We start from the raw sequence: 123,559 nt of genomic DNA, 5'->3' as shown, positions 1-123,559 counted from the left end.
ATCGATTGTTATTATTGTTTAAGACTTAAATTCTGGCATAAATTATTAATAAATGTATTTTAACTTTTGTAATCTTTTAATTAAGTTTTAAGTCTCTGTATATGTTAAATTTCATCCTTTATAAAAATTTTGTTGTGTATTGTGTGTTTATAATTTTATACTTTTTTTTTAATTAAGTTCTTGATATTTAATTATTTTTCTATTAATTAAGTAGTGTGCTTGTTATCTTACACTCCTGCCATGTTTACTCGTCATGTCTTATTTTGTAATTTTATAATTTATATATTCTTATTCTATAATCTTTTATTTTACTTTTTATAATTTTACAATTATTACTTTTATTATATTTTTTCATCGTCAAATTTCACCCATTTTTTCAATTCATCATCACTAAATATTTAACTTAGTTCATAATATATTTATCATAAAAATCTTTGCCCAACATCATATCTTCTTATTTTTTCTAAATTTCTTTGACAACACCATCTTTAACGACATTTCTAAGAATTTCTCGCTTAAATCTTAACTCCAACTCATCAACCTCACCTACAATAGGTTCAAGAATGTTTAACTATGTGGAAATGCTACAAAATCTATTATGTCACTTATTGAACCATACATTTGACTATTGTGAATTGTTTCTCTCTGGTGCATTTTAATGCATAGGATAATATTTTCATCAGACATCGTCTTCCCACCTTGGAAACCATGTCGAAACTTCATGTGCTTTTGTTTGGGGAACCAACTTTTCGGTCTAGCCACCACCTTTTTGTTTTCTAACATGCATATGTGAAGCGTGATGCGTAAAATGTGAAGCGTGAAGCGTGTGGGTGAAGCTTCCACCCACACGCTTCACGTTTCACGCTTAACGCGTAAAGCGTGTGAGTGAAGCGTGAAGTGTGAAACGTAAAGCGTGAAGCGTGAAGCGTGAAACGTGAAACATATGGGTGAAACATGAGACGTAAAGCGTGAAGCGTGAAGCTTGAAACGTGACGCGTGAACTGTGAAGAGTGTGGGTGTAGGTGTAGCGTGTGGCATGAAGTGTGAAGCGTGAAACGTGAAGCGTGTGGTTGAAGCGTGAAACGTGTGGGTGAAACGTGAAGCGTGAAGCATGTGGGTGAAGCGTGAAATGTGAATCGTGAAGCATGAAGCGTGTGGGTGAAGCATGAGGCGTGAAGCCTGAGGGGTGAAGCGTGAAGCGTGAAGCATGTGGGTGAAGCGTGAAGCGTGTGAGTGAAGCGTGAAACGTAAAGCGTGAAGCGTGAAACATGAAGCGTGTGGGTGAAGCATGAAGCGTGAAGCGTGAAACATGACGCGTGAAGTGTGAAACGTGAAAGCGTGAAGCGTGAAACGTGAATTGTGAAGCGTGAAACGTGAAGCGTGTGGCGTGAAACATGAAACGTGAAGCGTGTGCGTGAAGTGTGAAGCATGTGGGTGAAACGTGTGGGTGAAGCGTGTGGGCGAAGCGTGAAAGGTGAATCGTAAAGCGTGAAACGTGAAGTATAAAGCGTGTGAGAGAAGAGTGAAGCGTGTGGGTGAAGCGTGAAGCGTGATGCGTGAGGCGTGAAGGATGAAACGTGTTGGTGAAGTGTGAAGGATGAAGTGTGTAACGTATAGCGTGTAGCGTGAAGCGTGTAGCGTGAAGCGTGTATCGTTAAGCGTGAAGTGTGTGGGTGAAGCGTGAAACATGTAGTGTTAAGCGTGAAGCGTGTGTCGTTAAGCGTGAAGCGTGAAACGTAGCGTTAAGCGTGAAACATGTGAGTGAAGTGTGTAGGTGAAACATTTGGATGAAGCGTGAAGCGTGTGGGTGTGGGTGAAGCGTAAAGCATGACGCGTGAAACGTGTAGCATAAAACGTGAAACGTGACGCGTGAAACGTGAAGTGATGTGCGTGAAGCGTGTGTGTGAAGCGTATGTGTGTGTGTGTGTGTGTTTGAAGCGTGTGTGTGTATGTGTGATGTTTTTAAAACTTCTATTTGACCTGAATTAAAATTCATTTCTATTTGAAACTTTAATATATTTATGTCCCTAAACGTTGTAAATGAATGGATATAGTCTTTCTAACTCAATTACGTAAAATTTATCTTAAAGTATAAATGCGTTTCATGCTAGTAATTGAGTTGATTTTATTATCTGACACGTTCTCGTCTCAATATCCATTGAAAATCGCGTTTGACACATAAAAAAATAATGTAATTGGGTTAAAAAACTATATTCATTCATTTTTTAAGTTTGAGAATTAAAATGTATCAAAGTTGCAGACAGTAATAAGTTTCAATTTCGTATGAGGAGTATAACTTCAAAATGAAGAAGTTGTTATACGTAATATGACTTTCACTTGAAATAAATTTATTAATTTTGTCCTATTTAAAATATTGCTAGCACATAAAACTTCGGTTCAAGCTCAATATCAATGTCTAAATTGTCAATTTACACACTAATTTATTTAGTAACTTCAACATTAGTAATTAATAATAATAATGTTAAAATCAATAGTTTTTAGTTTATAAATTAGTGACTACTGTGATAATTATTTTATGTCTCTAAAATTGATCGTATTTAAAGAATTTTTTGTGATGAAGTGAATTGAAAAGTTTACATTTTTTAGTACTTAAAAGCCACACAAATTTATTAAGATCTCTAACTAATTAAACATGCTCAAATTTATTTGAAATTTAATTATTTTTTATTTAAGATTTTTCTTTCTTTTAATTGTATGTAATTTTATACGAAATACCGTAAGCACTTAAAAGTAAGTTCCAAAAACGTTATAATAAGTAAATAGTATTATTTAAATGGAATATGTTGTTTGAAATTTTATAGAATTTTATGAGTGATATCTTTAAAATAGTAATGATTGATAATTTAGTTGAACAAATATGATTGAATTCATATAATGTAAAAGTTTAGTTACAAACAACTTTGAGATATTTACAATATTTTTTATATTAAATTTTACTTGAACTTAAATAGTTATTTTATTCATTCTCGTATGTTATTTAGTTAAAGGAGTCTGAAATAAGAATAGTTTAAAAAGTAATTCCCATTGAATTATGATACTAAGTCTTAACCTTAATACCAAATTGTTGAGAAATCATAGTGTAAATTTAAGTCTCGGTAAAAATGCGAAAATTAATATAAGAAATAATTCCAACTTTCTTTTTGAATGGTCAAATATACAATTTCAGTTATCACATACCATTATAGGCATAAATTTTAACCTTAAACAAAACCTTGAATAACGGAAGTGAATCAACTATGCTTAATTTATGATAAAGATACAGATATATTGAATATTTACTTTTATCATTTAAGATTTCATTTATTTAGGAAAATGCTTAAATATCCTTTTGGTCCTCATTTTCGTAGTGTTTGTTGTGGATGATCCTCATTTTGACAGAATGTTTAAAATGGTCCTCATCTTTGCAATTCGTGTTTTATTTGGTCATTTTCTGTAACGCCGTTTAAATCATTAACGGAACATTGTACAGGTGGCATGACTTGTATTAGGATGTGTTACGTGTGTTGTACGTATGACTAATTAGATATTTGGGGATAAATAAGTGAGCTAGGGTTTTGGTAAGGAATGTTTGGACAGTTGGTGAGTTTTGACAATCTTGTTCATCCATTCCCAATTGGTGTTGTTGCAATCTTCTTCTTCCTGCAATCCCATTATATAGGTATGTTACGGTCCCAATCTTCTTACTTCACCTTTGGTTGTAATCGTTGGAGACAACCGTGTTGTATCACTTCGTGCACTGTTGGTGGTTCAACGAGAAATGGATTAACCCCGATTTGTAGCTACGGAAAGATGACAATTTTGAGGATGGCAAGAACTCCAAAGAATATTGGTAGAAAATTTTGGGTACAATCTGTTTTTATTGTTGTGTTAATAATAAATTAGTTTTAATTTTTGGTTTATTGATTTACAGAGTGGTAGTTCCAATAATGTGGGCTGCAACTTTTTCAAATGGTGGTGTTGATGAAAATGATGCCATCATCATGACACAAATGAGGATTAATGAGTTGGAGAAGTCATTGAAGGTTGTTGAAAAGATGCTGCAAGTAGTAATAGGGTTTACTTGTGTTGTTATTGTATTATTCGTACTATTATTGTGTGTAATCTTTTAAAGTCCAATCTATTTTGTACTATTGTTGAATGAAGAAATGAATTAGTTTGATTATGTTGATATTAGTCCCAACATGTTTAAAATGACATCTTAATCTGAGCATTGAAGTAAGTGATATTGATCTAAGCTTGGGAAAAATTAAATTGATCTAAGTCTGGAAGAAGTTAAATTCATAACATTAATTCATCCTCATCAAAATGCACTACATCAATGTTTGACAAAAGTGAAATTGAATGAAGTTTAAGGAAAGTCAAAATGCACTACATCAATAATGAATTCTACATCAGAAATTCCAAAAAACAATTAAGACGTTTGTAACTGCTATCATGGTCTCCTCCTAATCTGTAATTTCATCCTAAACTGCTGAGATAGTTCTTCTGGTGTTGGTAGTGGTGCTGCCTGACTCTCCACTTCATCCATTGGTGGTTGAGTTGTTTGAGTTTCAGCAGTTGGTGCATTCTCAGCAGTTTGGGCATTTGGTGCAGAGTCAACAGGTGTTGCAGTCTGCTCATCCACAAGCTTATCTGGACAATTGTTCCTGTTATGTCCAATCTGACGGCATATGCTATATTTTTTTTCTATGACCTCCTTTGCTGATTTGTGTGTGTTATCCTTTCTCAACTCCCACCCTTCCAACCTTTTTTTTTCTTGGGTCTTCCTTGTAAGATCCTCTTATGTGGTGGATGGACGTCAGGGTAGGGAGTTCTTTCCCATAAGACTTCACCATTGACTGGAAAGATGATGGATTGATATATTTCTTCGTAGATGGATCTCCTAAAGCATATTGGTATGAAGTCCTCAGCATTGACATAGATGAAATTCATTGCTGCAATAGCATGACAACAAGGGATAACAGTCAGAAGCCAGAAGCCATTTCCTACAGCTGTAATGTTGAGCATCCACATTCACTGTGTACTTATCTCCAACCATATGTACAGTACACGTAACACACCCTAATACAAATCGTGCAACCTGTACAATGCTGCGTTAATGATTTAAACGACGTTACAGAAAAGGACCAAATAAAACACAAATTGCGAAAATGAGAACCATTTTAAACATTCTGTCAAGATGAGGACCATCTGCAACAAACACTACGAAAATGAAGACAAAAAAGGTATTTAAGCCTTAGGAAAAATATTTATTATTTATTGAATATTATTCAACATTTCATTTATTGTAAGGAAAAAAATTTAATAGCTTATTATTTAATATCTCATTTAATATTTTTTTGACAGCAATGTTGCATTGATATTAGAAACATTAATTAATTTTTTTAATTAATACTTTTAAATATAAAAGTCAATGGAAAAACTTAATCATTAATTATTTTTTTTTAAGAGAATGCTAACCTATATCCTTATAACATTATTTAAAGAATAATTAATAGGCATTGCTACTATATTTTTACATTATTGAAAGTTAAAATAATTAACTTCATTAATTAAAATAACATAAATACATATAAATTTTTTTATAAAAACAAATATACCCTTCCAAATTTCTATGCAATAATATAATATAAGTATTTTTGAAAATTCTAAGGTCTCTACTAGGAAGTAAGAAAAATCTTTGACACTTTAAAAGTCTCAGTGAAAGCTTGAAACATGAAGAAGATTTATAATACTTGACTTTATGTATTTATTATTAATAGTTTCTGAAATATTATTTTTTTTTAATACATGAGATTTTGTGAAGCTAAGAAGAATGTCGTAAATAATTATCATAAAAGTCAGAGAAAGGAAACTCTTTGAAATATGAAGTTTATACTTCAATTGTTTTTTTTTTTTATAAAATTTTTAGATGTTTAACACTATTTTTTGTTGATTGTTTTGTTAATTTAAACTTTTTAATATTTAATATCTATAACTATATATAAAGGGGATTCCCTCTTTTATGTCCACATTTCATAATTCTAACTTTACAATTTAATTATTTATTAAATTTTTTAAAATTAATGGTTACTTTTACAAGTTTTTATAAAACTATTTACTTATCTTTTTTTTTCTTTTTTCTCATACTATTCATCAACAATTATTTTTTCATATTTTCTCCATACATTTCACTTTATACTTTTATTTTGTTTATTAACTTAATAACATTACAATATCATCAATTATTAATATAATTCAAAAAATGCGTACACAAAGACGTTGTTGCGTCTGTGTTTACGCTGGTATAAATAATGCACAAAGTTAAAAAGAAAAAAAATTACATGGGTTGAGACTCTCATAGGTAGATGTATTCTTTAGTTCACGAGCTATCCAAAAGACACCTTTAGAGGCGGGTAAGTTTAAATTTGATATTTTAATCGGTGGTCGATAAATGTTGCTTTAAGAGTGTGAGTATCTTGAAAAACATGAGAGGATACAAATTTTTATATAATATTATTCTTGGACAGTGGTTATAATTTTTTTTTCGATTTTGAAATTTCCATATCTTTGTTTTTATTTTTTTCATTGTTAATAAAATAATTTTTAAAAATAAATAAAATAATATTCTTAATTGATAATATACTTTTCCCATCCATACAATACAATAATCAAATAATCCACTTTGGTTTAAACAAATAGAGTAGTTGAAAGTTGGAAAATGTCATTCACCCAAAAATCTAACATAAAAATATCTTAGAAGAAAATTAGTCAAGAGTTAATAGAATCAACAAAAAGTAACCTTCAAATAAAGTTAAACTATAAAACATACAAAAATTATAGAATTGAAACAAATTACGCTATATCAAAATTGGATTAGATAAAAGCAATTTTGTATTTTGTTATTATTTAGATGATATTTTGTATTTTGCTATTATGTAGACGGCATGATCCGTCTGTGAAATAGATGAAAATTAAAGGCAAAATTAGAGGGATAAGTTTTTGAAAATAATATGGAAGAGGAAAATACACTAAAGTCTAATGAAAAAATGGCAAGAGGAAAAAAAAGAACAACAACTGCGTCTAATTTCTCACGTCTATTTTTAAACCGATATATATTATTTTATTTTGAAAAGTAAAAAATGGTGTGGTTAAACTTTAAATACTTATTTTTTCATCTCTAATAATAAATCACTCAATTATTTTAAAAATAAATATATTCATTTTTTAATTAAGATAACACGTTAGGAAAATAATACATAAAATATATCTGTTATTTATTACTTGAATAAGTAAAAACTAATCATTTAAAAGCGCTTATTTTAAACTTAACATGTCAACTATAATATGGAAGAAAAAAAAAAAAATGAGGAGAAAACAGATGAGGAGAAAAGAGAGGAAGAAACCGTGGAAGCAGAACAACCGCAGAGCTTGTGACTAAGGCTTGCCTCACTTCTTCTACTCTCTCTTCTGTTTGTTTCCAACATTTCTTTCTGTGGCGATGAAACCAAACCCAAGTCAATTTTAGTTACTCAATTGAATTTCGTTCCGTACGCTTCTCGCTTCGCAGATTAGAATGTCGCTCATTGCGTTAGCTGCACCTGTCTCTCCCACTGTCGTCGCTTTTCGCCGTATATTATCTTTTTTCTCTATCCAGTATCGTTTCGCGCGCATTACTTATTGTTTGGAATCGGAGAGAACTGACGGAAAATTATCGGAGTTCTGCTTTGTACTTTTAAGTTCAAATTAAGTGTTAATTACTATTAATTTCATACTATTGATGCATCGGTATTCTCTTTTGCGGTTTCAGGCGGAGCGAAGCAATGGAGCGCGCTATTTCCGAAAACCAGGGGAACTGGTTCGTCCTTGTTCGCAAACTCTCTCAGGAAACGGTTGCGATTGCGGTTTTTCGCTTCGGGAAATAGTGGTGGCATTGCGGAGGAGATATCTGAAGCCGAGAAAGAGCCTAAGAATTTTGCGTGGCCTGATAACAAGGTTTCGAAGTGTTACTTTTTCTCTTTTGGAAATTCTATCTATTTGCATGTTTGATTGGCCGGGGGAACCTGCGGTGTTGGTTTATGTTTGAAACTTCGAGGTTAAATTGACAAGAAAAGAAATATTGTCTGATTGCAGAAACCTAGAGTGTGCATATTAGGCGGTGGATTTGGTGGCTTATATACTGCTTTGAGGTTGGAATCGTTGGAGTGGCCTGATGATAACAAGCCACAGGTAAGTTGTCTTCAAATAACTCTCTCGTTGAATTTCATTTCGTTTCACATAGAAGTTTGGTTTGATAGGCTTTAAAACTCTATGATTGCATGTTCTAGTGTAGTCAGTATATGTGTTTAATTTTTAATCCAACGGTTTTTTTTATTCTTTTTTATTCAACATTTTGCATATTTGTTTCCTACTCATGTCCTTTGTTGAAGACATTGCTTGATCCTTCAAAGTACAAGTATCATACTCCATGTGCCAATGTATTTCCCACATTTGAAGGATTGAACCCTTGTGTCGCAACGTTTAGCCAAAATGCAGTTTGGGTTGACATGCTTACATGTCAAGGAATACGCCACAATAAAATTAAGCTACAGTGATGAGTTTTAATCCAATACTTTACTCATAGGTCTATGCTTGAAGGTATATTGTTACATTCTTGTCAATAGTGTAATTTCTAGCTATATTCAAAAAACATTCTCGGTTAGAATAATTTTTAAAGATTCAAATGATAAGAGAAAAAAAAAAATGGAAATAGACATGGAAGTTAAGAAATGTGAATATGCCTTCCAATCTCCTTTCATGGAAACATCAAACACATTATTGAAGAAACATAAGCCTTACATTGACTAGTGGAAAGGCTAAAAGTAGGAGGTAACAACCATTTCTTAAGCCGATTTTTTGGGGTTGAACTATTCTTAATAAGACTTAAGATGATACCAATGTATTCTAGATCCTTTAATGGGTCACTTATCATATAATTCAGGCACCAAGCCTATTGATAGTATCAGAAAAAACCTAAGTTTCACATCAACTAGTGATAAAACAAAAAAATAGTACTATAAGTGGGTGAGGACAAGACTCAAGAGAACCCTAATGCAAATAAATTCTTAAAGTAAGACTTTTATCTTTGTGGGTGCCGGAACCTCAAATGTGCCACATTCTTATTTGCTTTTTGAGTTTTTCGAGATTAATATGTCCAATTTCCTTGACCATAGCTAAACTTGTGATGGGTCCCCAATGCACCATAGTATGGATACATCACACAAAATTCATTGACTCTTTTCTCACACCATAGTTTGAAACAAAGGTTGTTTGGATTGGAGAGCATTGTGCCAAAGACTATTCTTTCAGTTATTAATGTGCCATACTACTATAGGCTAAAGAAGATTTTGTTGGTCCCTAATAGAAGTATCACTTATTCCTAAGAGCGTATGAATTTCATGTGATGTATCCAAACTATGATTGTATTAGGGAGTTATCACAAGTTTAGATGGTAAAGGAAATTGGAATGCGTGACCTTTGAACAACTCAAAATACAAATAAGATTTTGGTTTGGGTCAAGGAGGATTTGCCTCTAGTGTTGTGGAGGGTTGGCCAATTTAGCTTCTAGCAGTCTTGTTCACTAATAATGGAACTAGAGCAGAAAGTATTCAAGGGAATCCACTACTGCCTCAGTAACTCCGTGACAATGCTTCAGAGAAAATGAAGGTGCTACTTCAAATGAATTCTTAAATTTTCAAGTTTGACTATGGTCAAGGAAATTGAAACATGGGATCTTTGAAGAAGCCAAAACGCAAATAAGAATGTGGCCTTCTTGGGGTAAGGGAATTTTGGTTTTCGAAGGTTTGCTTGTAGCTTCTGCTTCTAGTGCTGGGGAGGGCTGGTCAAGCGACCATTCTATATAACCTTGATCACTAACAATGGAACTAGCAGAAAATATTCAAGGGAGCCCAAGTTATCTCATAAACTACCCGACAATGTTTCAGAAAATGATAATGTTGATTCTATTAGTGAGGGTAATGCACATGATTGTTAAAGTCAAACTTCTCAAGCTGATTTTGTGGAACTAAGTTAAATCCAAACACAAATTATAAATTTCATTCTTCATGAAAATGAAAAATATGCAAAACATGATAATTTCATATTGTCATGTTCACTTTTCAAAAATTAACTCTTTACAAACTTTAAAATGAAAACAACAAAAAAATTTCATATCTCAATATGTGAGGGCAGTTACGTTGATCATACATTACCAATCAAATTCATTAGGATATTTTTTATATCCTAACAAGTTAGTACAGTTCAATAAACAACAGAAGGGGGATGATTTATTCATTTATCTTTCAATAACTGAAATACCATGAACAAAACGGGATATAGTAATCCGTAACTTTTCTCTGTTCAGAACCGTAACCATACTAAACTAAAAACATGTTTTGAAATTTCACGAACCAATGATCACACAAGAAGATATAGCTCACTGTTATTTTGACTTAATAAGTAACATCTTATTCTACTATACGCAGCTGAAACTACCTCCCTTATCTTTAACCTAAACCTGCTAGTTCTTGCTTTTACATTCCTTAGCCAGGATCCAATTCAATTCATTCTGTTGAATGGCTGTTGATACAAAAGCCATGACCCAAGGAACTTCGGAGCCTGTCTCAACAAGAGGGAAAAAGAGGCTTAGCAGTATCTTTATCATTTTGCAATGATTGTTTGATTAGAAGTTCTCCTTCTCATAGAACTTTGATTATGACGTCTTATATGCATGCCTGGTGACTTGATTGTTAGGGCTTTATGAACACTTTTTGTTTACTTGTGACTTTTTATAAGATAAATTCTTTATCAAATGTGGAGCAGATTATACTTGTCGACCAATCTGAACGTTTTGTTTTCAAGCCAATGTTGTATGAGCTTCTATCTGGAGGTATGCATTATTAAACCTGATCAACTGTTGCAGTTTTCTTCTGTATTAAAAAATAATTCAATAGAATTGCATTGCATTGTGATATGTAGAAGTGGATGAATGGGAAATAGCTCCTCGTTTCTTAGATTTGCTGGCAAACACTAGTGTGCAGTTTTTCAAAGACAGAGTAAAAGTTTTGCATCCCTCTGATCATTGGGGAATGAATGTATCCAAAGCATCTAGATGTGGAGGAACTGTTCATCTTGAAAGCGGCCTTCAGATTGAATATGACTGGTACAATCTGCACTTTTGAAGTGCCTATGTTTTTTTTTGGGTTATTTTCTTGTGACATACTTAGGTTTATGCCTTTTGATACTGATTAGGATGTTTGGGTTGGATCCCCTTTAATGTAGTTAGCTGAAGTGTTCTTTTTGTTTACCTAAAGCATCTGTAAAAGAAATGAATTTGCTTATTGTTAAATGAAATGGAAATACCTTTATATTGTCCTGGCAAATAGAATTGCATCATTTCTGTGATTTGAGCCTCTTCATTTCTTCACCCTGGACAGCCAGGCTGGTTCTTGCATTAGGCGCTGAAGCCAAACTGGATGTTGTACCAGGGGCAGAGGAATTTGCAATTCCTTTCTCAACACTAGAAGATGCACGTGTGAGTGCTTGATAGGGTGGTCTATCATTTAATATCGTACGAATAGATTCGGCCTTTTTCTTGCCATCTTAGCATTTCGTTGATTCCATTTGCTGGTCTCTTGTTATCGCAGAAAGTCAATGATAAATTAACTACATTAGAGAGAAAGACATTTGGAAAGGACGTTCAAATTAGTGTGGCTGTTGTTGGTTGTGGTTACTCGGGAGTTGAATTGGCTGCAACACTAGCAGAGCGATTACGGAACAGAGGGATTGTGAAAGCAATTAATGTTGAAACTGTGATTTGCCCAAATGCCCCACCAGCAAACAGGGAAGCTGCTCTAAAAGTAAGTTGTTTAGATTTTATATTCTATGCTTTTTGGAACTTGGATATCTGCTTTGTACATGCCAGAGAACCATGTGCAATTTGGTGATGGTCCAGTAAGACGTTGACTTTGTATTTCCTTCTAGGGAAGTCAGCTAGATACACTTCTCTGTTCAATTTTTTCTTTCCCTATTTCATGTTTATATTTAGAGCTTTAAGCTTAATTTTTAAATGTTAAATAAAATATAAATTGTTTGGGTTGAGGAAATGCAAACAATTAATTTTCTCTTAATTTCTCTTGACGCTATAAATGCTCTTACAAATTTCAGGCCAAACTTTTCTCAGAACATGGAGTGCTGCATTGTAATATAACTTAATTGTTTGCCTAAAATATTCCGAAGAAGAAATTATGGGCAGTTTGAACTTATAAAATTTCCTTCCTCGTAACTTCACTATTTAGCACCCATTCTACAGAGACTTTCTTAAAGCCATCAAAGCAACAGCCATAATTGAATGCTACATGGGTGCCACACGATGAGATTGGACAACCAAATGTATTTCAAACCTTCAATGTTCTCAACTACCACTGCTTTAGTTTCGTATTGCATTCAATTTTATTCCCCTAGCCTTGGTTCATTACCTATGTTATGCAAGTATAGTTTATGGTTTCTGAAGAAACATTGTCCTTTTGGATGTTAGGTTCTTTCATCAAGGAAAGTTGAACTTTTATTGGGTTACTTTGTCCGCTGTATTCGGAAGCTCAGTGGATTGGAATCTTCAGATACCTTGACAGGGGTGGATGAAAATAGTACTGAAGTAGCATCTGCTACTGAGAAGTATATATTGGAGCTACAGCCTGCTGAAAGGGGAATGCAGAGTCAAATCATCGAAGCAGACCTGGTATTATGGACTGTTGGAACCAAACCTCCTCTTCCTAAGCTAGAACCTTCAGATGCACCATTTATAATTCCACTAAATGCTAGAGGGCAAGCTGAAACAGATGAAACACTACGTGTTAAGGGTCATCCCCGGATATTTGCCCTCGGCGACTCTTCTGCATTGAGGGATTCAAGCGGAAGGATCCTTCCAGCCACTGCACAGGTGGTAACTGCCGCTTGAAATCCTATGTGATGATGCTATGACATTTAATAACATTGAGTATATTATCATCTTTGTTTTCTTATTATTTCCCTTTACATTACAGGTTGCATTTCAGCAAGCAGACTTCACTGGTTGGAATCTGTGGGCTGCAATCAATGGGCGTCCGCTTTTGCCATTTAGGTACTTAACTTTTGCCATTTAAGTACTTAACTACACACTCTTAATCCTAACACTGTACTTGTTCCTATGTGGGTGCCAGGTTTCAGAATCTGGGTGAGATGATGACCCTGGGAAGAAATGATGCTGTCATTTCTCCGAGTTTTATTGATGGATTGACATTAGAAGGACCTGTTGGTCATACTGGTAAGTCAGGCCCCGTGAACATTTCTTCGTTATGTTAGTTACTTAGTAAAGTAATAAAGAAGTTTGGTGTTTTTCTGTTTTTGCAGCGAGGAAGATAGCTTATTTGATCCGGTTACCAACAGATGAACATAGGCTTAAAGTGGGGATTAGCTGGCTTACAAAATCTGCCATTGATTCGGTGTCATCGCTGCAAAGTACCTTGTACAAGGTCCTTTCGGGCTCTTAGCTTCAGAAAGAATGACATAGGTTGGCCGAATTGTATATTCAACAACTCTAATACATGATCAAGTACAGCTATTTTTATTCACAATCTGTTTCCTGACAACATTGGGCATGCAAACGTCGATAGCACTAATATTTCCGCTAGTTAGGGATAATAAAAGAAATGGAATTCCTATGATTTTGTTTTCGGGGGTTCTATAATCGGAAGGATCATCATTCAATTTTATATACGGATACACGGATTTTGGTAACATTGTGATTTTGGGTACTCTGAATCAAATATCTGGACAATATTTTGATTTATCTAAGCGGATTTTGACAGCATAATTATTCAATATAATAAACATCTTTCATTAATGATTGCAACAGACATTTTATTAACGAGTGTACCAACAAATACTGGGTAGTTAGGTTAGGTCTGGTTAGTTAATCGAGAGGAATCGAGACGATGGGGAATGTTTGGTTGGAAGAGCAAGAGAAAAGAAATTTAAAATAGTAGGATTATAGTATTATTCTTAATTAGGTCTCATTTTTATATCTTTCAACCAAATATTTTTAATTTTTATTTGTCTTCAATTTATCAACGTATTTTTGTCCAGCATATTTTTTCATCTCTATTAAAGAAAGCAGGTTTATTTTACTTCGTCTAGAATATAAGAAGGAAAAAAAAGTTAAGCATGGTTATCTAAAATATTAATATAACCTAATTCATTTTTACGAATGTAGTCTAATTAAATTGAATGAAATTAAATAAATAATCTTTCATTCAATTACAAATACTTTTTAAGTTTTATTTTTTTTTTCTATCGGCCTTCCATGTAGATAATTTATAACTTTTTTTAATTAAATTCGTAAAAATCAGAACAAAATAAAAAGATGAAGGGAACGTTGCCGCGACATCTATAAGGAAAAAAGATATTTTGATGTATCATATCCCATATATTGAGTAAATATATGGTATATATACATATGTTGAGTTATGCAAATATAAATTATAAAAAATGAAGTAAAAATAGAAATTAGCCAAAGAATAGTATCAGTTGTTATTCAAAATAAAACATTGATGATAAAGGTTAAATAATATGCAATCAATTATTTCGTGATTCTTTATTTATCTAAAAAAATTGAATGAGTTTTTGAAGTATATTTTTGATTAGTAGTTTAAGAATTTTATCATTCGTTTAACTGGTTGTTAATTAATATTTTACTCCACCCCTGTTAGTAATTAGTTGTCCAATTAAACCAACCGATTCACTCTCTCTTTCTTTTTTTTCTTTTTTTATCACACGAATCATTGAATTGATATGTTGGATTCAAATTAAAGGGCTAAATTATGTTGACTTGACTTAATAATAAAGATAAAAAGGTGAAAACATTTTATAATGTTATGTTTTCTTTATTTGTTTATTATCTTTAAATTGATTACAATTTGGTTTATAAAATACTACAGATTGAAATTTAGTCATTGAAAACATAAAAATGTAACAATTGTACATTGTTGTAAAATTTCATATATAACCATTTTTTAATCAAGCAATCTAATACTACATTACATTATTCAACATTAAATTATATATGAAAAATTATTATTATTATTATTATAATATCTTTTTATCCATTTAAATTCTAAACCAAATTTATTTAAATTAAATTATCATCCGTTCACTTCTTAACATTAAAATGATCATCTACGCTCTTTATTTTTTCCCCTCTCTTCAATTATAATTACTCCGAAGAAAATATAAGATTTTTATTTTTTTTACACAATACTCTCTTAGCTAATAGTTTTCCCATATCAACTACTAGTTTCCCCCTATTTGAAAATTAAGAATAATTGAACCGAGAACCTCCTCGAGAAATCGAAACCATTCATTACTCACCGTTCGGACATGAATTAGCTTTATCTTGTTATTAAGAGTCCCCATGGCAGTTGAAACAAATCACATGCTTACAATTCCAGAAAGATCTAAATTAATGAAATTCATTTCCCATTCACAATTTTTAATCAACAACGACATTATTAAATCACACCAAACAACACACAATTTAGAACAAAAAAGAAAGTGAAAATAAGCTGCTTCTGAACAAAGACAAAAACTTTCTACACTTATCTTCTAGCTTTCTAAATTCTAATTGGTAAAATGCTCCAATGACCAAGTTTCGTGTCTTGCATCAGTGACAAAAATATTGAGTGTGATGTTTTCTTTGTTCAATTCCAATTTCCAAATTGAAAAAAAGTTGTCACCTTCTCAGAGTTGTTATGCGTCATATCAAGAAATGAAATGATGTATCCCTAACGTGTGCATAAGGAAACTCACACTTCTTCCATGCCCAACCAACTACATAAGTAAATACAAATAAATTATTCTTTCTCATGTTAAATTTATACATTTAAGCTTTTGGAAAAGCTAAATGAAAAAGCTTTACAAAATATTCTTGGAGTATATATATATGTATGGAAAATATGAACTTTAATAATTAGGAAGCATAAATTTTATCTCATACAATCTTTCTTCTGTGAAGCTTTTATGAGATGTGAACCATAGAAAAATGTTTCTTTTTTATTTGGATTTCAGATTTAAGAACATTTAATTTCAACTTTATCGTTTTATGCCCCACATCAAATGATTTTTAAGAGCTGCATGGAGTATATGGCAAGTGTTTAAATCACCGAAATTGTTGGACCATACATTAATTCGCTATACTAATTAGTGATGGTTAAATTACCCTTCCACCGTCTTTTTATGTTTTAAACGTGTTTATTTAAATTTATAAATGAGATTTATTAATATTCTTCCACCTAATGCTAATATCTTAATTATTATATTTTTTACACTTATTTTAATAATAATAATTTAAATTAAAATATAAAAGACTTTCTTTCATGCTATCATGACAATAAAAAAGAAAACTATTACATTAAACAATATGATAAAAGATAATTAGACTTTAACTACACACATTTATTCACAATATATTAATTTTATGCTTTTTATTATGGAGCCTGCAAACTAGTAAACTAGTCCGTGGATTAACGTAACGTAAGTTGATTAAATTCATAAAAAGAAAACATAAAAGTTTAGTCTGTTTTTTTTAAGGTAATTTGTTTCTGAAATTACAAATGGTATATTTCAGTTTTTTTTTAAATTATACTATTTTTGTAATTTCAATCCAAATTAGTAAAAATTCAATGGTCCCGCCTATTTAAATACTCGTTTTTAGATACCAAACCAAAAGTGAATAATATTTCCTAAAAGTGAGTTTTTAATCTAAAATAAGTTATATATAAATTAATTTATAGAAATTCTTGTACATGGATTTTCTTAAAAAATGTATATAAATTAACTTTAATACTCGAAAAAGGATTATTTATTCTTTACCTATCTTCTATAATCAATCACTTGCGAAAAAAAGAAGTGTATTGAAAGCGACCCTGACAGTGCAAACGAAAATTAAGAGATAAAATAAAAGTTACAAACAAAACAAAGTCAGTCTATAGAGAGAAAAGAGGCATAAATTGGAAGCTGGTGAATTGTTTGACATTTTCAGCATTGTGACAGAAACTACTAAGAAACTTTTTGGAATCTGAAAGCATAAGGTGGAAGAGGAATACAATGTTGAGGTCTTAGTTTTTTTCATAAAATCTTCATTCAATTCATTGGTGAATGAAAGTGACTTGTTTGTGGGAGTTGTCATAGTATACCCTATCCATCACCATGCCAATTAAGATATGTGATCAAAACAAGTTTGAATTAATGTGTCGTACTTCTTGCTATCTCCGCCATGCAACCAACTACTATAACATGTAATCATTTTTTGCCCATCTTCCACAGAAAACAGTTTTAATGGGTCTGTTCAAAAGTAGGGGCGTGGTTTATAAGCCTGTTAAAGATGTCAACTTGGGTTCTGATAGCACTGAAATCTATCTCCAAGCCAATGTCAAAGGTTCATAATTCACTGACTTTGCTGTTTTTTTCTGTTTATGTTCATTTTTCTGTCACAGGAACCGTTTCTTTTTCTGTCATGCAAAGTTTATTGTGGCTCGCTTTCTTTAGTTGTACTGTTTACAATCTCTGGCATGGCATCAGAGAAGGACATGAATATGTGTGCTAGTTCACAGTGAAAATATGTTGAAGCTTCAAAACGGTTTATCTGGTTTAGAATTAAATGTTTATATCAGAATCCATGATTGCCAAAAGTTATGGTAGTTGGTACTCATCATTACTTCAATTTATAGCAGCTCCTCGTATGACTGGGATCTTGGTCAAGGTTTTCACTTGGTTCTTGGAGTCTCGAATATTTGGAACCTTGTTGCTATATATATTGAAGGGTAACAATCTTATTCACACGGTAAGTTCTTGGTCCATGGTCTTTTTATTCCATTTTCATGAAATCTTCTCCCGAATGAATCAGAATTCCATGCTCTTCTTTGTGTACTATAGTATCACTTCATACTGCTGTGGATTTCACTTAAATAGAAAATTTTCATTTTTAAATTCATACCTTTTTTTTTTTGCAGCTTATTACAAATGCAGAGTTAGAAGAGTCGCCCCTCTATGTTCCCTCACACCATTTTGAAGGTTTGTGATTTTCCACTCGGTTCTTTTCTTTTCTTTTCTTTTTCTATCAGGTGTATAAGGGATAGGTTACCTGCATGATGGTGTGATCATAGATATTGCTTGATTGCAGTTAGCACAAACAAAATTGGCATGTTGGTCTTTTTGTCTTAGATGTTTGTTTATCTCAAATCACAAATTTTTCTTGAATGAAAGGTGCCTGATATGAGTTTAATTCTTGCAGACCACAAAGAACAAGAAGTCAAAAGCTTGGATTCTGGTTTGACGCCACAAGAGCAGGTTCAACTTGCGATAGAGTGCTTACCAACGTCTTCAGAAAAAGCACAAAATGAAACAGACATTTCTTTCTCTCGTTGGACCATAATGGACTATTACAAAGCCTACAGTTCGGAAGCTATAACGCCACGAGTGGTATTTCATCACTTACATATTCATATTCTTTTTACGTGTTCTCATGTTATCATTGTTCTGTTAACTCATCAGCACCATCTTGCATAAAGTTCTGTCATTCAAAATTTCACTTTGGATTAAAATTTATGCAAGTTCGTTTCGTTTCATAACATGCCCTTCATTTGCAAAGGTTGCAGAACGATTTATAGCTGCTGTTGATGAATCTTCAAAGCCTCCACTCTCGATGGGATTCTTCATTAACTACAATCCGGAGGATATTCTAAGACAAGCAGATGAATCAACTCTCAGGTATCAGAAAGGTACTACATAACAATTTCAAGTGTCAATCCCCAAGGGTAACAGTTCTCTTTCGATTGATCTTTAGATGATTTAATCTGATGACCATGTTATTATAAGTTGATTGAAACTCATAAAGCTAAATGCTTTTCATGTGCTATTGAAATCCAGAAGTAAAGTGTATATAATTTACCTTTGTTCCCCTAAAAAGTTATGGTGCATGTTGTTTTTCCAGGGGAACCTATCTCTGTCCTAGACGGAATTCCTGTTGCAGTCAAGGATGAAATAGATTGTTTGCCATATCCAACTACAGGTAGAGCAAATTACTTTTTTTTCACTATACAAAGCTTCAGTTGTTTTCACTGTTAATCTCATTTTCACTTGGGTATCTAAAAATGCATCTTCTGTAGGAGGTACAAAGTGGTTGCACAAAGAAAGGCCTTGTACAGATGATGCTTGCTGTGTTAAGCGTCTGAGATTATGTGGTGCCATACTTGTTGGGAAGACTAATATGCATGAACTTGGGGTTGGAACAAGTGGTATCAATCCACATTATGGGTAAGAAAGTGACCATGAGAAATACACACCCAGAATTTTATTCACATTATGATATATCTTTTGTGACTTCTGAGCTATACATTAATGAATTTGCACAAAACTCGTTTCTGACAAGAGCATGTGGTTCTATTACTTCCATAGGGCAACTAGAAACCCATATGATGCCAACAAGATTGCAGGAGGTTCTTCTAGTGGATCTGCTGCTGTGGTATCTGCAGGGTTGTGCCCTGTTGCTCTTGGTGTTGATGGGGGAGGTATTTAACTTAAATTATGAAAGATAAACGAAATCATCATTCATCATTATTGCTCATATGCATTTCACATATTTATGTTATAGCCAAAGCTATCTGAATATACTAGACAGATCCATATCAGTAGGTATATGAGATTTCAATAGACAACATGAGTGGTGAAATAATGTTCTATTAGCATACTTGTTCAGGTTCTGTGAGGATGCCTGCAGCACTTTGTGGTGTTGTTGGTCTAAAACCAACTTTTGATCGCGTCCCTCATTCCGGGTGGGTTTGCAAATTTGTTGTCATGTTTGAATAAATTGAGGATTGTGATGATTTAAGAGATTTATTTGCACTACATTCAGAGTTCTTCCACTAAACTGGACAGTTGGGATGGTTGGAATACTAGCAGGCACTGTTGAGGATGCATTGATCACGTCAGTGGCACTTTCTATGAGTTTCTTTCTTCAAGAAGTTCTAATATTGGTTTCACAGTTTCTGATATTTCAATACTTCAATATTTACAGTTATGCAGCTATTAGTGGAGAAATTCCATCAGAACAGTCCTCTAGTACACTTGTAAGGACTTTTTCTTGTTCTCAAAATCCAAATGGTTAACTTTTCAAATGACTCCTTTCTATGTCTCAGTTTTCACACTGCTAATGAAGTTCAAAGAACTGGTAATGTTCACCTGCTACTAATCTTCTTAAACTTCTGATAATATTTTGTGCAATGCCCTAGACCAAGATAAATCTACCACTACTGTCATTCTCAAAGTCCATACGTGACATCAAATTGGCAAAGTATGATAAGGTCTGAAGCATGTTTCCTTAACTTGAATATTTAGACTATTCATTCCCATATGAGTAGGTTGCCATAACATAATTTACTATATCTAACCACTAATTCTATCAATTAGTGGTTTGACGATTGCAGTGACGAAGTAAGATTATGCTGCACCCAGGCATTGAGCGAACTTCAGGATTACTATGGTTGGAAGGTATTGCAGAATGTAACACAAAAAAAGTGTTTTAAATGTTAACTTTGTTGATTTTTTTCAACCAAATAACATAGTGGTCAACTATTTACCCAGATAAAACATACTATCTGTGTAAATATTGGAGACAGTATGCTATCTGAGTAAATTTTAAATTCAAGTGTATTATTTGGGTGAAAAACAAAAATCAATATTTTTAACTCTTGTTAAAAGTTGGAAGAAACGAACTGCTTTGAGCAGAAAATCCCCACAGTTATTGAACATTTCATTAAGAAATAGAAAAGTGATCACTGACTAACTAACCTTCCAATCTTATTTTAAACCTACAAGACAATAGATGTGACTTTACCAGACATAGAAGCAATGCGACTGGCACATTACTTAACCATTGGATCAGAGTGTTCCACTTGGTTTGATTCTTTTAGAGAGAAGTATGTCATACAAAAAAACCCTTGATTTTATTTTTTCTTCATTTCTGTCCTCTAGATTTAGAGGGGTTGATTGCTGACATTACTAAATTATTACCAAAGACATGTTGCAGAATTAGGATGGGACGCAAGGGTAGCACTTTCTATCTATGGTGCTTTCAGTAGCAAGGAGTACATTAAAGCTCAAAAATTGAGGTTTGTTATGACTCACATTATCTGGCTTAGTCTCAATATTTGATATTCTATCCAGCAACATCAACCCATTATCGAGTTTTGACTAGTAAAAAATCCTATTTTTTCTTCTGTGCTCTATTTTCCAAAATCTATATACGTATATTCATTAAGCAGCATTTAAAAGTGTTACATGGTTTTGTTAAATTATGATCAGGAATCGCCAGGCAAAGTTTCACAAGAGAATATTTGCTGAGGCAGATGTCATTGTGTCACCAACAACAGGGTTTGTTTGTGTTGTTTTCTCACAGTGCCTTTATTTGATAGCAATTTTGTCTTAAGTAACTAACACACTGCCTAATAATATTTATTACAGTGTGACTGCATACTCGATTCAAGATGATGCACTGAAGACTGGTGAACTTGACTACGTAAATGGAGGTATAAATGAAATTCATATTTGTGGTGGTGACACTCAGAAGTTGTCGGTAGCATAACTACCCATATGCTTACAATATTATGTAACATTCGGCACAATTTCAGCTGCACTTGTTAGGTATTCTATATCAGGAAACTTCCTTGGAGTTCCTGCTGTGACAGTTGCGGTATGATCACATTCTCTATCTACCTAATGCCACTTATGAAATATTCTGAAACTAAAAAAACTTAACTAAATCAATATCTTTTGATTCTTTAAGAGCTTAGGTTGAATGATAACTCTATGAAGCTTTCATCACAGGTTGGGTACGACAAGCTAGGCTTGCCTATTGGCCTTCAGTTTATAGGACGGCCTTGGACAGAAGCAACACTGATCCACTTGGCATTTGCAATGCAGGTAATGAAATTCCTTTGGGTGTAGTCACTGCTACATAACAAGGCATGTGACAACACATAATGTTTTTTCATCCTAGTGGTCCAAAGTCGAGTACTAACATGATGGTGCTGTTATATTCTCAGACCATTTGCCTGTCAAAATACAGAAAGCCGAAGATTTTTTATGATCAGCTGAGAAAATATTAAATGGGGTCAGGCAAGTAAGAAGGAAGCATGCCCTAGCAGTAGCAGAGTCGTGTTGTGTTTTCTCCATTTATCTATTAGGAGTCTCTTTCTTGCTTTATCTTTTTGCAGTTAACACAGTTCATTCATGCACGTGATGGCAAGGTTCTGTCATATCATTCAAAAGCATACTTCAATGTCTGCTATTTATTAGTCCTCGTTAGTTGACCTATTTGTGTAATCATGAAGAATGAGAATGAACACAATTATTTCTGATATTTTACATGGGACATGACATGTTTTTATTATTTGATGAGTTATGTTATTTTGTAAAAAGTTTTGGAATTTCATGGTGCTGATTAATGAATCATAGAAAATTTGAACCGAGTTGAAAAAAAAACAAGAAGGTCCTACCGGGAGTCGAACCCAGGTCGCTGGATTCAAAGTCCAGAGTGCTAACCACTACACCATAGAACCCTTGTTGTGATCTTTAACTGATTTATTTTGATTTTAAATATATAACCTTGCCTTCAGCTTAAAAATATTTTCTTTACCTCTGTACGTGTAAAACTAAAATGAATCAAATTCAGTTAGTGACTATATTAAAGTAATGTTAAATTCGCTCTAACATTTATATTAAATTAAATATAGTTCATGTATTTACTAATATAGCGTGACTTGTAGAAACTTCGTCAAAACATATCTGTGAAGAGAAAGTCCTTTTTGCTTTATTTTCAAAATTTGTGAATTGAGATCTTGAGTTTTCTGAATGAATTTTTAGTTTAATCAGATGAAAGTAGTTAAAATTGAGATTATGCTTAGAATCGTAAACATTTCAAATCTTTGAAAAGGAAGAAGAATTAAATATGTTTTTGGTCCTTTAATTTTTGGTGAATTTTGAAATTAGTCCGTATTGAAACTTTCAACCAATCTAGTCTTTCACCTTTCTAAATATGTGTATTTAGTCCTTTTAATCAAATTGTTAAGTTTATTTAACATATCAAGCGCGTTTCATAATAATATTTGACTTAGCATTGAAATAAACATGTATCAAATAATGTAAACAACTCAAATACAATCCTGAAATGTATACGAAACATTAAATAAACTTAACAAATTTGATTAAAAAGACTAAATCCACGTATTTCAAAAGATGAATAACTAAATTGGTCTAAAATTTCTAAATTCACTAATTTTAAAATTAATTAAAAATTAAGTGACAAAAAACATATTTAACCCAAAAAAAAAGAAGATCTTTAGTTGTGGATTTCACACCACCATAGTTTAACCCACAATTTTAATACATTACTATATTTATAAATCTTTTAAGTTTAGGTTATCATTATTGTAGTAGCAGTTTAGGTTTAAACACGTACTTTAAATATCGAAAAGAGAGTCGGAAGAAGTTAGTTTGCAAACAATGGCCCCTCTGAGGGGGGGAGTGTGAAGAGCATGATCTGATTGATGAGTGCAATGCAACAATAACTTGTGATCACTCACGTGTGTGGGGTATGAGTAGTGTAGGAGCCTCATTGCTCTTTATTTCTCTTTCGTTCCTCTTCTTTTCATCTTACACCATCTGAACTCTCTTTTTCTCTTCATCATTCAATGCAAATAATTAGGATCCATACCCAATTTAATTCTCCATCCCATCAATTCTTATCAACAATGCCACTTTCACACTGAATTTAAAACAGACTCAATGTCACCAACTAAATACAAACACACTCTTAATTAAAACTTTCTTTTGCTTAAGTTTCCAATGAGTCGATATATTAACAGATGAAATCATTTAGGATCAACAAAGGGGTGGTGGCGCAGTTGGCTAGCGCGTAGGTCTCATAGCTTAAGAGTAATCCTGAGGTCGAGAGTTCGAGCCTCTCTCACCCCAAAAATTACTTTTTTCTTTTATGTTTGGTTTCAACATTAAGTTATTTGAAAGATTTCAACACGGGGTACCAAGTTGTCATTCTAGTCTAAATATAAAGAGGCATGGGTCAACCATAACTACAAAAGAAAACGTTTTAAAATTTGGACTTTATGTATTGCTATTTTTGCTATGGATTCATAGTTGAATCCATGAGACAAAATGAATAACCCAAATTTACAATTCAACCTTATCCTTATCATGTATACTTTCTCTCCATTTTTTTTTTCTCAGTGACTTCCTCTTTTGCTTACACTCTTGCTTTTAGGGATGAACTTACTAAATCCATTTCGGATTTTCTCATTGGTAACTGATGAGTTTAATGAAATGGGTGACTCAGAATCTCTTTTGGGTATGCTCAAATCATTACGAGGTAGTTTCAACTGATCACCATTTTGGGGACTTTTTGTGACTTCAAAGGTTGACTCCACAGGGTTGTCAGAATCAAGTAGAAAGTCTTCCAAAGTTGCAAGGCTTTTCAACTGCTGTCCAAGTGATGCAATGGTCTTCTGACACTCAGCAAATCTACCAGCAGCCAAAGCAAGTTCCTTTTCCTGCACACACCATGCCAAGTTCTTCAAATCAAAACACATGATGCAAGATTTTCTTAATCATGTTTAGGGATATTTCACTTTGATGAATTCCATCATCAAAAAATTAACGCCAGAATATTAGCTTGCAAGTTTCAACAAACACATTAAAGAAGGCTTAAAAAATCAAGTTCCCTGATAAGTTTTAGCATACTGACCTGTTTTAACTTCAAATTGTGATTAACGACTTCCCTCTGCTTTATCTCGGTGTCTTGCTGAACGTGAGCTTCTTGTTTCATTTTCAAAAGCTCCTCCTCCAATTTTCCACGTTTGATTGAATTCTCAGCAGACAAAGCTCGTTCCTTCTGAATCTCTGCCTCCAAAGAACAGATTTTTGAAATCAGTTTTTCGACTTCAGTTTGAGTAAGTTTGAGGGTAGACTCCACTATCTCCTTCTTTGCTTTTGTTTCTTTCAGTTCTTCGCATGCTTCTTGGTTTGATCTTTTTGCAAGAGCTAACTGAGTTTGAAACTCTGCTACCTTCAACTCTGCTTCCCTAATCTGACTCTCTGATGTCTCAAGCTGCGTATGGTACTTGGTCAAAACCATCTCTACCTCAACTTTCCCTGCTTCCATTTTCTCCAGCTTCTTCTCCAATTCAGAATTCTTCTGAATCATAGCTTCCATTTCACATTCCATTTTCACCAGCTTCTTCTCCAATTCAACATTCTTTTGAATCAAAGCTTCCACTTCAGCTTCCATAGTAGCCTGATCAACATTAGATTGATCTGATGCAACTCCTTCCCTAACATTCTCTGGAAATGCAGCAAGCCTTTCCATCTCAAGGAAATCATCCATGAGATTGATCTCAGTTGAAGGGACCATGTGATTTTTTCCATTAGTCTTTTCCTTCTTAAGTTGATCAATTTCCATAACTAAAGAAGACGAGCACGAATCAAAACGACTTGGCTCATATTCATTCATCTCCCATCCACCTAACTTTCGCAAATCAGTTTGAACTGCTAGTAACCTCTCTCCACTATCCGACATGCTATCTGTGAAAGACTCAACACAAACTGAAGATGCAGTCACGGACCTGTGATCATTGACAGAAAATGTTTTACGAGTCATTGCTTTCAGTCTACGGCACTCAGTCTCAAGCTTCGCAACCTTCTTCACACTCTCCAAATGTTGCTTGCTAGCCGTCTCAGCTGCTTGAGAACTCAAATTCCTCTCAACTATCCTCAGTTCTAGTTCCTCCAGTCGAGATTGCAGCTCATGTTTAAGACTTGAATTCTCTTTCTGCACAGCCTCTAGCCTCTGCTGAAGATCAAAACGAATTGATGCAGCAGAATCTGCTTTAGCTGATTGAAGTTGAGCTTCAAGATCAGCAACTTTTCCCTCAAGTTCAGATTTCTTGAATTCCCACTCACGACAACTATTCACGACAGCTTCAACAATCTTTTGCTCTTGCACTTCTCTAGCTTGTCGAAGCTGCCTCAGACACTCTTTGAGTGCACCATCAAGATGACCAACTCTGTCTTCCAGAATTGAGTTCTTCTGCCTCGTAGCATCAAGCTGTTGTTTTAAAGATGACACTTCATTTTCAGCCTTCTCCCAGCCTTAAAAGATGAGAAGCCAATCAAAACCTTTTATTCAATAAACATAGATTTTCTGGCCGGTAAAAAACAAACTTTTCAAATAATTTGGATTCCCATTAAGGTTGTGTTAGTCATAACGACCACCAGACTGTTCTAATTTATTGGTGCACAAGAACGACATTGATGAATAAAATCTTTCAGAGAGAAAACTTCATCAAGAATTTTTCTTTTTAATCACCTTAAAGTATCTTTGTGGTCGAACGCCCAACCCATTTCTTTGTGATAATAAATATCTGAGGTAGCACTATTTCCATTGAACATGCATGGTAAGGGCCAAACAATAAATACCTGATACAGCTTCTTCTGCAACTTTGGCATGCTGTTTTACCAAGTCTTCTTTGGCACTAATATTCAGCAGAGCAGCAGCTAATTTGTCTGTAAGAATCTTTACATCCGTAACCTCTTCTTTACTCATTTTTGGGGTACTAATGTCGTCATTTGATGCAGACTTAGACGTGACTTCAGGTGATAAAGCAGCTTGTGTTGTATATACCTATTCAACATAGGAAGAAGAATCAGATTCCTCATACCAATTTTCCAACTTCACAATAATCCGAAGAAGCAGAGTTCTCACACTTGAAAAGGGAATAATTAAACACAAAGTCCATCATGATTATAAAAGGAATGAGTCCATTTAAAACCTGAGATCAAACAAGCAATAACCATTCTTTTCATCTTGACTACACATTACAAGCTATCTCACAGTATGAACAGCTGGTGTTATCAGTTCAGATTCTTGCATAATTGACTCCACCAAACCTTTGCAATAAATCATGATTTCTTTTCGAAATGGTACGCTGTTTTTTATTAATCAAGCCTTGATCTCCTTTAACAAGGAGTATGATTTTAACTTAAGAAATGGTCACAACCCAGATAATTTGTTTCACCGCCAAACAACAATCAAAGCTGGTCAAGATTGAAGTGTCAAAGATATAAAGAAATAGGAGGTTTTAAAAAATGATCCGTGACTGCAATTGCAGCCATATCAGTCACATTTCTCTGATATTTCAAGGATCATGACGAAATTAGAATATGAAGCATCTTGAATAGGATGAAACCGTGTGAGAAAAAGTTACCCGAAAAAGCACATAACCAATCATCTCAGAAATCAAAAGTTTAAACACACGAATACCAGTTCCGTTCCAATGCCCACCTGATCATCAGAGAACCTTTCTGAAAGAGATGAGATTGAACCAGAACTCTCCGTTTCACCGGGACTTTTCTCCGATGACTTCCTGCGCCAAAGCCAACTCCTCCGGTCCATCTACGATTGTATAAGCAGAAAGCAGCAACTAGCACCGCCTCCGTTATTCTCTCAAAAACAATGACCCACCTACAACACCATTACACAACACAACGCAAAAAAACTCAAAACTTGATCAGGGAAACAAGACTCAATTGGTATATGACAATGACACCAATGAGGAAGCTATCAAAATCTGCATTCTGCAAGCGAAATCCCCAGCACAAGGGAAACAAAAATAGGAGAGTGAAACCAGAATCGAGTATGAAACAGAACAGAAGAGAAGTGGTTAGTTATGAGCTTTGCTTAGAATTCACTTCCCACCCAAACCCATCTACCTCCATTCCCAACTTTTATTGAAAAACTTTCCATAAAAGCTTAGCGCTTTGAATGGAGGCTTGAAAGGGATCACTCCGAAACGTCAAAAGTAAAATAAACAAAAAAAAAAAAAAACGATTTTTGTTTTTCTTTTCGTTTAATTTCATCTCGTTTTCATGGATATTGCTCTCAACTGGAAATAGTAACAACTCCTCTGACAGTCACCTACCAAGGACTACTCAAATTGACGCCATTGAATCCAACATTGAGAATAAAAAAATCTGCAAAATAAGAAGCGGTGATTGACCCACTTGAATTATCTCTCACGATATTGCTCCACAAGAAGTACGATAAGCACCCAATTGACAGGGACATGAATGGGATATAGTACCTTCCACTACTTCCAGTGTGTGGAAAGACAGGCTATGGAGATCGGAGAGGAATGTCAGAGGAATTTTTCATGGCTCAAGGAACATCATGCGAAGATTCAGATATATTATCCAACACGTTTCTTTGTCACACATAAAAACCAAAACTTTAAAAAAAAAAAAGAAATAATGAAAGAGAGAGAGAGAGAGAGAGGGGTGGGGAAGACCATGTGAAGAGAGAGAGAGAGAGTAGAAGAAAAATGAAGAAAATTGTTATGCAATGCAATCCTAGTTTTTTTAATTTTAATCTTTTTTGTTGTGTTGTGTTGTTTACTTTGTCCAAGATTTGGTGGTAATTATTAGATGTGATGAAGTTGTGCGTGTTTTATGTGTTTTTCAAACGAGGGGCGCGTTATTCCCGCTCATTGGTCCTTCATTCTCTCTACAAAATCTGATTCGATTTTTGTTACTGTTTATGTTTTTGTCCTCTGTTTCATCCATACTATGTTACTCACTGTACTTTCCACGCAAACATCACTGTGTTTCCTTCTTCTTCTTCTTGACAGCTACATTTTTTAACTTCTTTTATTTCACGATTAAAATAGATTTTATTACGTTTTTCAAAAAAATCATTTTGATTGTTATGTCATGTGTGTGTTTTTTTTTTTTAAATATAGTATATTGTAAATTTCTGTATATTAAAAAAAGTCAAATTACGAATGACTCCACAGGCCTAACTTGTTTGACTTTGGGGATGTATTGTCCAATCATGTGTTGGAATTTGACGAATATTGTTATTTAAATGTATTGTTCGTATTTCTTCCAATGCTTCTGCTACGTTAATACGATATTCCACCGTCCAATTTATTAAACAATAAATGGACATATTATTGAAAATAACTGCATTGTTTTTATATCAATGATGCATTAAATTAAAATGATTATTATGTTGTTGATATGTTACTAGACACGTAGTTCTCGATAATACTTCTTAATCGTCAACATATTTGTATCAAATTTGGTAAAACTCTCCAAGATTGTTCTCCTTAATTTAAGCTAATAGTTGAATTAAATTTTCTCACTTTTCACAACCAGAGTTGTTATTTATAGTATACATACGCTTTACCATGTTTCGCATTAAACAGTGCAAATTGCTATTTTTGTAGTTATTTAATTTACCCAAACATATTTAATTCAAGATTAAATATGTTTTTCTCTTTCGGTGAAATTTGAAATTAATCATTTTTAAAAAAAATTATCAATTTAGTCATTCATCTTTAAAAATATGTGAATTTAGTCTTTTTAACCAAATTGTGTTAAGTTTATCTGACATTTTAAGCATATTTCATGATAGTATTTGAATTATTAACATTATTTAAGACATTTTCACTTCAATGTTAATTCAAAATCCATCATAAAACACGTTTAAAATGTCAAATAAACTTAACAAAATTTTGTAAGGTTTAAATTCACGCATTTATAAAGATAAATGACTAAATTAGTATAAAGTTTTGAAAAGAAACTAATTCCAAAATTCATTGAAACTTGAAGGACAAAAACATACATGACCCTTTAATTTATTTGAGCCAATTATATTAACTTTTTTCAACCGCGTTTAACTTGTGTACTGTTTATTTACGATAAGAACTTTTACAATTATGTTTTTCACTTAATCAAGGCAAAAGTTTCCTCAATAAAGAATGCATTAGCAACAGTTTTAGCTGTCTGTAATTGACAACAACACTTGTCAATGACAAATTTGTTAGCATCATTATACTAACAAAGTAATTTGGTTATAAATTTTTGAAGTTTTTTTAGAAAAGGAACAATTGTAATGTTCAAAATCATTTAAAAGTTTTTTTTATGATATACAATAGTAAATTTTATACATAAGAGATCACTGACGCATAAAAAAAATCGTGAATCACAAAAATTGAGTATAAATTATAGAATATAAAATCGTAAAATTTATTTAGACTTTTTTTTCTTGCGAGATTTCAAGAAAAAAAAGGTAATTAATTATCATGAGAAATTGAAAAAAACAAACAAACAGCCACATGAGATTTAGATTTGTTTAATCGTTAAGCTGTCTAGCTAATCATATTCTCGTTTTTTTATACAATTGTTGATAAAGTTCCAAAAGGAAAACAGTAGCAATACCAACAAGATGGTCTAAGGGGTTATGAATGAGCTTACACTTGATGAGTTTCCAAGTAGCAAATTGGGTAGTAATGAAAGGTATGTATAAACTTAATTGTATTTTAGGTTATGCGTCAAATGATCACATTTTTACTTCTAGTTTCTTTAAGTTATTTTATAAATGCTATTAAAAAGGGTTTCAACTATCTTACAAATTCTTTATTTAGGTCTTTATCTTTTAGTAAACCTAATTGTGGCTCAATCATCCAATAACCTTCATTATAGGTGTAAACTGAGATTACAACCTTAACCAAGATATTTAGTTGACTTGTCAATATTAATTTTTGATTATTGATAATGTACTTGATTAAGTGAATGTGTTTAAACGTAACTATGTTAACATGTTTAGAACTGATAACTCATTATTCTCGATCTATCAGTATTTGGTCTTGACATATCACATATGAAGCTTGCAATGTATTAGAATATAATAAGAATGTGAAAATGATCAACTTTTTGCTTTTCAATCAAAACTAAGAAAGTTCACACACATTACAAAAATGCTAAACTTTAAGTGTTATTTCAATTTTTTTTCTCACCAAATTGGTTTATTTACAAATACCCTGATTATTTGTCTTTCTAAGAATAGTTGTGAGATAATTATAGAGAATTTGAAGTCAATTGCATGAAAGCAATGATTTTTTTGGAAAAGTTCAAAATGTCACATTCAACACATTGAAGGTTTATGTTTGGTTTCAATGTGAAAAATGAAAATGATTTAAAGTAGTTTTAATTTGAACACAAATCATGTTTCATGTTTTAATTATTTTGAGTGAAACCCAATGTGAACGTAACATTCTTTTATAAACCTCAAAAGGAAATATTTGCTTTCATTAGGCACTTTAAATTTGCATAACAAGTACTTAGGAGAAACTCATTATGAAGTGAAATATCTTCTCATACATGCCTTTTGTTATTTTTTGGAATAAAATATAATTTCTCCTCAAAAAATCTCATTTCAAAATGAACCTAAATTTAACAAATGCACCTATTTAAAATAATTGTTTCATCAGTGATGATGGAGAAAATATGTATTGCAAATCTTCTTTTTAATATTACGATCCACATGATCAATATGACATATTGAGACATCATTTTATTCTCTATAACAAATACAAGATCATTACTTTTAGTTAAAAATTATGCATTAATTTCATCAAAATTTTCAACCCTTTATCTTAAATTCACCTTCTAAATATTTTATTCATGTATTGATGAATTTTTTGAAAGAGGATCAAAAGAAAAAAAATATATCAATGATATATGAGTCTAATCTATTAACACAGTTTTTAATTAAAATCCTCTTAGACTCACATTTAAATTTTCAAAAATATCCTTCGAGTTAACACGAGTACTTCATACTTGTATTATCGTTCACATAAGATGACACATTTGTCGAAACCATTAATCAACAAGTCTTTTGATATAAAAATCATATTATACTCATCTAAATCAGTTACCAAAATGAATTAAATTTATAATTCTGATGGATCTCAAAGAAAGATCATCGAAGAGAAAATACAACAATGATAAAATATGATATATAAGAAATCGACACCATATTCAACCAAAAATATTAAAACGATAGATATTTATACTCAAATTTTTTATTTTAATCCTAAACTTACCCTTACCCTTGAATTCTCACTATTTATTATGTATATTGAAAGTTTGTGAATCAATGAAAACACATGGTTTTGAATTATTTTATTGAACACTAAGAAAATTGTGACGGTGTGATCCAGTGAATCTCGATTTCTAAAAGCCAACACCAATTTACAGTGTTAGTGTATGCCAAAACATGATCTCAATGTCAGCATATGGAGGTTTGCAGATGCATGCATGGGTTGTTGCCGTTTGTCCGACTCTAATTTCTTTATCCTTTTCCTCGTTTTCTACCTTAAATTTGACCAAAACTTTTATTCTGTGTCGTGTCTATGCATAAGCTGAATCTCCATTATTCGCATAATGCATAACCATGTTCAAAGCATTCATAAAAAATCAACTATCAAAGGATACAAGTTAATTTATAGGCACTGTTATCGAAAAAGGTTGAAGTGATAGAAATTCTTGTTTCGAGTTCATGCTTTGTCCCAAAATTGATCTCAAATGTATTTTTAAACTTTTTTTATTGTTTAAGTGATTGAATGGTGCACCTGTTTCAGTGTTTTATAAAAAGGAATTTGGTACCAACTTTTTATTGTTTAAATATAGAGAGGAATAGTAAAACAAAAGGAAAGAAACAAAATTATATATGACAAGAAAAAAGGTAGAAATAAAAAAAAGGTTTTAAGGAGAATTTTACATGAGAGAAATTACTAGAAGTTAGAGAATAAATAAAAGAAAGGCTTAAATACCTTTTTGGTCTTCATTTTCGTAGTGTTTGTTGCGGATGGTTCTCATTTTCACACAATGTTTAAAATGGTCCTCATTTTTACCGAATGTTTAGAATGGTCCTCATTTTCGCAATTCGTGTTTTATTTGGTCGTTTTCTGTAACGCCGTTTAAATCATTAACGGAACATTGTACAGGCAGCATGATTTGTAATAGGGTGTGTTACGTGTACTGTATAGGTGACTAATTTATGTTAATCTTTCAATTTAGGGGAAATTTTGCAATTAGGGAAATTTCTTTATCTTCGTCTTTCTTGAGTTCAAATTTACAGAGAAAGCAGTTAATTGTTAGGAATCCAATTATGAGTCTAAGTCCCACATTGACCAGAAATGAGAAAGTAGAGCACTATATAAGAATCAAGACCCATAAACCCATTACCTTAAGATTTTGGGTTGAGAGTGATGTCAGTGTCTTATGTGGTTAGAAAATATGTTGTGATATTTTAAAATTACAAGGGTGGAGATTTTAAATATTAGAAAATATTATAATTATATAAAAATTATATCAAACACTCTACGACAATTCATTGTGTGAATCCGCTTATCGCGTAAAAGGGAATATTGTTTTTTTTTTCTTTTGTGATCTTAATGTGTTTTTTTGTCGATATAATTATAACTATTTATTAATTTATTTATATGGATATAAATGGGTTTTGTCGTGTTGTATTGAGAATCAAATTTAAAATTTATATTTTCTTAAGAGTTTTTAGTGCTATCTATTTAATATGTTTTCAAAATATATTAATTTTAATACTTCAAAATACATTATTTTTTATTATATTAACATTAGTATATTTTAAAAATTATAGTAACTAAAAAATAATTAAAAATATTCTAAACAAAGAACCACCTAGAACTTTTGCATCATTTAACATTTTACCACCATTTCTGAATTCACATCAGAATTCATTGAATGTCTCAAATAATATAAATATCACGTTGAAATAAAAAAAATCATATTTAGAAAATTATTAAAAAAAAACCTCAATCCTACACCAAAGTCAAACAAAAACTAAAATATTGTGCTTACTTTACACACAAGACACATTTATTTATACTCTGAAAAGAAAGAGCTTTCATCTAAATAGCATAATCATCACTTGAGAAAGGAAATGAGACACAATTATTAAAAACACATACTTAATGATACATTCAAGAACACAATTATTCTCCGTAAATTCACACTGTCAAGTAAAAACAATGTTAGGTACTTTTTAACGTTCTATCTATGAAAACTTAACGAGAAAGAAGTTATGGTAGAAAAGTAAATGCACCTACTCAAGGACATAAACATGGAAGGTAGTTAGTTACACAAATAAAAATCTCACCAGACTTTCCAACAAATCAATATTTTATTTTTAAATTCATCATGGTTAAGTTTTTTTTTTTTTTGTTAGTTTCTGATGAATTTAACTTTGGATATACCTAATACATTTCAATATTTTTCTTGAAATATAGCCTTGAATTTGAGTTTTTAATGTCTTTTAAATTAATAACTAACTTAATCCACTTACTTCAAATTTTATATAATTTAATTCAAATTAAATGTGATAAAGGTGATTAAAAGTTATAATCTTGTAAAATATTATCGTGTAGAATGCTAAGATCTTGATTAGGGTTAATAGTTAATACATGAAGAAAAAAAAAGTGCTTTCCAAGAAAAGACCTTCTTTTCCTTAAAAAATAAAACTAGAGACAAGTGGACACATACAAACCACAACTCCCGATCAAAATTTGTTCTATTTTTACAGTAAAAACAAAATCCAAATCATGTCCTTTTATTCACTTCTTGGTTCTTTTTTTTTTAAAAAAAAAGCATTTTTGAGCGAAGGAAGAGGAGAAGAAAGGTTGCAGAAACAGAGACGGAAACAGGGGCGGTGGTGACAGAGGGAGAAGGAGAAGAAGAAGAACCCAAACGTCACCTCTGTCTCCGAAAATGAGTGGCCACATAACGAGAAGAAACGGTGGCCCTCATAAACGCGCTCCCTCATTGTCCAAGAAGATCGAAAACGGAAACCTTAGCGAACCTCCCAGCAAACCTTCTTCTCCGCCACCACAAGAGTAACTTGTTCTTCTTCTTCTTATTCTCTTCTTTATTCTTTGATTTAATCTTTTCATCCTCTGCTATTCGAATTGGTTTATGATTTTCTCTTTTCAACGATGAACCGATCCGTATCAATCCAGCTAAGCCGTTTTATTTATTTTAGAGTTAATAGATTTAGGTTTTGGTCCTACGATTGTTTGTTTGTTTAAAGTATGATTTCCCCTGACAAGATGCGGTTACTTGAAAAGAAACGAAAGCTTTTTAAGGGGTGTGTAGGTGGGTTGTCGTTGAATTGAATGAGTGTTTTGGTTTAAATGTGGTTTTTGATTGAATTGAATTGTGTAGGTTTGATGGGGGAGAAAGGACAGTTAGAAAGCTCCGGCTATCGAAAGCCCTCACTATATCTGAAGGAACCACGGTTTTTGAAGCGTGCCGGAGAATGGCGGCTCGGCGTGTGGATGCTGTTTTGCTGACTGATTCTAATGCTTTGCTATCTGGAATCATGACTGACAAGGTTTCTGTTTCTGCTTTTTGTTGTTTTTTTGTTGGAGTGTGTGCGTGTGTGTGATTGTGAAGTCTCACAAGTTTGTGTCTTGTGCAGGACATTGCTACGAGAGTTATAGCTGAGGGTTTACGGCCTGAGCAGACTATGGTTTCAAAAGTAATGACTAGGAGTCCGATTTTTGTGACATCTGATTCACTAGCCTTGGAAGCTCTTCAGAAGATGGTCCAAGGTTTGTGTCATCTACTGTTAATGTCAGTGTTACTATTGAATTTTTGGTATTCCTGAACTTGGTTGTTTGGGCTCATTCCTCAAGAAAATGGATGATACAATGACAATTGTTCTTCTGCTGATCCCGGTTACTTTAAATACATTTTGTGGAACACTTTTTCTGCGGCGGTTTGGTATGTCTGAAGAAGTCTGGTTACGTTGGAGCTAGGATGCATTGCTTTATTCAACCAGGATACGAGCTAATCAACTTGCAATAATAGATCAGTTGTTTTGAATTTATATTGCAATTGCTATGCAATTGAACAAGAATGGTACGTGATAAAAGGATTTGTGACTTGTGACAATGTTCGCAGAAAATTATAAGTAGATATAGTGATTTCATTCCTGCAATTGGGAGAAGTTGTCTTTTAATTTATATCAGGGATATAGGATATTCTCTTGGTATTATTAGTTAGCCAGCTGAGCTGTCATGAAGTTGGTTGGTAAGTTTGTTACATGATCGGTTGCACCAGAATCCAGATACCACTGGTACCTAGTAGCCACTATGAAGATGACTGTCCGTAACAGATGCATAATTGGCAGTGTAGGCTGAGTTTACTGCCTGTAAAAGTTTCCTATTGACTTGAGAAGAATCTGGAGACAGGCAGAGAAATGACCTGGGCCACTGTAAGGAGTATGAACCAGACCAGTTCCCAGTCAACAACTACGAAAGTCCCAACTCCTGACCATGTCAGTGGTGTATTCCTACCACCATTTCCCGAGGGTGCTGGCAATTGGTTAGGCCATGTCCAGGTAGGTGGATGAAGATTTGCATTCCTGTGACAACAGATATTGGTGTCAGAACCGATCTTACATTGAACTGAGGAATGGTCCCAGGAGTGACCTTTGTGGCTGTGTGAGCAACCATTACAGCCATTGTGGCTTCTGCATGAAGCACAAGAGAATTGTGGATGATTGACTGGTTTTCTTATGCTTGATCTTGTGTGTACTTACTGATCTTAATTGGGGCTTGGAAGTGACTTGTGCAAGATTAGATGAGAGAGGCTCAACAAGAGGGTCTTTCTTGAGTTTCTCTAGAATATCACATGGTTCTGCATGATATTGAATGATTGCAGCAAGAGCACTATACTCTTCTTGTAGACCCTGAAAAACGGCTTCAAGAGGTCACAGCCTGGCACTGTCATCAATAAAAAGAAGCACTGAAGCACATCAAGCTTGGATGTGAGCTAAATACTTATACATACTCCACCATTGTACAAGATCTCCCTTGGTGATAGATTTCAGTGCAGAATGAAGTTTGCTGGATCTAGCATTCATTTGTGAGTTGAAGAATTTATGAATTTTATTTGTACCTGTCATGAATGAACACAGTGAACTACTCCTGAAATCAGATAGAGTCGATAGTAGCCAGGTGAAGAGCAATGAATCTTGCAGTTCCCACCATGAATACACTAGGTTGACAACAGCAATATCCCTCTTTTTGTTTGGTAAGATAGTATGGAGGAATTGTAGGATTTACAAGGAATCGATGAAGCTTGTAACCTTGTATAATTCCCTTAATTCGTTGATCCTAGGAACATTTTTGTGTATATTAAGCTTGAGGCTGATCTGGTGTGTGAAAGTAGTAGAAGAACATGTTTCAGGATTACAAATTGTTCCATGTGGGGAACCATGGCTGGATTAAGAGTTAGAAGCATGTGATTCCATGTTAGAAAGTGAGCAGAAAGAGAAAACACGAGAAGAGAAGGATTGAGGCACATGCTGAAAATGATTAACTTATTCATTGCTAACTGAATAGTGGAGAGTATACATTTATAGGCTACTGACTGCTAATTCAGTGGTGATTTACAGCCAGTCACAATGGACAGATCAGTTACAATGTAACTGACAGACTTACTAATAATTTCAAGAAAATACACATACATCTCTAATGATTTAGATGGTCAAGAAGGGATGCACTTCTTTAGTGCGTTTATCTCCATACCGGACATATCCTGGAAAAGATACTCTTTTCTGTGGGTTCATGTCTGCTGTTCTGTGTACCCTGTATCACTTCATTAGTCCTTACAAAGTTCGGTCACCAAATTAGTCCCCCAAAGATTCTTTTCATCACTACTTTAGTCCATTATAAGGACAAATATAGTGACATGTTAGATTTTGTAGGGACTAATAAATATATTGAAAAATTAAATATGAAGGACTAATTTGGTGACAAAATATTTGGAGGACTAATATGGGCATTTTAAATCGCTGAGGGACTAATTTGGGGACTGGTTTAATTTTGGAGGATCACGTGGAGGGTTTTATCATGTTTTTTGTCACTTGTTGTAGGAACCACGTCTTCTCTTTCCTATAAACATGTCTAGTTCATTTCAAGTTTCTTTTCCTGGGAGAATAGCTTTATATAGTGAAATAAAAATATTGTAATAATTTGACATCCTATCACTTGGACCTTTGTTTTTAGAGACATATTTGAGAGATAGATCTTCTATTATTATTGTTGTTGAACCATTGATGACTTGAGCTCAATCCTATGATCTTAGGAATGTTCCTTTCTTCTTTTACCTTACATAAGACTGAAAATATGAGAAAAAGAGCTTAAGAAATTGATCATCTCTTAGCTGATCTTTGTTATTTATAAAAGAAAATTACATCAAGAATAAGTAGATAACTAACGCTAATAAGTAAACAACTCATAGGTACAACGTATAGCAGTTTTTCAATACAATTGCCAACTACCTATATTAAGTACCTATTCTAACAACTTTTCTCAAATAAAATGATAGTCAAATTCTATGTGTTTAATTTTCTCATGAAACATTGGATTGGGAGCAATGTGGAGAGCAACTTGGTTATACAATACATCTTCGTTTGTTGGATCTCATAATTTTAATTCTTGAAGAAATTGTTTTAGCCATTCAAGTTCGCGAGCAAGAGACGCTATTGTCCCATTTTCAGCTTCAACACTATATTAGGTAATCACATTTTGTTTCTTGCTTTTCCAAGAAATAATGTTTCCTTCGATGAGAACATTATACCCTGTAGTGGAGTGTCTATCCATAGGAGATCTTGCCTAATTAACATCACGATATGCAATCCCTTTATCTTAATACAACATACCTTGCCCTAGAGCCTTTTTGAAGCATCTTAAGATGTGAAAGATAGCATTCCAATGATCAATACAAGGATTTTTCATAAGTTGATTAAAACACCCTTTTTGAAGCATCTTAAGATGTGAAAGATAGCATTCCAATGATCAATACAAGGATTTTTCATAAGTTGATTAAAACACCCGTAAAAGACAGTCCAAGTCTAGTAATAGTGAGATAAAGAAGTTTCCAAACAAGTCTTCTATATTTATTTGGATTAGAGAGATGTTCACCTTGGTCTGTCATTAATTTTTTTTTTTGGATCCATAAAGCTCTCTATTGGTCTATAGTCAATCATGGTCATGCATGTTTTTTCAATGATATCTAAAGCTTATTTCCTTTGAGAAACTTCAATGCCTCCCTTTGGTTGAGCCACTTCAATGCCAAGATAGTATTTGAGACTTCCAAGATCTTTGGTCTAGGAGTGATTACATAAGTGTTCCTTTAGTTGCGAGATTCTAGTGTCATCATTTTCTATGATAACCATGTCATCAACATACACAATTACGTAAACACATTTTTCAGACGATGTATGACAATAAAAAACTGATTGATATATGAGTTTCATTCCAAAAGTTTGAACAATATGACTGAATTTTCCAAATCAAGCACGAGGAGATTGTTTGAGACCATAGAAAAATCGATGTAACTTACAAACTTAGGCAAACTCCTCTTGAGAAACGAAAGAGGTTGCTCCATGTAAATCTCCTCTTCTAGATCATGATGAAAGAAAGCATTTTTTTATATCTAATTGATGGAGAGACAAATGATGTATAGCTGCCATGCCAAAGAAGAGACACACAATGGTCATTTTGGCTATGGGAGAAAACATATCACCGTAATCAAGGCCATTGTTCGAGTATGTCCTTTGGTCATCAATCTAGCTTTGAGGTGACCAACTTCACCATTTGGCCCAACTTTAATGCCATAAACCCAACAACAACCAACAACCTTTTGTCCAACGGAAGAGGAACTTAGTCCCATATACCATTATGTCACCATCCAAGATGATCAATTGCCTCTTTAACATTTTTAGGAATGGAAATGGAAGATACAAAGGAGACAAAAGAATACTAGGAAGTGGACATATGATGATAGCTTAGAAAATAGTGAATAGGATGAGGATTGTCTATGGAGCGATTAACTTTTCAAATGACAATAGGCCAACTGGAATCTTCATTATCAGGAGACTTAGTCTGGGATGACGATAGTGAAGGACTTGATGAAGAGGATTGCGTTTCTCTTCTTATGTTGAATTGCGTGGTCTTCCTCCAAACCCAACAAATGTGTCTGATTTGCAACAAAACTTGTACATTTTTTTTTTCCTTTTTGCAATCAAGGCCCTATTAGTTTCTTCTTTGTTATGGAGCTCTTTTTTCCCATTGCTATTTATCTTTATCTGGTTGATACCTGATGATGACTTGGCCATATCTTTCTATCATCTGACTGTTTAAATTTTGTACTAATTGGTCAGTCTTTAAAATAATCCATTGAGATATGATTTATTCATTTTAACTGATAGGTAAATTCAGGCACCTCCCTGTTGTGGAAAATGGTGAGGTCATTGCCATACTGGATATCACCAGATGTCTTTATGATGCAATAGTCAGGATGGAGAAGGCTGCTGAGCAGAGCAGTGTCATTGCTGCCGCAGTTGAAGGGGTGGAGCGCCACCGGGGTAGCATTGCATATGGTGGGTTAACAATTCTTTACATCCACTTCCGTGCATATGTTTATACTGCATCTGCCATCCTTGAGTTTAGAAGTTTTATGTTCTTTTAATATGAAATCTATTATTTGGCATATTAGCTGAAATGGCTGTTTGTGCGAACAAATATTGTAGACTTTTATCTTTGTGGCTAAAATTAGAGACACAGGGTTAGATAGTTTGTAGAACAAGATATGAAGGGAATTACCACATGAGTGAAATAAGTGCTCTATGGTTGCTGCTATCTGTTCATTTTTTTTTTTCTTCTCTTGGATGATATTTTTTATTTTAACTCCTTGTATATATTAATTTTTATTGATCAAACCATTAAATATTTTGATATTAACTCAGGCAGATCAAACTTTAGATCAATCAGATATTTGTAGTTATGTAATCTTGTAGTCAGCATTTGCTTATATTTCTCAAAAGTATATCATAATTCAAAGGGAATTTATTTAATTAATTGTAAAATAGTTGTACAATTTTATTAGAATCTACAGATTTGATCTACTCGATGAGAGCTTTATTTTTAATGATTGGGTCTATAAAATGTAATATGTACTAAGAGTTGTTGAGGATAGTGGCTTTACAAAGATTTACTTTTCGAGGAACTCAATCTATCCTTATATTTATAAAGAAGTATGACATTTTAAGAAACTCACATAACTTGTATGTTTTAATCTTGACCTTTCATTATAATATTTAATGGTCAATAGTTATTCATTTCTCACTCTCACAAAAAGGGTTCTTCTGATATATCATATTGTAAATGTTATATATTTTACCTACTCTTTAACTGGATATTTTGTTTTTATTATATATGCCATTAGCAATTTTAGTTTCTATTCATAATTATGAGTACTATAGTTTGTCTTATCCTCTTGCTCTCTTATTCTTCTGTTTATTTATTCATCCTCCTTTATTTCTCAATTTCTTTCACGTCATAATCAAATAGTCATATTAAGAATAAAAGTGTTAATTTAGAAGGAGTTCGAAAAATGTGGTGTCTATCTCTGAGAAGACTTCTCTTTTATTTGTTCTGATCTGTGCAATGTGTTCTTAGTAATATTTGGATGTGATACTTTAGTGGCTGGCTTTTAAGGGTTTCATTGTTGGTATTAAGCTAAGTTGTAGATGTTTGGGAACCAAACTGATGAGTGATTACCATGTGTTTTTGAGTTATCTGTTGTTAGCTTCTCATAGTCCTAGCTTTATCCACATGTAAGTGTTTGAATTGGCCATATTGAATATTTCTGCTTCATTTTGTAATGATGCTAATTTTCTGCTTTAATTGCTACCATATTTATCAGCTAGTGCTTTGGTAGAGACATTGAGGGAGCGCATGTTCAAACCGTCCCTGTCAACTCTAATGAATGAAAATACAAAGTAATTTTCACATTATATTTTCTTGTTTTTGTATATATTGCTGCTAGATGATAGTGTAAATGGATAAAATTGTTTTACAAAGTTCTGTAGCTTTATGTTTCTAGGGTTGCTATAGTATCACCTGCTGATCCCGTCTATGTAGCTGCAAAGAAGATGCAGGAATTGCGCGTTAATTCAGCCGTTATTGTGTCTCTGTCAGGAACCAAGATTCAGGGGATACTCACGTAAGATCTTTTACGAACACTTTTTTCATAGAGAAGAACTCTAAATTGTAAAATATATTGTTATCTGGTAGGATCCTTGCATTTTATTACAGAAAATAGGAATAACGGATGATAAAAACACCTCATCCCTCTCCTCTTGCTGAGGCCTCAAAACGTAGTCAATTCTTGCTCATCTCACTATATACCTCCTTTATTCTTTTTCACTTTCGGGCATAACCTTCTAACAAGTAGCAATCCCCTTGCTTGATTTCTCTCTCGATCTTGCCACATGGACAGGAGGTAGCGTGGTTGCCCCATGCTGATTTTCCAACACCTCCTACTTCCCACCTTATCTGCCTCATTCCTCTGATACTAATAGGATCCTTCCTAATTTGCACCTTAATCATTGTAAGATGCTAAACGTTCTCTGTGTATCTCATGCAGTTCAAAGGACATACTAATGCGTGTTGTGGCTCAAAATATTTCTCCTCAGTTGACTCTAGTGGAAAAGGTTGCTATTTCATTTCATTATTTATTCACTTAAGTGGAAAAAGATGGTTATTTCGAAAGGAATATTCTTTTGTTTAGTTCCGACTTTTGCTAGATATTCAGAACTGAGTAGATTTTCTTCTTTCCCTTTCTCACTTAGGTAATGACTCCAAATCCAGATTGTGCATCGGTAGATACAACAATATTGGATGCACTGCATATGATGCATGATGGGAAATTCTTACATCTTCCTGTGATAGACAAAGGTGATCTTTACTTCTCTAATTTTTTAGGCAGGCAGTTCATTAATTCTTACCTTCTGCTGACTATTTATTCTTGTTTCTGCAGATGGACATGTTGTTGCTTGCATGGATGTTTTGCAGATAACACATGCTGCAATTTCCATGGTAAAATTCATGTTTCTGTTTGATTATTCTTCTGTGAGATGTTCATTCATATGCATTGGTGTGTGTATGCGTGTAGGTTATGTATTTATATTTTCCATCTGTTTGGGAGAATCCCATGTATCATATTTGATTATTATCTCCCTAACTAATCATAATGTTGTACCTAGGTAATCTTGTTTAGATTTAGTTCTGTTGTTCTGGTTAGACTTCCTAATCATAATACTTTTATATCTGGTGGCGTGTGCTCCTTTAGTAACGTTGAAAGTCTATCATATTCTGTAGTAAAATTCATGTATGTCTTTGCATTAACAGTTGATACTGTTATACAGATACCAATTTCTGATTACTAAAATGTACTTTGTTTGTAGGTTGAGAGTAGCTCTGGAGCTGTTAATGATATGGCAAATACAATTATGCAAAAGTTTTGGGACTCAGCTCTTAATCTAGAGCCACCAGAAGATTCCGATACTCATAGGTAGTCTGGTTTTGTAGATGTTTAAACAAAAGGTTTGTTTTTGTTCTGATCCATGAATTGACGACCTATTTCATGTTCTATTCCAGTGACATTTCTGGGGTTGATACAGCAAAATCTGGAACTCAATCTGTAGGCTATGTAAATTCATTTACCTTCAAATTAGAGGATCTCAGAGGACGCGTGCATCGGTTCAACTGTGGTGAGTTGACTGATTTGGTAAAATATTGAGCTTTTAATAGTCCCTTTTTTCCGTCTTTGATGTTAGACGCAAACATAGTGCACACTTTTATCTGAACCCGGGCCATGTAATCTTTATCATCTTGCCTACCTCTCTGATTCTTATGAGAATTTACAATGAATGTGTTGTTTTTTTCTTTAGGTACTGAACGTCTAGATGAGCTAGTTTCTACAGTCATGCAGAGAGTTGATGTTAATGATGGAGAACGCCCTACAATTTTGGTGTGTTTCATGCTCCTAAGTTTCCTCTGCCTTTTGTGAGAGTATGATATGTGTTCATTATCACGCTGACTTTTTCCTCCATTTTATAGTATGAGGACGATGAAGGCGATAAGATTGTTCTTGCAACTGATACTGATCTTGGTACGGCTGTCAGCTGTGCTAGGTCTGCAGGAGCGAAGGTGAAGATATCTGCTTCTTCTAGCTTTTTCATTGACATTTGAATTTGCTTCTAATACAAAGCCTCTTTGTATTTCAGGCTTTGAAGTTGCATTTGGATTTTGGCAGTTTAACCAAAGCAAGAAGTCCAAATCCTTGTACAGCTACTATACAGAAAAACAGTGTTATTTCTGTAAGCTCTGTTACTTTTGCAAGTGCACTTGCTATAGCAAGCGTTGGCATGTTAGTGTACTTAAAGCACTCCAAACATTGATGTATTGCCTGTTTGGGGGGACAAAAAAAGCAATAATCGCTCTGTATGAGTTGAAGAGCACTTATTGCCTTTTAAAGGCTCATTACAATTAAGGGAAATCTAAATCTTGGATACTGAAATAGGCCAATGACGTGAGTCTTTTTGTTTTCGGGATAGTCCCCCATGGTGAAACCAAGGTGATTAGTTAACATAGCCACTTGTATTTTTTGTCTCTGATGTAATCGCAATCATCAACTCCTCGTCCTTCGTGGTGGGAATATATACGTACGTATAGGTAATGTCTTGGCATAATTAATGTCAAAGACGTTTTCTTTTTTGCACCAATATAAAGAGCAGTTACAAATGAGTTATTTATCTTAATTTTATAGAATTATTATAGAACATATTTAAATCTTTGCATAAATTTATTTTAATGCTAAAGTTGATAAAATGAATGATTAATTTAATTTTACGACCTTAATAATTGACCCCATATTAATATTTAAAACATTTTTAATTCAAAGTATAATATTTGTGTAATGATTTCATGCGAATTCAGATAATACTTGGAACGAACTTCCGGTTTCATCATCATGAAATCTCTGCTAACACCTTCCCTGGTTCTACCATCAAGCTTCTGACATTTTGTTGCTAAGTTCTTGTTACTGCTTGTTATGCTCAACAGGGAATTTCGTTAATGCTACAATTAAAGGTTTTTTTATTTAGTTCACGAATAGTTTCTCAAAAATATGTATCGCATCATACTATTTTTTAAATATAATTAGTATAATTATGTACGCTCTTAGGGAAGGCAAAGCCAGCGTTTAACACAGTTTTACAATTATGTCATATAAACGTTTTAGACAGCACAGTAAATCGATCAAGAGCAGATTTAACCATTTTGTGATTCAAACCTTTCTGCCAGACGATAATTACAGACTTCATGCGTTATTTATTCCACCAGCTCAAAATGTATTATTTTGAAAGTAAATAGGAATTACTATTTTCCTTCTGTAAATAATAATAATAATAATAATAATAATAATAAAAAAGTGTAATCTTATCAGTACAGATGAGAGTGTCACAAGATACAGAACTATATATTGAAATGATTATATTTTGTTGCCATCTCTTGTGACCGTTACAATGTAAAGGGACCATGTCGTGCCATCTGTATCTGAAACTCTTCCTTGTCCATTGCTATAAACTCAATATCTCTCTCTCTTCTCTCTGTCTCTCTTTCTCTCTCTCACACACACAACTAGATCACACAAACAATGATTCCTTACGGCGACATGCACAAGGGATCATTTGAATGTCAACAACTTCAAGTATCCTCCATTATCAGAGATGTGAACTACAGGTGATTCAGCGTGTCCTCTAATCCAACACTCTATTTTATCATTCCTAGGTTTAATGTTGTTCAGTGTAAATTTTGAGCTTTCAAATGCAACCATGTGTGATGTGTTTCCTTTGCATGTCTTGTATGTAGCTGTGGTTCGTGTGGTTATGAGCTGAATTTGAACTCCAGCAACCGCAACACTGGTCTCATAGATTCAAAGTCCATAAAGAGAGGCATCATTTCCTTCTTCTCTGTGGATGAGAGCAGGTTCACTCAGATCCACCAACTTCCCTGGTCATTTTGGATACCCTTTTTCAACTCCAAGCGCCAACAAAGAACCAAGCTCCTTTGCCGCAACTGTGCCAGCCACCTTGGCTTTGCCTACACTTTGCCCTCGCAATCCCAATCCTGGGATGGCATCTCTGATGACTCCAGAATCTATGATATAAAACTCACCGCTTTGTTACCTTCCTTCTCCGAGGAACCGACTCAAAGGTTAGAGGACATGACCAAGTACGAGAGTGCATGTTCTACTGTGGTGTTCTAATTCTGTATGGAACAGGGACATATACAGTTTCTTGTTTACTTTTGAAGCATAGGGTTGGTCGGTGGTGTTTTGTTGTGAGGTGAATCAATGTACTCTACTTTTTTATTAACGTTAGTGTCATGTTATTTTGTCAATATTCTTTATTTTCTAGAATGTGCCTGGTTGATCATATAAATCTTGTGGACTCTGCCTAGCTTTTTGTATATTGTATAATCTCCTTGTTATTTTACAATTTTGAATTTGGAACAATCTAAAGGGAAACACACCTCAAAGTGGAACAACGGCAATGGATTTTTACCTTCACCTTTTTTGTTAATGCATGCAGTAGTAATCTTCATTTTTAATTGAGGAATAGAATACTGTAAGATAAAAGAACTGCAGAAAACATACACTTCCAAAATTTCCCTTGCGAGATGACTTAGTCTGTAAAAACTTCAATGAAGGAACAAAATAAGAAAGATTTCATTCTATGCCAATAAAAATCGAAGTCCCCTACCAGTGTGGAGTTTTTCCTTTGATAAGTACCTTCCCTCAAGCCAATTTGGACAGAAGGCCAAGAAAGACGAAATCAAGAATGTTGTGTAAATGTAAGCACAAAATTCTATTTGAACCAATATATATGTATATACTGCTTTTAGTCAACCCAATTTATGTCCAGCTGTGTTAATTCTGTAAGCCATTTTTGTGGATCTTGAGAAACAGTGGGTCTAGATGGTGTCTTGATCTCAATATATACATCAGGTGATGATGCTACATCATCCTCAACTTTCTTGTCCTTGTCAAGGTTGCCCTGTTTGCTTCTCTGTCTCCTCACCTTGAGGGACAGAAGGCGAGAAACCTGATTAAGTCCACCCCACTTTTCCAATGCACGTGCAATATCAAAGCGTCCTGTGGAAAATTGCATTATATACTATAATTTTATTAGACTTCAAAGTGACTGAAACTATGGTTTGTTGTTGGAAGCAATAAAATCAAAGGTTTGGAGAGTATCTCTCAACTTACCTGCACGTTCAAATGACTTTCTGCTGGGCATAAATGAAGGGTCCATTCCCCAGCTCCTTTGAAATCTACTTATCTGCATTAACAAATGAGTTATATTCTGATTGAAGATGTAAACAATGTTATACTTATGCATGCTCTTTACATGAAATAATATTTACTATAGGTACATAACCTTTATCCTTCTCCATGTCCTTGATTTTATGAATCGCAACTTATGAATGAATTTAAGTAAAGAGAGCTTCTATAAAAGCTAAGTGCATCTATTAATGTTAAATAGAACAAACTCATTTCATTTTGCCTGATTATTTTCTTTTCTTAAAAGTGTTTGTGCAGAAATTTATGAAATAAGGTTCTGAGTGGTAACTAGAAAGGAACTTTTGCAGTTCACCTCATCATGCAAATTTTCAAGATTGTCCCAGTAACCCTTTGGTTTGCGGTGTTTGTAAGCCAGAGCTAGGTTCATCATAATTGCAATCTTTCTGAACCCCCCCATGCGATTTATAGCCTTCTCAATATCAACTCTTCCATGCAAACGAAGTTGCTTCCTCATTGGCATGAATCCTTCTTGTCCATGTTCTGCAATGAATTTCAGGATTTCAGATTTTAAGACTTCAATGTCCCTTTGTAATCCTGGAACTCTTCGTCTTTGTTGAGATAAACTTTGAGCATTGCAATCAGACAACTCTTCAGCTGAACAATAGCTGTCGTCATCTGCAAAGCCAGATGAAGCAGTTTGCTGCCTAGAATTTGTATTTTGCTTACTTTCCAAAGTATTTGATGCTGTCTGGTTCTCAATGTAGTCTCTTATTGCACACAAGTTTGATGGGAGATCTTCATAAATGACCTGAAATAATATTGTTAAAATAAATAACACTCATCTATTCAGATACAGGACATGTGTTTGAATACAAATGATTGTATCTAATACAAATGTCTCTCTAAGGAAAACAGAACATGGATAAATGAATGTATCTTGCTTCCACTTATATTGGTTAAACATACTGAGTAACTGTCTATTTTAGATGACAGAGCTTTCATTTTCTATAAAAGGTTATCTTAGGTGAAACACAATGAACTGTAAGCTTTAGCACATTGATATAGATCAACCAAATCGAATCAAATAATTCACAAACACCTCTTCCATGATAGCTTCAGAAAGGAAAGTGTCTTTGCGCATTTTTGACTCCACAGAGTACTTTAGCAGTGTATGATGATTTCCGAGTTGCTCAAAAGTCCACTTTCCCTGGAATGAGTCAAAGTCCCCTTCAACCTGTTCAAAACTGATCTCTTGTTCTAAATATTCACACAAGTCCAGCACAACACGAGCATGAAGTACCATATAAAGCAGGCCCTTACACCCTTCCTGAGTATTGATTAAATTAGGAGTTACAAAATCACACAATTTATGGATAAAGTATATGACAAGTTCATAATTTTATTAGTTACTGATAAGGTGATACTTGGGCATTTTGTTGAAGGTAGAATAATAGTTGGTACTAACAAGCAATCAAACTAGGATATAAACTGTTATTCAAATTGCACCATACCTGGAGAATGCGGACTTTATTGTTATCTCGTGATAAAATCTTACTGATAGCTAAATTTGGAACTATTCTGCAATGAATGGTTTTATTTCAAGTCAGGAAAATTAGACATGGCATCTGGCAGAATCTTCTGCAGTACACACTACTTACTCAGGAAGAGTCTCATAGGAAGACATGGCATTCCATACATCACTAACAGGAGCTTTAACTGTTATGCTTGCAAAAACACAGCGATGAACACCTCCATTTTCCTTAACATGAACACATGGAAAAACATTCATCACAAATTTAGCTCGTTCTCAGAACTAAAGCCAACACAGAAATTTTAGTTCAGGTGAGTTACCAAAAGTCCATCAAATCTACGGAGATGAATTTCATCCACCACACAAGGCCTGTCAAGACTGCAAGTTTTTCCAAATGCACCCCAATTATTGACATTCACCTCACTGGAAGACAAGGGCATAGTACCAGAAATTGAGCGAACTAAATCTTCTTTGTTTTCTCCAGGAGACAACTTATTATTTTCACTGGAAGAACTATTTGTCTTTTGGGTACATGAACCATAAATATCACTAGAAGTTTTGTCCAAGTCATTTTCTGGCAGGGAAAGTTTCTGATTTCCTGAAATAATCCTTTCAACTCTAAATGCCAAGGCTCGGAGGTTCACGGGAAGATCAGATCTGATAATCCTTTCCAAGAATATGGCTGGGAAATTGAATCTTGGTATAACATTAACTTCATAAGATACATTAGTTGATGAAGATCTGCAGGAAAACACAGTTGAAGAATAATAAACTATGTTCCAAGCCAATAGCAAATGAATACAACTTCTTAAACAGCCTTAAGGTGTTCAATGAGTTCAGCAGTAAAATAAAAATATAGTCTCTACATCATACAAGGCTGCTCAGAAATCAATGGTAAAGATTCTACCTTGTTCCAGATTTTACAGACCATTTGCCCTCAAACTTCTTAAAGTCTCCATCAACCATGGAAAAGTGAAGTTCTCGGTCCCATGCCTGGAGGAGCATTAAAAAAAAATGTATCAAATATGCAGTGAGTGCCTTCTTTGTATGAGAACAGTTCTTGAGAAAGTTTTCCATCAATCAAGTAATGGCTGTATGGCAATTTCGCTTTGGGTGCCTGGCAAGGATGCACAGTTACTTGGACTATAAAATGAACACTTCAAATACTTCTAGCTGTCTTATACAAGTTATTTATTTATTGAATTCATATACTGATACAAAAGAATAAACATTAAAAAAGTTATTGTCTTTTTTCTATTCTTATTAAGGTTTGAATTAACCATGGATTGAGTCTTATAAACTTGAAAATTTCGTGTATCCTTGCATATTATGTGTTTAACAGTGTCCAGTCCTGGGCACTCGTTACTCAGATACAAATAAGTATAATATATAATTTATAATATAGAAAGTCTGACACACAAACACAAGTTGTGGAAATTATCAGTGAGATCCGTTATTATTATTGTTCCCTTTTATTTGATGGCCCTGAACCTTTGCTGTACATAATGCATTGTTCCTGCGTACTACTTTGATGTGAGATTTTGACACCCCATAATACCCAAGTCTCTATCATATTACTGCTCCTTTGTGGAATTGCTTATTCTTTGTCTCAATTTATTGAGTGTAAGTTTAGCTATTTGTTGGAAAAGTTCAATTTAGGATAATTGGTGTTGAGATGAAATCTAACGTAGATGTTGATGCAGATGGCACCGGTTGTATGTGACAGATAAACACTCAGTCCAATAATTGGTATGAAAACATTGTTCAACATTTTGAATCCTAACAATCAAACTTCTCATGTTAAGAATTTAGTGGGTTTGTATGTATCCACTTCAATACTGAATGAAGTAACTGAATCACAGAAGAACAAAAAGTTCTTTTGAAGTGTTTACAGATGAGATGCTCACAGAATTGATGAATTCTTGAAGATCCAACACAACTCGAGCTTCTATGTGCCAATACATTGACCTTTGAAATCCTCTTTGCTCTAACCATATCCGTCCAGGATATGGGCAAGGTATTTTTCCACTGTCAAGCAAACAAACAATGCTAACAGTCATAATAATCTCATACAAAACTTTCATGAGAAAAACACTACCAATATTAGTACTGTTATCCAACCAAAATATACATTTCATTTCGCTAATCACTTCCAATTATAGTTTTCAAGAAAAAAAAAGCATCAATTATACTGTGATGAAATGGCAACATTGATTAGAGGAAAAACATCTAACTACTTACATTACTTTGGTTGGTTAAGTCTCTCATTGTCATTTTTCTCTTATAGTATCAATCATGTTTTATAAATTAATTACCTCCACACAAGGTTTGGAATGAAATCAGCGAGATGCTCATAATCAGTGAGAGCGTTCCAAGTGGATTCAATGTCAGCATTGACAGAAATTTCAGCCTTAACTCTCCTTTCCCTCCAAGAAACCACTTGAACCTCACACTGCACTTCACGTTCAACCTCTTCATTTTCTTCCTCTACCCCATTATGGTTACCATTCCCTGCTTCTTTCTCACACCGCACTCTGGGTTTGCACTGAGTTGAGGAAACCGCAATGCCCTTGTAAGCAGAGTGGGAGGGGAAGAAGAGGGTGAGAGATAGAAGCGGTGGTTTGCTTAGGAAGCGCAGCGAAAGAGGTTGTGCTCCTCCAAGGTTGGTGGTTGAGGAAGAAGTTGGGGAAGTGGTGATCATGTCAGTGGTGGAGAAGCTGAGATGGAGTGGTTGTTGATGTTGTCGTTCATGTCAGGCCATTGCTGAGTGGAGTGCATGCATGGATAAGAGCCACTACTCTTTGCTTTTGTCGTTTTCTGCTACACTTCGCACTTTTCCTACGAATTGGTGGTTCTCATGCACACACGTTGGTGTCTTTTCTTTGTATCCACAGTCTCAAGTTTTTTTTTTCTTCTATTTTTTAATAATATTTTGTTACCTCAATTTAGATAATACATGAGTATTAAATTAAATTAAGCATTTTAATTGATATGAAAAAACTGTTAATATTGAAAGTTGATTAGGTTATTATTGTGGTGATTATGGTTTGGTTATAATTAATAACCAGATAGTTAACTTTTATAATAATTCATAGTTATATTAGATAATAGCTAGTTGATCATATTCACTTGTGTGGAAAAGTTTGAACAAGGGTGCCTTTGATGGGTGTTTTGGCAACGAAGACAACAACAAAGGATAATCTGTCGCCATCAATGTTTTAAAATTTACCACCTTTTATTCACAAAACTGGAATTTCAATTTCAATTTGAATTTAATTTCATTTAGATATTGATGTTGGGACTTGTATTTTGAGCAATTTGGTCTCATTCAAGTGGACTAGGGTAAAAAAAAAAAATCTATAAAGACAAAAAGTTCCCGTTAAAAAAACCCATAAAAAATCTATGAGCTAGAGTTGATATATGATTTTCGTTTTTAAACATGAAAAAAATATTGTTTTTTTCTTAAATTGGATATATAAAAACAATTCATCTCAGTATTTTAATTATGTCAATCCAATGCAAGAAAATTTGGTAGCTACAAAACAAAGAAAATGTGATGTTTTAGCTTAGTACATGGATGAAAACATAGGAAACTTTTTCTCATTACTGTCAATCACCAATATAAAATTACTGTCAATCATAGAAATTTTTTTTTCATTAGTCTTTGGATGTTTGAATATATCAAAGTCTTCACTTTTTTTCATCATCTATTGTTGGTTCATTCAAGTAAACATCTACCTTGTTATTGTCAATCATAGATTTTGATTCATTTTGATATATTTTAAAATCCTACAATATATTACATATTAATTATCAAAACAAAACAAGAAAAAATGAGAACAATGAACACTAGGTATAAAATACTTATCGAAATAATTCTTGATCTTTTGGCCTTACTTTCTTCGATATTGGATTCAGACATGAAGATGGATTGCTTAGGAGATTGGGAAAGAGAACTACAAGAGACAGACAAGTTCTTTGCATATTCTCCAAACAACATTTTTAAATTTTCTAACGCTTTCTTAGATTTCTCTTCATAAGTTAGAAGATCGAATCTTTTATTAACAATACATTATAGGCTTCATTAGTCGGATGCTACCCACTTCCGTTGGAACATGTCAATTGGGTTCGCGTTTTTAAAAACATATCAATTATGTCCTAACTTTTGAAAAATGTTTCAATGATATACTTTTCAAAAAAAAATTATTAACGGCGTGTCACAAGTCTATTTGTGTTTTTTTTTTCATTTTTTTAAAAGATTGTTACGTTTTAGGTCCCTAGTGTGACACATGGCACTGTTAGTGCCACGTGGCAAGGTACTATCATGTGTCAGTGTCAGTATCAAATGTCATTGTCTTGATTTCAATTTAGTCCCCACATATGTTTCTTTGTTTTAATTTAGTCACCACTTGTGTCTTTTTGATTCAATTTAGTCTCAATTATTTTTTTCAAAATAAAGCAATATTGTTTCTTTCTTAAATTTGAGACCAAATTTATTATTTATATACTTGTTATACTCATATTGTCTCTCATATTTTTTTTTTTCAAAATAAAGCAATATTGTCTCTCTTAAATATGTTATAAGTAGGGGTTATGCTAATGTGTTTACTTAAAATTTGGAACACCTTCAAGAAAGCCCAATTCTCCGGATAGAACGTGCTTAACGCTATTCACATTTTGATTAGCAGTGACATTCAAAGTTGGACAATAAAAATGTAATGTCTAATTCTTTGAACATATATTCATATACAAAGGTGAAATCAACATAATTCGACAAAGGTTTCATATATACCCTATCGCCAGAGGACCAAGGCTCTACCTATATATGCTTTGCAAATTCCTCGTCACAGATATCAAAATAAGACACAAAATCTTCTATAGACACGGTAGAAAGGAAGTTAGAAGCGTAACTAGCAACTTCCCCAAGAACCTAGTAGTACATTGATAGGAGGAAAGTTAGATTTGCACCCCTTCCAAAAAGATTCCTCAAAAGTGGAGGCCTCACCCACCTTTTGTTTCCTTTCCCAGGGGGGAGGATGGGGAGAGGGAGGTCCATCAGAAGAGCCACCCAGAATAGAATCAGTACGACTTGAGGAGTTATCTTCCACAACGACAACCTCTTGTCGCTCAAAAGAAGAATAAAAAAGAGAAGAAAAAGAGATTAGAGCTTTCCTAGAGGTGAAAAACAAATGATAGAACAAATAACGATGGTTGCCAGAGTAGGGAAACCAAAGTAGAGACGCAAAATGCAAGCACGCAAGCAGAGACACAAACTCAATATGCAATAAAGGGCAAAATGAAAAGTGTGAAAGGAAGTTTATAAAGAAAGACGATGAAACGCTTGGGAAGAAGAAATGACGGTTCACAAAAAGGTGCCACAAAAACCCCTCCAAATGTTTTGTCTATTTTTCATAATTTAAAACCCTCCAATAAGAATTATCCATGTGTTAATAACAGTAGCTGAAAAAGGCACAAGGGGAGTATAAGCCCAGGAGATCATCACGAGCGCAAAACCCTTCATTAATTGGGAGAGATTAACTGTTTACCAATGTATGAGTTATAAATATAGGCTAACTAAAACACAACATCAACTACCTAGAGTCGATCTTGAGCTCATGAAATTTGCTAAAAGCATTGAGCCGATCTTGAGCTCAAAAAGATTGTTATAAGTATTGAGTTGATCTTGTGCCAAACATAATGAAAAGCGCTAAATACATCTTGGCCTACCAAAGTTATGTACTTACTCGCCCCAAATTTACATTACTATTGACAGACCTCAAATTGCCCAATATGTGTGAGATCCAAATAAGAGATTTGTATGAAAAATTAATGTCCCTAAAATTAGGAAAAAAATGATATTTATGATAATATAAACATAATCTAGGTTATGGTAAACTGAATCCAGTTATTATATACACAAAATACTTTTTTTACTGACGTAACTATCAGAATCTTTGCACGTGGACTTTCCCTTATAATATATTAATGCTCACACATATTCTGAATATTAGACAAGTTCACCTCATATTAACCTCATTTTCGGTAAGAAAAAAAAACTTTTTTTTTTATATTTATCAAACTAGTTATACCTATCTAATAAAATTATCTATTTTATTGTAACATGTAATATATTATATTTGAAGTCGGATAGTAATTATATATATATATATATATATATATATATATATTAGATTATTAGTAAATTAAAAATTAACCGAAAAGTTATACGCATACTAAAACTTTTTTTTTACTTTAAATTAAAAATATTTTGATCTAAGTGTCCACACACTAACATATTATATCAATAATTGAGTTGACAAATTTACATTAGAATGAATTTGTGAAGACTTACAAAATTTTGATATTATATCAATAATATAGAGGTAATAAATCAATAAATAAATAAACTTACAAAATTATCAGGTTGACAAATATTTTATATGATATATATATATATATATATATATATATATATATATATATATATATATAATTGAAACAAGTTTCATAAAATTGTTTTATTTTGCTCAATTTATGAAAAGAGTTATTTTTGTAATATTTTTAATAGATTGTATATATTTTATCTAAATATGAGTTGATTTATACATATTGAGTTTTTGTAATTGATAAAACTTCTATGTAAATAAGGATAATAGTAATTTTAAATAATGATAATAACTTTTAATTTTATAATGCAACTAGTCCGAAATTAATTAATCATGATTTGTAGAAGTGATGATGAGAAATTGGTTTTTGAGTATGAATAATAAAAGGTGCATGAAACGAAGGGATATAATGGTAAATAAACGTGAAACGCGTCTGGCACTCGTGTGTTCCGGTGAATAGAACAGGGGAAGCGTGTTCCTTGTGCGATGGAAATCCCGCCCCTTTTTCCGTTTCTCTCTCAAAAACTGTTCTTTTCCCATTTCCTTATTAATTAAAATATTAAATAATATATTCTATTACTTTTGCCTCCAGTAAGGTGAAAAGGAAGGAAGGGGCACAAAATCAAAATGAAACATTGAATTTCAAAATCTGATAATGGTAACAATACTATATAGGATTTGCATTAACGTGTTCTTCTTCGAAGGGGAAGAAGAAGACGAAGAAGAGAAGGGTTGCGATTGCAACTGCATTTTGTTACGCTCCAAAATTCAATTTCGTCATTAACCTAGCTTCCGCCCAGGTTTCACGCCAATTCCTTTCTCTCTTTCGTTTTCATCCCATTCATCGTCTTGCATAGATCTATTCTCTCTTATTTCTCTATTCAATTTCATTTCTTCGTTCATCGTATCCTCCATCCTAAACTGCATTTTCGATCACCGAGATAAACGTTTTTTTTTAATTTATCTCAATTTTCAATATTAGGCTGCCGCAATAAGCAATTCGGTTTAGAATATTAAGGCAGCACCGTGCGTACCTGTCTGCCCTAGAATTTCGTTTCGTTTTCGTTCTTGATTGCACAATTAGATTGTGAGTTATTTCAAAATTTAATATTGCTTCCAGTTTTTACTTTTTATGTCATATGATTTAGGAATAATTGGAAATGGTATAAGTAAATGTATCTGATTTTTCATTTTTCATTTAGTTAGCAAGTTAAAGGTTGATATTTAACTCAAGTTACTCAATCTTAATTCGTATATTATCTGTGGAAATTTGATTAGCGCTCAATTCCGTGTTTCTGAAAACGGCATCAAGTTAGTGATCCCCACTCTGGATTATATATTTTGTATTTTTCTGCACTGCCACTAGTCAATCACGCTTTGCTGCCCATATTTACTGTATTTTTTTATGTTCTGTCTATAACTATTGTTGTCAGTCATAACTTTTTTTTTTAAATGTATTTATGACAATGTGTGACAGTGTGTGTTGAATGATCAGGTTTTATGTTTGACGGAAGAGTTCAATCAAATGAGTTTAACCATGATAGATTTAGGAATTTCATTTCTGAGGTTGATCACCAGCCCTGATGCTTCCGGTGCATCTATTATTGGATGGCTCATCACTGGATCATTTGGACTGATGGCAGTCGTATACGCTGTTCTCAAGTGGCAGCGTAGGTCCTCGTTGAATTGGATTAAAGCTGCAGCAAGAGAGAAGAAGAAAGTTTGGAAAAAGTTTAAAGTACCACTGTCTGGTCATTCTTGGGTTGAAGATTTCACTTACAGGGAACAACCCTCCACTTGTTGTTTCTGCTTGACTTCTCTTTGGCCTTCCCAAAATCTAGGTACAACAGCCTCACCACATACCCCTCTCCATCGTTGCTCTGTTTGTGGTGTCGCTGCTCATTTCCTTTGTTCACAGTTTGCAGCAAAGGATTGCAAATGTGTTGCTCAGGCTGGTTTTGGCCATATTCGACACCACTGGTCAGAAAGATGGGTTAATGTGTATGAAAATCACGAGATGTCTGCATTCTGTTTTTACTGTGATGAACCATGCGGTGTTCCCTTTGTTAAAGCTTCTCCAACATGGCATTGCCAGTGGTGTCAGCGCCTCATTCATGTGAAATGTCATAACAAATTGACTAAAGATTCTGGTGACTTTTGTGATTTGGGTCCCTTGAGGCGAATTATTCTTTCCCCTCTTTGTGTCAAAGAAGTTGATGAGGATCTAAAAGGAGGAGGACGGCTAAGTTCTATTATAAGCTCTTCTGTTAATGGCCAGATTAGAAAGCGGCGTAACCGCAATAGACATGGAGGTGGTTACAATGCTAATGGTAAATCACGTGGTTCCTCAGGTACTGATGCAACGCTTTTTGACTATGTGTTGAATGGTTTCGGCTGGAATAAGTCCAGTAATGAAAAGTTTTCTGATCAATTGAATAATGGTAGAGTATTAGGAAACAGTTCAATTTCTACCCATAGCCACTTCAAGAAATACACACTAGTTGATTTGCCACAAGATGCAAGCCCACTTTTGATCTTCATAAATGCCAGGAGTGGTGGTCAGCTTGGGCATTCTCTTCATAGGAGATTGAATATGCTATTAAATCCTGTTCAGGTGATTACACTGTCTTTGATAAACAATTTATTTTCGTGCTTGTTATTTAAGTAATGACATCTGTTATTAAGCATATTGCAGATATATCTTTTAGATATTTTTCAGAGTCAAGTTGCATCATATGACTTATGAGTTTGTTTGATTAGTAGGTATATTTAGTGATGATTCTATCTCATTTGGAAAAAGGAATATTTTTTCATTTACTTTCTTAAAATATAGAAGATTATAACTATATCATAATGTGTGAAATCTAGGACCTGCTAGTTTAACCTTGTATGATTTGGATTCATCATCCTGATTCCTGAAAATATAAAGTATTCCTCGACATTTAACTCAATAATGTGAAAAATTCCTTTTTTTTTTCCTTGAAGAAAGGGGAACATTTTTTTGAAAGTGTTGGAAAGCCACCTTAATTATGGTCACTCTTAGAGCACCTTAATTACGACCTCTTTGGAGGCTTCCTTAATTGTAGCCCTAAGAGTGGTGGTTTAATTCTACATTGACTAGAGATATTGATGAAATAAAAATTATAAAGCTTGCACATTCCCTCATCTTAAGCTGGTTTGTGAATTGGGTTACGCCTTAAGTCCAAATTCTAAAATTTGATCAGAGTATGATTTAAATCCATTGTTAGGCTACCTGCATTTGCTAAATTCAAGGTCAGTTACCCTGGGTCTGATGGGAAGTGTCAGACAACCTTTTAATTGTGGTCTCTTTGGATGTCTTGATTGCAGCCTTAAGGGTAGTGGATTAGTCCTATACTAACTGGAGGTATGACTTAATAGAACTTATAAAGCTAGGGCAATCCCCACCTTACAAATAGGTTTTATAGGTTCATTATTAACCATTGATACCAATTGCAAATTGCCTAATCTTGACTATTTACCTTGTGCCTTGTTGAATCCATATAATTACTAATTATGAAGATTTGCTAAGTAGGTTATTTAATCTTTCTTAAAACTGATGACAAGTTAATAAAACAAAATGAAACTAGATTCTTATGTAGTTAAAAGAAAAAGTCAACATATTATGTTTATTTTATTGTTATCTTTCAATTTTTGGACCAAAAGGAACTTTTTTTTTATTTCTCGTTTGGAAATTCTTATGATTTTATTGTGGAATTTTGTATGCAAATACAGATTTATATTTAATTGAATCCTCCTAAAAACGTTTTAGAGCAAGTTATCTATGAAAATTGATATGGATAATGTTTTTAAATTGATATCACTCTCACTGGACATGTGGTTTGGGGATTTTACTGTAGATCTTTGAATTGACTGCTTCTCAGGGCCCTGAAGTGGGCCTGGAATTCTTCAAAAGTGTACGATATTTTAGAGTACTGGTATGTGGTGGGGATGGCACAGTTGCATGGGTCCTTGATGCTATAGAAAGACGCAGTTATGAGTCACCTCCACCAGTGGCAATTCTTCCCCTTGGCACTGGAAATGATTTGTCCAGGGTACTGAATTGGGGAAAAGGCTTCTCTACCCTTGATGGAGAAGGCGGATTGCCCATGCTTTTGCATGATGACATTAGCAATGCAGCAGTCACTATGCTAGATCGATGGAAAGTTAAAATCTCAGAAGAAAGCTCTGAAGGAAAATCACATAAAGTGAAAACTAAATCCATGATGAACTATCTAGGTAATTCACTGAACAACCACCACCTAAGATTGTGTCTTAAGAGTTGCTGACATCTACAAACTGCGTTTGTAGGCATTGGATGTGATGCAAAGGTTGCATATAAATTTCATGTTACTCGACAAATAAGTCCTGAAAAGTTTTGTAGTCAGGTGGAATTCTCTCTTCCTCTATGTATATCATTGTAAAGTATTCATTTATGTTGGTCCATGTCAATTGTCTAGTTTTCTTAAATTTTTTTCAATGTATGTACATTCTTTAAACTACTATTGTAAGACTTAGCGATATTAATTAATATCTATACAGCTGGTACGTGCTTATAGGCCTTATTCTAAATCACCTTTGTTAGTATTAGGACTATAAATCTAGTTGAACGAAATAGAAACCATTATTGATTAATTTAATGTTTATTTACTATACCTTATATATGTTTACTTGCTAGTTTTGGCTCTTATCTATGGTATTTAACTTGTTTACAATTCATATAATGCTTCCTTACCTAATACTTCTGCGTTTTTTAATCTTCAACCATTATTCTATTACCAGTTTTTGAATAAACTGCGATATGCAAAAGAGGGAGCGAGAGATATTATGGACAGAACTTGTGCTGACTTGCCATGGCAAGTATGGCTTGAAGTTGACGGGAGAGACATTGAGATTCCCAAGGTTAAATACTGATTCTGATTATTATTTTCACATAAGAAATTTATTTTATGAATATCCTCTCTAAATTTAAGTGTAAAACAATTAGTTATTATTTCTTCGTACAACAGGATTCGGAGGGCTTAATTGTGCTCAATATCGGGAGCTATATGGGTGGAGTAGATCTTTGGCAAAATGGTTATGAGCATGATGATGATTTTAGTCTGCAATCCATGCATGATAAAATGCTGGAGGTGGTATGTGTTTGTGGAGCATGGCACCTGGGAAAACTTCAGGTACGTGAATTTATAATAATACTGATTTTTATACTTTAAATTTTTTTAAGTAAACTACTGGTTAAAAACAAAGTCAACAAAATATTTACCTTGCGTTTGATAGAAGAACTTAAAAATTTGTGGAAATTTGATATGCTTGCAATATGAATTACTTTGATTTAAATTCCCTACATTTTCAAAATATTTTATTCGGATAAATCAATTCAAAATTTTAAATATCAAATTATCAGTTTGGGTATAAGGTGTCTTAAATTTTACTATACCCATTAAAAAGTAATTACTGAAAATGCCAAACTGATCTAGATTTTAACATTCTAAAAAGTGAAAGGTGTACACGGGTTTGATCATTCCCATCACCTAATTATTGGTTAGGTCTAAAATCTACAATGGATACTTTCTATCACGATTTCATTTCATTTGGTATGCTTACTCTTTGTTGGACTCCCTGGAAACAAAATAAGCCTAAGCTCCCGTACAGTAGAGGTAGCCCTCGGCTAAGATTAAAATCATAGAGAATGCAAGAAAGAATTTAAGTAATTATAAAAATTCGTCAGCCATTGAATATTCCACTCTCCTATAACTTCTCTACATTATTCGGTGCCTAAACCTTTCACTTTCCTCTCCCTATATTGAGCACAATATTTCTCCATGCATATCGAGAGAGATATGCATGGATATCGACAGAGACATGCATGGAGAAATGTATAGGAGGTAGGAATGCGTGGTAGTTAATATTCATATGTCTTCACGCATTCACGCATTCCTACTCCATGTATATTTCAGTACTCCCTATATATTTCACTAGCTGTCTAAGTTATTAAAACCCTCTTCCTTTTTATGCTGCTCCCGCCCCGTCTCTTCACACACACACCGCCCACTTTTATGGGGCCCATTTTTTTCAATTCTTGATTAAACACTCGCTAAGGCTCAGTAAACCGGTAAAGTAATAGAAGTTTTGTATTCGTGTTATGTCTAGCATCTCATCTTACTTATGAGATTTAAGTATGATCCAATGTCAAATAATAGGACAAAACTTACATATAGTAACTATGGTACTGTGTTGATACTATTTTCCCAAGATATGTAGAGTTTCACTTTAGTGATGTGTACAATAGATTTAATAAGATGCAAATTGTCAAAGTAAAACTCTAAATCTGATTAGAGAACAACAGTAGTAGTATCTACGGTATTGTATGTAAGTTTTGTCCTAGATAATATGCCATCATGAATGCACACGACTCAACTGCATGAAATTGATCGTGCTTATGCTGTTATCTTGAGTTTGAGCTTCAAGTATACACTTGCGTTAAATATTTAATTAAGCTTTTTATCACTTACGTAGTACTATTCGGCAGAAGCAGGATTGTACCTTATAGAAGATACCTGTAGTCCAAAAAAACTGTTTTTACTGTTAGTATCTTATAATAAGGACTTTTCGTACTATTATGGCTAAACTTTTTTTCAAAAGAAAAAAATTATTATATATTTAAAACTTTGTGTTGTTGAAATGATTACTCTAGATATTGTAGAAAACCTATTACAAAACAGACTATTGGATTTATACATATATTTCACTTGTATATTTTATTGAAATGCATATGAAACAGATAAAAGAAAAAAATTCCAGCTAAATTGCAATTTTAGTCCAGCTTTAATTCCTACTCTACGATATTAGTCTCTCTATTTCTTCCCTGCAATCTTAGTTTCCTGATTTTAGAAAATCGTCAATTTGGATAAAAAATTTAATTATGTATACCTTTTATTTATTTTTAACATTTTAATTAACTAAATCATTCCATGATGATATCTTAAATAAACATATTAGATCTAGGGTTCAATTAGATTAAAATAAAAGAAATAAAACGTATGTAAAATTATGGAAGACCAAAATGTATGATTTGGGAATTAAAGGGAGATAATACTGTATCTAAGTTTTATGGAATTGCGATTTAGCCTAAACTTTTAAGTTAATGGTAAGTTAGTAACAAGAATATCTGGTTTACTGTATAGGTTGGACTTTCACAAGCAAGAAGGCTTGCTCAAGGTAAAGTCATCACGATACACTGTTCCAGTCCTTTCCCGGTTCAAATCGACGGGGAGCCATTTATCCTACAACCAGGATTCTTGGAAATTACTCATCGCGGACAGGTAATGGCATACTTTCATATTTTTGTAGTAAATAAGTCTCGTTTTCTACTCAGTGATACATTGTAGTATGCGGTTTTAGCAAAATACGTTCTTATCCATATAGGTCTAAAATGTATTTTCCATCTAATTCAGTTACAATTGCTCTCAGAAGCTGTGTACATTCATCTTCTGGGTTTAAAACAGAGATTTCTTATCCAACCTTCCATAAAATAAATAGATCGATTGAATTATGGTTTGTGTTATATTCACATGACGGGTTTTAATGTCTGAAAAGCCGAACAGATTTCTATTATCCGATACCTTTACCCCTCCAACTAGATTTTTCCTGGTCTCAATTTTCCCTTGTTGATTAGAAAGAATAATTATCGCTGACCTTAACATGTGGAAGGCTGGATTGGGTATTGACATTGAGCTGACTTTAGGGATAGACAGAAAACAAAACCTTTTGTTCACGTTTTTGGGTAAACATATTTTAAAGAAATGATTTGTTATTTTTACTGATGTCTTCAAATTTGAGCATTAGAAAATGTGAACAGTTGAGTTCACTAGAATTCTGAATGCATGAGGGTTTTATGTTGTATATTCAGGCATTCACGATGAGGAAGACTTCAGAAAATGAACCTAAAGGAAGAGCAGCTGCAATTATGACAGAGGTATTACTAGATGCCGAGTGCAAGGGAATTATTAATGCATCTCAGAAGAAAGTTCTTCTCCAGGATATGGCCATCAATCTTTCATAAAGATCCATCTCAGGCTCAGCACGCATTATACATAGTTGCACATACACCCTATACGTGGGTTTTTGGCTGTTTTGTCTTCTAATTCTTTTCATAGCACCATTTTTGGTAATATATTGGAAATAGAGACAGAAAGATTAGCTCTACCAAGTGATAAATTTAGTAAGAGTGAAAAATGTGCGGCGGCATCATTTAGGTTTCCGTTTATTGTTTGCGTTGCGTCTAACCCCACGCTCTGTATATTGTAACCCGGCAAAATATCATTTTATCAAATCCTTGTTGTTACCATTGTGTTATAACATTTTTTTTATCAACATTTTTGTTAGTGTTCATAGTGGATTATAAAAGCAGAAGACATTGATATTCAAACTTCATCCTAGTAATTAAAAGTAATATTTAGTTAAATATATTTTAAATGTAGCCTAACAGATATTGGAATGTTTTGACATGGAGATTCCGCTTACCTTTATATTGGTAGAAGTGTCTTATTCTTGGACCTGGTTGTTGGTGTTTAGCGAATCGCTCCACGAATATCGGAATTACTCGGATGAATAGTAATGGTAGCAATTGAGTTCAAACGAATGTAAAAAATTTGTATGTCAAATTACCATTATTCTAAAATAAATGGCCATGCATGATGGTGGTAAATCAGCGTAAGCAATTTAAATTTGAATGACGTGCTTGATTTTGAGGAGAAATAAGTCAAAAAATTTGAAATAGAATTTGAATTGATTGGTAGAAAATAACAATTTGAATTTGAATTTTTTTTATTCTATTTATTTTTTCACATTTTTTTTCTTCTCTCTTCCTACTATCAAACAAAAGTGAGAAAACAAATTTGTTGATAACTAAATAAATGACTTGTCTTAGTTTTTATTGCATATATTGTCAGCAGCGTGGCACTATGCAAGTAGCAGCAATCACGTATAGTTGTCCATCACAATTAATTTGGCAAGCTGGTGAGGGGACAGACGCATGTACAAATGGGAGGTTTTTTTAATTTATTATTTCCATTTATTTGTTTGTTGGATGCTTCTCACCATTCTCATCATGTGATAATTCATTAATTAAGCATCAATTTCTCCATCTTTTAGGCAAACAGATGAGTATGTCTGTGCCATCTGTCTCATGCTACTCTTCACACCACCCAACACCTTTATTATTCTTTGAATTATTCATATCTAAGTAATCACATTCTTATACACATTTCTCTATTTTCAAAAGCTTTATTACACTGAATTAGACGTCTCAACAGAATACATTATTATGATGACTCAAAATAAATTTGTATGCCGACAATGTAAACTCGTTTTGTATCATAATTTAATTTCAAGCATGTATGATAGATTTGTCAATTTTTACAGTAACAATTTTGAAAGTCAGTCTAATAATTATATCTGATAATGAATGACAGCATAATATTTTACTCTTTCAACTATTAAACTCCAAAAATCTATAGCCTTTTATATAATGTTTTTTAAAAATGTTCTTTAATGCAACATTTGAACTTTTAAATTTTGACTTTTTTTTTCATCTCACTATTTTTATCATAGTTTCCTTTATTCACAAACTAATTTAACCTTTTGATCCACTCTGCACTTTAATTAAATAAATTCATTTGGGTCTATATATTTAATTCGTGTTAAATAAACAAGTTTCTATTTGATCTTTATAGCATCCTTAATATAATATATGATGATTGATAATTCTACTTTTTGAGTCAGTTTTACCAAGTTCCCCATGAGTTATGATACAAAATAAAAGATAATAACCTTTTAATTACGATAGAATTAATAACCAGTTATGTTTTTATTTAGAAGAATAAAAAGAGAAAAATAAATACTGGAACTTCTAAAAAATAAGCTGGTAAACTCAGCATATCATTCTAAGCGCACTTGTTCTAAGAACATTTGGTTATGCAGCTTGTTAAGGACTTAGGGAGGATTTGAGATGTGACTGATATAGTTTGAGAATGAAAAGATTACACACACACACACGTGTGTGTATGTATATATATATTTATATATATGTATATCATGTATGATGTTTGATCACTGGGTAAGGTTTGGATGAGTGAAGAAGGAAGTTGCAGAAGTACTGTTAAGTTTATGTGAAGCTGTATTGGATTAAGACACATGCAATAGGTTAAAAACAAAACGAATATGAAGACATATATGGACACTCTTTAGTACTATATTTCCTTTTCCAATCCTCCCTGAGAGATTGTATTATCTCCTTGTCCCTTTCCTTTCACTGCTTTTTCCTTACCAAATCATTTTGTCCCTCTCTTTTCCCCTTCTATCTATGCTCCCAAATACAACAAACCAAACTATCCACTGCAAAAATCACTCGTTTAAATGGAGATATGGCTAAAAAACAATGCTATGTAATCATATTTCAGGGTTTAAACTTTGAAAAAACCAAATCTGTACATTTCAAATGAAATGATTCAGCAGCCAAATACTTTAACTTATACCAACACTGTATTTCGTTATTTTAACCTTTTTTTTTTATGCTGTGGCATCGAGCTGACTGAATAGTAAACAGTAGTATATAGATATAGTTTCATGCGTCATATATATGCTTACACATGAAAACAAAGCTATGATCTTGTTGTTGCAGGAGCTTAAATAATTGTACGGATGGTATTTTGAATAAAAAAAGAAATGGTAGGTGCGAGATTACACAAGTTTAATTATTATCACTGTACTATTGTTGAGTGAACAAACGTAAGAGGGATTATTTTGAATCTGTTTATTGATATATAACTGGTTTTGAAGATTTTGTTGCTGGGTGCGTGACAGAAGAAAAAGTAGGAGCTAGTTAAAATGATAATAAATTAACAATGAAGCTGTGTGAACAATAAAGAAGTGCAATTGTTTCACTTCTTTAAAGAGACCAAGTTTGTCATGAAACGGTCCCCGAGTTGCTGTGTCTTTCTCTTAGTTTCATTTCCCAAGAAACATATCAGATACTCTACATTTACTTTCTCTCTCTCTTTATCTCTCTCCAAATGCTTTTCAATTTGAAATGCTAAAAGATCTCATCTCACTATTACTACAGTGACTCCACGAAAAGGCTCATGAACCTGATATTGCTGATCCAACCTTTTCCGGAGATGGTTTCTGAATTTTCAACAGCTTTAGAAGCTCCATAAATACATTACACTAAAACACACATATCAGACTCCTAATAGAAAAGAAGTTGCATTTTCTCTTTCTCTTTTTTCCAGGTTTAGTTTGCATCAGCTTAGTTATGCATGCAGCTAGATACACACATCTGGGTCGTCATGATAATGGAAGCTTGCGTGGTGTGGTCATAGATAGATCATAATCATAGACACATAGCTTCTCCTGATTCTCACTTTCTTCTCGTTAACTGTTCCAGCACATATTTTCTCTTCTCTTCTCTTCTCTTCTCTTCTATCTTCTTTCATTCATTACTCTTTCTCCTTTTGCATATGCTTCTCAGCAGCTACTGAGTGCATGCCTTCAACACTCGTCACTGTCATTTCACTACACAACAAAACCATAATAAATTCAACACTGCATCATGTTTCAAAACCTTACATCACCCACATTAATATGTATTTAGAGTTGTGGGAGTATTCATTTGGAGGAGTTGTTGTACATGCATGTCATAAGTGTTATAATTAAATTTAATAGCTTATTAAATATCTATTTATTACTTGCTTTACTGGGTAACTGTTAATTTACCTGAAGTACATTCATTCAGATGTTGATGAAAATGATGGCAAAGCCTTTTTCCCAAGTAAATTATGGAGTTGCCTTCCCTATATTTTTCACCGGCCTGAAAACAGGTTAATTGACAAAAAGCTGAAACATTATTCAAAGCTGAAAGGACTTCAGAAGAGGGATGTTATGTTTTGAAACGCTAGAAAGACCTAAGAGGGTATAGCAGCTAGTTGCAGATAAAGAAAGAATTTCACATCTGATAGGTTTTCACTGTTGATGCTTTCATTCACCTTTCTTGTCCACGTGAAATAAACATTCCCGCAGGTGTGAGGGCCTTCGATAATTACCCAACTTTTTTCTTAATATATTCTTACTCTCAAATCTTAATATACAATTAGTATCCACAAAACTAGACAGATTTCATTTGCTTTGCGCTCTCTCCATGAGTGAACGTGAGAGAGAGAGAGAGAAAATAATACCCAAAAACATTTGAAACATGGATTGATTCTTCACTGATACGAAATGCCTTCAAATTAAATGCGAAACTCGAGCATGGTTACACAACAATATTCTGTACAGAAGCAAACTCAAAGTTGTTTCTTAAGCCATACATACATGTGAACAAATTGATTAACCCATCATCACAGAAGCTCTTGATTTGGGAGAAGCTAATGTATTCACAACGAAAAATACAACCTTTACAAAGATTTACAGGTAAAACAAAAGAAGATGGCTTGTGAGTCGAAAATTCTGACCCTGCAAGAAGAAGCTGCAAAAGGGCATTATTCAGTGTTAAAAATTGAGAGAAAGATGAAAGAAAGAGAAAGGCTTACCATGGGGGCATGCAGATTTGAAGTACGAAGATTGTGAGAAAGAAAATAGCAAAAGTTGGGTGGGGGGAATGAAGCCTGGTCCGAGAATCATTTTGGTGTTAGAGGGTAAATTTCCATCGGAAACTTTGACCGAAAAAGAGTTGATCTGAGAACTCTCCTCCTCCTCCTCCTCCATGACCTCGAGCCAGACAACATTCCTCTCAACCTCACCTTTGCAAGGAAAGAACAACATGTGAGGCAGAAACAAACAAACAAAAAAAAAACATGAGATCGATGTGTGTTGTGTTTGAAGTGAAAGTAGAAACTGATCCATGAAGGAAGTACTTTTGAGGGGAATGAAGCCTGGTCCGAAGCCTTATAGTTCCATCCACTGTGAACCTCGTTTGTGAAAAGCCTCGAGCCAGCCAACATTCCCCTCAATACCAACCCATCTCAACGCGTTTCCTTCTTTCTCCCTCAAAACCCTAACCCACATATACCTTCTTATATAAGAGAAGAGAGAGAGATAAGCCCAAGCACTGACTCACACCACACTAATGCTGCTTTTTACTCACCCATTCAGATCTTCCAAAATTAGCTTATGCAAAACGGAACTTAAACTAACTCCTCACCTGTAACATAACAACATCATAAACAACAATCCTTCGTACCACGTTTCTTCACTCCACGCCACAAAACACGCACAAATTCTTTCATGTTACACGACTTTTACTCCAAAATTTTACTAAATTCAGTTACCAAACGTTAATTCAGTAACAAACTAACAATACAATACTATATATATAAATAATGACATGAATTAATAATATTAATAAAATGAAAAGATATTGTCATGGGAATTACCTGATGGTGCCGGTCAACCAACCGACCTGTTACCTGTTACCTGCTACCAACAGTTGGTGGTAGTCAAACACAGAGAAGAAGACAAAATGAGTATTTAAAATACACTTGACACGAGACAACTATGTCTTTAATGCGATTCTTTCATCATTGCCTTATTATTTTTAGCCTTTTGTTATCCCTACTTTCAAACTCCTCTGTACTATACGTTACCCGCACGGCCACATCATATCACAATCACACACTCTTCTTCCTTTCTTTTTCACTTTTCTTTCTCTCTCTCTACCTATCTATCTAATTACCCACCAACACTCTCTTCTTAATCTTAACATTCACCATAAAATCAATACCAAAACAGGTTATAAATATGTGAAGAAGTAGCCACAGTGAACGTGTTAGCCAAGAAAAATTTTCATCCTACCTGTGTGGTCTAGTTGAGCTAGAGAAAATAGTCTCAGCCTTTTGTTCTACACCAGTCTCGTCAATTATTGGACTCAGTAGAAAAAATTATGAGTCTCATAAAAATGTTTGTAGCCATCACTCACTCATTCTCCCAGATCAATTGGAAAAATAATGTTTCAGAACTCATTACAGCAACTAATACTTCACCCCATTTCAAATATTGGCACTCGAAGTTATGATCGCATTAATTAAGCTTCAACCATATCCAGCCACTTAAAGGACGTTAATATATAAATACCTTCTCTATATATACGTGTGCGTGTGAGCATACTGGAAAAACAAGGATTTATACGTGTGCCATGTTCACTTATGTTATAATTGAATATGAAATAAAATGGTGATTAATGAGAAAGATATTATAAAAAAATGGAGGTGTTGCATATTAGGTAATATGAGTAGCAGATAAAAAGTATGATATACACTTCTGACTGAAACCAGTGTCATGTCCAATGTCTACCTTCTTATAGGTCATCTCATTTTACAGTTTCAAGAAACTAACGATCCATCAACTGAGTTCTGAGTTGTAAATGTTTTTTCTTACCCTCCCATATTATTTTACCTTATTTCTTATCCTTCCAATTTTATTATTCCTTTCGTGTAAGCTACCATATGCATGTGTTTTCTTCCAAACTATATATCTTTCTTACCTATCGTTTCTGTATAAATATATATGTAAGGTGTTCAAGAAAAACCTGTATTTTAAAAAAAAATACTGATGATATTCCTTCTTACAAATAATTTTATTTAACATTGTGAAAATTCTTCCACCGGTGAGTTTAAAAAAGTTTAGTCAGCATTCAATCCTGAAGTGTAAAATTAAACTGAACCTTGTTTTATGTGACTTTTCCAATAAGATTTTTGTCAATTCATCTGACTTGATTAGCTAATCTAGCTTTTATACATATAGTAAAAATACTATATATATATATATATATATATATATATATATATATATATATATATATATATATATATATATATATATATATATAGTATATGAAAAAATTCACAAAAGTTGTACCGTAAAATCTTGTGTTGACAATACTATCATAACATTCTATATAGTTAACTCATACTTTATTAGTAATAAATCTTTTGAACATGTAGTGGAGAGTCATCATGATCCATTATAAAAAAAAAAATGTTCCATTAACAATCAATTTTAATAATTAAAAAATGTTAGTGACTATAATGACCAATTTAGATATTCATTTATAAAATAAATTATTATTTATTATTAAAATAGTAATTATTATGAATAAAAAGTTATAATTAGTCTCTAGATTATTTTTAAAATTTATCTACCCAAAATTAAATGTTTCTTAGAGTGATATATATTAAGTGCAAAAATTTTGTGCTAGTTAGAGTCATTGCATGATAATGGTTTAGGACCCAAAGCCTTTTAAAACTCTGGATGTATATGTCAACAGATTTGAGGGATTAGTTAAATGGGTCGATGAAGAGAAAAAAATTGTTTAGCAAACTCAAATAAATTTTATACTAACTTGCGATATTTTAATTCAATAATTAATTGGGAAAGAATAAAAGCGAGATTAAGAAAATTCAAGGAGAGCGATGTGAGGATCTTATTGTTGTAGGTTTATAACTACTTTTTGAAAAAAATTAGTCTAATCCGTTTTGATTATATGACTTAAAATCTTGATCATAGTAGAACTGTTGGAACTACAATTAATAAAATCCACTCTTTCTACAATTTTTAAAATATAAATCCAACAGACAAATGGTACTGGACTTTCTGTGATGTCGAAAGTTTATGGTATTTTTTACATTACATTATGTGACCTTGCATTTATTTTTTATAACTTTTTTATATTCAGTGTTGAAGCACCCAGTGTCTTAGGTAATATATAAATTCTTTCTCACCAATTAAAGAATATTTCAGATTTTATAGCGTATAAGCATAATTTTATTGTAAGATAATAACAATAATAATAATATTATTAGAGACTGGTTGAAAAAATTACTTGAATTTATAAAAATAATTTGTATTTCTAATGAGTTTTTTAAACATTTTTCATAGTAATATCAAAATAAGTTATTGTAAGTTTACAACGCAATATTTATGTGATAAAATTTTAGTAAATAGTCATTTAATCGAATTATTAGTGAACATTTAAGTAAATATAATAATATTTGCCTAATGCACACTTCATGCATCAAACTTGTTATGGAATGTCTTTCTAACATTAATCCAAGAAATACAATTTTATTATATTAAAATGAATATTTAAATACTAATCTTACGTATCAATTTTTAACATAATGAGCAAGATTACGTTAAAGTTTGTATCCGTTGCTCACATTCATAGACATTAAATATGTGTTAGAGCTTCAGAAAAAGAGAGACAAGCACAAAATATAATTTAAATATGGTCAACAGTATAACGACAGCAGGCTAATTTCCTTAAAAAAAATTAAAGTACTTAATTAACTAGTTAAACTCTGATTTTTTTTTTCTACATTTGTTCGGTGTGTACATCTAAATTTATTCTTCTCACCTGCATACAAGGATGTGTTTATAATTGAATACGTCATGTAACTAAGTTAAATTTTATTAACTGATAACTTGTAAATTCTTATTGTGTGTATTACATTTATTTATAAAATTTGAACATAATCAGATATTTCATTAATAAAATAATCTTATATTTATCTGACACATAGTCACTAAGTTAACACCAAAATGTTTAAAAGTAGAATTAATGAAATTTATTTGGGACGATAATCTAACCATCAAAGTTGATAGTATTTTTTACATTTTTTTACAAAGCATCGTGGTTAATTACGGTGTAGTAGAATTAACAAAATATCTGCTTTTTGTATTACATCTATAGTGATTAGGATTTGTGATATTAATTATTATGATAACAAATAATTAAGCTGAGTAATAAGTATTGTTTTTGTGATGATGATAATAATATATATTAAATAGGGATGCATTATGAAAGTATAGATATAGCATGTCCCTACTAGTATACGTAGGTAGTTTGAGTAGGTAGAGCAATTCCATGTAATTCATTAAATTGAATTCATGCAACGGTATCTTATTTTTGTCTTACTAATCCATGTAATAAACCAAAAGAAGATGATCATGAGAATGCAGAAGAAGAAGAAGATGCATGATGCATGCATGGAGTTGGTGAAGAAGACACATAATGATAATGAAATAATAATGAAGAAATGTGTTGCGTGAAAGACGTCATGGGAAAGACGGCGAATAGGGAATGCGTGAAAGATGTGATCGGAGGGTGAGAAAGAGAAGGGGAGATGTCGGTGTCAGCGGGAGCGTAGGATGGGGAGAAGGGAGTGAAATGAAACAACCCGAGTAACGAGGAGCAGTACAAGACACAGCACCATTCGCATTTAATCCTGGACCACAACATAACAAACTGTTTAATGCATATTAACCACTGATTACTAATTTACATGAAAGCGTGGAACGGACGGGTGAGATTCTCCGAGCATGCTACGCTGCAGGCACCACCATGTGATAGCAATAAATGCCGGGTGGTACGGCGGAGCGTGGGTCCCATGGCGGGGGGACAATAGCACGTGGTGGGAATTCAAGACATGCCTCACGTGGGGGACCACACATACATGAGATAGATGTTTGGTTACTGTTCCGGTGGGGACCACCTTATTTCTCAATTATGGCCTCATCATAATGCTCTTCTCTTCTTAACCACCGTATTTCTCGGGCCCTCCCCTAATTCACATATCGCCTGCATCTTCTTCCCTACACTGCACATCATCATAACAAAATTATGTTCTAACTAATAAATCACAGTTATGGTTAAATAAATGAGTCTCCATTGTCGAGGAACAGGAAAGCTATGTCCCAATGTTTTGACTAATCAGCGCAGACATTTATTACGATCCACTTTATATATGAAGATCCGTGCATGTCAACCGCGAGGGGGAATCCAAAGATCCATCTTTCTCATTTTCCACACATCAAACACTTTAGCTTTATGTTTTAAAGGACACTTAATACCAACTAATTAATGCCACCAAACAAACCTGAATTACAGGACCACTGTAATGCCATTTTCATATTCTAATAATAATAATAATTAACTACCCACTCCCGTACCCAGTTTCTGCTACTCCTAAATGCTTCTTCCTCTTCATGTCTCCATCTCTCTTGCAAAACCATTACATCAATCAAAATTCAATATTTATATCAACATAATCCTCCACCTCCTCAGGTGGAAGGAAATAGCATCAAAAGTAGATATTCACATCAAATCAAACTATACACACATTAGGACTCAGACTGAATTCTTCACAGAAAGCCACCATTTTTTATTTTTTTTTGTAAGTTTCATAAAGTGCAACAATACTAAAATGTTTTTAGGGTATTATTAGGCTATGGTTGGTTCGTCTGTGCAGCTAATTAATTTGCTTCAACTTAAGCGACAGGTGACTGGGATTTACATGCAAAACCCTATCTTTATGGTTTTCTTTCTTTTTCGGGCTTTTTGATTCGACACTTTTAGCTTTCTACGTTCTGGAGAAGCAAGACACCACAAGACACCGAGTTTACGTCAATGCATGACATTAGCTTAACAGTCAAATCTGTGAACTCATTTAATTAACAGTCATGTCTTCAACAACTCAACTACAAACACAAACAATATTCTAAATATAAGCTTTAAGTATTCATTTACTTTCCATATCAGTGTAAAGTTATACTTTTTACTTCATTTAAATTCGTGCACACTGTTTTAAATTTTAATTTTTCTATATATAAATTTTAATACCTACTATAAAGAAATTAAAAATGGTATGCATAAATAAATAAAGATTTAAAGGAGATGTTTTTTAAATGTGAGAACTAAAAGGAAAAGATGATTCACCAAAAAAGTCAAATGGGTAGTTAAATTTTTTTTAAAAATTGTCAGTTAACCATAATTTTATCAAGTAACTTAAGGACACCTAAGAAAGAAGATGGAAAAAAAATTAATAAAATTGGAATGAAAAAAAGGAAACAAAATTACAGGAACTACCGGATATCTGGGTGTTTGATACCCAACAGCACTGCAACACACTATTTTCATTTAAAGCCAAAGCACAAAGTTGAGTAGAATCTAGCTAGGCGAACACAATAATTGCAATAATAATGTTCTAATCACTAAATCGGCTAAGTTCAGAAAATGATTAACTGGCTTTCAAGAAACTGGTGTGATTGGCACCACATTCAACTTTTGACTGTGAAATTTTTTAATTAATGACACCTGCATTATTCATGGTCATGTCCCCCAACTGCTGAAACCTTTTATTCAATACTTAACCGAATCATATACCAAAGAACTTAATAGGGAAAAGCTTGGACATCCAATTTTTTTTTTTGGACTATATTTTGTTGAGAACCTTATTTAGGCTTTGAAAATGGCTTGAGTTCTATAAGTTCTGATAAGAACTTATTGAACAAGCATTCAGTTAAGTTGTTTACACAAACATTTTGAGTGCAAAATAGATTCTTAAAGCTATAAGCTTCATGTCTACTCACAGGATATCCCTCGTTTTTGTTTCAAGAAATATATCAAAAGACGAACATGAAACAACGTTAACAAGCGAGTTAGCCCATAACCTAATCTCAGGCCTTTTCTAATATAAAGTAGGTATTTTCTTCCTTCACCCCTCTTATTACTAACTCCACCACCATATAAATAGGAGAAAGGTTAAAATGCCCTTCTTCCTTGCTCCACACCGCTGCGCCATGAACGTTGCAGATGAAGTAAAAAAAGGGAGAATGTATTGTGGGAAAAAGCTGATTTTAAAACACATTTAATGTGTTACGAAAACCTTATTCTGAAAAACTTATCCCGGAAGATATATTATATATGTTTTCAATATTTTGTAAAGAAAACTCATTCCAAAATATTTTCATGTGTTTCAAAAAAACTTTTTTGAGAAATTACGTTTTGAAAATTTTATTCTAAAAATTCTGTCCTGTTCTGAAAATTTTGAAAGTATTGTTCTGGAAAATTTTCAGAATAGGAACTCGGAAGTTACTTTCACCAAAGATAAAATGTCACTGTAATGGGGGTGCAGCTAAATAATATGGAGTTGCAGGAAAAAGTAGCCTAAAAAGTAAAGCCCAGCGTGGCATGAGATGGCCCAGTTACTACTAAAAGAAAAAAACTTGCTCACTAAGCGTTTATTGCTTTCTTTCCATTTTACCTAAATTCTTGTTGAGAATGAAGCGAGTTGGACTTTACTATCTAACACTTTGTAACATATTTGAAAATGAGTAGACATATTTAATCAAATCAGCATTAAAAAAAATAATTTAATTAGGTTCAATTACTTATTTAATTCTTATAATTTTAAAAAAAGTTACCTTTTTGTTTTTATATTTTAAAAAAGTCCTGTTTTAATCTCAATTCATTCCATTTTGAATCTCTTTAGTTTATACAAATATTATTTTTAACTTTTTTTAGTTTTTATCCTCTAAGCTTATACGAATTAAAAGATATTAAAAATACAATATATATATATATATATATATATATATATATATATATATATATACTAAAATGAACTACAAGGAATTAAAAAGATAATTTTTTTATATAAGAAAAAAAATTAAGTAATTAAACTTTGGGTTAAATATGTTTTTACTCCCTGAATTTTAATGCGAAGGTAAAATTTGTTCCTATCCAAAACTTTGATTATTTTTGTCTTAGTATTTTAAAACTGACGGGATATAATTCTTTTAATCCATTAACGTTAATTATTTTTTTACGTGTAAAACACGTCTCATGTTATCATTTGAATTATTTATATTGTTTGACACGTTCTATTTTTAATGTCAATGTAAAAGATGTTTGGCACGTTTAAAAAAATTTAACGTAATTGAGTTAAAAGGATCGTATTAATTCATTTTTTAACCGTCTAATAATACATCAAAGTTTTAAACAAAGATAAATTTTAATTTTGCATCACAGATCAAATACTAAAAAAACATTTTTAACCCTTTGACATATGTAGTGAAAATTCAGGAACTAAGAAAACTCCGATCAAGATATTTATAAAGTTTTGTTTTATGAATAAAACACACAAAAAATTTTGTTTACATAATCAAACACTTTCAAATTTTAAGAGGAATAAGTGAGATCTTGAAAGAATGGGAAGAAATGAAGAGGAGCATCATGTGACAATTGAAGTAAATGTTGGTGAATGATTGGAGGTGCCTCAATGAGTTTGAATTCTCTTTTTTTTTTTTCAAGGTTTTTTTTTTCTCTGTTTATCTTCAAAAATACGTTTATGATCTACATTGATTTTAATGTTTAAAATATATTAAAAAATGAAGCAAAAATGTAGAGTCGTAAATGAATATAATTGGTTATTTGATAAGAGATGGGACAGGCTCTTTCTGACCAAAATGAATTTGAAAGTTTTGAGTAACCTTTAGGAATAAAAGGAGGGAGATAGAAAATGAACACAAGACCACAAAATTTTGCTTTATTCAAAGAGCATATCCCTGAGTTACTCATTCTGAATAAGACCACCACTCACTCCTAAACCTGTCAATAACTTCCATTAACTTTACTCTTTCAATTATCATAACACTGCAACTTCAACCAATCAAATCTTTCTAAATACCATCACCATTCAAACCATCAACAACTACTTACCCTTCTTCACATTATATGTCTCCACATTTTTCAATTAGTCTATTATTGTATTCCTTTAATTAGAAAATTTTCTTTCTTTTAGTTTTATTACTTTAAAAGATGTTCCTTTTAGTTCATCCACACATATTTTAAAACCATTCCCATATGGATGGTTTGTAATTACACACAATTTAATACCTTTTTAAATGCATATAACAACTCCCAAAAAGTGTTCAATTATTTTTACAGTTTAATATAACAAAAGTGTTTCCTTTAATTAATAAGTATTTCTTTTATATTCACTATTATTCACGTGGGCCTAAAAACACTCGTTATTATCATCATGTATTAACAATTTGAATGTCATTTCATTATAAATCATTATTAATATAATTAAGTGTAGTTTTTTTTTCTCATAATACTCTACTCTAATAGTATATGATTTTTTATGTCGTATCTCACCTACCTCAATTTTTTTCTTTAGTTTAATAATTTGTATTTATTTTAAAATTAATTTGTTTAGAAATGTATCTCTTAACATTAAAAACATCAGTTAATATATATCGCATCAGTAACAACCTGAATCAATAACCATGTCTTGTTCTCAGATCGGAAAACCATTGGCAAACCAAAATTACATCACTAAAAGTCAGATTTTTCTTTTTCTTGTTTTACTAACCAGTTCTAATTTTCTGTACAGTGGATGAACATGAACATGAACATGAACATGAACATGAACCACACGTGGCGTATCCGATGATATAGAAAGAAACGAAAAAGAGAGAGAAAAGAAAAACTTGAGCATGCAGTGCAAACTTTGATCTCTTCCAGTGTGTAATTACAGAGCGGTGTTGAAGAAAGTGGAAATCAACAAGAGGTGAAAGAGAAGGAGTGAGAAAGTTGACGATGATGAGGTTGGTGATGATGAAGATGGTGGGTGGTGGTGGCTTCTTTGTGGATTCTCCATCGGAGATGAAGAAAGTCATCAACTGAACACGGGAGCTTGAGAGGACCTTGGGTGTGGTACCCGTAAACCTCGTACGCCTTATCCAGAAGGTTCTTGAAGAGAGGATGATAAAGATAAGAAATTGGAATCATAAATCTGTGAGAGCCTTCGCCACAACCACCCTCTTCCGATTCTTCTTCTACCTCAACCGCAAGCCAACCCTTCTTCACCTTCATCTTCTTCAGTTCTTGTTCGGAGAGGAAACCCATTGTTCTTGGTGCTAAGTTCGTCACAATGTCTATGTGGGTGTGCTTCTATTTTTTATATAGAGAGACATTAATTGAGGTTGTAAATTTGGGATAATAATAAAAAAATAAAAATAAAAAATATTGGTATGCATAGAAATTGAGTGGGGAAACCCTCCGTCTGAGTGCCGTCCCATTCCGGAAATGGAGGGACCATGGTAGCAGATGTGGACATCAAATCAAATTTTATTCAAACAATATGGTTGGTGCAGCTTATGTAGGTAAAAATAATACCACATACATAATATTGTGTTGATAGCATTCAAGAAAAATAACGAACGTATTTATATAATGTAAGTGGTGAAAGAAAAGCTTTATCAATAAAAGAAGTAATGTATAGTAAATTAGTTTTTTGAAATATATGTTTGAATATGATTCTTCTTCAAACACCTTTATATTTTAATATTTATTAATAAATAAATTATCATATAATAATTTATAACTTTAATATCATTCTCTCTGTTGTAATGTTATTTATTTAACAGAAATACTATGTAATTTAAAGGATATATACAACTAATATCTTCTTCTGTAATATGAATTATAAAATTAAATGTTATGAAAAATAGTTTTGTTGATTTCTCTTTTAAACACTAATCTAATATTACATTTTTTTTTTTAAATATGTAACCATATACTTCACTTTTTTTTTTTTGCAAGTCTTCTTGAATTAGTTAACAGCTAACAACATTCATTAGTGTAAAATAATTGATCTGATATAAATAAATATCACATGTCATACTTCCAATTATGTTATGGTAAGGGTACTTGACATAAATCATTTTTCTCTTGAATTTGAGATGACATTTTTGCAAATAAATTGAGAGAATATTAACTGGTTTTGCATTTCATATTTCAAATCTTTCTATAAATTTTTCAATATAACTCTCTTAATTAAGTAAATATTGAAATCATCGACGAAACATAATTATCATACACCTTTCATACATGGATGAATATTTAACAAATATTTTGTAAGTGTTAAAATTTTTGTATAGATGTCTAAAAAATTTTGGATACTAATATATAACATATATTAAATCTTCTAATGAATATATTAAATTTTTCAATATCCACTTACAACCCACAATCTTCTAATGAATTGGTTTCTTGACAAGCTTCCAAATTTAATCTTTATGGAGAGATTCAAGTTATTTTTTCATAACATCAATCCATTGTGATGCTTCATCAAAATTAAATGCTTGATTACCTGAATTTGTTTCTTGTTCATCAATGTTTTTTTCATGTGGAATAAAGCGACAAAATCTACTTATATTTAAGGTTTTCTGGCCTGTCTTTTTTGGTGTAACCTATCTTACATATTGAGACTTTGTTACCATGATATCTTATGTCTCCTCTAGTTATTGTTTAACAACTTTAGTTCAAGTTCAAGCTCTACTATTTATCTAGTATCATTAACTTCAATTTTGTTAGCATGGTTATCATGTTGGTTTGCGGTAAGTATTATTATCTCATCAAAAGTTCACATCTTTGATAATCACGAGCTTTGACACCTTAGGATCTCATAGCTTGTAACCCATATAGAATCTCATAGCTTGCATCCAATTTCCCTTCATTAAAATGAAAATAAGCTCAACACTTAAATAATGTAGCATTGAACAATTTGTTGTAAATACCACATTTTTTACTATTTGTAGAGACTAACATTTGAGAGCATGAAACAAGCTCTTTCTAAGAATGTCTTGTTCATTTTCTTTGTGACATTGTGAGGTATTGTCAATTCCTTATAGAAAATACTAAGGTTTCATTAGTGTTGTTCTCTCTCTAATGAATTCTCCCTTCAATAGACCATTTGCGGTATCATTAGAGTTGATGATTCGTTGAAATGAGTATTTGTGGTTGGAAATGTTTTCACTCAAATAAAAATGTACTAATGTGGAAGGAACTCACATTTGAGAGTGAGATTGTTGAGAATCTAAATGTGAGACTATGTCTCACATTAGATAAAAATAAAAAAGTTGGTCAACATATAAGTTTGAAGATCATAAATCCATTGCTTTAAAATTTTGAATTGAAATAAATTTTTGGTTAAAAGTGATGTGTGTCTTTTATGTGAGTTGGCTAAGATTTCCATAGGGTTCTCTCTCTCCAATTCCTAATAAATTTTCTCTCCTATATAGACCAATCACTTTTTTTGTTTGTGAAAAATTTATTGAACTCTTTGTTACCTGAGTACTCTCTCAATATATTTTATTTTATAATAAGTTGTTTCAATTATGTTAATTAGATTTTCAGATATTTTATGTTTTAAACATTTTATAAATATTTGGTGGAAAAAATATAAATTGAAGTGATGTTTAAATGATTACTAGTTTCTAAACATGCACTAACCAATTTCACTCATCTTGATGATGGCCTCAACCTTAGGACACATAGAGTATTTGTTAGCACATATAAAGTGGGTCTAATACAAGTTACATAGACATTAGTTTTTTTTGGCACTTTTAACTTAAAAATTAGAAGATCCGTGAAACTAGAAACAAATACGCGACACCCACTAAGCAATAAATGGAGTGATTTTTCATGCAAAAGCAAAAATTACGATGTGGATGTACTTTATCGTTTTCTGAATATTTTGCTTTTTCTATGCCAAACTTATTTAAAAATAAAGTATTCATATGAAACCTTATCTTTTCTTTTAGATTTTTGTTTTCAATGTATTGTTGCACGCTTCGATTTGAGGGGAATTATAAAAATATCAATCAAAATAAGAAGACGTGACAATTGTCATAATCAAATTAATGTCACAATAACTATGGCTAAGCATCCTACGGATATACTTTAATTTTATTCAGATCCTAACCGTTAGATCTAATAGAGTAATACATAACAAAAGTCGCAGTGCAACACGGCACCGTATTACAAATTAAAAGGAGTCAAAGTTTGTCTTCTTAGTCAAAATCTACACGTACGGAATTTTTTGTCCGTTCCTTTGTTCTTATCTTTAGATAACATTTCTTCATCATACATATGAATATATAGATAGTACTTCTTAAAAATTTGACACATATTATGAATATTTATGTTCTTCGTGAGTTTTTATAAAATCAGAATATTTCTATTAGATGGTGTACTTTGAATAAATTGATTTTTTTAGTCCTAAAAATGGAAATAAGACAGTTGAGATTTTCCTTATCTAATAACATAAAAGTCTTTCAATAAAGTAAAGTGTATGACTTGATATTAGCATAGATTTTATTATTATTGGGAAAGAAGTACTGGTCTTATAAATATAGTTTAAATAAGGATATATTTGGGTAAAATTATTTTATAAAGATATTTAAGAAAAATAAACGATTTCTTTTAGTTAAAATTAATTTATGCCCTAGTTAAAAATTAAGAATTTCTAAATAAACTGATTTTTAACTTTGTTTTTCTTCACTAAAATTTTCATAAAAAATTATCGCCTCGCCTATTAATATCCTTGATTAAGTAAATGTTATTTAATATTAAAATAAATGTTTGTATTTGGTATCAATTGAAATATAGTTAATTTTGAATTATTTGATTAAAATAAAGTATTTTGAAAGTATACTAGTTTAAATTTAATATATATTAATAATTTTTTAAAATTTTATCCAAACACGCCTTAAATGTTTTACTCATTTATGAGTAATTTAAATGAAAATAGGTGATTCTGAGGATAAGTGTTTGAGTAGATGACGTGATTCTGCAAATCAAAGATGAAAAAGTTTGAAAGTTTCCATAATGACTGTGATTTTATCGTAAACAACCACAACTCGCCATTTCTTTATCTATCCATCAAACGTTCTAAGAGATCAATTGAATAGCATAAGAGAAAATAAAAAAGGCTTTATTATTCAATTATTTTTATATGCAATTTGAAGAATGCATATTAAAATAAATATTTGGCAATGTAATCTTAACGATTATAAATTACGAGTTTTTAAGTCATCCTTGTCTCTTTTTTGCGCAGACCCCACTATATTGTATTTAGGTTCACTTAATATTGCATTAGCGTGATAACAAGAAATTAGGTTGAAATATTATATTAATTTAAACCAAATTGATATTGAAAAACAAAATTGTAAATAAACGAATACATACCATAGTTTTTTTGCCATAATCAATCACACTTACATCATCAGCGCAATTGTTTCCTATATAAGAAAAGTTGTTAGAAATTTTACAAAATATAAGTGAATTATTTCAAAATTTGATTTTATAACATTGAATAAAGTATAAAGTCTACTTCTGCAAGAAATAATATGTTGGAATTTTATTTCTTCACAAAATGCATCTCTTTAGATTAGCTATACAATTATTTTATTATAAAAAATATAGGTTAGTTAGTGATGATAAATTTGTATTGTGTAGAGGTAAAGGTTAAGCGGTTAGTTTAAGTTGAGTTATAAGTTAAATTTGATTAAGTTTGATTATAGATTAAATTTTTTATAACTATAGTTGCGCTGTAAGATAAATTTGATTTCATATTGATTTTAAATTTGGTTAAGTTTAGTTATATGTTAAATTTTTATTAAGTTTAACTATAGATTATATTTAGTTTAGTTTAGTGAACTTTTATTAAATAATATACTAATTTAGTTATAATATTTGTCTAAATTTTAATTAAATGTCATCAATAATAATAATAATAATTTAGTTACGTTAATATGAGTTAGAAATCTTCATCCATTTTTATTGACCTAGTTTGTTGTCATTATATATATATATATATATATATATATATATATGTTATATATATTGAGTGTATTGATATTGAATTCGGAAGTATTTTACTCTTCATAAATTGTTTTAGTTAATCTTAGACTAATAATTTTGGAGTATTATATTATTAAATATTGTATTGCATAGTTAGACAATTATAAAAAAAATTATTTTAGTAATTCGTTAATAGATATATTTTAATCATATTTGTAATTTCTTTTGAAAATTAAATTTGAATATTGCTGGTAACGACACTTGACTGAATTTCAACGTCGTCGTGGTCCCTGACTTTTTAGGGGCGGCGGTGCGCCGTACTTTTTTTTTCTTATTTAAAAAAGAGGATACATCAAAATTTCATTGTTGGTACGTTACAAAGTGCGAAAGGAAAAAGTTTTTATAATTTTTGAACAAATGAATTTGATTTGTTGCCGAAAATCGAAAAGAGACACATTAGAAAAGGATTTTTTTTATAAGTATCTTTAATAATATAAGATTTTTCTTTTATATTTTAAAATACTAATTTTATTTTTTAAAATATAATTATTTATTAAATTTTTAAAAATTGACTGTTATTTTTATAAATTTTTTTATATAATTATTTATTTCTGTTTTTTTTTTATTTATCAATAGTTATTCTTTCATCATCTTTTCTGATATATTTCACTTTATTTTTAATAAATATAATTTTATTTTATATATTCACTTAATAATATTACATTATCATCTACTAATATAATATCACATATATTTAAAAAAAATTAATGACAGTGACCGTGTACGCAGTAAGTTTTGGTTCTTAAGATAATAAGCAGCATTTTTTAATATTTGTAACAAACCATGATTTTTAATGTAGTATTTTGGAAGATGGACGGTTGTTGATGATGATGATTGATTGGAAAGAGAGGATAATGTTTTTGTGTTATGAGAGAGATCTTTGGTGAGGAATTGTGGACGGAAAGTGAAAGTGAGTGTGAATGAGAAAGAAGAGGAAAAACCCAACATGCTTTCTTCCTTTGACTCTTTAATTACTCTCACGCTTCTCTGTTCCACACCTTCCCACGTTTCTGCTGATTGGGTCCACATTTTTTGCCTCATTTTGGTGTTCTGTTTTCAGTGTGATACATATGCTTTTTAGGGTTGGTCTATGTTTGCATCCTATGATGGAACTTTAGCAGCTTAATTACCAAAAAATAGGTATTTGTTGGAACAATACAAGAAATTAAGTTATTCCAATGGAGTTATTTGATTTATGTATCCAACTGGAAGAATATTTAAAATAGTATATGGTGGCTGCAAGCAAAGTCAAGGGGATTGCTATGTTATGGCAATGATATAATTTTTCTTCAATGATTATTTAGTGGCATGTATATTGTAGAGGTTTATCACACTTGTGTTTTTTTTTTTGCTTGTCTTTTTAATATTATTAGTGGTCTTTTTTAATATTTAAAGTGCCAAACTTTTTTTTACTTAATTGCAATAATATTTGATGATGATGATGATGTTCAAGCCTCTTGTGCCATATCTCTTCGGAAAACAACTTGTTTACCTCAAGATGTATTGGTCAAGTGCATCTTTAATATTTATCTTGAAAACAACATTCAATAAGTATGTGATAAATTAAATAAGATTTGGTCAATTTCAAAAACAATGTCATAAATAAGTACATGTTCACATAACTTTTTGCAATTATCCATTTTTCTTCAAGTGACATATAATCACCATTACCAATTCTAACTTTGATCATGTGGATTGGTCTCAAATCTCTAAAGAGATTTTTTTTGTCAAAAGGTCATGTAATTTGTATAACAACTATAACTATAGATGAACTCATTTTCACTTCATTCATTGTTTAAGAAACAGATTAACATCACAGCAAAATCAACCTGCAGATATTATCAATTGGCAAGACATAACTTATCTTGTTAGGAGTTTCATTTAATTGATATCATTTTTTAATATAAACACTGCTCTCTTCTCAAGATATATATTGGTTGGTTTTCATGCCTTCGGATCCCTGAAAACCAAAAACCAGAAGAAACTGCAGAAAAGAAAGATTATAGGAACTAATACAAGCACAGGGCATTTCCAAGGTTACAAAAGCAACACAGTTGTGGTATACATACTGCAACCTGAATCTTCCCCTCTGTTCATGTTCCAACATGTTGCCTGTGCTAAAACTAAAACCCCTTCATTTCTTTCCTCTCTTTTCCATTGTATAAACGCACTTATACATTTTTCTTTAGAGTACATTAAAGTACAAATATGTATATGTATGTATATATTATATTCAATGGCAGAAGAAGCTACCACATTTCAAAATTGACTCTCCAGCTTATCTTGCTCTGGAAAGTTGTATGGCTTCTTGATCAAGCGTAGATTCATCATTCCAAACAAATTGGTGAGTCATGAGTGAGAATTCTTGATTCCTAGCCTCTTCAAGTTGCTGCCAATCAGCCCATCTATCTGCCAACCCCACTCCCTGCAGCATTTTCACCACCTCTGACATGCTTGGACGATCCTCAGGGTAACCTTGTGTGCAAAGCAATGCAACCTGAAGAATCGTCTCAACTTCCTTTGGATCATACCTCTCCAAATTTCTATCCACCATGTCCTCCAACCTTTTTTCTCTCACCATCTTTTTCACCTGCACATTCAAACTTCATCACTATAATCTATTCATCACAAAAGTTCCAAGGGCCAAGTATAAAGTAAATGGAGAGAGGCGAATTACATAATCAATCAGAAGAACATCCTCGTCCTCTTCAAGCCGAGAGAGGTCTATTGCACGCTCACCGGTCACTAGTTCAAGAAGTGTTATGCCATATCCAAACACATCAGTCTTCTCTGAAGATTTTCCTGTGGACAAATATTCTGGGGCAATGTGACCCATTGTGCCACGCACTTGAGTGGTCACATGAGTCATCCTTGCATCAACCAGCTTGGCTAGCCCGAAGTCACCAAGAACAGCTTCAAATTCATCATCTAGAAGGATATTTGCAGCCTTTAGATCACGATGTATTATCTTCGGATTGCATTGCTCGTGTAGGTACTCCAAACCATGAGCTGTTCCAAAAGCTATGCGTTTTCTTGTTGGCCAGTCCAAGCCTTTCTCACCAGGTTTTAATTCTAAGGCAGCATAGAGAAACAGTGTTAAACAAAAAGCACAAAACTTGGAAAGGGATGGATCAGAATAGTAAAATTCTCAAATATTTTTAACAGCCACCTTTGGAAGTCCTACATCAACTATAGACAAAGTTAAAGTGGCTACAAACTTTATCTTACAAGTCAATTTTGTTGAATTAGACTTAAAGTTCATTTCTTAACATGTAGGAAACTTCAGGAAACTTAAGTTTGAAGCTTGATCAAATGTTAAAGTCAGTAATGTAGTTTTACCTCTCAGTCGATAAGCTACGCTAAGATTTTCCATGAAAGGGTATACAAGGATTCTTTCAGTTGAGGTTGTGCAGAAGCCAATGAGTCTTAAGAGGTTTCTGTGAACTGCAACACTTATAAGTTGAACTTCTCTCTCGAATGCAGCCTCTCCACCAGGGTTGTGATAATCAACGAGGCGTTTCACAGCTACTTTGGTGTTATCACAGAGTACTCCTTTGTACACTTTTCCAAAACCACCCTGACCAATTATATTGCCTTCACTGAAATTTTTGGTGGCAAGTTGTAGTTCACGCCATGAAAATCTTCTCAATTGTCCAAGGGAGATTTTGCTCTCGTCTTCACCTGGAGAATAAATTTGTCAGATGTTACTATCACTTTTCTAAGGTGTATGGAATATGCATCAACCCTTTTTGTTCACAGAAAACAGAACTGAAATGAAATTAAAGAAAATTTTAAATTTTATGAGAAATTTCTTTTTTTAAAACTTTGTTATCTATATATTTAAATATAGCTTGAAACTCTTAAAATCATCCATAATACTTGGAGGGTGCAAATGAATTAGTATACTCTTCGATGCTCATTGTATTTATATACATATATCTACGGATGTAACTCTTCCAAAACTGCTGAAAAACACTCTTGTAAAATCAATGTTCAATTTAAATTAGCAAATAAGTAATCAGAGTCTTTAATATGAAAGGTACAGTGATACTTTGACAACTCCATATGTGAAAACCTCATTTAACTTGTCAATCATCCATTTTTATTATTATACTGCTATAATAGAGTTGTTAAATGGTTGTTTTTGATGTTAAAGTATTATTTTTCATGTATGAAAATTAACAAATACTATACCAGATCATAAATATATTAAAATATTAGCCGATGGGTTTTAGTTAACAAGTAAAATTACGTACTTTAGCCTGTTTGCTTATTTTCAGGAGCCAAATCTAAAACTAATGTTTTCTATATTCTCGTTATAAAAGAATGATTAGGATAAAGACAAGAAATAATATCTGAAAAAACTTTGAGTGTGAATTAGTCTCATGACAAGCATTTCCTTATGTGCTACTAGGACATTTGTTAAGCTAAGTAAGGAAAGAAAAATGACCTGAAACATCAACAAAGACTTCCCTTTGGTTCCTACGCATTTGATGGTGTCGATATGTAAGGATAGCCCCAAGACACAGAAGTGCAAAGGCACCACAACTTGCATAACGTACAATTTTTGCCAATTTTGATTTGTGGCTTGAATCTGCGGGAAGATGCCAATATTAGGTAGCCACTACCAAACCTTTTTTGTTTTTATTTCATTTATTGCTCATATTCTGCAACTTGCATTACATTTAATTTCATAGGTAACAAAGCATAATTCCATACTGTTTGTGTGTAAGCAATCAAACCTGGATTTTCAGATTTAGAAGTGCAACTCTGCTGGAAACCAGGACCACACTGAAGGTGCGTGTCTGAAAAGCTGAAAGCAATGATTGAAACAAAAATTAATGAGAGCGTAAAGAAATGCTTTTCATTGAAAGAAAATACTCAAATGAGTACATAGTTATAATGAAATTTACTTAAACATTGGAACTGAAAAGAGTTGCATTGGGATCCTTCCAGTAAGAGCATTAGATGAAAGATCCCTGTCAAATGAAAACACTAGTCAGTTATAGTAAGAAAGAACATAGGGAATGGACAGATATTTTAAGAATGAGTATGGCAGCAACTAAACATAAAAACCAAAATAGTCTCTGGATACAATATTTTTTTATAGTTTCGCTGACCCTTTAGGATTTGTAGTTGATTGAGGAAGTTGTTCATTCTCAAAACACTGAATCACATGAGACCATCATTTTCAATTTCGAACTGCTTATCCCACCAAGAAGATCTTATTTTCAAATCTCTTTTTACACACAGAGCTATAAAAGGATATGAAAGGCCAGAGAAATGGAAAGTGATGGCTTACAGATACTTTAGATTGGATAGTTCATCCCATTTATCTGGTATAGAACCACTAAAATTATTGCCAGCAAGATTTAGATATTGTAGGTCTTTCAAGTAGGAAATGTAATCGGGTAAGGGTCCTGAAAGATTGTTGTTCTGCAATTCCCTGCATTACAAGACAGATTACTATAATGTAAGGAAAAAAAAAACACGTCACTGGTCAATCTGTTTCACTAAACCAAAGACTGGGATATATTTTACATCGATTTCTTATCATGGTGACAACTTACACGCTAACCAAATATTTCAACTTGGTAATTGAGGGAGATAGTGTTCCAACAAATCCAACCGAAGCCATGGCCCTGTAGATTGAGTAACACTCACAAGTTAAATTTCTGCAAATGTTTGAGAGGTTCCTATATGCAGTAAAGATGTTTGAATAAAGGATGATGAGACTTGACTAAGAATATAATAGCAATAAACAACATTTATTGAATGTTTAATTCGCGTTAGATCCATGATCCACATTCAAATTGAAGGAACTTCGAATAACTTGTATTTTTTACATCCAGAAACATGGATCCGAGGTTCCAAATGTCTAACCAAACATGCAAATTAATACTTTCTAGGATGATGAACTTACAGTGATATGACATGTCCGTTTTTACAAGTGACATGAGACCAACTGAAGCACGGGCTAACCATATGGCCGTCCCAGTCCGTTATTTGCTTATTGGAATCATTGAGGAAATGTAAAAGATCTAACAGAGCTTCACCTGGATATTAGCCAAAATAGTTAGCTCTGAACAATTCAATAAGGATATCAGTAAATAATAAAAATTGTGAAGTAGGGGTTGAAATCATTCGCGAAATACATTTACAGGAACCTAAAACTTTAAATTTTCAAGTATAAGAACTAAATCGTAAAATAAAGACAAAGAAACAAGTGAACAATTTAGGCTTTTAAATTGGATCCTCTGTCAATATAAAATCTCTAACTGGTTTTCTGCACTTAAAATAAAGAAAGAGTCATATTTTTACAATAACTGAGGTTCTTCATTTGTACTGAAGACTTCAAACAGTTTTTCCAAACATGTATGATCATACGGTTCATTGATACGGTAACGCAGGGAATAAAAATTAAATTCAAACAAGAAATGCTTCAGGTGAGAAAAGAATAACAGTAAATTTTACCACACCTTCTATATCAGGATCTTTGATAGCTGAACTGACTTTCAAGATAGTAAGGAATATGAGCCACCTCGTCAATATTTTGAGAGGAACCCTGCTAAGATTTCGGCGAAACATATAAACTTCTTTGATCTCCGAGGAAAACTCACCTGGTCGAGTCCCTTTTCAGAAGTTTCCACAGGAAAAAATTCACCAACAAAAACAATTAAACAACATTCTAACATAAATAACTATAAAACTACGCAAAAAAAATAAAAATAAAATAGTATGCCCAGAATCATATGTTTACTCCAAAATTAACACTTTAGCCGGCAGGATATAAAGTTTACAACAGCAACCACTTGCTTTCAAAATGAATGCCAGACATAAAACCAGCACAGAACATAAAAGCCTAAGAAACCAACGTAGAACAACACAAAAGATTAAGAAAGCAACGTAGAAGAACGTAATTAAAAGCTTAAGAAATCAACATAAAAGCTTAAGAAACCAACAAAGAACAGCATAAAAGGTTAAGAAAGCAACATAGAACAACATAGCAGCTTAAGAAAGCAACACAGAACAACATAGCAGCATAAAAAACCAACATAGATAGAACTGCATAACAGCTTGAAAAACGGGGTGAGTTCCCAAGCATAGGTTTTACACAGGGAGACGGTTGAAAGAACTCTAAATACTGAGTTTATCAGAGTCAAAAAAAAAAAGATGAAATATAAGTAGAGAACAAAATAAGCATGCACCTAGATTATTAGTCTGATGAGTTTTCAGAGTCAATGATTGGAACACTCATATTTTCACATCAAATCTATTTTCAGAAACAAATCTTTGTCTAATATCTATGTAAAAAAGAAGGTAGGTATCAAAGTAGTATTTGTATGAATGAATGGTAAAGGGACAAAATGAAGAGAAAAAGAAGCATACTAGTTTAGCTTGCTAGCTAGCTGCACACACCATGAACATTGAAAGGAGGGGCAGTTGAAGAAGGAAACTTTATTGTTGTCTGTCACTACTATGATGAGTGTCACAATCATGTGGGTTGAGTGCAGGGGACCCACGTGGCAACCAGCACTGGGACTCAAAAGGGAAACAACGAGAACTCCTTTTTTTTCACCAAAACAATGAAAATAGTAGTAACAATAATAATAAAAAAAATGCAGGAGGAGGGAAAATAGGAGGGAATATGAGAGGTATTTGGTTAGTGTGAATGAATGAGTGAGTGAGTGGTGGGAAGAGAATGAGAATCCCACTAAACAAGGATTTCACTTTGTTGATAATAATCACCTTCTTCTTCACCCCTTTTATATCTATCTGTCTTTTAACACAATTTGACCAGAAAAAAATGCTCCAACTCCAACGCATATATCTCATTCCCATCTTTATTTATGCCCAATGAACCTTCCACTAAAATGATTTTATCATATATTATTCTCCTGTTCCATGACAGTGCCTCTTCGTTTTTTTTAAAGCTAAAGAACCACTTTACATTTTTAAAAGGTCCCATTAGCATTAATAATTAACCAAAATTCGTGGACCCTGGTGGAGCAAGAGCAAGACTCATCATAAAGTTCCAAGTAGGATAAGGAATTGCGGATAATTGTGGCTTCACCTGTGCACCACGATACATTATCTGATATAACTCCTATGTCTGCATAATTTCCACCATTTTTCACACACTATACTCAGTTACATGCTCAACATAATGCATAAATCGTAAAACTAAACTAAATTAGAAAAGTGGTTAGACTAAAGAATTAAACTAAATGTCAAAAGTTCAATTTTTTACATTTTGGTTGAGTTTAGTAAGAACTTTTTGTGGCATTTACCTAAGACTGTAGTGAAGTGGAACTGTGACACGTGTGATGTGGAAAGTGTTGGTGACGTGGCAGTCAACTTTTGTACGCAGAATAATAGATGGTGTTAGTGTTGTTGGAAGTGGAAGAAATGAAGGTTGTGAGGGAAGGTGTTGGATTTTTGGAGGACAATGAACAACGAAAGGAAAGAAACTGAGGAGAAAGATACATTATCTATAGTTGTACTTGTTTTCATTCAAAAATCCAAATGCTCACGTGTTCACTTTCTTTTTTAGGAAATCATATACTTATAATTTCAAGTATAACCAAATGCAACAAACAAAAGGCACTGCATCTTCCTTTTCTTTTACTATTTCATTCTTCTGCTTCAAAGTTGAAGTAAAAACTTTAGTTCAAGAGAAGTCTTAAATTGGAAATAATTTATACTTGTCATATTTTGAAAAGTATTTTAAATAAAATATTAATTTATATAACTTTATAGATATAATAACTAAATTTACATATGTTTTTAGTGTTCGTTGATCACATCACACTATTCAGCACCCTCTATCCTGATATGGTCCCAGAATGAATTCTATTCCCGCGTCACAGTTTCTTAATGTTTTGTTACCTTTTGCATCAATGCATATCAATATCCAAAGAAACAAAATTAAGTGGTTTAAAAATTCTGTGAAATGGATAGATATTTTATTTTTATTTTTTATTAATCTCATGATATTAGATGATTAAGATGATGGCACGTGTATGATGATTAAAGAAGTATTTTTATAATAAAAGATATATGAGATAAATCTACTTTATAGAGATCGTTAAATGTGTTTTGTCTCTTCCAACACAGTTTTCTCCATACACTCAATTAAAACAATAAAAAAAAAAGTCGAACTTTTGTTAAGAAATTCAACTATTTATCAACTGTGTTAGATCTTATTGGTAACAAATCATAAGGGTGAATGAACATGATAATGAAATAAATGAATAAGTCCAAAATTAGATGTGATATTCATTTTTTTTATTATAAGATATCACTAATAATACTGCTACGTAAGATTTAGGTATTGTTTATTAAATTGAGAAGAAAATTGTAACATTAAAATCAATAACTCTTAAATTAATTAAGTTAGGTTTCATGTGTAACTTTTTATTAAAGAATAGCATGAAATTGTTGGAATTTGCTTTCTCGGTAACTATGCAAACCATGTATGAGAATCTTCATATACCATTCTCTCTTTTTTTCAATTTTTTTACAAAAAGAATAAAGCTTAGTTCATACAATTCTATTAAGAATTCTTTTTCTTTATTTTTATTATATTTTGGGGCAGAAGTGAATTGACTAAAATGTATATTTAGAAATAAATTAAAAAAAGAGGCTAATTTGAGAAAATGGCACCAAAAATATTGTCCCATATGTAGAAGCCATAATCATGCCACAAATAAGCACTCTTTAGGATACTTTTTTTTTTTGGAACAGGCATCAATATTATAAAATGAGTTTGGTTCCCTCTTACCACATATCTAGATTAGGTGTATGTTAATGTTTTAAATTTAATATAAAAAATTAAATTCTTAGCAATAATATATAAATGGAACTTTGCGGTTAAATTATTGGTCCTAAAATGTCCACAACTTATCATAATTATTTAACTTGTATTGAGAAGGAAAAAAAACTATATCATTAGATTTCTTGGAAACAAATCTATATCATTAACGACAATAGGTACGAGAAAAGCAAAAATGAATCTTCTGTGCTACGATTTAGAAATTATTTAGTTTAATTTGTGTATCCCATGCAAAAGCACTAAAAAAGTAAAAATGGAGTCAGCAATGGGAGAGATTGAGATGAACTCGAATTCGAATTTGATTTTGATGTGAGTGCAATTAAGAAAGTAGAGTTATTGGGTAAAGATTCGGTGTGGTCGAAATGAGTAAATATCATCATCCACTTGAAAACAACACTATTCACATCACATATTTAATTAATCGTCGAGTGTGGAATCACACCCACTCCTCCTCAAACCCAAAGCAACGGAACAACAGAGACTATAATTATTTTTACATGTAAAGTTTTATGACTTGCACCATTGATATAATAATTGTGATTAAAGAATAATAACCTTGTTGTTGATGTTAATTTGGTGATTTAAACGACTTGAGTGGCACCACTAGAGACGATGATGCCATGGTGTGTGGTATCATCTTTGTAGATGCTAAGTTTCTCACCATCACCCCACAGTGCATAAGCCTCTTCTCCATGAACTGCGTCATCTCCGATGAGAAGCTCTTCCTCTGTCATTCTGAGCGGAACTATGAAATTGATGAACACACAAATGATTGAAGTGGCCACGAGGTTCCACCCAATGATGAAGAGAGCTCCCACGATTTGCTTCAGAATCTGAACTCCTCCGGGGCCGCCGTAGATTCCTCCTTTGGAATTGGTGACCGGAAGAAAGAGTGTGCTTAGGTTTGGCTCCGCAAATAGGCCGGTGAGTATTCCTCCGAGAAGACCCGCCACGGCATGGGTGTGGAACACTGCAAGTGTGTCATCAACCATTTGAAATATTTTCAACTTTTTTCCCAACACCATCATGCTGAACCATGGCACACTCCCCGAAAGCACTCCCATCACTATCGCAGCCCATCCTTGAACCAGACCTGTTCATCAACATCTTCAAAGTTTAAACTTTGATTGACCAAGCCAAATTATCTTAATATTTTATATGAACTTAATTTGATATGATCAACGGCATGTTGAAGTGTTTCATTACAATAACAATTTTTACAATAACATCTAATTGAATTATTAACTAAAAGCAGCAGTTCAAGACTGGATGGATCCATACGTATCATTAGAGAAAACCATGTTATTGGAAAAATGTTTAGACATAATTAATATTAGGTTTGATCATGACTTCAAACAAATCATTCAAAAATGTCATGCTTGACTAATTTCTGTTTTAAAGAGCTTGTTCTCCTTTTTCGTATCACTTTCGTAATTTCCATGCTTACTTTTCATTTAATCTTTAATTAGATTGTATGTACATGTAATTTTGAAATGAAAATAGTAAAATAAAAATTCTTATAAAAATTTTATTAAATTAGTAAATTTATTTGTAAAAGTATATTTTAATCAGTCTAGCACTGGTAAAAGTATATTTTAATGTTCTACAATGTAGCATTTAATCAGCCCTTCTTAGTAAATCTTCCACAATATAAATATAATTAATATAGTTGCAGTTGGTTTCGCTAATGTCCAATGTTTCATGCTTCATTTTTTTATTAATGCGTGAAAAGCAACAAAATGTGAAGGAGGGAATGGCAATAAATTATTTTCTATAATTCAATTCTTAAATTAATTGTCTGTATAAATTTTTCCTTAAAGACTTGTGAAATAACTCTAAGATTGAGTTTCTCTGCTAGACTACTTGTTTAATAAGCATATTCTTGGGATCCCAAACTCAAGACCTAAGAATCTCAGCTGGTTTTGTTGGTACTAAAAAAGATTAAATATATATTAAGGATTCTTTGTATACAAGGATCATGCAGCTATTGAAATTCATATCTGGATCTTCTAAATTAAGCAATCATAAATAAACAGGTTAAGTAAATACCTTGTCTAGATTTAATTATAAATAAAAAATAATTCATTCCAATTCAAAAGTCAAATAATCATATTTAAGTTTATTAATTAAGCTAATTTATACTGTTTTTATTAAGAATTACTTACCAGCTCCGGGAGTGATGCAAACAAGGCCGGTTATCATGCCCTGAACGGCTCCAATAACTGAGGGCTTTTTGAAGAAAATAACGTCCAACCACGTCCATACGAGGAGGCTGGTGGCGGCGCAGATGTTGGTGTTCAGCACCGCCATCGATGAGTCCGTGTTCGCCGCGTACGGATCTCCTCCGTTGAAACCCGCCCATCCCAGCCACAGCAGCCCCGCACCGGCCAACATCAGTAGCACATTGTTCGGCGGGAACCTCTCTCTGTCCCTCTTCGATCTCGGCCCCACCTGTGTTCCATTTTCATTTTATTAACTATTACATCATTTCACCATCACCAACCTCTTCTTCACACTATCTTTCCATCGTTTCCATTCAAACAAGTTAATCATTTCATTTATTTAAATTCTGCGGTTACGTCACCAAGGAAGAGTTCAAGCGTCTGAGCTTAGCCAACCAAGTAAAATATTAATCATGGAACTCAGACGTAGGTATACAGAACAAGGTAAACCACAAAGTTAATAATTTGATGCATTAGCCATGCATGCATGTAGTGTAAGAAGTGAACTACGAACTAAGAACTAACCCAATATGCTGCAGTGAAGCCAGCAATCCCAGAAGAGAGATGAATGACGTAACCGCCGGAGTAATCCATGACGCCCCAATGGAACAGGAAGCCTCCGCCCCACAAGCTGAAAGCGCCGATGGTGTAAGAGAAGGTGAGCCAGAGCGGCACGAACATCATCCAGGCCTTGAAGTTCATCCGAGCCAGAACGGAGCCGGCCAAGATGACAAGAGCAATGGCGGCGAACACGCACTGGAACCAGACCATGGTAGCCATGGGGTAAAAGGGTTCGATCTCCGCGGTCTCCAACGCGCCGTTACTGAAGTGGTGCGGCGTGGCGGGGAGGCCCGCCTGCTTTATGAGAAACCTCTGGCCCAGCGCCGGCCCGGCCTTGCCCCAGAATGGCAGCAGCTTCTCCCCGAAGGACATCTTGTAGGCCCAGGTGACCCAGCAGATGACGACCGCCGCAAAAGCGTAGAGCGCCATGAAGGCGGAGTTGACGGCCCATTTCTTTTTGACGATGCTTCCGTAGAGAATGACGAGGCCCGGCATGCTTTGGATCCCCACCAACGTCGCCGACACCATTTGCCATGCGTTGTCTCCTTTGTTCAACCAATCCGGCACTGCCAGGCTTGTCCATGCTTCGTATGCCACCGCCGACGAACTCACCGGAGGACTGCTCATCGCCACCGCCTGAATTCTCAACGCAAACTTTTCATTTCTGATTTATCTCTGCCCAAACTTATACATATATATAGATGATGTATTATGTAAGAAAAATAAAATTCTGGTCCCTGGAATCTTGAGGAATATCCCGAGAAGAATATGATAACAGATTCCTCCTTGGGTTGGGAGAAAAAGTTAACAATTGGAGGGATACGTTGCTCGCAACTCTGCAGGTTGTCGTATTAGCCACCTTGGCATGAAGAAGATGTTTGTTTGCTTGAAAGTAAAAGATGAGTGCAAAAAAATACTCTATTAGGTTGAGAATAAAAATACGATAAAAAGGATATTTTATTGTTAACATTATTTGTATTATTATTCAAATGATAAAAATAATCTTATAACCCATTATGACAGCTATATAATCATATTTTAATCAAATATATTTATTGGACAAAAACAAGTTACAAGATGTTTGCATTTGCTTACCCGTTTTCGCTTGTCTCTTGTGAAATGGTTCATTTCATTGTATTTATAAATTACTTTCTTTTTTTTAATTTAGTGTCATTATTAATAAAGTGTTAGAACTAAGTTTCTCACTATTTTAAGAGGTGGCTTACTAAAAGAAAAAATTGTATTTATGAATGGAAATTTCTTGACATACAAAATTTGTAGATAAAACGGATTTTGAATATTACAGTTTTAAAATTGATGACCTTAACTGAATGTTTGTATTTATGGGGGATAAATATAAACAAATAATATAATTGAAAAATTATTTAATTTTTTTATAATTGTAAGCATTTAAGATGTTGTGCTGAAACTATCTAATAAAAAAAACACTTATAAGAATCTTTTCAGACAAAAATTCTGAAGAGATAAATATAAAATCGAAAACATAGAATTAACTTCTTCATAATTTAAAATTAATACAGATATAACTTTTTATTTTTGTAAAAATTAAACAAGATGTGATAGGTTTACAACAATTCAAGCAGAGCTTCCTCAACCAGCACTTTTAACCACACATACACAATAATATAGAAGTAAGAATTCAGAATCTATCTACTAAAAGTTTTCACATGCAAGGTTTTCTAGACAAATTTTCTCAGTCTTCCTTATTTCTTTTTCTTTTTTATTTACTTCCTAGAATATCTTCAATTCCGTAGATAAGACTATAATGCATTGAAATGCATGGCATGGTGAAATAAATTTATCGAATTTTTTAGTTAATTTTTTACATACACTAATCATGTTCAATTCCAAATCAAAGTCCACGGGCTTCCTTCTTAAATCAGGAATGATTAAGAAAAAAATAATAGGTACTATTATTGACCACAATTGTTTATTTTCTATTATGCTTTTTATACCGTACATTAATAGAGTTATTTTAAAAATCAATGCTAATTAATATTAACACTGTAATAGTTTTACATTAAAAAAAACAATTGTTATAAATATGTCATATATCATAGTTGTTGTAAAATTATTTTACAATATCAATGCATATATATATATATATATATATATATATATATATATATAGCTTTTTTGCTGCAATTTTATATAGTAATTAAAGCTTATAAGAAACAAATTATGTAATGAAATTTGAAAATACTGAATATTTAGGTGGCAGTATTATATATTGTATAATCTTTTAACATTATCTTTTGGATCTTCCTTGGAAGATGAAATGGAATCCCATTAAGTGTGTTAGAGGTTATTCCAGCCTTTCAAACATGAATATTCCTAATTAACACCTAAACAAACCCTAAGACAAAAAATAATTAAAAATAAACTCATAACTAGACATGCTGGTTAGGAATGTGATGGTAGTTTAGCGTTTAATTAGCAACATCTCAGCAGCAATTAACGCTGCCAGCTAGTCTGGTTCAACGTTTATGCCATTATTTTTTCTTTATTTGTCAAAATCATGAATCACCCATGTTAATCCCTTCTTTGGAGGAGTTATTGTAAAAAATATTTATAAATATAAAAATTTTTAGGTCATAATTTGTTCTTATAACTTTAGAGACCACTCTATCCAAATTTTTTATTATTAGGCCTTTCATTTTTTTATATTTACGTTTTTGTCCTTAGTTGTTGATAATAAATATTTTATCTATGGATACTTCGACACTCAAATCAATAGAATTTGATAAATGTGTAACACAATTTATTTAATTTTATTAATCATTTCACATCAATAATGCTTTTAAAATTATATAAAATCAATTTATATTATAATTATGTGAAAAAATCTATCCTACAATCTTTTATTTGTTGATTCTAATGCCTCCATTGTCTTATTTATTATTTACTTTAAAAAAATACTATCTCAATTACTCTTCTTCAGAAATCGAAAAAAAATGAAAATCTAAAACCATATACAAAATATTGTGGCTGCTGGGATTCGAGCCCAGGTCTCCACGGCCACAACGTGGAATTCTTACCACTAAACTACAGCCACATGATATGATTATTTCTTTTCTTTTGTATTATTAATTATTCAACACAGGGTACACTTTTCTCGGAAATTGGATCTCGCTGTTCAGCATCTTCTTTTAAAAGATTTCAAAAAACTTTCTCAGAGAAAAAATGTAAAGTACACGAACATGCTTTATTTATATATAGATGTATTTATCCAGGTGTTAAACTAATTGTTATATTATATCGGATAATTTTAAAATCAAAGATGGATGTAGAGATTAAGTTAAACGTCATTCAACGTGTACTAATAAGTCCCTTGTATATTAAGCATGTGTTTATAAATTTGGATAAAATTGAAAAATACAGAAAAACATATATAATAAAATATCACCATTACTAAATAAGTAGAGAAAACAAACAATTTTTTTTTCTTTTAAGTTGCGTAAAATTAAACGATATTGGTATTGTTAACTTTTAAAGAATAAAACTTATGTTTAAGAAATTTACATGATCTAATAAACTGTTTAGTAGGGGTGAGCAAAAAGAAGGAGACCGACCGAAACCGATTCATCCGAATAAAATGCGGGTCGGTTTTATACTATTTTGTCTGCAAGTTCCTATACAGTTATTTCGTAACTTAGAGGAACTTTAAAAATACAAATATAAATTGAAACATATATGAGAAAATTAATCATTATTAAATAATGGTAAAATTGAGTGTATTATGAAAGGGAAAATATGATAATAAATGAGTTAATTATCAATAATGGGAATTTAAGTTTACCGAATAAAGATTTAAAAATTTAAAAAGTTAAATCGAAAGACATACTTCTCTATTATTAAGAATGTAAATCTTAATATATAATTAGAATTTATTTGTCGTATAACTGTTTTAAGTCCTAAACAATATAATTATCAGTATAAACATTTTTAATAGTTTCATTTAAGTATTAATCATACAATGAAATTAGTAACTTCTGTAATAATTATTTTAAAATTTACTTAAAAATATTCTTCGTTTTCTTTTTTTCAAAATCAAACTCATACTTAAAGACCGTCACTTCAAATTGAGTAGTTTAACTTAATGAGTCAAAAAATTAGAAACATATAATTATTTGAGTGATTTCAACATAATTAATACCTTTAAATGATAGATATCATAATGACAGAACAATGTATTCAGTGTTTAAATTGTGTTTTTTCATTATCAATAAAGCAAATTATATGAAATTAGCAAAAAATACAAAAATATTGTTTGATGGATGGATTACATGCAATTACATAGCTCAGTTCTAATGACAGCTGTCATCGCACACTTCCAGTTCGAATTTGAATTCTCTCAGGTTTAGGTGTTATTCTTCTGCTATGCTTCGGAATATAATGATATTTTAATATTTTAAAATATATTAACTTTTTTAATATATTAATATCAATGTATTTTAAAGATCCGGAAAGAACTACCATCTAAAGAATCAGCAGAGAACCTGTATTTGCAGGCATCACACAATTTAAGATTATTTCTTCTGAAACATAACATTTACTTTAAAAATTTAAAGTGAGAAATTATATATATATATATATATATATATGTATATATTGCATATATACTACAAATAATGTCCAAACAATAACTAAATAGTTGAAAGTTGAAACTACACTGATCAATATACATTGATTAGCTTCCTCAGCCTACTAATCACCAGAACAGTGAAATATTCTTCATTGAAAAAATGATAGAAGTAAAAAAGAGAGGCTGGTGTGGAAGGAACAAAATCATTGGAAAAATACAAAAAAGGAAGCAAACTAGACTATAACTCACTCCTTGGAAACATGGTACAACAAGCACCATCTCTTCTCTGCCTGCACAACGTAAGAGAAACAAATATTATTGATGTTTAGGCACAATGCTAGCACATTCATGTTTATTGATCTAGAAAATATAGATGCTGAATGGAAGGATTGCACAGGATAAATCTACCTATAGCAGAGTTTAGGCACATGTCACTTGAAATGGTCTTGCCGTATGACTGTAATCAAACTAAAGGGTGGCGGCGCATCCTCCTCCTTCTGTTTCCAAGGATCACCGTTGCCTTGGATGTACCATGACATTTTCGGAGACAATGGTGTATATAAATCTGTATATGGAGAAAAATCAGAATATGTATGTACTGTTGGAAAAACTGCATCAGTTACCTTATCTCAAGATAATTTCCAATGTTTTTATTCTTCACTATGTTACACAATATATTACCTGTAAGGATTGGAGAATCTGGCTCTTTTGTACTGTGCAAAAGAGTCGTTCCAGATAAAATAGTGATTAAACCACATAGCTCTGACACAATACTGCTTATACTTTGACCAGAATAGTCCTAAAATATGAAAAGAAGAGGCAAGATTGTAAAAAATACTTGAACCATTAAATGTCTCCTTCCTCTCACAAAATTACTGTTTCAGAAAAGTACCAACCTTAAACATAATTGCACTGGCCAATATTGTAAAAGCTGTGAACAATGCATAATAGATGGGAGAAACAACTGCTGTGTTAAAGTTATCCAATGCCTGCAACCATGAAAGAGTTGGTACATTAAAAAGACAGGATTGAAGGATAAATAACATGGAAATGATGGCAGAAAAAAGGAACAGAATAACTCCAGTAAATCAAAATGTGAATGGTGGTCTTCAGCTCAAGCATCATGGATGTTATTTGGACAAGGGATTTACACCTCAAACTTCTAAATTACTAAACATCCTTTAAACAACTATCAAAAATCAATGGATGATTATAGTCAGTGAATCAAAGAAAAGAAAGTGGACATTAAGCCAGGAAAAGTAAGACAAGCCTACAACCTATAATAATTTTTCATACTAATATAATCAGATGGTAGACATGATACGAAGGAACATGAGCAAGATTTTTCTTCTAAAGGAAGATAATTTCATATGATTTCGGACTTCAAAATTTTAGTAACATACTCAACAACAGAAAAATTAAAAAAATAAATAAGCAGTGTGGGCATATGCAAAGTCTTAACCACAGTACTCAAATTACTCAAAGCTAATCTCAAGTTCTTAACCTTAGTTACTGAAAAACAGTTCCGCTCCCAATTGAAAATTACCTGTACCATGGTTATTTGGTCATTTCATTAATGTGTTCTTTTTTCTGAAAAAAGGACTTCACAGAGTCACTCACTCACACTCTATGCATCCTATTTAGTTGTTTGGACCTTCTACTTTCATTCTTCTAAAACAAAGGCTTATATATTTGGCTATACCATTGCTTATCTTATGTGCTGAGCTTTGACAGAAGGCATGCGATCGTGATTTTGTTTTATAAGATTCATGGTTAAGCTGTTTGTGTCATTTCCTAGTTCAATATCAACATATATCATTCATATGATATATTAGGAGTTATTCTTTTCATTGTGTCCCCAAATTTTATGATTCAATGAGTTATTTATTATTTATGATAAAATATTAACTAGGCAATTCATGATTTGAATCACTATGACCTGCACTACAGCTAGCATTTAAGCAAAAACTGATTAGAAACCAAACTATTTATTTGCACCTCCAAATACGCAAGTTACAATACTGACTGCGAGGCTGGGAAAAAGGGGAAGAACAATATGAAACTAGACAGAAAATTTTGATGGGATTCTACATTTAGTAATTATATTACCACAATAAAAATTACAAGTCTAGACATCAACGAAAATGCACCTGTCACTTTCAATCAGTCAATTAGTAGAAAAAAATTGAATATAAAATATAAGGTAAGATTGCAAATAGATGATAACTAAAGCTCACTTTGAAACAGCCATGATACTTGTCTTAGAATTCATCAAAATCTTGGTTAGATTAGAGGATTAGAACATACAAATATGTAGACAAATGCATTATGGCAAAGAAAAATATTAAAACTAATATTTTTATAATCAAGATTTTATAAAAAGTCTGCATCCATAATGAAGACAATTAAGAGGATATTAAACAAGAAAATTCACATAGTTTTCAGCAATCACAGTCTCACCGTGGCTAGAATTAAAAAATGATAAATCCCTACCGTTATTATCCTGTACTATGTCAAAGAAACACAAACAGACTAAATTACTTTTAACTTATATTGTTCTTCAATAGGGTATATGATATACGTATAAAGCATGGAGAATAAAGCAACAGAATCCACCAAAGTATTTGAAATAAGCACGCATATTTTAAACAATTAATTAATGTCATAAGTTCATAACATAAAAAATTATGATCGCACAAAAAACAAATAGCACTGACCATATTAAGAAAATTCAGTTGGACAATGACGCAGGTGACAAGAACCATCACAAAAATCCATGTCTGAAAGTAGATAGCCTGGTTTGAACCTTCTATTGTAAGTTTTATCGCAATGCCAATTGCTTTTACACTCATGACCTGATAAATAAGATTTTTGTCACAAAGATCAAACAAATGTTGGTCTAAGTATACAAATCAGGCAACAATTAGAACATGCAGAAATATCCAAAATGATAAGTATCACATAAGTAGTAACAACTGAAGAACTTAACCAAGTAAGTCACTTACAGTCAAGGAGCCAATTATCGAGCATATTCCAATATAAACAAAAATATTAGTCTGGCCGTAGCGGGGAGCACAATACAAAACCAAGAACAATGTCACTGCAATTACAGAGGCCGTATACGAGAGGAATGCTGATGCCAAAATAGAAAGCAATAATCAGGAACAACTCATTAACCATTGAACAAAACTTAGATACATTATTCTCCAGTCACAATTATAATTTCTCCTTGGTAATCTCACAGTCTGTATAATAGTTTAAGAGGTTTAAACATAGGTTACAAATGTAAAACTTCAACTCTGATTGGAGACCACCACAAAAAATACTTAAAGTACTGAACCTAAGTCTTATTCTTAGGCGTTTCATAATGGAAAACCAATGAAAGATTGACAGAATACCAGGTTGAATGGCGAATTCCCATATTTCCAGCACAGAAGTAAGAGACTTCTCCTCAGGCGCATGGAGCACCACAACAGTGGACCCCACAATGCATAGAAGACACCCCAACACGTCCATTTTCTGCAACTTCTCCTTCAAGAGAAAATGAGCTAAGACGGCACTGCCCATATCCATATAAACTCTTAGCTCTGTAATAATAATAAAGTTAAACTATTCATAGGTTCCTCTAATTGTCTCCATTTTAAGTTTTAGTTCTTATACCATAAAATCGTTAGTTTTAGTCTATAGACATGCATGATTTTCTCAGTTTTGGTCTCTCTTCCCAAGACCAGAGAAAATTTTCTGGCACTGATGAATAAGAAAGGGATTAAAACTAACATTTTTCTTGTATATGAACTAAAACTAATAGTTTTCTCGCACAAGGACTAAAACTTAGAATGGAGATATACAGGCACCGAAGTGAATAGCTGAACCCAATAACATTATAATGATAATAACAATAACAACAAATATTACCTTACAATTATACTCAAAGCACCGAGTGGAGTAACAAGCACAGCAGGCGCATAAATGTAAGCTACAAAATTAGCTATCTCTCCAACAATCACTGCAAACAATTTTGAATTAATCAGTAAAAAAAAATCTGGAAATCATTCCGACCCACCAGAGAAAACGTTGCGTACTGGTAATCATTCCGACCCACCAGAGGGGTTGAAGCAAGTAACCATAGCCACCAACGCCTGCAAATTACAACGCAATACACGACCACGTACGAGACATTATTTCCCAGAAGAAGAAAAAAACGATTTTTTCATATGAAAAAAGGGAATTGGGAGGGTGAAAGCAGAGACTTGCACGTGGGCCATTGGCACTGGCGAGTTGGAGACCCTTTTTCTTGATGATGAAGCTGGAGCCAATGAAAGCGCTGGAAACCACGGCCAACACAAACCCCGTTAAATTGCTCGAGCTCATCGACGATGATGTTGTTGTTTTCGCGTTACATTAGGCGACGAAAACGAGGTGCTTGTGTTATCCTGAAAAGACAACAACCCTAGAAGACAATTGTTGTTGTTCTGGTCCTAGATTCGGTTTGGGACTCAGAAGAACGCTGCAACTAACCCAAACGCTTGAGATTCTCTTTTCCTTACAAAATTGTTTCCTTTTTCAATTAAAATTGTGGCGCTCTTGTCTGTCAGGTGGATGGAAGCAATGAACGGCCTTGGTCTTATCTGTGGACGGGTCGTTGTTATTATGTTAGCGTCTCCATGTGTTTCCACTCTTTAGTACTTCAAAAATCAAATAGTTTGTTGAGAAATTCAATGTCTTCAAAATTCTTCCTTTTCAAACATCTATTTTGCATATCATTTCTCAAACCAACACAATATCAACAACTTTCTCATCTTCCTCTCAATCAACCAACTTCCTCAAATTCAAATTTTCTAAATACTTCAGAACATCAATTTTAGTAAAAAAAGTGTCTTGCTTCCGAAATTAATGATTGATAAAATTATTAGAGTACTCCATTAAATAACTCAATTTGAAAAAACCTACAAAATGACTCTGGTTAAATTAGAAAAATTGTATTCTAAATTCAACCACTGTAAATTATGTTAAATAAACACAAATTATTCATTGAAAGATCTACAAATCATGAAGCTTTTTTTTTAAATGAAATAATATACGTTATTTCAAAACAAAATAAAATACTCTATTGTCCCAATTTAACCCTTCCAAGCTCAGTCCACAATAAACAAAAGCTAAGTTGTTATATTTAAAAAGAATGTTATACATAAATTAAATTATTTTTAAGTCGCGCTAATTATAAAAATATAATTAATTTCATTTTCTGAATCAGTCATCATATTTATATAAACTCGTGAATATAAATAATAAAATGATATACAATAAAAAAAAATAACAAACACACAAATCTTATATACTATCTAGATTTAGTTTCAACTAAATTCTCAATTGTAACTCGTCATTAACAATCTTTCTCTTACATTAATTCTTATGTTTTTCAATAAGTTACTTCACTATCCTATAAAAACTAAAAAAGTCACAACTTACTCTCAAAAGTATCTAATTCCCAAACCAATAGATATACATTAATTAATATAATAGAGTTAAATATCATATGTGAAACCTATATTCACTTCATGTGAACCACATCAAGAAAGAAAACTTCAAGATTTGATGGAAAATATTTTTTTCTCTAAAACAAAATCTAATTATATCAAATCATCTTAATTTATGTTACGAGGTAACTTTTGATTAGATAAAGGATAATAAATGAAGTCAAAATTATGAAGAAAGAGCAAAGAGGATGTGATGAGAGAAAAAAATGAAAAAATAAATAAATAAATAGTAGAGTTTATAAAATGAAAACTAAAGAATTCAAATTCTAAATTAAAACATAACTTACAATTTTTATTTTTATTATTTTTTTAAATCATCTTTTACTAGATATCAAAGTTGAATTTTACAAAAATAAACAACCCATTTTCAGTACTCTCTATTTGTTATATCAAAATTGAATTTTACAAAAGCTATACCATTTCCAATAAGCTCTAACTCATTTTTAAGATAATAATTATGTTGTAAAATATTAAAAATAATACATGATCAAACAAGATTTTCTTCTCATATTTATCTATTGAAAAAAAATATTCATATATTAACTGCAATCATAATAATTTTGATAGTATAATCATATTCTAATACTAAATATTAGTCGATTACATCTTAATATTCTCTTATATTAAATATTAACAAAGTATTTAGTATACCAAGTAATATATTACTTTTTTATTATTATTATTATTATATTTATTTCAAGTAAGGTGTTATATTATTAAGATTATCTTATTATCATATAGGTCTAAGGTTTGAGAGAGACCCTATAAATACACATAGTATCCTACACGGAATACTCACTGGGAAAATAATCACTCAAACTCGTTTTCTCTAAAAAAATTCTTACTCTCTTATTGATTAGAGGGTCAAAGAGTTTTTTGCCGCTTACTGTAGGACCAATAACAGAACATGCAATTGAAGAGTGAAAGAATAATAAATATTTAAACGATTTTAGACATCAACTTCTAAATGAGATATGGGTACGATAATAACATAATAAAAGATAAAAATAACACTATTTATTAAAAATTAAAATATATATACATATATAATTATCTTAATATCAGATTATTTTATTAAAAAACCATATCACTTTTTGTCAATATATTTTAATTTTAAATTACATATTTTAGCATAGCTTTTTATTTTAATCTATTTTTTATTTGTGTTTTTTAAATTGACAAAAATACTCGTGACACTATTAAAGTAACGTCGAGTAAAACGAGAAAAATGTCCAAAAGTCATAAGCCGTTTGAAATACAGATTATATTTTCTTTAGTTAAATTTGTTACTAATATTTTTACACCCCTACCCTACCTATGATATTGATAAAACAGATAAAAAAAATAACACGGTATTAATGTATAAAGTTATAGATGTATTAATATGTCTTTATTTAACTCAACGATAGCATTAGTTCTTGTTAGTGTATGGCCGGATAGTACCCGGCCCAATAAGAAGAAACTGGCCGGGATCATCTCAGCCCAGACAATAAGCTCTAACTCATTTTTAAGATAATAATTATGTTGTAAAATATTAAAAATAATACATGATCACAAAAGATTTTCTTCTCATATTTATCTATTGAAAAAAATATTCATATATTAATTGCAATCATAATAATTTTGATAGTATGATCATGTTCTAATACTAAATATTAGTCGATTACATCTTAATATTCTCTTATATTAAATATTAACAAAGTATTTAGTATACCAAGTAATATATTACTTTATTATTATTATTATTATTATTATTATTATTATATTTATTTATTTCAAGTAAGTTGTTATATTATTAAGATTATCTTATTATCATATAGGTCTAAGGTTTGAGAGAGACCCTATAAATACACATAGTATCTTACATGGAATACTCACTGGAAAAATAATCACTCAAACTCGTTTTCTCTAAAAAAAATTTTACTCTCTTATTGATTAGAGGGTCGAAGAGTTTTTTGCCGCTTACTGTAGGACCAATAACAGAACATCCAATTGAAGAGTGAAAGAATAATAAATATTTAAACGATTTTAGACATCAACTTCTAAATGAGATATGGGTACGATAATAAAATAATAAAAGATAAAAATAACATTATTTATTAAAAATTAAAATATATATACATATATAATTATCTTAATATCAAATTATTTTATTAAAAACCATATCACTTTTTGTCAATATATTTTAATTTTAAATTACATATTTTAGCATAGCTTTTTATTTTAATCTATTTTTTATTTGTGTTTTTTAAATTGACAAAAATACCCGTGACACTATTAAAGTAACGGTGAGTAAAACGAGAAAAATGTCCAAAAGTCATAAACCGTTTGAAATACAGATTATATTTTCTTTAGTTAAATTTGTTACTAATATTTTTACACCCCTACCCTACATATGATATTGATAAAACAGATAAAAAAAAATAACACGGTATTAATGTATAAAGTTATAGATGTATTAATATGTCTTTATTTAACTAACGATAGCATTAGTTCTATTTGAGATAAAACAAATTGAATTGATTTACTTGTTTAATTATACTAGTACAGTGTAATAATTAAATATAAAACTTTTATTTAAATTTGAATAAAATAATAATATTTTTGTGTATACATTTTTAACGGCATAAAACAAATTAAAATAATAGAAAGACAGTTTGGTAATTAAGAATAAAAACTCAGGTAAACTTTTATTTTACTTGACTTTAAAATATATTAGTAGAAGAAATGAAAGTGAACATAAAAGAAAATATTTGTATTAAAAAATAGAAAAAAAAATCATTTCATACCATTTGAGAATCATTTGATACCGATTTAGAAGTAAAATAGTCATAAAATAAATAATTTTTTGTAATTATAAAAGAAAATGAAAGTGAAGGTGTAAAATAGTATCAAATGCATATAAAAAGAATTGAATATCAAAATATCTTAAAAAATAATTTATTTCTAGCACGTTGAAAAAGCACAGCTGTATTTCACGTCGAGAGTTGTTAGTAGTTAGTAATATAATAAATTCAAAGTTTTGATTTGACTTTTATTTTTAATTTCATGATAATATCACAAGAAAAAATAAGCTTTTAATTTGATAAGTGCAAAATTTTTTATTTTTTTTCAAATGAGTTATACACATTTCCGATAACTGACTTAGCCTACTTGATTGATGAATTATGATTTGACTTCAACATGTATATGAAAATAGCTATGCAACTATATGGATCATTAAATAGCCACTGAAAGTTATTTTTTTTTAGTTTATGTTATGCATGGTTTTCAAAACGGAAAAGAATTTGAAAGCACAGGAAATAAAAGAAAACAAATAGAAACTTAGATGATTTTTTAAGTTGTTCGGTATAAATAAGTGGAGTTAAAAGAAGAAAAAAAAATATTACTACAAAATTACATAAATATCTAAAATTAATAAAAAAAATTAAGATGTAATAAAGGAAATAAGAAATGAAAATTTAACTAAATAAGGTGGAAAACATCCATGACAATTTTTTTTTTTGTCTACACCTAAAATAAATTTTTTTTTTTTCAAAATAGAAAGATTTTTTGTGCATAAAATAACACACATAAAGTCAAATTATATTCATCAAATCATTGACTCGCATTTGCATGTATGGATCTTTCATTTGTGGGTATTTATTATTCATAAAATTACTTAAATATTTTTCCATTAAAGTAAATAATTTTTTTAACAATTAAAATTAATATTTTTTTTTCTTATTGCTATTGCAAAAAATACAAAGCACAGGATGTTAGATCACACTTTTTCTCCTCTATTTGGACAAACTTGAATGCAATGGTAGAGATCCGGTTTGTAACGAGATTAATCATTGCTTACAGAAGTTACACGATTATATACGTATATATGTATATTACTTTGGTAATCATTGCTTCCAGAAAAATTATGTATAATAATATTAGAAGATGAATTTATATATTTTACAAATTTACTTTATGTAATTGACAAAGTATATAAAATAGGAAACATTATTGGTAATTTAGTTAACATAAGTTATGTGATGTTTAATTCTTAATTAAATGGTTTAAAAATAAAAAATTTAAATATGTTTTTACTTTTAAATTTTAAGACAAAAATTATATTTGTTTATTTTCTAAATTTTAATACAGTTTGATTCTCAATTTTTTTTAAATATATATATATATATATATATATATATATATATATATTCTTTTAATCTAATGACCTGTTAATTTTTTGTATGTACTGAACAATAGAATAAACAGATATTTAACGCAAAAGATATTTAACTGTAACTAACAATGGATGTGTACTTAAGAATCCTATAAACTAAAAATATATATAATTTTGTCTTATACTCAAAGTTAATAAATAAGTGATAGATTGGTAATTAATATTTAACTAATGTTTACAGAATAAAAAACATATCAATGGCTTTAATTGCGGGCTATTTTCATGAGAAAGCAAGTTAATGTAGGTTGTGAGATTGAACAAGATTATTTTATATGCTCGGTTCTCTCTTTCTTTGGTCATCTTAGATACAAAATGTCAAAGTGTAAGAGTGTAGCTTTTGTTTTCTTATTCCACATATGTATAATTTTCATCATTTATTTATATTAATGGTTTGTTGAAAATTTTGTTCCTATATTTTAACTCTTGTACCTCGTATTAACGTGAAGCAAAAGTAAATACATAGCGTGTCATTCACAACTATCTTTTGGATTAAAAATAAGTTTCTACACAAACTTTGATCTCCCCTTAGTAATAGTATTGCTTCTAATAAATTGCACGTGTAGTTTTAATAAATTTATTTTTGCTAAATATATTAATATATATATATATATATATATATATATATATATATATATATATATCTTAAATAGAAATTCACATTTTTTGTCTGATATGAAATTATGTTTCATCTTCATCTTCATTAGATATATCCATACTCACTTTCACATTGTCTTAATTATTAATGAAGTATATTTTTTACACGAATAATAATAACAATTAAAATATGACGTTAAATAACAAATACAAATAATTGAAGTTTCCTAATGACTATAACATTTATTAATTGTTGCAAAAATGTTACAATGGAAAAATACATCAGAGATTTGAATAAAGTTGGTGGATATAAAGTAACTTAACATTGAAATATAGATAATGTAAAATTATGCATGTAAAATTATGCAGTGAAAGAAGATTTTTCAATAAACCGAAATTAAAAACCAAAGAATAAATAGAATATAGATTTTGTAGGTTACTTTAAATAAGGTTTCCACAACTAAACAATTAAGGTTGATTAGCAGACATTTTCCATGACAAAAAAAAGTTGTTTGTCAGTTGTTTTCACGTGACAAAAAAGTACACAAAAGAATAAAATATTAGAAAAATGAATATCAAATTTGCGTTTTAAAAATCATTTAATTTGATAAAATTGAGGCTTACATTTTTTAAGATGTAATATATCTTATGAAAAAAATTCACAAAGGAAAAACGCACTGAGATTGAGATGAAAAAGAATATATTAATTTGAAAAAGAGAAAGATGATAAATTAATGGTGAAATTAGTATTGTTATTTCTAAGGGATTTGGAGTGTTAATGAATAAATTTAAAAATAAAGTTTGTGAAAATTTGTAAGTGATTTGATTGATATAATAAATTAAAAATTAAATTTAATAAACAAAAAAATAAAATTATCAAATTGTTATTGATGTAATCTAAAATTATATTTAGATGAATTATATATTTTATAAAAAATATTTAAATGAATAAATTGGAGAAAAAATTAATACAAAATAAAAATACAATAATTGTTTTGGTAAATAATTTAGAAATTCGGAATATTAATTTGTTGTAAGTGTAATTTTAAAAGTAATATTATTACGTTATTATCATAGTTATGAAGGGTATAATAATTTTGGTATAATTATTGATTTGGTCTTCCGATCTTTTTAGTTTGTTCAATTTGGTTTTTTAATGTTTTGGAAAATTCAATTTGGTCCTACGATTCTATTACACAATAACATTTCATCAGTATACAAACGACAGTAACTAAAATATAACGAGAGATACTAAACTAAACCATTTTACAAAATAATGATAACAAATTGAACCTTCCAAAAATTCGGAAACTAAATTGAATCTTCCAAAAATTTGAAGACCAAATCGAACCAATTCAACAAATTGAGAGACAAAATAATCGTTTACCATCATTTACCTTTAAATCAGTACATTGAATGCGAGATGGGAAGACCAGATAATTTTGTAACAGGAATGCTGTTATTTCTCCTATTTTCTCCCTCTCAAAATAACACAAAATGTACTTATCAATTAATATATTACTTTTTTATCGATAAAAAAAAAATTGAGGAAGATGACATTTTACTGGAAACACGAGATGAATATAATCAAACTCTCTCAATCATCCTCATCCTCGATCCTATTCTCTCTATACACATTTTTTGTTGCTTTTTGCATTTGTCAATCATTTCTTTTGAATAATAATTCCCATATATGTGTGTGTGAATCAAGATCTCATGATGAGAAATTTTGGCAAGATTTGGAGTTATGTAGTTGTTTTTTTGCAACGAACATTTGCGCCTCAAATAGTGCATCAAAAGCTGGGACTCAGAGTTTGATTTTATTTCTGACTAATAACCTTATTTTGTTGGGGTCAAATCCTGCTCTCTCTATATGGACGGTGCACGGCCTTCTTCTCACGCTTCATTCTTCAAATTCAGACACAAAAAACACCATTTTTTCGTGTATTTTTCTCTTTATATTACATTATTCATTTTTCTATTCATATTCAACGTGTTACCTCCGACATTATCAATTACATTGTATTTTATGCACGTGTGTGCTAATCTAGATGCGTGCTTATACCACTGTTGTTAAGTTTTGTTAAAACTAATGATTCCTGTCATAAAAAAGAAACACGTTTGTTTTTGTCTGCCAAGTTCTTTCAGCACTCATCGGTTGACTCGCCTTCTTCATTTTCAAGTATCACACATTTTTTAAATTATATAGTAATATTAAATATGAAATAACTTTAATTCCATTTGTTGGCTCTAGACATTTGGTATTGCGAGAATAATCAATATAAAAAATATTTATATCTTTTTAGTATACTTTATCTTTTTGAAGCTTATGAGTTTTGAAGTGTGAAAAAAAGAAGAGAAAGTCGAAAACATTGAAAGAAAAAGTTGGTTAGAGAGGGGAATAAGTCAATTGTTCCCACAAGATGAGGATGAGGGATGAGGGGAACGTGCAATGGAGGCTTTCTTTTTATAACTACACATTTGTCAGATCCACAAAGCCAAAACCTTTTGATTTCACTCATTTTTTAGTTTATGCTCTGCTTCTTTGACCCGTAAGATCACAATTCTCTTTTTTTAGGGTTTTTCTTTTTCGTGTAATAAAAGCTTATATCCATGTCTTACACATGCATCGAGACTCAATTAGATAAAAGAAAATAATGAAAAATAATTGAGTATTTGTCTTAAATATAAAAATCAAAATATTAACTAAATCTGTATGAAATTAATATTATTAGTTTTTATACTTACTTTTATATTTGTATTTTAATGACCGTTGATTAAAATTCTTTTTATATTAAAATTTTTATATTGATTAGAGATAAAATAAATTTATATTATATATTTTATAAAGTTAGATTAGTTTAAAAGTTTAATATTCAAGATGATGTTAAAATAATATATTCGTTATTTATTAGATATATTAAATCTCGATTTTTAGTCCAATACTCCATTTATATGATTTGGTGTAAAATGTGTTGCATATCTCATCTCATCTAAATGAAAAATAGATTTATTAAATACAAACCTGACCAGAAGACTTAATTTTGTAAATTATTATTCTTAAAAATTCCCTCACAGTTTTACAAGTTTTAATTGTTTAAGCTTTAGGTAATGATATCTAATTGATTCAATACTTTATGGAAATAAATGATCGGAGGCACTTCTTTATTAAAAAAAAAGAGTGTTTATAAATGTTGAAGTGATTAATTCTTTCACGGACTCAATGCCTAAACAAAACATTAAATATATTTTATATTTCTAAAATATTAAATATACTTAATTCTTATTTAATATCTTTTATTAACTAATGTAAAGACTCGTAGAAAATTATAGCATTAGTCTCCATTATTCATATCATAAAGCAAATATTGTTTGTACGTAAAACCAAGTAGGTGCTTAATTTTCAACACGGTAATGAAATTTCATTAATCATGTATAGAGATGAATTTAAGCGTCAACCGAAAATAATATTATGGAAAAAGTAAATATATACCATTTTTTTTTCAAAAGAATACTTAATTATCTCTGAAAAACCAAAAAATGGATATATTTGATTAACGTTTTCTAAAATTATAATTAGAAGAGTATTTTTTTTAGTTGTCCGAGAAGTCACACAAAAATGAGTGATTATGAGTAAGAAAATTTTCACCATATAACAAACAAATTGAAACGTTCACACTACCAAACCGAAAACTAGTTAATTTGACACGGTATGCGAATTTGAAACTTAAAAATGAAGAAGGAAGGGAATTTGAAGAATTAAATTAAGTAGTTAGAATTAACGTTACTTAACATTAAAAGTATCATGGTCTAAATGCAAATTTAGGTTTTTTTCTTTAAAAAAAAGAAATGTGGAAGCGACAAGGTTGAACAAGACCAGTTCCCAAGTTGACAGTCCAAGTCGAAGGCAGTAATCTAACATACGGCGTAGTGTTCACTCCGTAACCTACTAGAAGCGCCGCCTCATTATGTCCCTTTGATTAACATAACACAATTCCTCTTCTTTTCTCATCAAAATTACTTCTTTATTATGTTTTTCCTCTTTTCTATTCTATCATTAATCTTTTTTTTTATTATAGTAAAAATTATTATCATTTACTACTATTATTATATATTATTGTTCTTGGCCACCAAAGAGAAGTTGAGGCTGGACTTTTTGTTCCCAAATTTTCAATCTTTTTCTCAGTCCCATTCACCCCCCATCCCTCTTCTCCCTCTCTTCTCTGTTTAAAACTCTTGTAATTTCTTTCTCAACTTGCATGCTCTTCCCTCACTCAAAAGACCACCAATTCTTTCTCTTCTTACAATTATTTGTTGTTATTATTATTATTATTTATTAAGGACTACAAACAAAAGGGTGGGTTATTATATCAGTTTCTGCTGGTTTAGATGAACTGAGCTGCCAGAAAAGTTTCTTCTGTTATTCTTTCTGTGCAAAAGATTGGAATTTTGATATGGGGGGGCTTTGTTCAAAGTCTGCCAAAGGTGACAAGGTGTTTGCCAAAGCGGATGCACATTCTGATAACCATAAATCTGATGGCAAGAACCACAAGTCCACCATCATGGTGCCCAGTGATTTGACAAGTGCAGGGGATCATGGGGTGGACAAGAAAAAGCAAGAAGGTGCAGCTGCTGCACCTGCAGTGTCCGCTTCTGAAGATTTCTATGATGGAATCCCACGGTTTAATGATCCTTTTCCCCATAAGTCTAGGTCAGTAAGATCAAGGCAAGCTGTGGCAAAGGTTGGTTATTTTTTGTTTCTCTTCCTCTTTCTTCTGCTTCGCCAGTGTTCTTTTGTTATGCAACATTCTGTTTCTTGCTCGACCTGTGAACTGATCAATCAGTAATCCGAGTCTACCGCAAACCTGGTATACTTGTGAACCATGTTGCAGTCGGTAATGGATTGGTTTAGATAGATCCAGAGTGAAAGTAGAGTTGTCCTCAAGCTACTACTTTAGATTTTATTTGTTTGTTTATTTTGTTCTCAGGTGTAAGTGATTGACAAATATGGTGTTATTGGCAATGCAAATTTTGTTAGTTTATGTTACACGTTTGATTTGGATTGGAAGGATAGCTTTTAGGGAATGGGATTTATGCAAGGATTGGTTGGACCTTTTGGATTGGAGACGCTATGTTGTCGTGTGATGAAGAATTTGAAATATCATAGTTTATGTATACTTGAGCCTTGAGGTTAGGTTAGGTTGCTTGTCCTTGTCAGTATCGGGGTTGGTTGAGCTTTGGGCTTTTTGGATTTCACCCTTGTTGAGTATGGATATTAAGTATTTGAGTTTCTTTGGAGACTTTTCCTCGTTTAACTATTCTTGCTATTCTTCAGTTTAGCATTAGCGCCAAACTTCTTTCAAATTGCACAGTCACTGGCTTCCTTCCCAAAAGCACGTCGGAGACTAGTATTCAAGCTTAGAAACACACTACCTAAGTTGGTCTAGGCAGTGTTGTTTCAGTTTAAGATAATGCCATTAGAAAATCATTGTTGGTAGTGTTATTGCTGTTTAAGAGATAATGTTAGCAGAAACCACAAATTCGCAATTTCATTGTTGGTTTTTTCACTACCACTTCTTGCATTTCAAGTCAAGAATGAGTCTTCTTCAACATGAGGGGAGAAATGTAGTACTATCACCAAGAATAACATACCTCGATGGTATAAACTTCTATACTATATTAGAAAGTGAATTTATGTCTAAATCAATCCTACAAAACCATCTTGTAAGGTGAGGATTGTTCCCATTTGTATAGTCTATTTTAGTCATATATCTAGACATTGTGGAATCTCTAACATATGTCTATTTAAGTTGTAATTCCTGAACTCATTTGTTTGGAATATAGAGTTTCTGGACAGGTTAATCTACCCAGTTTACCTTTACCCGGTCTTAGGTAAGGTTTTCTGGCCTAGCATTAGTACAATTTTTTTCTTTACCTTACGGTTTTGTCTTTGTTGAATTACAAATATTAGGAACTTGGCAATCTTAAATCTTTTTGAGATTCTTCTTTATAAATTTCTGTTTTTTATTTTGGTGGGTGAGGTGGGGGTTGTTTTTTCAAATTTTGGAGTAAGGAATAATTGAAGATTATGGAATACAAAACTTACAGAAGTCTGGTAGAAATAATAAGAGAAAACTAAAAGTTTGAGTGACTAATGTCCCAAATTTATTGAATTGTGGACTAGTAGTCTGTTATTGGTTGAAATTGAAGTACTTCCTTCTATTGTCACATAACATTCTTCATCTTTTTTCCCTTATTTTTTAATGTATCCCTGCCAAACATGCTTACTCTTCGTTATAGTGTTCCTATACTTTCAGTAGACTAAACATGAGGGTAAAATTGAAGCAATTTACTGAGATATTTGTATTTCAGGTCTCAGAAGTGAGTTTACGCCTGGGCAGAGCTGGTATTGATGTTTTGGACACTCTTGGGAGCAGCATGACAAATTTAAGTGGTGGAGGGTTTGTATCTGGTGCTGTGATGAAGGGAAATGAAATTGGTATTTTAGCATTTGAAGTTGCAAACACGATTGTCAAGGGTTTTAGTCTTATGGAATCTCTTTCAGCAAAAAGTATTAAGCACTTAAAAGAAGAGGTTCTTCCCTTAGGGGGTGTGCAAGATTTAGTGTCAAAGGATATGGATGAACTTCTGAGGATTGTTGCTGCAGACAAGAGGTAACTATTGAATTTAGTCAAATTCCTAACAAGGGGCTTTCCTGACCAGGCCAACTTCCAACTATGTTAGTTTACCACATCTTTATAAATCCCAAACTGTATGTGATTTTGATTTATGCTTTCAGGGATGAGTTGAAAATCTTTTCTGATGAGGTAATTCGATTTGGAAATCGTTCAAAGGATCCTCAGTGGCACAACTTGGACCGATACTTTGAGAAGTAATATAAATTGTACTCACTCAATTCATCTAAATAGTTAGTCTTTCAGGATAACAAGTTTTAGCCTTTCGTATTTTCATTCTGACCCATCTTTTGGCAAATTTTAGAATTAGCAAAGAACATAATTCTCCAAGACAATCAAAAGAGGAGGCTGAATTACTAATGCAACAATTGATGACTTTGGTTCAGTTTACAGCTGTGAGTGTATTTCTTTACTGAAGAAATATGTACCGTTGCTTCTGATAGTTGTTTTTAAAGCTGAAAAAGAGAATGTATTTTTTTTTTTGTAAAATAAATCACTCAGTGGTTAGTTCCATCACTAAATGGTTATATTTTAGCCACTCTTTGAATATTTTAAATACTTTAGTAATTAATTGTTCCTTAATTGGACTTTTTTAACAAAATTTAATTTTGCATTTGGTTTTTATTCTTTCTATCCCTCGCTTTCTTATTCATGCTTTGTGACTCTTATCTAAATCAAGATTTCCGTTAGTAGTTAATTTGAATTACTGTATTAGTTCAACTTGTAATTTGTGGGTGTTAAACGGTTGTAATTTCTATTACCTATCACCACCCTGTTGTAGTAAAGCTTGTAATCTATAAATTGGACAATTTAATATATAGAAGTAAGAGTAATTGAATACTACTTCATAATACAATGATTTGGAATGAAACAAGTGTGATGCTTGGATATACTTTCTTTCTATGATGATTGGAAATGTATAAATTGATTATTGTTGAAGGAATATGACCTCATAAAAACTTGCAAAATCATTATATTTTCTTATTTATAAATAGTTGACTTGATTAAATAATCTGAGGTGGAATAGCTGTATTGATTGTTCATTGTGTGGTATCTTCTAATATTGACTTGCTCATATTCATGAAAAAAGGAAAGGTGACTCAGTTTGAATGTGTTTTTGAAAAATTATCTCCAATGTTTTCATGGGTACAACCAATGGCTCTATAATATATCTACACGGTGTGGACTTGTTGACCTGCATTTTTTTAGTTCATTCAACTTTGTCTTTGCTTCTTTATGTTTATGTGTGATTTAACTCTGAAAGAAATGGGAAAATAAATTTTTATGTCCTCAGGAATTATACCATGAGTTACATGCTTTGGATAGATTTGCACAAGATTATCAGCATAAACGTGAAGAGGATGATAATTTGGGTGCAGCACAAAATGGTAATTGAAGAGTATTATGTATGAAAATCTGCAATTTTTGTTTGTGACATGGAGTTATTATAAATATTGTATTTTGGCACACTATTTCAAGTTAATGTGGGACGTTTTTTTTTTTCCATTACACATTCAAAATTCTATTAAGGGTTATAATTTGCAAAAGAAGATTAATTTTGGTATTCTAAAATAAACATTTAGGGGCTGGAGTGTGTGAAACTTAGACGAGACTCACTGAGCACAACTGATTCTGACATGGTGGTGAAAGATAAACACACACACACACAAACACATTAGTGCTTATATTGAAAACTCAGCTCAGTTCATGGTTTAAGGTTCACATAAATTATAGTGAAAATTATCCTTTACTTTTAGGTATGGCCACACAATACACCCAGGACTTTTATTTGTCCTATGTTTATTACTGTGGTTATTATCAAACTAAACAAATAGAGAGCAGAATTAGTTTTGCTGGATTCTGAAATGAATATAAAAACTAGGTTTGATTTGTTTATGCCGTTTTAATTGGCTTTTATGTTCTGAATGCCTTCATTTGCATTGGGTGCGTAATCCCATGGCAACTCTCCCTTGTTAAAAAACAATAGTGTATGTCTGTTCAGTCAGGTGACTGTTCCAAAGCACATCTTTTCATTTTCGTTTAACTTTTTTGGTGCCTGAACTGTGATTCTTGTTGAGCATGTGCATGGAAGCACAGTGGATTGGTTATTTTATGTGTCAATTTTAAAGGAAAAGTCACTCTGGCTAGAAGTTTGACTGTGCTATATTGAGCAATATTTGTATAGGCAATTTCTTTTCTTTTGTATAAAATGTTCACTATGTCTCATCATCATGTAGGTGATGGCCTTTCAATCTTGAGGGCAGAACTTAGAAGTCAAAAGAAGCAAGTTAAGCATTTGAAAAAAAAGTCACTCTGGTCCAGAAGTTTGGAGGAGGTAACTTCAGATTACTACTGCACTTGAATGATCTCTTATTTTCCTCCAATCGACATGTATTATCATTTCATCGCGTTTGGTCAATGTATAATACAATAACTAGCATAGATACTCTAATATATTTATTGATAGAGGTGGGTTCATTTTGAGCATAACATGAATGTGAAGTTGAGAAAAGTGGAGTGTAATTTATAATCTGATGGATTACAGGTTATGGAGAAGCTAGTAGAGATAGTTCATTTTTTGCATTTGGAGATAAACAATGTCTTTGGCACTGCAGGTATGTACCCACTAAAGGCATTAGGATCTTACTTGCTATGTTATCTACTTCTCATATCACCTCCTTTAATCATTATTTATCAACCTAACAGCGTATTTGATATCATTGATAAATCTCAACCTTTTAACCCTTATTTTTCAGTTTTTAGAAATTTGTAGAATTTGAAAGGGAGATGTTTGGGAAAAAAGGGTGGGTGGGGGGATGCAGGGAAGGAAAGTAATTTGGATTCATTCTCATCAAATTACTCTTAAGATCAAGTGTGATGAAAGCTGTGTTTTTGTTTGTGATTGTAACGGTATTTATCCATGGTTACCTGCAGATGACCACAAACCATTAATTCAAACCATCAGCAATCGCCAAAGACTGGGTCCTGCAGGCCTTGCTTTGCATTATGCTAATATAGTGCTCCAAATTGATACTCTTGTAAGTTTTTCTTCTTCATTGTATTCATTTCATAGCTTGGTCCAGGTCAATCAGTATGTTTTATCTATATCCTTTGGTTAAAAGTTCAACTAAACTAATGCGTAACTTGGCTACTCGCCCTGCGACTGTTATTTGATTCAAGACTCTTGAGCATTTATTAGGCTGTACCCTTATTTTTAACCATTTGCTAATTAGTATATTAACTTTTTGTGGCGGAATCAGTTTAGTGGTCTGTATCATGTGTAATTATTCTATTTCATAGTTGTTTAAATAATTGTCTGTTTACTGCCATGTGTGTGATTAAGCTTATGCACTGAAGAACCTTCCACTTAGCTCTTGTTGGTGCTGTCAGGTTGCCAGATCCAGTTCTATGCCTGCAAATACAAGGGATGCATTGTATCAGAGCTTGCCTCCTAATATAAAATTAGCTTTGCGTTCCAAATTGCCAAGCTTTCATGTTTTAAAAGAGGTACAATCTTACTGCTGCTACTTTCTCCTATTACCACTGTTCAAAAATTAAGAGACAGCACAATGCTCTGAAATGTTTGGAGATCAAAACAATATCAAATACACAATTGTATGTTTGACATTGTTGATTTATAGCCCTTCAATCAGCATTCAACACACTCAATCTCCCATGATCAATCCTCAGCTAATACCTTCGATTAACATTCGATACTTAATCCATTGGACATCCCTTGTGGCCTTCCTAGATTTTTAACAACAGATTGCAACTTCATTTTTTATTTGAATGGCAAGGAAAAATGATCAAACAAAAAATTAGTATTTCTCTTCTTATTTCAGCCTTGTACTTTCAACCGATGTACAAAATCTCCTACATTGATTTAGTAACTCTAATTGTGCATTTGCCATGTCCCTGTGGTGCTGTTTCCTGCAGCTCACCATATCAGATATTAAACAAGAGATGGAGAAAACATTGCATTGGCTGGTTCCAATTGCTACAAACACAGCCAAGTAAGCAAAACAAGAAATTTTCTTTTAGTACCAATTCATTTTCTTTCTAAATGAACTAACTGTTTTTCTTATGGTTGGTTACTCTAAAATTGACTCAGAGCACATCATGGTTTTGGTTGGGTAGGGGAGTGGGCAAGCACAGGGTAAGCAACCTTCTATTTCTATTCTGAAACTTAAAGTCAGATGTTTTACAGTGTACACTACTTTCTTCTCTATTCTTATGCTCCTTTTTGTTTTCAAACTCTTGCAGCTCTGATATGAATAAGAAGACCATGAAGGCTGATGTGATGAGGATAGAAACGCTTCACCATGCTGATAAAGACAAAGTAGAAAATTATATGCTTGAACTTCTCCTATGGCTTCATCGATTGGCCGTCAAAAGTAAATCCGGCATCGACATCGGAGAAACCAAGTCCACCATAAAGTCCCATGTCGGATCAACCCAGCAAACAACAAATCAACAATCTCTAAAAGCAATACCACCATTGTTAACAAGTGACGAGGAGCAAATGCTGCAAGATGTTAGTAACAAAATTCGTAAAAGAGGGATGAGTAAAAGCTTGGACTTTGACAGTTTGAAGATTGGATTGACAGATAATGAAAGACTCACCAAGAGCAGCAGTTATTCATCAACAAGTAGAAGCAAGGAATTTTCTTTCAACAGAATTGTGTCTAAGATTCCCGTTATTGATTTTGTTATTGACAAAAAGAGAGCATTGGATGTGATTGACAGATTAGATGTGGACAGATAAATGCAACTATTGCTGAGTGAATGCCTTTGAAAGGAAAGGGTAGTAGCAAGACATGGACACAAGAATGGACTTGTTTGTGTAGCTATACAACACTACTCATGGCTCAACCTCAAGTGTGTGGAATGTGAAATTTGGCTACATTTTTGGCACCATGGATTCCTTTGCTTGATTATGGTAAGGTGCTTTGTTTTGGTGAAATGGTGCTCCACATGATGATGTAGATATGGAATAAAGGAAATTGGTGGGTTGAGATGATAATCATTTTGTTTTTGGAAATGTGATTGAAATGGCCACTTGCTATTGGAGCAAGGTGGATTCTGTGTTTTTTTGTTCTTGAGAGTGTATAGACAGTGAGGATATGATACTTATGATTGGTTTTTATTATTACCTGTATAATTGTTGGTTTGGTTACCTTGCATTGACAATAACAAAAAGATACTAAAAGAAAGTATATTATAACAGTACCAGCTTGTGTATCAATTTAGACCAGTTTAATGTTTGTTTTGACTTTTCTATAAAAATAATATAAGTTCAAAATAATGTTAGCTTACGTTAAAAATAAAGCAATTGTTTAATAATGTAAAAAATGTAGTTCAATGTCGTTTTAGGGCAAACAATGATGATTGTACATTAGTTTATTGTTTAATACTAAAGAGGCAATCCAATTGGCAATTGAATACTGCAAAATTAAAATTTATCAAACGTTTTATGATGTTGAATCAAGACCAAAACTATTATGTATGTCAACTATCCAAATCATGTGTTGTCACTAAATGAAGGGTCAACATACATAAATAGTTAAATTTTGCATTCCCAAAATCATAATCAATATTATGAATTTTAATAATCTGAATTTTCAAATCCAATTAAACTTATTCAACACAATGTATATGTTCACACATGGTGAGTGACATGATATTTATGCATCATTGTCTATTATCCCCCCACATGTATAATTCGTTAGTTTCACTTTGTGTAAGGACATTTATAATATAGATATCATACTCAAGATCGTAGACTTAATATTTGAAGTTTATAAAACGTTCTTATAGATATAAATCATCTTATGAGGTAAGATATAAGATTCTGCATGTTAAATAAAGTGCTACGTAAAAAAAAAAAAAAAAAACTGTCTTAAAACATCTTTTTCTACCAATAAGTGAATGAAAAACTATTAGTGTGAAAATCTTATAAAATGTCAATAAAAAATAGTTTAGATTCTGCCTAATTGACTAATTAGGTTAACAAAATTGTGATCTCTTAAAAAATTAACTTAGTTTGGACCCATAGTCTTATATTAATTATTTTAAATCAGGAAAAAAAACTATATATTTATAAATAGAGTATTTGGATTACTCCAAATCTTATACATGATCTTTAAAACATGAATACTCATAATATACCACTTTAATAACATTTTTCTGTCAATAATATTACACCAAGCATAATATGTTTCAAACAATTTGAGTAAATAAGATAAATCTCCTTTTGAGTTATTGAACAAAAGGGTATTTTTAACTAGTCCCAAATATTGCAGCTAGATACAAAGATACTAGTATTTAAAAATAACTCTATTCTTGTGATTCCATATATCTATATGATATAAATCCACAATAAAATTTATAGGAAAAATATTGAAAATGAACAATTAATTATGGTGTGTCATACTTATACCTACTCATCTATTCCATATATTCTATACATTTAGCTTTTTAGTACTAATATCTTTTCATTTTAGAATGGATATTTCGAAATAGAATTTTCACATTCCCAGTGACACTTTTGTTAAACACTCTATTTGTTTCACT

General features: G+C 32.0%; 10 protein-coding genes, 1 long non-coding RNA gene, 3 other non-coding genes and 1 pseudogene across 31 annotated transcripts; 7 read left to right on the top strand and 8 right to left on the bottom strand.

Moving 5' to 3' along the window:
• The first annotated feature begins 7,384 nt into the window (after positions 1-7,384).
• Positions 7,385-13,664, top strand: NDC1 (NAD(P)H dehydrogenase C1). Its single transcript, XM_028059703.2, has 12 exons — positions 7,385-7,442; positions 7,571-7,631; positions 7,811-7,995; positions 8,134-8,229; positions 10,861-10,927; positions 11,017-11,200; positions 11,479-11,572; positions 11,685-11,897; positions 12,575-12,976; positions 13,080-13,156; positions 13,236-13,339; positions 13,426-13,664. The coding sequence occupies exons 2-12, from the start codon at positions 7,577-7,579 to the stop codon at positions 13,563-13,565; spliced, it is 1,617 nt and encodes a 538-aa protein (XP_027915504.1). The 5' UTR covers positions 7,385-7,442; positions 7,571-7,576; the 3' UTR covers positions 13,566-13,664.
• Positions 13,665-17,212: 3,548 nt separating this feature from the next.
• LOC114179915 (fatty acid amide hydrolase-like) lies at positions 17,213-22,516 on the top strand. Of its 5 annotated transcripts, none has more exons than XR_014993276.1 (20): positions 17,213-17,506; positions 17,799-17,911; positions 18,081-18,141; positions 18,362-18,549; positions 18,719-18,848; positions 19,061-19,138; positions 19,236-19,383; positions 19,525-19,637; positions 19,826-19,901; positions 19,982-20,053; positions 20,144-20,195; positions 20,358-20,429; positions 20,536-20,616; positions 20,944-21,044; positions 21,144-21,236; positions 21,430-21,498; positions 21,589-21,653; positions 21,756-21,817; positions 21,911-22,047; positions 22,170-22,516. XR_014993276.1 is itself a non-coding variant. In XM_028066415.2 (20 exons), the coding sequence occupies exons 1-20, from the start codon at positions 17,407-17,409 to the stop codon at positions 22,230-22,232; spliced, it is 1,845 nt and encodes a 614-aa protein (XP_027922216.1). In that variant the 5' UTR covers positions 17,214-17,406; the 3' UTR covers positions 22,233-22,516. The 5 variants fall into 5 exon arrangements, 4 of the variants coding, with proteins under 4 accessions (XP_027922216.1, XP_027922217.1, XP_027922218.1 ...); XM_028066415.2 differs by having other exon boundaries at positions 17,214-17,506; positions 21,940-22,047; XM_028066416.2 differs by having other exon boundaries at positions 17,216-17,506; positions 17,802-17,911; positions 21,940-22,047.
• A 97-nt stretch (positions 22,517-22,613) lies between these two features.
• On the bottom strand, positions 22,614-22,685 carry TRNAQ-UUG (transfer RNA glutamine (anticodon UUG)). Its single transcript has one exon. It is a non-coding gene; the product is annotated as a tRNA-Gln (tRNA).
• A 1,329-nt stretch (positions 22,686-24,014) lies between these two features.
• On the top strand, positions 24,015-24,099 carry TRNAM-CAU (transfer RNA methionine (anticodon CAU)). Its single transcript is given in 2 exon segments — positions 24,015-24,052; positions 24,064-24,099. It is a non-coding gene; the product is annotated as a tRNA-Met (tRNA).
• Positions 24,100-24,225: 126 nt separating this feature from the next.
• LOC114178470 (filament-like plant protein) lies at positions 24,226-28,476 on the bottom strand. Of its 3 annotated transcripts, XM_028064393.2 has the most exons (6): positions 28,278-28,476; positions 28,116-28,167; positions 27,479-27,658; positions 26,614-26,818; positions 24,884-26,286; positions 24,226-24,689 (listed from the first exon to the last, which is right to left on the bottom strand). In XM_028064393.2, exons 3-6 carry the CDS (start codon positions 27,587-27,589, stop codon positions 24,366-24,368), a joined length of 2,043 nt encoding a protein of 680 aa, XP_027920194.1. In that variant the 5' UTR covers positions 27,590-27,658; positions 28,116-28,167; positions 28,278-28,476; the 3' UTR covers positions 24,226-24,365. The 3 variants fall into 3 exon arrangements, with proteins under 3 accessions (XP_027920194.1, XP_027920195.1, XP_027920196.1); XM_028064394.2 differs by lacking the exon at positions 28,116-28,167 and having other exon boundaries at positions 28,198-28,476; XM_028064395.2 differs by lacking the exon at positions 28,116-28,167.
• Positions 28,477-34,643: 6,167 nt separating this feature from the next.
• LOC114177922 (CBS domain-containing protein CBSCBSPB3-like) lies at positions 34,644-44,675 on the top strand. Its single transcript, XM_028063525.2, has 14 exons — positions 34,644-34,907; positions 35,236-35,404; positions 35,492-35,624; positions 40,295-40,465; positions 41,791-41,866; positions 41,971-42,090; positions 42,514-42,580; positions 42,719-42,824; positions 42,907-42,965; positions 43,334-43,440; positions 43,527-43,639; positions 43,820-43,899; positions 43,989-44,078; positions 44,156-44,675. The coding sequence occupies exons 1-14, from the start codon at positions 34,783-34,785 to the stop codon at positions 44,327-44,329; spliced, it is 1,590 nt and encodes a 529-aa protein (XP_027919326.1). The 5' UTR covers positions 34,644-34,782; the 3' UTR covers positions 44,330-44,675.
• A 767-nt stretch (positions 44,676-45,442) lies between these two features.
• LOC114176905 (uncharacterized protein At4g08330, chloroplastic-like) lies at positions 45,443-46,400 on the top strand. The gene is made up of 2 exons (XM_028062100.2): positions 45,443-45,671; positions 45,801-46,400. Exons 1-2 carry the CDS (start codon positions 45,586-45,588, stop codon positions 46,195-46,197), a joined length of 483 nt encoding a protein of 160 aa, XP_027917901.1. The 5' UTR covers positions 45,443-45,585; the 3' UTR covers positions 46,198-46,400.
• A 235-nt stretch (positions 46,401-46,635) lies between these two features.
• LOC114176903 (uncharacterized) lies at positions 46,636-51,544 on the bottom strand. 4 transcript variants are annotated; one of them, XM_028062099.2, is made up of 11 exons: positions 51,082-51,542; positions 50,674-50,794; positions 49,674-49,759; positions 49,087-49,507; positions 48,894-48,994; positions 48,747-48,813; positions 48,335-48,562; positions 47,962-48,043; positions 47,588-47,775; positions 47,200-47,272; positions 46,636-47,085 (listed from the first exon to the last, which is right to left on the bottom strand). In XM_028062099.2, the coding sequence occupies exons 1-11, from the start codon at positions 51,465-51,467 to the stop codon at positions 46,832-46,834; spliced, it is 2,007 nt and encodes a 668-aa protein (XP_027917900.1). In that variant the 5' UTR covers positions 51,468-51,542; the 3' UTR covers positions 46,636-46,831. The 4 variants fall into 4 exon arrangements, with proteins under 4 accessions (XP_027917900.1, XP_027917899.1, XP_085527821.1 ...); XM_028062098.2 differs by having other exon boundaries at positions 47,588-48,043; positions 51,082-51,541; XM_085671694.1 differs by having other exon boundaries at positions 46,949-47,107; positions 47,588-48,043; positions 51,082-51,544.
• A 4,104-nt stretch (positions 51,545-55,648) lies between these two features.
• Positions 55,649-63,528, top strand: DGK2 (diacylglycerol kinase 2). 2 transcript variants are annotated; one of them, XM_028064255.2, is made up of 8 exons: positions 55,649-55,952; positions 56,648-57,766; positions 59,031-59,409; positions 59,482-59,558; positions 59,953-60,072; positions 60,180-60,344; positions 62,355-62,492; positions 63,080-63,528. In XM_028064255.2, the coding sequence occupies exons 2-8, from the start codon at positions 56,678-56,680 to the stop codon at positions 63,230-63,232; spliced, it is 2,121 nt and encodes a 706-aa protein (XP_027920056.1). In that variant the 5' UTR covers positions 55,649-55,952; positions 56,648-56,677; the 3' UTR covers positions 63,233-63,528. The 2 variants fall into 2 exon arrangements, with proteins under 2 accessions (XP_027920056.1, XP_085527502.1); XM_085671376.1 differs by having other exon boundaries at positions 55,667-55,952; positions 56,630-57,766.
• A 2,521-nt stretch (positions 63,529-66,049) lies between these two features.
• On the bottom strand, positions 66,050-69,033 carry LOC114176835 (uncharacterized). 5 transcript variants are annotated; one of them, XR_014993406.1, is made up of 5 exons: positions 69,019-69,033; positions 68,601-68,643; positions 68,312-68,368; positions 66,946-67,967; positions 66,050-66,744 (listed from the first exon to the last, which is right to left on the bottom strand). It is a non-coding gene; the product is annotated as an uncharacterized LOC114176835 (long non-coding RNA). The 5 variants fall into 5 exon arrangements; XR_003603061.2 differs by having other exon boundaries at positions 68,601-68,640; XR_003603060.2 differs by lacking the exons at positions 68,312-68,368; positions 68,601-68,643; positions 69,019-69,033 and adding an exon at positions 68,369-68,384.
• A 15,669-nt stretch (positions 69,034-84,702) lies between these two features.
• LOC114178049 (Leucine-rich repeat protein kinase family protein) lies at positions 84,703-90,412 on the bottom strand. Of its 3 annotated transcripts, none has more exons than XM_028063729.2 (11): positions 90,107-90,412; positions 89,197-89,349; positions 88,641-88,773; positions 88,288-88,359; positions 88,020-88,163; positions 87,631-87,696; positions 87,460-87,530; positions 87,168-87,311; positions 86,057-86,398; positions 85,395-85,789; positions 84,703-85,307 (listed from the first exon to the last, which is right to left on the bottom strand). In XM_028063729.2, exons 2-11 carry the CDS (start codon positions 89,303-89,305, stop codon positions 84,996-84,998), a joined length of 1,788 nt encoding a protein of 595 aa, XP_027919530.1. In that variant the 5' UTR covers positions 89,306-89,349; positions 90,107-90,412; the 3' UTR covers positions 84,703-84,995. The 3 variants fall into 3 exon arrangements, with proteins under 3 accessions (XP_027919530.1, XP_027919531.1, XP_027919529.1); XM_028063730.2 differs by lacking the exon at positions 90,107-90,412 and adding an exon at positions 89,926-90,100; XM_028063728.2 differs by lacking the exon at positions 90,107-90,412 and adding an exon at positions 89,773-89,791.
• A 2,494-nt stretch (positions 90,413-92,906) lies between these two features.
• LOC114176386 (ammonium transporter 3 member 1-like) lies at positions 92,907-96,316 on the bottom strand. Its single transcript, XM_028061425.2, has 3 exons — positions 95,300-96,316; positions 94,718-95,003; positions 92,907-93,645 (listed from the first exon to the last, which is right to left on the bottom strand). Exons 1-3 carry the CDS (start codon positions 95,960-95,962, stop codon positions 93,134-93,136), a joined length of 1,461 nt encoding a protein of 486 aa, XP_027917226.1. The 5' UTR covers positions 95,963-96,316; the 3' UTR covers positions 92,907-93,133.
• Positions 96,317-98,339: 2,023 nt separating this feature from the next.
• TRNAH-GUG (transfer RNA histidin (anticodon GUG)) lies at positions 98,340-98,411 on the bottom strand. The gene has a single exon. It is a non-coding gene; the product is annotated as a tRNA-His (tRNA).
• A 1,577-nt stretch (positions 98,412-99,988) lies between these two features.
• LOC114175995 (putative magnesium transporter NIPA6) lies at positions 99,989-104,728 on the bottom strand (annotated as a pseudogene). The gene is made up of 10 exons (XR_014993869.1): positions 104,192-104,728; positions 104,024-104,080; positions 103,857-103,947; positions 103,340-103,528; positions 102,947-103,074; positions 102,659-102,796; positions 100,838-100,930; positions 100,623-100,740; positions 100,350-100,506; positions 99,989-100,231 (listed from the first exon to the last, which is right to left on the bottom strand). The product of XR_014993869.1 is annotated as a putative magnesium transporter NIPA6 (transcript).
• Positions 104,729-114,305: 9,577 nt separating this feature from the next.
• LOC114178327 (protein PSK SIMULATOR 1-like) lies at positions 114,306-122,215 on the top strand. Its single transcript, XM_028064166.2, has 12 exons — positions 114,306-115,033; positions 116,664-116,965; positions 117,091-117,183; positions 117,291-117,381; positions 118,281-118,374; positions 119,224-119,321; positions 119,532-119,601; positions 119,921-120,024; positions 120,377-120,493; positions 120,923-120,999; positions 121,098-121,142; positions 121,250-122,215. The coding sequence occupies exons 1-12, from the start codon at positions 114,746-114,748 to the stop codon at positions 121,749-121,751; spliced, it is 1,881 nt and encodes a 626-aa protein (XP_027919967.1). The 5' UTR covers positions 114,306-114,745; the 3' UTR covers positions 121,752-122,215.
• The last annotated feature ends 1,344 nt before the right edge of the window (positions 122,216-123,559 follow it).

The sequence above is a fragment of the Vigna unguiculata genome, chromosome 3 (assembly GCF_037176805.1).
Source record: "Vigna unguiculata cultivar grain cowpea cultivar isolate G323 ecotype 2 chromosome 3, ASM3717680v1, whole genome shotgun sequence".
Taxonomy (NCBI): domain Eukaryota; kingdom Viridiplantae; phylum Streptophyta; class Magnoliopsida; order Fabales; family Fabaceae; genus Vigna; species Vigna unguiculata.
This window is presented reverse-complemented; position numbering and strand designations above follow the sequence as displayed.

Coding starts and splice junctions, on each gene's coding strand:
- LOC114176903 (XM_028062098.2), bottom strand. CDS start 51,467: ATGATCACCACTTCCCCAACTTCTTCCTCAACCACCAACCTTGGAGGA. Junction 49,760..50,673: donor TTCAAGAATTCATCAATTCT/GTGAGCATCTCA, acceptor ATGCTCCTCCAG/GCATGGGACCGAGAACTTCA. Junction 47,086..47,199: donor AAAGTCATTTGAACGTGCAG/GTAAGTTGAGAG, acceptor AATTTTCCACAG/GACGCTTTGATATTGCACGT.
- LOC114178470 (XM_028064394.2), bottom strand. CDS start 27,589: ATGGACCGGAGGAGTTGGCTTTGGCGCAGGAAGTCATCGGAGAAAAGT. Junction 26,819..27,478: donor AAAGGTTCTCTGATGATCAG/GTGGGCATTGGA, acceptor TATGTTGAATAG/GTATATACAACACAAGCTGC. Junction 26,287..26,613: donor TGCAGAAGAAGCTGTATCAG/GTATTTATTGTT, acceptor TCATCTTTTAAG/GCTGGGAGAAGGCTGAAAAT.
- LOC114176905 (XM_028062100.2), top strand. CDS start 45,586: ATGATTCCTTACGGCGACATGCACAAGGGATCATTTGAATGTCAACAA. Junction 45,672..45,800: donor ATCAGAGATGTGAACTACAG/GTGATTCAGCGT, acceptor TCTTGTATGTAG/CTGTGGTTCGTGTGGTTATG.
- LOC114178049 (XM_028063728.2), bottom strand. Junction 87,697..88,019: donor CTATCCAATCTAAAGTATCT/GTAAGCCATCAC, acceptor TTCATTTGACAG/GGATCTTTCATCTAATGCTC. Junction 87,531..87,630: donor TTTTCAGTTCCAATGTTTAA/GTAAATTTCATT, acceptor CATTGCTTTCAG/CTTTTCAGACACGCACCTTC.
- LOC114176386 (XM_028061425.2), bottom strand. CDS start 95,962: ATGAGCAGTCCTCCGGTGAGTTCGTCGGCGGTGGCATACGAAGCATGG. Junction 95,004..95,299: donor GCTTCACTGCAGCATATTGG/GTTAGTTCTTAG, acceptor AATGGAACACAG/GTGGGGCCGAGATCGAAGAG. Junction 93,646..94,717: donor TTGCATCACTCCCGGAGCTG/GTAAGTAATTCT, acceptor GTTGATGAACAG/GTCTGGTTCAAGGATGGGCT.
- DGK2 (XM_028064255.2), top strand. CDS start 56,678: ATGAGTTTAACCATGATAGATTTAGGAATTTCATTTCTGAGGTTGATC. Junction 57,767..59,030: donor TGCTATTAAATCCTGTTCAG/GTGATTACACTG, acceptor ATTTTACTGTAG/ATCTTTGAATTGACTGCTTC. Junction 60,073..60,179: donor GAGACATTGAGATTCCCAAG/GTTAAATACTGA, acceptor TTCGTACAACAG/GATTCGGAGGGCTTAATTGT.
- LOC114179915 (XM_028066415.2), top strand. CDS start 17,407: ATGGGTCTGTTCAAAAGTAGGGGCGTGGTTTATAAGCCTGTTAAAGAT. Junction 21,045..21,143: donor TTTGATTCTTTTAGAGAGAA/GTATGTCATACA, acceptor TTATTACCAAAG/ACATGTTGCAGAATTAGGAT. Junction 21,818..21,939: donor TTCCTGCTGTGACAGTTGCG/GTATGATCACAT, acceptor AACTCTATGAAG/CTTTCATCACAGGTTGGGTA.
- LOC114178327 (XM_028064166.2), top strand. CDS start 114,746: ATGGGGGGGCTTTGTTCAAAGTCTGCCAAAGGTGACAAGGTGTTTGCC. Junction 117,184..117,290: donor TTGGACCGATACTTTGAGAA/GTAATATAAATT, acceptor GGCAAATTTTAG/AATTAGCAAAGAACATAATT. Junction 120,025..120,376: donor TGCTCCAAATTGATACTCTT/GTAAGTTTTTCT, acceptor TGGTGCTGTCAG/GTTGCCAGATCCAGTTCTAT.
- NDC1 (XM_028059703.2), top strand. CDS start 7,577: ATGTCGCTCATTGCGTTAGCTGCACCTGTCTCTCCCACTGTCGTCGCT. Junction 11,573..11,684: donor CAACACTAGAAGATGCACGT/GTGAGTGCTTGA, acceptor TTGTTATCGCAG/AAAGTCAATGATAAATTAAC. Junction 13,340..13,425: donor AGGACCTGTTGGTCATACTG/GTAAGTCAGGCC, acceptor CTGTTTTTGCAG/CGAGGAAGATAGCTTATTTG.
- LOC114177922 (XM_028063525.2), top strand. CDS start 34,783: ATGAGTGGCCACATAACGAGAAGAAACGGTGGCCCTCATAAACGCGCT. Junction 41,867..41,970: donor CTAATGAATGAAAATACAAA/GTAATTTTCACA, acceptor TTATGTTTCTAG/GGTTGCTATAGTATCACCTG. Junction 43,640..43,819: donor CGTGCATCGGTTCAACTGTG/GTGAGTTGACTG, acceptor TTTTTTCTTTAG/GTACTGAACGTCTAGATGAG.